This window comes from Raphanus sativus, chromosome 5 (genome assembly GCF_000801105.2).
Source record: "Raphanus sativus cultivar WK10039 chromosome 5, ASM80110v3, whole genome shotgun sequence".
Classification (NCBI taxonomy): Eukaryota; Viridiplantae; Streptophyta; class Magnoliopsida; order Brassicales; family Brassicaceae; genus Raphanus; species Raphanus sativus.
Genome location: NC_079515.1, coordinates 31,440,641 through 31,562,536, shown reverse-complemented (window position 1 = coordinate 31,562,536; position 121,896 = coordinate 31,440,641). Strand labels below are relative to the sequence as shown.

Genomic DNA, 121,896 nt, shown 5'->3' with positions numbered 1-121,896 from the left:
CACGATCTTGCTTTTATGTTGGATTGGATTAGTTAGTTTCGGGATTTCGATTTCGAGCTCTTAAATTGGGGAATTTGTGTTAGTGTGATTAGTTTCGTAGGGTTATGATGATGATTTGTGATATGAATTTCTAGTTGGATCTTCTGGCTGGAGTTTGATCAGACACAAAGTATTTTACATCGTTAGTTAGAATGGATCCTAAGTAATATATATAAGATAGATGAATCACTCTTTTTATACCAATTGATTTTTAGTTGGAATTTCATCTACCTTATATCAGAGTCCGATTCAAATAATCTAACCCGATTCATTATCCATGCAATCTAAAGTCATCCATCAATTATTGCCCAAATTTTTCCAGATTGACGATCAAATAATCATCGTTTCAAAAAAGTGTATTAAACAGAAAGTGTTTCACATCGATATCAATTGATCTTGAATTGGAATCTCATTTAATTTAACAAATAAACTTTCAACGCAGTTTGACTCCACTATAAAGCTCAGGCAAGATAATAATCATTATTTACTCATCAAAATAATGTCATCTTATCTTTTGTGCCTATACAGTACCCAAATCCTCATCTGGAGTTGTGCCTCGTCTCCTTGAGTTTATGCAACGGGATGACGACCCTTTTCTACAGGTTAAAACTTTTTCAGAGCGGAGATTATGATATGCTCATGTCAAGTGTAATCTCCTCTCTCACTCTAGTTCTCTAGGATGTGGCGGCTGAGACTGTAGCACTCATTGCTTCTGGAACATTCGAGCACACCAAGTGTGTAGTCGACTTAGGTGCTCTTCCAATCTTTGTTAAGCTTCTTGATCCTTCCTCTGATGCTGATGCGCGTGCCAAGGTACTTTTTTCCGAATAATAATATGATATCTCTCAATGCTTGAGTTGGAGTTCGTAAATAAATGAACCATTTGAACTTTTTGTTCAGTCTTATATCCATTGTGGTGCATTGCCCTCATCTTGCTAACCTGCTTACTCAAAACCATATGGAAAGCATAGAGATGAACATTTTGTTGCTTCATTCATGAGCTTTTAACTGTGAATTTGCATAATATAAACATTTTTATCAGTCGGTTACTGATGAAAATTTGATCCCTCCCCTGGTCAACCTGGCTCAAAATGCTGTATTTGAGATAAAGAAAAGAGCTGTATTGTCAATTTCAAATTTGATCACATCCTCTGTCTTCTCTCTTGTTCAATATATTTATTTATTATTCTTCCATTCTCCAAAAAATATCTCTTGATAATGTGATTCAGATACTTGGTGGAGCAGAATTGCATAAAGCCGTTATGTGATCTCCTGGTGTATTCAGATTCAAGAATCATCTCATATTGTCTGGACGGATTGGAGAACATTCTGAGGGCTGGAGAGGCAGAGAAGAAGAAACCAGGAGAAGTGAACTGTTATTCCCAACTGATCGTTGATGCACAAGGTAAAGAATAGATTAGGAACCTGCATAGACACAAAGAGCATGAGTTCAAAGTTTTCAGGATTCTCAAGACATACTGCCGCCTCCTACGTGAAGCTTGAAGGTTTCAAACTCCAAAAAGGATGATCAGAGTCTCTCTATACCATTGTTTCCTTAGGGCTATTTTGTGTTTTTATTTTTGATCACAACTGGCAAAAGAAACAAACCAAAATAAATATAACAAATCAAGTTTTCAAGCAAATCATTTTAAGTTTGAAGGTATGATGTATAAGTACAAACCAAGTTAAAGAATCCTACAGAAAGAGAAAGAAAGAAAGGTCTCCAATAGTGTGTATGGAGAAGACAAAAGCCACACTTTAAATATTTGTAGTTTTTTTTCAAATCGAACAGAATGACAAGAGAACATTTAAGAGACAAGGTTGTCGTTGAGGTTCAAGGAGGCAAGCTGCTCGGCTGCACCACCAGCAGCAACACTTCTGAGAACGTCCATAGCCTCGGCTACTTTAGCCTTGAGAGCTTCAGGTGACTCCAAGAGATGGAGAACTTCAGTCTGATCCATCTCCAAAAGCATCCCAGTCACTTTGGCTGCAGACTCTGCCTCTAGCTGCTCCACAAGCGGATACAGATACTCACCCAGCATCTACAAACACATCACACAACATTTATGACACCAAACTCACATAAGATTAAAAAAAGAGAAACAAGTTTTTACTCACCGTCCTTTGGTGTTCAGGAGAAGCATTGGCAAGGGAAGTAGCCAAAGCTCCAATAGGAACATGCTGAGGAAGTAGAGGCATCTCATATGGAAGCCTTCCAGGGACATCAGGTGGACCACCACCACTCCCACGGCCTTGCGGATAGCGGAACATTCGTCCCCTCGGGTGCATCTATTTATTACCCCCACAGTTAAAAAGATTTTAAGTATTACCGGAAGATAACTGAAAAGCAAAAGAACCTGGTGCTGCTGAGGCTGCTGGATCCCACCAGGGCGTCTCCCTCCAGGACGTTGCTGGCCCTGCTGAACCATTGGCATGAAGAAGTTGTGCATCGGTGCCCCACCAGGTCTCATTCCAGGAACAAGCTGCTGCTGGTAGCCATACCCGGGCTGCTGCCATGTACAACAATCACAGGTAACTAATCATCCCAACAATCTTAAAAAGGATTTGTACACCAACATTTTTAGGAATGAGACAACAGATACATTAGCTATATACATTGCTACGCCTCACATCATCATGATAAGAAATGTTCAAAACAGCAATTCCATGCTGAGGTATAAGATGCAAGACGGGACTAGTAAATACCTGTTGAGGAATCAAAGCAGGAGGTCCCTGACCATAGAACACTTGTTGTCCAATCCCGGGACCACCAGGAGGATACATCTGCATACGAGGACCAACACCTGGTGGCATCCCCATTGGTCTCATTTGCGAAAACTGAGCCTGTTTGTAGATGACGGGTCCAATTTGTTTAAAAAAACAGTAATCTTACTAGAGGCAATTTTTAAGAGGACAAACCTGGAGTCTGGCCCTTCGGTCTTCCTTTCTCTGAGCAACAGCAACATAGAGAGGTTTGTTTTCAATCATCTTACCACTCATCTCTGACATCTGTATAAATTTCCAACCGTTAGTTATCTTCACTCCTCATGCATGAAACTCAGTAAACGATATTACAACTGTCTTACAGCTTTGGTTGCTTCTTCAGGAGTCGAGAATGCTACAAAACCAGATCCTCTGCTTATTCCATTAGGATCCCTCATCACCTGATCAGCATAGTTTTAGAGAAAAAAGATAATTTTATATTATATAGTACAACACTCAGATTAGCAAGGGGAGGGGAATAGTAGAGTAGACCTTGCAAGATGTAACAGTGCCATAAGGTGTAAACATCTCCTTGAGCTTCTCGTCAGAGATACCGTCATCTAAATTCTTAACATACAAGTTAGAGCTTTGAAACTTGTCCGCAGCTTCCCTCAAACTCTGCTCATACCTAGCCTTTAGTTCATTTTCTCTCTCAGACTTCTTCTGCGCTCTACCAACATACCACTCCTTATCACCAAACGTTTTCCCGTTGAGACCTTCCACAGCCTTAGCAGCATCATCGGCATCGTCAAAGTTGACAAACCCAAACCCCTTTGACTTCCCATCTCCATCTCTCATCACCACAGCACTTGTGATCTCTCCGAACTCACCGAAAGCCTTCTTCAGATCATCATCGGTGGTTGATTCGGCGAGGTTCTTCACGTACACGTTGGTGAATTTCGTAACGGTAGCGGTGGAATCTCTCTCTTGCCTCCTGAGGAAAGGTCCGACGTACACTTGCTTGTCGTTCAGCAACATGCCGTTCAGTTCGGACATAGCTCTCTGAGCAGATTCCTCGGTTTCGTATTGCACGAAACCGTAGCCTTTTGATTGGCCTGATGAATCAACAGCTACCTTGCATGAGATAATGTTTCCGAAGGCAGAGAAGGTATCGTGCAACGCTTTGTGGTCTATGGACTTGTCCAGATTCTGCCACATATAACCAGATTTAAGTACATGTTGGACAAACCAGATTGTAAGAAGAGAGAGAGCAAAAAGAAAACCTTGATGAATATGTTGCCTGCACCACTTCGGCGAACACTAGGATCACGATGAGAGTACATAACCCTGACAGGTTTTCCATTCAGAGGTATGTAATTCAGTTCCTGGATCGCTCTTGCAGCTGCCACACAAGATAACACAAGTTTAAAGTCACATTCACGCATAACAACTACTTATATCAAAATTAGTCTTCTACCAAAAATACAGAGCAATAACCAACATTGTTCAAAAAGGCACATTCTCTAGTGATGCAATTTCCTTTTTTAAGACAGAACACTTACTTTTCCTTTTTTTTTGGTAAAAATGTTAAGATTCTATACCAATTTTCGGAGCTTTTGACAGAAGTTAAGAACACTTTCTTAATAACCAAAAAAGTTTTGTCTGAATGAAAAAAAAAGCAAAAAAATAAACCAACTTTGTTCAAAAAGGTACATTCTTTAGTGATGCAATTTCTTTTTAAGACAGAACACTTTCTTAACAACCAAACAAGTTTTGTCCGAATGAAAAAAAAAAGAAAGAAAACCAACATTGTTCAAAACGGCACATTCTTTAGTGATGCAATTTCTTTTTAAGACAGAACACTTTCTTAACAACCAAACATGCTTTGTCTGAAAGAAAAAAAAATGCCAAAAGAAAAAAGAAACACTTTTCATCAAAACTCCTGTTTGCAATTAGAAAACCTTAATCGAGAGAGAAGTCTAACCATCTTGGGGGCTGGTGAAGTTGACATAACCATATCCTAGAGATCTCCGAGTAGCCAAATCCCTACAGACACGAACAGACACAACTTGACCCATCTGGCTAAACGCATCGAAAAGCTGCGAATCCGTAACACTCGCATCCAGATCTCCAACGTAAAGCGACGTCGTACCAAACTGAGCGCCAGCTGCACCCGAACCGACCGGCGGAACAGAGCCGTTGGGAGTTTGACTTTGTGCCATTTATTTTTTGGTTTTTTGAAACTTTTTTCTTCTTTTTTGGGGTTTTTTTCTTTGTACTCTTCTCTCCCCTCTCGTTTATTACAGAGCAATCAAGATAGAACAGAGCAATCAAGATAGAACAAAGCAATCAGATAGATTTCTTCTTTTTGGGTTTTTATGAATTGAGGAGGAGAGGGGAGACGAAGAGGGTAAAAAAGCAGTTGCCGGCGGCGAAGCCTGCGGCGGCGCGTGCGATGTCAAAGATAGTTTTGTGTGAGAGATTTGGGGAAATGAAGACAACTGCGAAGAGGAAAGAGAGACACCACAGTTACCGATTTTATGCTTTTATAATTAACAAAACGAGTTTTTTTTTTTTTACTTTTTTCTGTGTGTGGAAACATAACCGAACCCTACAATCGTCGAAGAGGTGTGACAAAAATTCTCAACCGCTAGATTGGTTATAAAATAGACGTTACGATTTTATAGTTGGTAATTTTGACTGATGAACTCTAGACTCATACAGTTTTTACTTTTAGTTTCTTTAAGTGGGATTATTGATTACTCAGTTTTAATAGAGAGAGTAGGTTTAGTTTTCTTAATAAAACTAATACGATTAGAATAGTATTTTCTTTAAAATAAGACGTTATTTCAACAATTCTTAATTATTTGTTAAAAATTAATTAAAATTGTAAAAGTTTTGATGTAAAAAAATTGATTGGCATTACAAATACAAAGATAAATAAAAGCTTGGAATGTTTTTTGGATACATACGGTAATAGTTTATATAGTATAAACATAAATTTTTAATGTGTAGGTTTCTGACAAAAAGGTGAAAACACTTTTTAATTATATTTTAACATTTTTACCTAAAAAGCAAACTTTGAATAATTAGTAAATAATATATAGTATAATTACTTTAAATATACAATTATAGCATGATATCACATGATCTTAATTTGTACAAAAGTCTTTTCTGATTTGAATAAATTCAACATTCTTTCAAAAAGATAAGGGAAAAAATAATAATAATATATTAAGGAGGATCTTTAATAGGCCCGGCCTATGTATAATCAAATTTTTTTTGATCAAATGCAAAGTCTACATATGAATTTGTAAATTGGATTTATTTTACAGATAATCAAAAAATAAAACCCTAAACTACAAAAGAGAAAACTTAAAAAAAATAAAGCGGAACAACCTCACCTGAAAGTATATGCTATAAATAAAAATGATTTGCTAAGAACATATTTTGATTGATACATCTTTCACCAAAAGGACATGTTTTATTGATTGAAGGAAATCATGTCTACATACATGACATATTATCTTAACATGTTTTATTGATAGAAGGAAATCATGTCTACATACATGACATATTATCTTACCTTTGAAATTAAAATTTGAAAAATAAAATTGTAAATGAAAAATCTGAGTTGATTTTTTTTTTTAACCCAACTGATTCATTCATTGATTAAATCGCAAACAAGAGTTTTTCATACAATTGTATTACATCAATAATAAACAGACTTAAACAGAAGTTCTTAGTTACAAAGCCAAACATTAAATAGAAACGATGAAAAAGTGAATTTCTACGACGCTTTGGATACCGAAGCCTTACTTGCCAACCGGTTGTAAACCGATTTCTTTCCTTCTCCAAAATCTAATCTATTAATTTAGGGTTCTATTTTTATCTACTATTAACAAGTCATAGTAGGACCACTTAAAGAATTAGTCAATATGACATATTTGATTATTTGTATTAACAATAAACCAACTATAAATATATTAACAATAAACCAACTATAAATTTGATTTTTTTGATTATAATAAAATCTGTTGAGAAAGAATCTAACAAAATCTTAGTTTAAAATTTAAATATTTTTTTATAAATAACACATTAATATATTTCGAAATTAGTAATATAATATTATTAGAAGTAAATTTAACTAAAACTTATTATAAAAAAGAAATTAAAAAATTCTTTATACTAACTTTTTATAGATTCTATGATATATTCCGTATTATATAAAAATAGAAATGCTATATGAATTAAATATTAAAAATATATTAAATAGGTAAATTAACAAAAAAAAAATTATTTTATTTTTTAACTTAAATAAATTATTGATCATCATTATAATGGATTAAACTTCTAAAACTATATAATACTTTTATATTAAAATAAATGTATTAACATAAGTTAAAATTTTATATTTACAGCCATACATTATCTTTTTATTTATTTTGAAACTATTAGCAATATATTGCTTAAAAATGTTTATATACAAAAAATATAATAGTATATAATAACCTTTAGTTCATATACTATTTAAAAATATGTTATTAGTAAAATATGAAATTTCAGTAATTCATTTAAAATATTAGTGACAAAAATCAAATTTTAATTATAAATTTTGTTTTATTTTAATTGTAACAAAATTTGTTGATAAAAGAATTAAAAATATCACCAAAAATTCAAATATTATATAAAATGATACAGTAATTCAAAATTCATGTATTATTCCAAACTCAAATAGTTGTGTAATTTTCCAAAGTTGTCTCGAAAAAATATATTATTTTGAAAATAAATATTCAAACTCAAAATGATAATATTTCAAATTTTACAAAAGACAAAATCATGGATAATAAAAATTAACTTTTTGAAATGTACGTGAAAAAAACTAACTATATATGTTGTAAAAATTTAAAGTAACCTAATGTTTTGACGTCTTAATTTTAAAAAAAATAGAACTTAATATCATAACATCCAAAACAAATATCATATATAATAAATTTAATAAAATAGTATGATAGATACTACTATGTATAAAGTTTACTAAAACAATAGGATTATATTATTTAAAATAAATAAATCCCGTAAAATACTAAAATGAGATATGTTAAAGTATATTTTCTTAAACACAACATGTAAATATAATTATTTTAGTCATAGTTATTTTCTATAATATAAATAAATAAAATTTAAAAATGTATTATATGCAAAATGTTTAAATTAAAGAAAACAACATAATTTGAATGGGGTTCTCTATTTGAGTATTTCATATTTTTATTTTATTTTACCTAACTCGAAAATATATTAGTAAGTAATAAAAATCAATAACAAAGTAATTTTTTTTTTAAAAAAACCATTATATATTAATAATACTGAATAAGAAATATAAACAATAATATGATATAGTAATACAATATATAACACTAAAATAGAAATTATATTTTTAAAATATTTTTAATAATATAAAATATATTTAAAAAATATAAATATATCCGCACGAACGTGCGGGTTAAAATCTAGTTTTAATTAAATTTTGATTTTGCTTTTTAATATTATTACTCCTTCCACAAAAATTAAGAAAGTGTTTAATTTCTTTTTACATTTTCTATATAAAAACACCATTAATTTTTTAACATAACCACAATTCAATCAATAATATAACAATCTGTAGAATATTAAAATTCATATAGCATAAAAATAAATTAATATTATATAGAACACTAAAAACGTTATATAATTTGAAAAAGAAAAATTGTATACATCAACTAATAAAAATGGAGGGAGTATTAATTTTTGTTGACCATGTTTCATTCATGTAAAAAGTCCATAGGACATATAGTGGAGTGGTGTTTACAAACCCCAACCATTTAAACATTTTGCAAAGAAGTGAAAGCTTAACAACGAACGGTGAAGATAGTTACGAATTCCTTAGAACCACCGTCAATCTGAAAAATCACCACGCTTCTTCCACATATATATGGCGTATAGGCTTATTTCTCTTTAAATGATATGTAAGATTAAAAAATAAACTTATTTTAGACCCAAAATTATACTTTTATTTTTAATTATTATTTTGCATTACAAAAGAAATGATAGTTTACATAGGAAATTGATGAGATAATCAAAATCCTAATGGAGAAACTGTTGGATTCTCGATTTCTTCTTTGAAACCATGACATTTACATTTTTCATTATCGCATCGGCAATCAACACAAGCCTGACAAGCAATGTTTGTTAAGCATTCTGATTTACTTTTGCATTTGAAAGAGATTATGATTTCATCTTTACCCTCCACCACAAAATCTGTAACTGCAAAAAAAGTGAAGAAAATTTATATAAATAATTTATTGTAGCAGACAATGAATAATATTAAATTTGAGGAAAAGAAACCCATACAAGTTGTAGTGAAAACAAGTGCTGCCAAGAATACTGCAATAGTTACGCGAGGATTGCTCATATTTTCTGAGTTCTAAACCAACTTCTTGCGTTGTTTGATCAAAATGGTGTTAGTGAGGATGACTTTTTGAAATGATGTACACTACAATTACAGGGTATAAATAGGAGCTTGATGGGTCAAAAGAGTTACTGCGTTGCATAAAATGTTTTAATTGTTTTGACTTTTTCAAAAAGTATATATAATTAATATATTGTAAAATTGAAAATATCATAAATTCGGTAATATTTTAGAGATCAAGTGCAAGCAACAAATTAATTCAATACCCATATCTTTGACCTCAGATTAACAAGATAGCATCTAATATTCAGTAAAAATATTTGATTAAAATTCAGCGACCAAATACACACATCTCATTTACCAAATACATTCCATCGAATGTATACGACCGACTTAGCGGTCGTAGCGAAAGCTAACGGTTAACATGAAACATGTTAAATAGAAACATGAAAATATGTTCACTTTTCTTCTACTTTCTACCGTTCACCTCTTCCATGAACTTGTTCAAATCATTATAAGAAGACCCTCCTTCCTCAACAGCTGCTCTGGCCATTTCGCCTAGCTTCTTAGCCCGTTTCCGCCTTTCCTCTGCCTCTTCCCCAACTATCACTTCTCTCACTGCCTTCTCCACTTCCTCTCTACTAATCAACTTTCCCTTTTTCACCAACTCTGTAGCTCCTACATTCACTCCTGTTTTCAACACCTTTGTCAATAGCTTCTCGTTGTAAAACTGTTCTGCGCCCATCGGCCAAGTTACCATAGGTAACCCCGCAGCAATACCCTCCATAGCCGAGTTCCATCCACAGTGTGTCACAAACCCTCCAACCGCTTTGTGGTCAAGTATTAGCACCTGTGGGGCCCAACCTCGTATGATCAGTCCTTTCCCTTTTGTTCTCTCCTCAAACCCTTCAGGCAACCACTCCTCATTTTCACCTATCCACCAACACCAAAAGTTAAATTTGTTACGTTCATTTATCCCACAGTACTCCCACAAACATTAGCCAATTTACTCATTGCCATGGTATCAGATCATATACATAGAAATAAGGAAAAATACATAAATATTAATTTTGAGCATTGATATCTTGATAAAACTATGATGATACATATATAAGAGCTAAAGAGGAACTCATTTACCTTGGTTTTCGTTTTTCCTAACCACCCAAATGAAATTTTGACCAGAGCCTTCAAGACCGGAAGCAATCTCTAACAGCTGCTCGTCGGTGAAGCTAGTTCCGCTGCCAAAGGAAATGTAAACTACTGAACCAAGTGCCTTAGACTCGAGCCATTTCAGGCACTCCGTCTCATCAACGTTTGCTTTTTGCCCTCTTCCAGCTTTCTCCGCAAGATCTATGTTGGAGAGCGAAAGCGGACCGATATGCCAAGCTCTCTTCGCAACAGAATCACGGTAAAAGTCAGCATAAGTCGATTCCAGCTCGTAGAAGCTATTCACCAAAACACCAAAGCTGATGGACTCCGAGTCTCTGACCTCTTTCATAAACTCTCCCCTTGGAGTTTCGTCGTTGCTGACATTAGCTTGCTGTGATGTCATAAGTATGTCCCCGGGGAGACCAGTGATCACGAAAGGTGTAGAACGCATAGCGACTTTCTTATGAGGCTTATGAATCCTCATGTTATAAGAACAGCACAAGGAAAAGAACGATGTGCCGTGGAACACAAGTCTTGGCACACCGAACTTTTCGGCGGATTGCGTGGCCCAAGGGAAGAACATATCGGCCACAAGACAGCTCGGTTTGGTTGTTTCAAGGAAACTCTCCAGTTGCTGTCTCATATACTTGGTAGAGAAAAGAAACTTCAAGGACAAGTCACCTGCGTCAGGTTTTTGGTATGAGTTGATGAAGTCAACGTTCTCGCACCCTTCAGGCAAACCAAGCTCTACACAAGGGAAGTCAAAGATCTTGATTCCAATTTCGAGATCAGGGTTTTGATTTTTGAATGCTTGAATTGGTTTCTCTAGAATCTTAGAGTTGATTGGGGTTGTGATGATGGTTGATTTGGCTCCCCTGCTGGAGAAAAGCTTGGCCATGTCTAGAGTTGGAATCATGTGGCCCTGAGCCATGAAGGGAAAGAAACAAATATGAACTGGCTCAGAGACTTCTCTGTTCATGTTTGGTTGCAGAAACAGGATCTTGGTTTTACAGGATGAAGCAGAAAAGAAAACAGAAGAAAAATGTAATATTTTGCAGATCCAAGCAGAACAAACAGAGGATTTTCTTATGTACACACACGCATATAAACGCACTGAGTCTCATGTCTATGCAAACGTCATCCTGATTGTACTTTTGTGTTAGTTTCTCTATTATTCGTTCAGGTTGAGTCATCTTTGGTTGGCTATAAAATGGGAATCTTGATTCTTGACATGTGATGTGTATTTTTAAACCAATTTCTGGCGTCTCTCACTTCAGTGACGAGTAAACTTTGACTAATGCATTTAAATTCTTTTTTTTTTTTGACAAAAAAATAGAATTCTAATGCATTTTAAAATTCGGAGAATAAAAGTTGATGATTAGGACTGAACCTTAAACAAGAGATACTTTTTGGTTATATAAGGCTAAGGAATACTTGAAATATTGTTACGATGATGTTATTGTATGTTTTTGGTTCAAGTGAACTTGTGCCAAAGAAGTGAAGGAACTTGTGGCTCTTCTAACATACTGCGAAAGTCACGTCTTCTGACGTACTAAATAACTTCAACCATCCACACTGTTTGTGATCACTTCCTGTGGGAAATGTATATTGTGATGCCTAGTACTTAGGTTTGGTTTGTATTCAGTTTCGATTAGCTCGGTTTGGTCTTTGTTTGGTTTTTGAGTTTTGTTTGGTTTGAATTTGGATTGGTTTCTAGGGAACATGTTCTCATGTTTTCTCCATCATTGTCAAAATAATCTCTCATCATATATCTCCTGAAATAAAATAGTAGATAATATGATTCCGTCCTATACACTATATAAAGAATTAAACCATTAAAATATTTTGCCTAAAAACCCAACTGATTAAATTAATCAATTTAACAACTACAAAAATAGCCTCAACTACAAAACCCAACTGTTCAACTACCAATTAAAGAACAAGAACTTGGCAAGTGCTCGAGCATCTTTGCATAGCAAGGATTTCACCGAGGATGACATGCTTTGCCTTAATGCTATTGTCATCACGAAGACTTATTGTCAGTTTCTCCAGGATTGTTGAATTCTCCAGGAAATACTTTACTAGTTTCATTTCTCTTTCATATACGAAGATTCGACTTTTCAATTCCATAAACTTGAGGGATGACACCAAACATGGAGGCACTGTCGAAGACATCGCTTTTGCTTCTCTATTTTCTCTATAAACCAAGGAGGCATCCCCTATCTGCAAAAACAAAAATCAAACAGACAAAAACAAGTCGAGTAGAGCGATGCATAAAAGCTTTGACAAACTAATTGCGTCATAAAAGGGTGTAAAGCTATTCACCAACAAGTTGAGAGATTCTAGTTTTGGGCAGCTCTGAAGTAGATTTAGTAACATTTCCAGATCAAGGTAAATATATTGACTCGTCAATCTTGACAAGGAACAAAACTGAAGCTTCGAGTCTGGAAAGATGTATGGAATGATTTCCTGATAAAGCAAGAGCATATAAACATAAATAGAATAAAATAACGATGGTTATTTAAAATGTTCATATGTTGACATGCATGTATACCTCCCAAAAACTACAACGAATAAATAGATCGCTGACCATCGACATAGCAGTGAGGATATCACGAGTCAATCTTCTCCCGCCAAGGTCATTATGATGGACACCATAAAAGAAAATATCTACTTTGTCTAAGAAACCCGAATGGATGATCTCAAATTGATTTCTCAAGTTAACATCAGTCTTCAAACACTGGAGTAGAGGAGCCTCAATCAGAACGTTGTAAAATGTATATAGGTGAATTCTCTTTAGCGTCCGAGAGCGCACTTGTAAACCCTTTGCAACTTTAACAGAGTACCGAAAGATCTTCAAATCTTCCAGAGCTAAAGACCCCGAAATAAGTTTCTCCAACGTGGCCTCATTGGGACAGCGAACAACTTCTAAATCCATGATCTTTAGGCAAGGTAAAGAAACAAACTCAGTATTAACCAAGAAGACATGAGCGAGCCGTAAGCGTACCAATGTCTCACAGGTATATAAGCTCAGGGGTATCAGACTTAATGTATAAGCGATTTCGAAAAATATATCAAGATGCTGAATCCCTCTTGCAGTCACAAGATCAATCCATGGGGTGATAATCAAGTTATCACAAATACTTAGACAGACTTTGGAGATCAAAGAGTCCTTGTGGTAACTGAAAAACCGGTCAGTGAAACTCACAAACTCACTGCAATTCTGGAAATGGCGGGATTTCAAGTCCAATCCAACAACGTGTTGCCAAAGATTTCTCCATCTGGTAGCCAATACACTTGTTCTCACAGCATCTTTTGTAGAAAGATGACTAAGTATGTCATGTATTAAAACATCAGGTAACTGGCTTATACTATCTTCCTCTGATCGCATATTATCCTTTGTAATGATCATTAGTTTCTTTCTTCTATTCACACAACTAATCTGCATGATTGCATCACCATGTTAATATATATATTATAAATTTTAGAAAAGGCCATCACCAAGTTTTGAATAAGGACGACAAAGGAACAAAATTTAAAATAAAAATAGGACTAATCAAACCAATAAACTCAACAGGAACTGTTGACAAAAAAAAAACTCAACAGGAACTGTAGCAATTAATCATCAAAGCCAAAAAAAAACGTACAAAAAGAAAACGATGGAAGACTCCTCATACATAGTGACAGAATAAATAGTTACGAGGTGGTGCTTTAGGTTTACAGAAGACAGTTTTTGTTTCATTTTCTGATGATTACTAAAGACATGAAACTCCTCCATAAACAAAGAAAAGGAAAAACGCACCACGATCTCGCCGTATAGAGGCTGGATAAAGGCGTTGCAGGGGCCGCCAGAGTATTAGGGTTTTTTCCAAAGATACGACGATTCGTTGAAAAAGAATTGTCTTACAGTAAAAATCTATAAATTAATCTATAATATAATGAGGGAGTTGAGGCTCTCCCTGCTTGCCACGTCATCATTTTTTCGAAGATGGGCTTTTCTCTTTTATTTTGGGCTTCTCTTAAGAATATTTTATCTTTCCGCGGCTCATAACTTCTCATCTCAGTACTCGACTACAGAAAAGAAAACACGATTAGGATTCTGCCGCCTCTGTCTAGATTTATCTATGGCGATTCCTCTTCCTGTTTCCATCTTCTAAGATCGATCTTTAGCACTCTGCGAACGTTTTTTCAGGATCTTCCCATCGACGCCGTTCCCTACTCCACCTTTAACTCCCTCCGCCTCGGAAGATCCACCCAATATGTTGTCTGTCGAGTTGAGGCTTTCTGTTCTTCTTCTTCGTCACATGAGTGGTCTTCATCATGTCCACCCCCTGTCACGCGGTCTAAGGTCAAGATAGATGCTGCTATTGAATTTATATGTTACTTCTTCTCCAAATATGAGTTTCTTTTTCTTTTGGTTTCAAATCTGTTTGTTTTTTTACAACCTAGGCGGCGGTGGCAGCACCGGCGGGTCTTCGTCAGCGAGCGAGTTTCCGGTTGATAATCAAGGACTGGTTTCGGATCCTGGATCGGAATCTGGAGAGCCGGAGCTTGGATCCTCTGATCTGATCAGCAAGCCATGGATGCGGAGAAACATGTTTTAACTGATGTGCCTGTGATGGAGATCTCTCTTGAAGCCGACGCAAACCCTGAAGCCGATGTCTTGGAGATATCTACAATAGCAGGTTTGGTGGTCTGTCTCTTGATTTTGTCTGATTATATTATAGATTTCTAATGTCTTTATGGGTTTAGGCGAAGTGGTGACGAATGGTGAGAAGTCGAAGGCAGGGAAGAAGCAAGCTAAGGCTCCATCGGCAAAGCTACTTTCTCAGTATTCTCAGGTGGGTCAAGATTCATTAGTGATTTTGTTTATTGGTTTGATCTAATAGTCTGCGAGTTGCGCCTTTAAGGTTCAGCAGTGTGCAGTTCGTGTAATGTTCTTTTTTGAAGGTTTGGTATTTCAGTTCAGGCCCGGCGAGTTTAGTTGGCTTCATGTTTGGTTCTTTTATATTCTCCCGACAGAACTATGTTGTTGTGTCTGAGACTTTACTACTTGACTACGATACTTCTGTTTCTAATTGTCCCAGTGCTTTTTTCTATGTAATTTCACAACCCACACCGTATCATGAGGGGTCCTGTATCAATGGAAGCTGATTTCATTTGCAAAGCTTGGATTGTTGAGGTCCTCCAACATAATGGCTGGTCGTCCTTTGCTTACCGGATGCAGCAGAAGTTAGACAAATCTAGCACTTCTATTCGTTGGAATAGATGCGTTTCTCCCAATGCTACTGGTGTTATCAGGCATGAAATTTATATTTTCATACACAATTTAGATAACACTGAGTTTTTAAAAGGACATTATATTTTTTTCAATTTTTTTGCAGAGGTGCCGTGTCGAGCTATCAGTTGATGATGGCAACGATAGTGCTACGATTGTGTTGTGGTCTTCGAAAGGGAGATAACTAAGCTCACTAAGAGAGATGCTTCTGATCTCGCTATTGAGTTGTTATCCTTTTTCTCGCTTACACTACATTTGTCCACAGTTAAAATTGGCACAGTCACTCTGAAACAAACTACGTATGAATGACGTTGGAGGATAGGAACTCCTGAGATGTCTTGAAGAGCTTGCTGGGAAGGAAAACATTTTCAAGATATGTGTCACTTCATACATTTTCACATCAAGCCATCGTATCTTCACTGTCTCTAAAGTAAGTGACAATAGCTTCTTTGACACCAAAGCAAAATGTTTTCTTCTTGCTAATTTGAAATAACACATTTGAAAATATCTCACAGAGTAGCAGCAACAACCAAGCTCCAATTGATGAAGGGGAAGGTGGAGAAGCAATTGCATCTGTCAGCAACACTGCTGCAGCAGGAGACTATGAATTAAACCCTCCCAGTTTGGAAGCAAAATAGAATAGCCGCAAACACATTGCGTGAGTGATAGTTCAAATGCCCGTTCTGCTCTCAACCCCACTTAGCTTTCTTCTGTTTAGAATTTTTAAGTTGCTATGATTTTTATTTTTGACAAAAAATTTCTCTGATTTTGAATCCAGTTTCTTCGAGGAGGACAATTACTAAGTTTTTATATTAAAAAAAACAGCGTTGATGGCACTTTACATATTGTTAATGTCTACAACTAAATGCATCACTCCATGTTTATATGGTACACGACTTTCGTAAAGAAACGTAGCTCACACAAACACTGCATAAGCGTCCGTTTAGTAGCCATGCAGTTAGGTGGAGAGCATAAGGTTCATGATTTTGTTTTTCTCTCTCTTTAAAAAGAAAATTTCAGATGCTAAGATGAAAACAAATGTAAACAAACTAGATGGTCATAGTCGACAGTTAAAACAACATTTTATGTCATAATAAGAATATATACACATACCTACGTAAGTCCAATAAAACAAACAAAACACAAAACAATTCATCCATATATCAACAAATCTTCACTTATAAAATCAATAACTCGGCTAATCCATTTCAAAATCTTAAAAGGAGCTTCCTAGACATGAGTCACTCTTTCACCGATAAAATAACACAATACCAACGTTGAACAACCCCGCGCTTGCGCGGGGGTTCTGCCCCTAGTAATACTAAGAGGTTGATTGTTTCTACTTCTAGCTTTTAGAATGGTTTTCATTAATTGTTTTTCAAAAACCACTTTATCATCCACTCAAGATTTTGAAGAAATGGTTTTCCAAGAATTTAGGGAAACTAGTTTTTGTAACAACTACCCACTTTATCATCCACTTTATATACTAAATAAATGTTTATAATTGACTGATTAATATTAAAGAGAAAAATACAATGGAACGAAAGCAGGTTCATATATTTCTTGAAATATATTAAAATGAAGTGCAAAAAATAAATTGTCGTATTAGTCCTTTGAAAAATGAGAGTACAAAAAAATTAGAAACGAAAATATAAAGATATTGTTTTAAGTTATAATATCTTGTGTACTTCCCTGTAAATAAACGTAATTTTACTTTAAAATACAGCCATTAATTTTCATAATATTTTGTTTTGTTGTATTTATTTTTATTTTAAAATAAATCTGTATCAGTTTATTTTTAGTGATACTTATGATGTTTTTATTTTTTTCTAGTAAATATTTTACCATTAATTATTTATTTTAATCTAAAAAAACCAAAATATAATCACCAATCAAAGTTTTCAAAAAATTAAAATCTACACCGAAATCAAAAACCAAAAACTAAAAACCAAAATCTAAAAGGTAAAAACCAAAAACTAAAATCTAAAACCCAAATAAACAATCATCACCTAAAATTATGGTATTTTAATAGTTTATACAAAATCAGACAAAAAAATTTTAAGTAAATCTATCTCTATAATAGAAATTTCTATTTTAGAGGAAAATATAAAGATATACATTATAGATGTTCGATAAAACACCTGAAACCATATATTACCTTTACCATTCTATTGGTAGAATAAGCATATTAAGAAATAATTTAATTATAGGTCACTGTATTTGATATAAATAACTAATAATAGGCTTTCTTTTGGTCTTTTGATGAAACGAAAACCAGAAATCAAATTTGACATAATTTAAGTAGCAGCATGAGACAAAGGATTATCGTATATCAAATTCAGTTATAAGACAAAGCACCACTATTTGGAATAGACCAGATAACTAAACTTAAATTAGTTTAGGCAATTCAAGAAATCAGAATTCATCAAAAGTTGACATACTTTAAAGGAGCATAATAAAACAGCCAAAATGTATCTATTATGTAATAATAGGTTTTAGTTATGTATACTTTTAGTGTGTGTTCGGAATTTAAAATGTTTAATTTGTGCCATTCATCATTATAATATGATTAAATGCTTGAATTAATACCCCCAATTTCAAATTTCGAAATCTGATCATTAATTAATAAAACAAAAGTAAAAGCTGACAACGACATCCGTTTCGGGTCCGTAGAAATTACCGGTTCAGTAAGAGAACTCAAAGCAATTAGAAATTTCTTTTCCTTTGTTTGTTTATAAAGCGTTCCCCAAAGAGACTAGACCACCAACACATTTCGTCTTTGTTCTCTCTTTCTTTCTTTTCTTTTCTTCAGATAAAAAAAAAAGTCCGAAAATGAAGAACAATGCAAATACTAATTTGATCCTCTTCCACCACCACACTCCCCTAACCTCAAAATCAGCTTCCGCCGTCGCCGCCGCGAATCACCACCGTCTCTTGTTCATCTTCTTCCTATCTTTCTTCACCTTTCTCTTCTCTCTCACTCTCTTCTCATCCTCACTCCACTCCGCCGCAACAACCTCCCACTCTCTCTCCTCATCTCCACCGTCCTCCTCCCTCTCGCCACCGATCCTCGCCGCACTTCTCCACTACACTTCCTCAACACCACCAAACACCTCGATGTCATCCTCCGAACTCTCCGCCATCTCCACCGTCATTAACTCCAAAGGCCCCACCTGCAACCTCCTCGTCTTCGGGCTTTCCCACGAATCTCTCCTCTGGAGATCCGTCAATCTCAAAGGCCGCACCGTCTTCGTCGACGAGAACTCTTACGCAGTTTCCAAATTCGAGCAGAACAACCCTGGAGTCGAGGCTTACGACGTCGTTTACTCGACCAAAGTCTCTCAAGCCAGTAAGCTTTTGGGTTACTATAAAACCCGACCCGAATGCCGACCGGTTCAGAATCTGCTGTTCTCCGATTGTAAACTGGGTATCAACGATCTACCCAACTTCGTGTACGAGATCGAGTGGGATGTGATTTTGGTTGATGGGCCGCGTGGGTACGCCGGAGATTCCCCGGGAAGGATGGCTCCGATTTTTACGTCGGCGGTTTTGGCGAAGAGCAAAGATTCCGGCGAGAAGAAGAAGAAGAAGACGACGGATGTTTTTGTGCATGAGTTCGGGAGGAAGCTTGAGAGAGTGTACAGTGAGGAGTTTCTGTGTGAGGAGAATCTGATTGAGGTCGTCGGAGAGTTGGGGCATTTTGTTGTGGCGGCAGAGAAAGGGGAAAAACAGGGGAATGGGTTTTGTCGGAATTCTACGAAATTGTCGGAGCCATTTACGCCGGATATTGGTGGAGATGCAGAGGTCGGTGTCGATGATGACTGAAAGTGAGTTACTTTTGGACTTTTGGTGGCTCTTTTGTAATTAATCTAGCTTTGAGGTTTTTTTTTTTACTGTCGTTTAGTTTTCTCGTATGTTTTAATTTGGAGACGGTTACGCATGAAACCATGATGTAATCCAAAATTCCAAATATAAATGTCAACTATATGATGAAAGCATCAAATTTGTGATCAGTTTAACTTTGTATACTACTAGTAGGCAAAATTTTGAAAAAAAAGTTAATACTTAAAAAAAAGAAGATTATATATATTGTTTAACATTGAAAAATGTAATTATATTATATTTTATTCGTGAGGTACTAATATAGACAACATTCATTTCAGAGTGGAAACTTTTTCTTATAAAATGCTCTAAAATGTGTCGGTGGTGACACAAGGGCCTGAGCAAGCGGGACTTCCTCGCAATGTGGCTACTCCTTTCGATTTCTTTCGACTTTAGTACAAAACAATAAACTTATTAATATTTTCGTCTTTTACAACTAATTAGTTCTCAATTTTGAAATAAATTGTCTGAATAAATAGCGAGTTCCATTTATATTTTAGGATATAAAAAATCTTAATACCATTCGTCGGTGGTGGATCCATGCAATTTTATTTTTGGAGCACGGTTTCAATCCTCGCTAGCAAATATTATACTGCACTTTTTTACTAAATATAGAGGCTGAAGTCTCTTATAGCAGAAAATCAGTCGCAGGTACTACTATGTTAGTAATATTCGATTGCAGTTACTTTTAAGAAATTTACGATTATAAGTATTGTTGTAACATGTATGGCTTTAAGATCATATGTGAAAAGAATAGCATTTATATTATTTAAATATAAAGTAAAGACAAACTAAACGTGGTTCCCTAATAGTCGTATATTGTCTACCTCTATAACAAAGAAAATATACTTACTTAAAGAGAAATTAGACTGTATATACATCAGAAATAATATATAACAAAGTTGTATATAACAACACCTTGACTGAATATAACTTGTATTTAGCCTCGCTAACTTAGACGCATGTAAGAACCTTGAGTACGCATCCCATGCCGCAAACTTGCACATTCTATAATCAGTAATGTAGCTAAAACTTTCTTTCAAAAAAAGTAATGTAGCTAAAACCATCTCCAGTTATTTATGAGTTATACATCACATCACATGGAACACTAATCCTTATAACTAAAGATAATTATACTTAACGAACGCATTAAGTATACGCGCGGTACATGATCATTTTATCATGGGTGTTTTGAATCTGAAATTTGAAGTGATATGATTTTTAATGAGTTTGTAGATGATTGTTGAGAATTAAAAAATTCGATGTAATTTTTGTTAAAACATTCTACAATCTTATTTAAAACAGTGAAATTTAAAATTTTATTTTTATAACTAAGAAATTTCCTTCAAACACCCTAGAATTTTATATAAAAATCATTTTTAAAAGTCAATCATTATCACAAATGTCCTAAGTTTGTGATAAAAAAAGTTTAGACTATTCCTTTCAAATTATTTTTAATGTACATGAATAATTTATAAAATATTTATAGAATTTTATAAACTTAACCCCATCCTCTAAATAATAAACCCTAAATAATAATTACTAAACCATAGATCCAAATAATTTTTTGATTGAATATATTTTGCAAAAGTGGTAGTTAATTTGGGATATTTTAAGCAATTTCATTTAAAGTAAACGGAACTATGTTAAATTACTACCATTTTATACAGAAAATCCTGTAATAAAACTTAATAAGTATTACTGTTGCCACATGTAACACTACAATATCTAAAAGGATTTGTATGATTAGATACCTACAACGGTCCTAGGTCAATGAAAATTTGGTTACATTATTCATCTAATAAAACATTACAGTACATGAACCTTTTCCTCAACACATAAATTACTATATACAAAACGAAAAAATCTTTACAAGTATCCTTTTTTTCTTATGGGTCAATATTAACTACTTTTATTATAAGCTGGGTACTAAATACATTTCTGATGTATTATTCAATTTTTTTCTTCCAAATGGAGTCAAATTTTAGAGAAATATCTTAGTATATCCCTAAAATTTTATTTTATCCAAATATAACACACAAAAATAAATGACCATAAAGTTCAATTTAAAGAACTAAAATACACTTATATCCTTATCGTTAATTAATTTATACTTAAAATTTAAAAATATTATTAAGATATAAAGTAATAATTTTAAAAATACTTTTTAACAAGATAAATTTTTAAATTTTGGAAAAAAAATTGAAAAAGTTTGAAAGAAAAAAATATATGTTCTCGAAAATTAATTATTTATACATATTTATAGAGTAAGTATAATTGTCATTTACTTCATTAATAAAACATCACTAGATTTTGATCCGCGCTTAGAAAGCGCGGGTTTGTTTTCGAAATTAAATATTTTTTTTGTGAATTTCTATATAAGATAGTGTATAGGTTTACCCTTTCATTTATTTTAAAATTCGAACCGAACTGTATCAAACTGAAAAAAAACCAAAAACTGAATGAAATTTCAACAATAACCGAACATATCATATATCTTTGAAACTGAAAAATTAAAACCGAATCAAAAACCAAATGGGTATCTTAATTTTTAAATGCATATTATATACTTACAAATATTAAGCATATTCAATTTATAAATAACCAAATATCCTGAAAATACTATTTATAAACCAAATTATTCAAAAAATAAATTATCTAAATATTTCTTATTCAAAATACTAAATGTATTTGAATTATCAAATATTTTTATCCAGAACAATCTGAATTATCCAATATTTAAACTGAAAGCCCTAAATTATCAGATATTTTATCTATAAATTCGTAGTTACCGGAAAAACCAAACTGAGTTGGACCGAAATTTTTTTGAGTACAAAACCAGTTTCCAACTTTGCTACTGAATCGAACCAAAAACCAAAAAAAAAAACAATTGAAACCAAACAAATTTATAAATAATTAAACGATTCTTAAATTTCTAAAATTAAAATAGCAAAAACCCAAATATCTGAACCGAAACCGAATACTGAGGAATAATAATGTATATACATATAAATGGTGTTAAGAAAGCATTATATTTTTACAAATTATTTAACCTCCTTTTAGTGGGGATACATATATTGTTTTAGACGAAATAAAGTATAAGTAGTGTTTTTATATCCAATCAGGATCCATAGTCAAACTGGTAAACCTAGTGGCTGTATATAATTAGGACTAACTTATGTTCTTCATGTAGATTTATATTAGAGATTGTACCAACTGATAAGTTTCTACAAAATCTGGACTTAATGAAAACTATTAATTAAGAATCCGATTAAACCCAAAAATCTTCTATTAACCTATGAGCCGATATCGATTGATCCGACAAAAACTAAAACATCTTATAATATGTTTGAAAAAAATATTAGTATAATTTAGAATTATACATAAACTGAATAATAATATTTGATTTTTCATATAAAGTAAATGTATTGTATTTATGGAATGCATTTCAAATTATAAGTTTTGTAATGATCAATACTATTAAAATTTTAATGTCGATAAATTATCTCTTTTGTTTAAAAACATACAATGGGTTTAGACTTATCAATAAAATTAAGTTTATGATTGCTGAAATGAGTTTTCTTAATTTGTCATAGATATAATGAATTAATTTAATGCATAGATATAGTTTTAAGCCTAAAAACAAAATTTTGTTTGTAAATTTAGGGATATTTTTGAAAATTTTATCTTTTCATTAAAAAACATAAATGCTTCTGTTTCAATATATTAAAATTTAGAAAGAAAACGTAAAAGGTTAATTGTTTTTGACATTCGGTATTTAAATATTAATTAGCAATATAATATTGTTATGTAAAGTGAATATGTAAAACTGTTTTGATATGTGAGATAATACTTTTCATATATTATCCTAAATATAAGAATGTTGTTATACAATTTTTTCAACATTATTAGGAATAAAGTCTAACATATGTATTTTGTGATATTTTTGTTTATAGATGGATGATTACGTACTGATACATATATATAAATATGGATATGTTTTGTAATAAATTCAACATATGTATTTTGTTTTCTTTTGATTCATATATACGGTGTATCTAAAGGGAGCTGTAAGTTAACTATTCTATGTCTAACTTAGATTAATGATTAATTAGGAATCAAAACAAAAGAGTAGTAACCGTTTTAATTTATGCAAAGGTCCCACAGATTTTGTTGCTATAATAACGATTGGTTATAATATCTGGTCAGTTATAATAGATTTCATTAAAAATAAAGAGGTGCAATAACCTTTTGTAAGTAGATTTTTTGAGAATGCTTCTCTTTTAATAGTATATAGATTTAGTCATTTTTCTCTTAATGAAGTCTTTTAAAAAAAGTTCCCTGAATTTTATTGTAACTTAAGTTATTTAGGAATAAAAATAGAAAGATGAAAAAATAGTTTACTCTTTTTTATTAACTCTATTTTGGAACTAAAAATGAAAAAAAAAAGATTAGAGAAGATTTTACAGGTAAATATAATTTAGAGTGAAAAAGAGTAACCATCTTTAACCAAAAAAAAAGAAAGAAAGAGTAACCATTAAAATACTCTAATTGTGTGAGCTCTAAAGCATGACGTGTGCGGTGTGCTACTCGGTGGTCCTATAATCGTTGCTTGGTAAATCACCATGGCGAAAAATACTGATCAGCATGGGTTGACGGTGAAACGACTTATCATGTATTAACCACATAATTATATATATCGAATTGGTCTGATCAACCCATTTATTTTAAAGCATGACAACCCTAAAAGTAACCGGTGGTGGTGGTCTAGTGGCGCTTGAGAGAATTGAAAAACCCAATAAGGCAAATCCGGGTTCAAACTCCACCGGCCACACGGTTATAAGTTATTGCTTTCGATTTATTTGAATGCCCAGGAGAGAGTCTATCCGTGGGCTGTACCTCCACCCGGAGGTTAGGCTTGTGTCATCATTGACCCCGGGTTTTAACCTTTTTTTCTCAAAAAAAAAAACATGACAACCCTAAAAGCAGTTCCACTAATTTGCAAACATTGATAAATTTAATAAACAATTTCTTTCTGGTCAACATAATCAACAATTAAATTATGTCTTTCATTAAACTAAATTTTGTAGAAATAATTCGCGTTGTAAAATTTGGGTAAAAATCTAGTTTCCCACTAAAATTTGATAGAATAATTCGCATTATAAATTTAGTATTTGTTTTTGATCAAAAAAGTTATGTATTTGTTTCAAGCTTGTGTGACGGAGACGCACCTCTGAAGAAACATGTAGAGTACGCGTTAAATTACTGGGGTCATGGAAGCGCGTGCGGATAAGAACCGAACCTTCTGCAGGAATATTTTAGGCACTCGATGTGGCTCGAGACTCGAGGACATTCTTAAAGGTTAGCTAGGCGCGTCTCTTGCCTTTCACTCACGTGCTGCACGTGAAGCGTATGTTACGGCGAAAGCGACTAACCAGAACTGAAGAGTCACTGAGGCGGGCGATAGGCGTCGGTGACAATGAGGATGCACTGTATGTTCTGTGCTCGCGAGTGAGATTATTCGTGTCCGTAGGATAATAGTGTATTATGGGTCGTGTATGTGACCCGCTTGGTTTCATTCGAGTTGTAATCATTTATTTTGTCTTGGGTCTACGCACGATTTGACATGATTTTGGCGGTGAGTTACAATAACATAAACAATACACAAATTGGATATTAGATGCTGATCACAACCATATGAGTAGCTGGATGTCTAAACGGATCAGTGCTTCTAAAATATGTTTCTTCTGTTTTTCTATTTTTTTTTTGATAAATTCTGTTTTTCTATCTTACGTCTTTGTTTTTATTTTATTCGACATTCAAACACGATTTATTTGAGTTATTGGATTTGTTTTTAAAAAATAGTGTTTAATTATTAATAAGATGGATTCTTTTATAGTTTAAAATTAGGTAAGATAGACATTGTGATAAGTGGCACGCCGTACTCGATACATGATGAAACATATGTTACATGGGAGCTTGGGGGCTATGTGTAAAGTGACGGCTGGAGTGAGCTATTTTTGGCCATGGTTGATGACTTGATGGTGAGGATGCAGTTAGAGTTCGCACGAGAGTAAGCAAGAGAGAAGAATAAATTCAAGCGGATTACATTTCCCCAATCATCCAATGTTCTTTTACATTTCTTGACGTAGACGGGCATTTTCTTCAGTTTCAAGCGGATTAAATTATTTGTTATATTTATATACGATATTTATTTTCATTTTTATTATTGCAGCTAACTCGATTAGGGAAACATTACAACAGAAAAACGATAAAACAAGAGAAACGATTTGACGAAAACACATGAATAGAAAATTACAACACTTATTTCGAAACACATTGTCGCTAGCCACACACACAGTTTCCAAACAGAACACGCATTATTTAGTAACATTCATAAAGTTTAATATCCATCTTTAAACGGAAATAACTTAGCCCTTCAGACGCATCCGTCGCAACGGTAGCGATCCCACGTGCCATAAAGAAGTCACCAGTCCCACCAACGACTGGTATATCTCTTGTCGGCTCCCTCATCAAGTCTGCACCCATTATGTTCAACGTCCCTTTGTGTTCCGTCGAGTTAAACACTAACGTCATGCAGATCCAAGCATTGACGCCCAACTTCTTGTCGTAGAAATAGAAGCCTTGTGCGCGAGCCACATATTCTGAAAGATAGTTCTTGTCCATTGTTATGGGGTCGTCGAAGATCACTAACTCTCCAAAGCGGAAGTTTCCTAATCCTGGAGGGTTTACGATCGCAGCTGAGGTGGCATTTGCAACATTGTCGCCGCCATTATAGATGATGTCGTGGTAGTAGAAGGAAAATTGTTTGCAGGGCTTCTTCTGATCAATGTATACAGGGGACACGGAAACAGTATGGGAAAAGAATAAAACCAATAAGAAGAATAATGAAAAGAGGACTTTGAAGTTTTGATTCTCTACTAGAGATGTCATGGTTATAAACTAGTGAGTTGTGAGTTGTGTGAAATGGAGTGCTCTTATACCAATTTATACAGAAGTGTCATTTGGTGTGAGAGACTTTTTTTTAATTAATAACAGAAAGAGAGTGACAATATGATTTGAAATTTTAACGGACCAAAGCAGGGTTGGTGGTAGCTGAACTACAAGTTAATTTAACTCTCGTGACAGATTTAAAACCGTTTGGTGAATATGATAAAACATCACGTTGAGCATAATCAATAAGTGAGAACAAAAACGAAATTGTGAAAGCCCAAATGGAAGTTTTATACACAAGGAACTAGTACGCAAACGTCGATAACGCCATGCACGTTCTAGCTTTACCATGCTTCATTGTCTCTCTATCCTTTAGCCCCTTGGCATTATTTACCAAAATACTTTATTAATAACGCAGACTTCGGACCTGACCAAGAAATTGACAAAACCGACATTCGTTATTAATTCTTATTTACGGCCAGTGTCTATCACAGTCATACCGCCGAAATGACTAAAGATATCATTCCAATAAAAGAGATGAGATGAAACACAAGTGTATCTAACTAGAGGTCTTTATAGATAGTATTTCCAAAACCTATGAAAATAAATTAATATAATGATTATAAAATCTAAAGAATATATATATATAATATTTCCAAAATTTTGTGTTATAAGTTAAAAGGTGATGAATGCAACTCCCAAAATCTAAACCTTTTGAATAATGAAAGATTGTGTTAGGTTTATAAAATCATCAAACTAATAACAGTAGATTTTAATAAAAATGTAGAAATCTATAAACTAATAACACTAGATTCTATTCTAACAATCATTAAAAACCTAACTCCCACTAACACCTCCTAATCCGAATGCAAAGAGTCAAATTTCCTGAATGAATTCCTCTCTTTTCTGTCTTGGCCTGTGTTTATATTATGCTCGATAGCAAAACGGTTGTGCTTTTTTAAAGAGTTCGTGATTTTTTATTAAGGAAAGTGTGTAATTTCAGTATTTGTTCGACTGTTTTCTAAAGGAAAACAAAGTTTTTTTTTTGAAAGGCCCTTATGTAGCAAAAAGTCCATTGCAAGTTGACAAAAGCCTAAAAGTCCGGTTCGGTTCACGTTGAGACTCGAGCGTAAATCGTTGGATTCTGGTTTTTAATTAGTCCGGTTCGGTTCTATTTGGTTTGATAACCGTTCCAAAACCAACCCGAACCAAGTGTTCATTTGTCCTTTGAGCCGGCTTTGACGCAATCGTTTCCGTCTTCCTCCTTTTATGAACCAGCGAGCGATTCACCACTCCCACTCTCTCTTTTACAGGAAAACACCAAAACCTTCCCTTAGAATAGGATCTTGTACACCATCCCAGGTTAACTCACAGTCTTACTACTGATTTCAAAATCAGTTTGCTTTGTGTGCGTTCTCATATCTTCTCCCTCTTCGAAGAGAAGATGGATGGTATCGGAAGTCTACCCGAAGAGGTTCTCTGTCACATATTATCTTTCCTCACGACAAAGGAAGCCGCTTTAACCTCGATTCTCTCCAAAAGATGGACAAATCTGTTCACGCTCGTCCCTAAAATCGACGTTGACGACTCCGTGTTTCTTAATCCGGAGGAAGGGAAGCGAGAAAGAGAAGGTATCCTCCAAAGCTTCATGGATTTCGTGGATAGGGTTTTATCCCTGCAGGGCGATACTCCCATCGTTAAATTCTCCTTGAAATGCAAAACCGGCATCGACACAGATCGTCTGAACCGTTGGATACGTAACGTCCTCCAGCGCGGCGTCACAAGCCTCGAGCTCGTCCACGACGATATAGATTCGGATCATAGGTATCTTCTGCCTAGAGAGCTGTTCGTTAGCACCAAACTGGTGGCGTGGAGGTAGTAGAGACACTCTCTTGCCAATGGTCAAGACTCTCCGCTTCGAATCCACGTGGATTCTGCTGTGGGACCGTCTCGAGGTGTTTCTCTCTGCTTTCCCTGCTCTTGAGGAGTTCTACATGGCTGAGATTGAGTGGCCTGACTCGGACCAATCCGTGTCTAGTCAAAGCCTGTTGAAGTTAACTATCTACGCTTGCGGTTTCGATGACTGGAGAAATCCGAAGAGCATTTCGTTTGATACTCCGAATCTAGTTTATCTTGATTATTCTGATTTAGTTGCCGCGGATTATCCGAAAGTTAACTTGCCCAATCTAGCTGAGGCTGTGCTGGACCTCAAGTTAACTGAACATCAGACTGAGCTATTACGAGCACCACCGGATGATGATGTTTTTCTACATCTTGGAAATGCTCGGAAGCTCATAAGTGGCTTAAGACATGTTCAGAAACTTTTCATTTCTGCTGGGACTCTTGAGGTCAGTTTTTTTTTTTTTTTTTTTTTTTTTGAACATTTGGTAAAAAGGGTTTGGTCCTGTTTCAGCTACTTTCTCTATGCTGTGAGTCGATGCCGGTGTTCAACAACCTCAAACTTCTACGTATTATTAGTGCTGAGGATCTGGGATGACAAGTCTTCTCTAGGCTGCTTTTCTTGTTCTTCTTCAGTGTTTGCTTTTCTCCTCTTCACCTGCTTTTTCTGCTTCTTCTTTTGACGTCTCAAACGCTTCTTTGATGTTTTCTCCTCCGCAGCTTTCAGTCTCTCTTCTCTTCTTATGTTAAACTCCGCCATTTGTAGACGCTTGTTGTAGTCAATATCCATCCTTATGAGTCGGTCTTGTTCTCTTCTCCTCATTTGCAGGTACTGGTGAAAGTCACCGGAACCAGAACCAGCCGAACTTCCGGATGTATTGCTAACGCGATCAGGGACGTTATCGAGGATTCGTCTGAGCTTTATCTCTAGATCCTCCTCGTCTTCTAGCATCACCGGCCGTTTATACTCCACGATAGATGTAGATCCTCCGTGATGATCTGACTTCTTCCACTCCATTAACGCTGAAGCCGTGGCTGCAACCACCAATCTGGTGTCGCCTTGCTTAGATTTACCGGTCGACATTCTTGTGAAAACCCTAACCCGGTCAAAAGATCAATCGAATACCAAACACGTACCCTTTTATTAACTTTTAAAAAGGTTTTTCAAGAACACAGAGCTACTAGATGGTTTGATTAGTCTTTCGCCCTATACCCAAGTCAGACGAATGATTTGCACGTCACAAAATATATCACAAGACAAAAACTCGTATCAAAGCCTAACTTGATCTTTCTCTCTCGGATGATTCTAAAAACAGTGAACAAGTAACTCATCTATTTATAACCCACAGATTTTCCTTTTATTTTTTTTTTGGCAACTCAACCCACAGGTTTTCCTACTACAAATTGCCTTAGCAATTTGATTAGCCGACATTATGTGTCCGATTGGTGCATTTTTTATTGTTTTCACTTGTACTTTTGTTGCAGCGGTTTTCTTAACTCAATTGACAATTAGTATTGGATAATGATATGTGGGATATATGCTAGAGATATGATATATACGAGAATTGTATAGATAAATATGTAATGAATAAGGTTAATAATAAACAAGTCGTTATGTTCTTTACATGGTATCTGAGCTAAGATATGAACAGAAAAACATTCAAGAGATTATTCAGTATGGGCAACGAGACAAAACAAGTGGCGATAACTACCTAAAGCAGTTGTGTGTTTCCATATTCATTGTTTTCCTCTGACAATCTTGGAAATATATAAATACAAGATAAAATATAGGGCATATTGTTCGGTAGAAATAAATAAATCCAGAGCAGTTGCTTTTGGAAATAAACAAGTAGAAAGAGAAGATTTTAAGGAGACTTTTGCTCCGGTTGTTAAATATGACAACGGTTAGGAGTATATTGCCTGTGATAGCAGGAAAAAGATGGATTGTACATCATATAGATGTACATAATGTGTTTTTATGGAAAAATTGAAGAAGTGTATATGAAGCTTCCACAAAGATTTTCTCGTTCTGATACTAAACACGTGTGTAAGCTGCATATGGAAATATATAGTTAAAGAATGGTCCAAGATGTTGGTTTGAAAAGTTAAGTGAAGCCCTAACAAAGTTTGGATTTAAGCATTCATATATGAAGAGTACTTGTTGTTCAAAATGGTCATGTGGAACTTCGAGTCTTGATGTATGTGGACGACTTGCTGGTCTGTGGAAATGATATGAAAATCTTGGTTAAGTTCAAAGATTATTTAGGAAGATGCTTGCATATAAAAAATCGCGGAAAACTCAAATATTTTGTGTATAGAAGTTGGTAGAGGATATGAAGGCTTTGTGATTTTGCAAAGAATATATACTTATTATTTAATCACATGAGGTTGGGTTGCTTGGGTCGAACCTTTTGCAACACCGATGGAGAAACATCACAAGCTTGGGTCAGACGCAAGTCCATTCCTTCAGCTAGCAGAGAAATACAAAAGAATAGTACGAAGGTTGATATATTTGTCAACCACAAGACCTGATATATCATATTCTGTCTATGTTTTAGCGCAATTTATGCAGACACCGAGAGAAGCACAATGGGACGCAACACTTAGTCGTACGATATCTGAAAAGGTCGGTTGGCCAAGGAATTTTGCTCAGCTCAAATCCTGATTTAAGACTCAGTATACTGTGATGTAGACTGGTCATCATGTCCGACCTCTAGGCGGTCATTGAGTGCATATGTGGCTTTGGTTGGAGACTCATTAATCTCGTGACGAACAAAGAAGCAAGATGTAATCTCACATTCCTCAGCAGAAGCAGAGTATAGGTCTGTGGCAGAAGAATGAAGAGAGATCAAGTGGTTGAAGCATTTGTAAAAGGATTTAGAAGCACCTCTTATGGATCTTGTTTTGTGATAACAAATCTGCTATTTGCATTGCTTCTAATCCAGTTTTTCAGGAAAGGACGAAATATATCAAATCTGATTGTCACCAAGTGAGAGATGCTATATAAGGTGGATTGCTATCTACGGTACATGTTAGGACAAATGAGCACTTGGCTGATGTTTGACCAAGACTTGGTCGGGTTCAATTTGAAAAACTGTTGTTCAAGTTGTTTATACTCGTGAATGAGGTCAATAAAAAACAAGTGGTTATGTTATTTACAATTAGCTTGATTATAATTTGTATTGAAGTTTTATCCATATTGGAGAGTAAGCTACATATTAAAAAAAATTGTTGACCAAAACCAAACAAATATAATATAAACTGAAAATAGTCTTACGCTTGCTGAAATCATTCAGAAAAAAAAAAACAAGTTCACTTTCTCTTATCAAAGCTTCATGAGAATGTGTTCAATCAAAAAAATGAACTAAAAAGAATTTCTTAAGAAGGTCTGCAGCCGGTTAAGAGCTACCACAACTTATTCCATTACCGTCACCTTTTCCATCTCCACCTCTTCCACTATCACTGCTGCTTACTCCATTGGACCATTGCCATCATAATTACTATCACTTGTTCTGCCTCCACGGCTTCTGCTCCCAAAAAGGCTCGGCCTCACATACTTTAAATTAGCCAAGAATCTGAGATTCCTCTAGGCACTCGTTCCCTACCAGACGATAACATATGACCACCCGATTGAGACTGGTGAATCCGTTTAAGTTGCGTTGTGCTAGTGTTTGGATAAGGCAGCAAAAGTGGAGCATTGCGTACTGAGGGACTGTTGAACTATTCAGATTTTTCTCCTTTTTCTTTGTATACTCTGTTTTCTGTTTTATTGTTCTTGTGCAAGAACATGTTTTTCTCAACACTCCTTTTCATTATTTATTTCTTTCATGCATGCTTACAATAGATCGATCATACTTGCTCTTTATACCAGACTCAGTAACTGACTTTAATCATGCTTACTTACTCTCTCACACCTAATCCATACTTCTAGCTTTTAGACAAATCTTACAAGCAATTAAAAACACTGTTCTAACAACTCTTCTCAGACCACTCTCTGATCATCTCCTAGTTACACTAACTTAGTTAGCTTATTATCTAACCTCTTAAGATGACTAAAGACTCTTTAGAGATGCACTGCAAGGGCTGACTTCTTCTCTGACTCTAAGTTCACTTATCTTCTTCTTTCTCTTGCATTTACGACTTTGATTCTCTTCTTCTTATCTTCGTTTGTGCTTCTTCTAACTACTGTCTTCACACCTAATCGAGGAATCAATTCTCAACGAGGACTGCAAAAAGGTTAAAGATTTTATCTACTATTAGTTGGAATGTGAATCTATAGTATTGAACTTTTAAACAAAAAAGAGTATAAAACTGAGCAAAATTCAATAAATGAAAGTCTAAATCGTGAAAAGAGTTTCAAAAAAGCTAAGAATCTTCTAAATTTAGCACTAATGGCCACACTATAATGTTAAAACAATACTAGAATAATACTAGGGTTAATTTGAAGCAAAGAACAAATCAACAAATTTTCTTCAAAACTATTAAGATTCTCATCTCGTGATATTTTAAACATATGTCACCCAGTTTTCATTATATAGTATGAGAAAAATGATATATAATCATGGATTTTCTTATCAAAGATGTTGTCTCCCTAGATACATCAATCTTGGACAAGAGAGCTTTCAGCTTCGCCTGGTCCTGAACACAAGTAATACTGCAGTATCTAGGGATGTGTCTTTGAAGAAAACAAAGGTTGGAATTGGGAAAGACAATGAAGAAACAAAGGATAGCAGCCTGGAACTTCAACAAACAGTAGCATAACATCTTAAAATAAAGGTACTGAAACTCAAGAAGATATTCTGTGGCCAACAACTAGAGCATATATAAGGAATAGAAGATTCATATACCATTTCAACTAAATGGAGGTGGATCATGAAGTAGTTGTTCATCAAGGAAGGTGTATAAAATGAGAATGATAAATACTATATATCAAGAAGAGGAAAAATAAAGGTAATGAGGAAGGTAAGCTCACGAGGCGTGTTACTTTACATGCGAGGAACCTGGAATTACTGATGAAGCTGTGAAACATAGGGATTTGAGGAAAGTGATGGATGCTGGGATGATTGTGATCAACAAGAACAATTGAGAAATCACAGAAACACCTGCAGACAAGAAAGTGTGCACAGTCGTGAAAACTGATGAGATTGGGCTTATTCAGAAACTAATAATATGAGTGGTTCAGTGTGTTAATCAGACATATAGAGTGGGATATGTAGAAACCTTTGTTCCAGTCTCTCATGCATGTTATGGTTAGAACATTGGTAGTCCTTATTGCACAAAACAAGTAAGATTGCAGTATACTTCTTATGTAATTTTCTTTATATTTAAATCCATAATTATACATTTTTTAACAATCACAAACCCAAGTCTCAGAACTTCTTTGTTGAGATCTGCAGTTTGTTTTTGTGGTGGAAATGCAGTTTTGAGTTATATATCCCTTCTGTTGTCCATATGTTAAACATTATGTTTACACTTCTTGTATCTTAAAAAAACCTTATCTAGTTACTTAAACCATTTTATTTTCAGCATAATTTTTTCAGCCCAATAACTTTGTTATACTCGGAAAATTCTATTTTTTTTTACTTATTTGTAATATTATTTATATATATATATATATATATATATTTTTGATAACAATGAAGATCCAAAATGATTTTTAGATCTAAAGACTAATTTCATTAGGCTCACAAAAATCAGGATTTTCTTGCCAATTAAAAATAGTAGAAATTCCAATTGGAACTCCTTTACCACTAGGCCCAAACTACTTAATTGATATTGTTTTCATATATTGTTTCTTGGTCTCTATTAAATTTATCTTTTTCTAATATTATTAATCTTCTTCGAGATAAAACCATTAGAAACTAACAAACAATATATGAAAATGATATTATAAAGTAAAAAAAGATTAGTAATATTAGGAAAAGACGAAATCAGTAAAGATAAAGAATCAATAAATATAAAGAATCAATAAATATAAAATTGTTATAAAAGCCAGAAGATTAATAATACTAGAAAGAAATTGAACCAGTAGAGATACAGAAGTAATAAATGAAAATAATATTATAAAAAGAAATAAAAAGTCAAAGAAGAAGACCAAAATTTTCTTTAGAAGTATATACCCATACCATAATAGATTATGTGATCTTTCTAAAGGGTGGGGACTTTGGTTATTTTATTGGTTTGGTTCGGGTTCGGTTTGGTTAATTTGGTTTTAGAAAATTTTCAGTTGAAATAAACCATATTTAGTTTGGTTTGGATCCGTTTCGGTTTGGTTTGTATTCGGTTCGGTTTATGTTTCAGTTCGTTTTAATCATATTTTTTAGTTTAGTTTTTTTAAAAGAAATTATGTTTTGAATCATCAACACATAGTCATGAAATTATCATGATGGCGACAATAAAAAATAAATTATGTGACTAAATCCAATATAGAACTTAATCAATATTTCTTTGTGTTTAAACATAAAACCAAATGTAAAATCAACATTAAAATATGTAATCTAGTTATTTTAGATTATTATCTTTGAACCTAATATAAATATTATAATTGATAGAAATAGCACTTTGGTTATTTTATGGATTTGGTTTCGTTTCGGTTCAGTTTAGTTAATTCGGTTTTAGAATTTTTTCAACCGAAACAAACTATAACTAGTTTGGTTCGGTTTTGACTCTGTTCGGTCCAATTGATTCGGTTTGACTCAGTTCGGATCGGTTTTCTTGTCCACCCCTAATCTTTTTTTTTATGTGCACCAGATTTATGTGATCTCTAATAACAAGATAAGGTTTTGTATAAGATAATAGAATTATAAATATAGTGCTAACATATGGACAGCTAGCAGAAAGGATTTACTACTCAAAAAGCTTTCCACCACAAAACTAAAATTCAGATTTCAACAATGAGATTCTGAGATTTGGGTTTTTGATTGTTAAAAAATTATTATAGTTATGAATTTAGGAAGCAATAATAACAATGAACACAAAGAATTCGCTTTTGACCTCAACGTCAAACCTGTTGAGGATGACAATTCCGATGTTCCTGAAAACTCAGATTTGTGTACGATTTGTATTGAGCCGTTGGTCAAGACACGGGACGATCGTCGAACAATTGTTACTCTAGCATGTGGCCATAAGTTCCATCTCGGTACGTAATTTTGTTTTTAATTTCTTTTGTGCACCAAGAAATTTTAAATGTTTGAATGAGAAATTTATATTTAAGTTATGGATCACATGTACTTGTGTTTTCAATTCGTTTGCAGATGTGGGTCCTTAGTTTCTTAAGTCGTGTTAATATTCTCTAATGCCTCTTGTTGTAAAAATACGTACTTTGGATTGATTTTTGCATAAGATGTCTTTATTTTTGTGGACAAAATTGTATAAGATTGTCGATTATGTGATATTTTGGACCATATCTATTTTATTAAAGGAAGATGAAATTTATTTTTAAAAAAATCATAATTTGGGGGTTTGTATCCATAGAAAAACCTCTAACATTTTTAGGGGGTCAAGATAAATGCTTTTTCGGTCTGTGCACAGATCCGGCTCTGGCACAATTTATGCGTGTTTAAGTCGACAACAAAAAAAAGTCCTAACAAATAAGATATTATTTTTAGAGTATTAGTGGGAGATAGCTTGCATCCAGTGTTAATTGTACGTTGTACTTAGCATAGATCATCCAGTCATGTGTATCAGGAGCTTAAATAGCTTTTCTTTCTTTTTCCTATGCGCTATTTATTTTGTAGAAACAGTTAACGATTTTGTCTTTGACATGTTCCCTTTGTGTATAGATTGTATTGGTTCAGCCTTTAATGCAAAGGGCTTTATGCAGTGCCCAAACTGTATGCAAATAGAACCAGGTCAATGGCGATTTGCAAACGACCCTCCACTCCCAAATATTAGTGAGGGTGACTGGATTACCGAAGAAGAAGATGATGATGCAAACAGTGATAGGGCTCAACAATCTCCTGTTGCTGCTTCTGTCGGTCCAAATTTCAGTAGCTACAGGATCACCGCCACAGGGGAAGTCCAACAGAGGGCTCCACCATCTCATCAGTTGATTTTCCCGAGGGGTTTAGAGCCAGGGGTGGTGACAGGGAGACACTATCTTGCACATCCATCTTTCTACCCCACGTAATGTTTTTCCTTCCTTCAACTATTTATAATAAGAAAATCCGTGTTTATATCCTTTTTTTATCATAATCTATACAAATGAGAACTAGTCTATACAAATGAAAAACTGGGCGACATCTGTTTAAAAATATCACAGAGAATCTTAATAATTTTGGATAAAATATGTAGATATTTCTTTACTCCAAACCCTAGTTTTTTTTAAAAAATTATAGTGTGGCATGTGGTGCTAAATTTAGAAGATGCTTAGCTTTTTCTGTAAACTCTTCTCCCCGATTTGGACTTTCAATTATTGAATTTTACTCAAAGACAATAATAGATGAAATCTGTACCTTTTTGCAGTCCCCCAGTACGCAATGCTCCACTGTTTCTGCCTTATCCAAACACCAGCACAGTGCAAGTTAACCGGATTCCATCACTCTTTGGCGATTTACCAGTCCCAGGTAGTCGTATGTTTTCGTCTGGTACGGAACAATTGGCTGGAGAAATCGCACATTCTTGGTCTACTAGTTTAATGTATGTGAGCCCGAGCCTTTTTCGCAGCAGTAGCCGTGCAGGCGGAACAAGTGTTAATAACGGCTACAGCATTGGATCAAGCAGCAGTAATGGTGGAAGAGGCGGAGGTGGAAGAGGCGGAGGTGGAAGAGGCGGAGGTGGAAACGGCAACCGTAATGGAATGAGTGGTGGTAGCCACTCAAGAGGCTGCAGACCTCCTCCCTAAGCAATTATGTTTACTTTATTATATTCTCATGAACCTTTGACAAGAGAAAGTGAACTTGTTTTTTTTTAATGATTTCAGCAAAACTAAGACTATTTTTTCAGTTTATTATATATCGGGGGTTTTTGTCAACAAAGTTTTTTTTATAGATAGCTTAATCTCCAACATTAGAATAAAAGTTCGATACAAATGAGATAAGCGAGCAAAGAAGACAGCTGCTTCATAAGCCAAGAGGGAAAAACGAACGTAACTGATAGAAGCAAACATTACACACAGAAAATAAGAGACGTGGAGAAGTCCTCAAAATTCAAAGCCAATATTGGTGAAAATTGAAATGATGCCATAGAAATTAGAGAGTATAAGAAGCACTCTTGTCCAAGATATTTACAAAAAAAAAAAAAAAAAACCTCCACATGTGACTTTTCTGATTCCGTTTTACTTGGATTTTGTAAATTAATGTGGTACATCACATATCAATTTTGCAGCCTGTCAATTCTAAATAAGATAACCAGTCAGCTCAGTTTGGTTTGTTCTTTTGAAGTCGAAACCACAATCCTTGTATATATCTCAGAACTCTCTTTGATTCCTACAGGATGTGTTCCTTGGTTGTAATAATCTCCTAGATAAGTAGGAAGCAGTAATACCAAGATCAGGTCTAGCTGCTGCTAAATATAAAAGTCATCCAAATACTAGAATATAGCTTGGGTTTTGTAAGTTCTGCACCTTCCTCATAATCTTTTCCATAAGATTTAAGAGGTGTATTAATACTCTTGCAGTTCCTGTGTGTGCAAATGATTTCAAAACAAAGAAATTACCTTACTTTTTCCAAGTAAGTCATCTCAAAAGCCTTTAACTTTATTTGAGAATAACTTTTGTTCAACAACAACACCAACGGATTTTAACACGATTTATTTACTTATAATATTGTTTTGACAATAACTCGAAGAGTACTAATACACAACAGTATATATATTTTTTTTTTGGTCAAAGGTTTCTTTCATTCATAAACTCAAAGGAGAGTAATAGAGAAACATAGTTTGAAAAACACATACATAGCAAAAGCAACAGCCATACATACTGTTGTGCACTGATAAAACTTAAATGATAAAGGAGTGAAGAGAGTGGCAAGGTTTGTGATGTCATGGAGACAACCTGCGATCCCAATCAAATCCATCCCTGAACGCAGGACAAACAAGAAGACATTAGAGTCTGAAGTTACTTGAAGCTTTGAGAATCCAGCACACGATGCTGAAAGAAGAGCTTCCTGCAGCGCCAAAGTTCCGACCGCAATGGATGAAATCATATATGAAAAGGAGTTTTGAGAGTCACAGGCTCCATCCATACCATGGATACACCATCCAAAACCTCCATTTTCAAAAGTATCAATCCCTGCAACCATAGAAACCAGAGCCAACAAGACAAAGGTCCTAATACCAGCCTCATACTGAGGTACTAAAAGGAGATAAAATAGAGTAACATCCTCATACAGAGGTAAAATCAGATCTTCATACTGAAATAAGGTCAGAGAACTTGTCATATCCTCATCCAGAGGTACAAGAAGATTCAAAGAGGGGGTAACATCCTCAATCAGAGGTAAATGATTCCTCTTGATACAACTAATACCTAAAACAAGGTACTCATCTATGTAGGCCATGTTCCAAGAAGAAACAGAGAAGATACCTTCTGAAAACTTGACGAAGAGGAGAGAGGTTCCTGCAAAGAGAAACCATGGCTCGATCTGGAAAGTGGGACTGGACTGAAACGTACACCAAGTAGTAGATCTATACTTGTACCAAGTAGTAGAAATTTGCACTCCAAATGTAACGAAAACAGATCCAGTTAAATTACTGGTTGTTGCAAAGAAACTTCGAAGAGTAGCTGCAACAGCAGGAACCAGAGAACTGATGGAAGAATCGAGGATCTGTAGAGAAGCGAGGAGGAGAACGTCTGGTGGGTCTGGAGGTTTCGGAGGGATGTGGGGAGAGCGAGCTTCAAGCGGAGGGGCTTACACGGTGATGACGGCGGCGGATCTGGTGGAGGCCTGAAACGTGATTGAAGAGAAGTCACCATCAGCACCATTGAGAGAGAGCAGAGCTGCTTCAGAGGAAGAAGGAAGGAACGGCGGAGTTAGGGCAGAGGAGATCCATCTGAGCAAATACTGGATCTTACTAACAAACTGAAGTAAAGCTTATTTGGTTTTATTCATTTGTTTATCTTCAGATGAAAATTATGAGGAGGATAACCTTTTCATCAAGGAAGAACATGACTACTCTCATCAGACACATAGGAAGAGTCACCACAGCCTGGAGACAACATCCTGACTTCAAATTACACAACAGTATATATGTATATCTGTTGTTTTATTCGAACTTACAAATTCATAACAGAATACAAATTACTACATATGCTGATATGTTTTTTAGACGTCTCACTTTTTGAATAGCATGTCACACGCGTACGATTATCTTTTATAATTTGTGTTTAACTATTTACCCACCATACTCGGCCTTATACTCTGTCCAGAGTTGGTTCACGTCTTTCCCGAGCAGATCAACAAAGAAGCTGTCACTGTAGCCATTCCTCATCTTCTTATTCAGCTCCGCCACAAACCCATTCCGAAGATCGTTACAATAGTCCAAGAACCTCGCAGTGACGTCATAACCCTGATCCCACCTATCACCACCACCGGGCCCTACCCAGTGACCCGGTGCATAACCCGCTTTCAGCCTCACATAGTCCGCTATACCTTCGATAAGGCCACCTGGACCGTTCCACTGCCAAGAATGAACCACCTCGTGATAAATCACGCCGGTAAATTCCCTCTTCACATCTCCCGAGAAACCCGCGAGATACCCCGCGTTGAAGTGTATCTCGCTTCCTGAGTTGGTGTTGTACGCCACGTCGTTCCCGTTCTCCATGAACAGAGTGATCTTTGTAACGGTTCTTCTGTCCGAAGGGTTGTCGGTTTGCTGGAACAAACCCCAGACGAAGTCCGTGGCAGATCTTAGTGACTGTGTGCCGTAGCTTTCGCCACCGATCTCTTCGCGAAATTTTCTTCCGCCAGCTGAGTCGCCTGTGTTGTCGACTACCGCGAAGTCAACTGCCTTGACCAATGATGAGGCAGCGAGCATCACAGAGATTACAAGGAAAATTTTGTGACACGCCATGATTGTTATAGTTTGTTCTAGCTTGTATTTTGGGTTTGTGATCTGCTTAGATCTAGACGCAGTAGCTTTATATAGAAACAAGAAAGGGATTTATGAGGAAAGTAATCGAGATTGTGGTCAATCGAAGACTGTTTCGTCGGTAATGTTCCCTAATCACACGTTTTGTAGAAATACGTCTTGGTATCCTTCTTGTGCCTGTAAGAACAATAAACCGATATTTAAATGAAGAGAACAATTTTATAGTATATTTTACCCCTTTTTTTAAAACTACTGTATATGTTTAACTCTTTTCCTAAAACCATCATTATTGGTGTCCTCTCTCTCTCCCTTAACTAAGGATTTTGTGTTTTTCTTTTTGTTCGGTAGAGATTAAGGGCAACCCCTAAATAAGGGTTTTCTTATTCTCTTTTTTCTCGGTCCCCGCGTTTTTCTCCTTAAAGGCTTTGCTTAGGACAAACCTATAATGATGCTCTAAGTCTGTTCGTACCTGTCCGTAACTATTACAATATTATACTTTTGTTTCCTTTTCTATTTTTTCATTATTCTCACTTTTTATACTTATTTTTATCTCCAAAAATTACCTTCACAAACAAATGTGAGGCAAATGTTTGTGGAACATACTGAAATTGGATCTCTATTTAATAAAAGAAGCAGCAGCGCCACTAAAATCGACGACCGTGATTTTTCAGACAGACGTCAACTGACGATGTCTTGTTTTTAATGCGACAATGACCAAATTTTTTGAAAAAGAATAATTGTGGTGTTTATTCCAGAATTTGACTCTTCATACTCTCATTGGTCTTTATTTTGAGAATTATTGGTTTACATGATAATATATCATATGTTCAATTTTTAGTCATCTGACTATTTCTTAAATGAGTTTGTAAAGTCTTTTCTTTTCCAAAAAACGTAACGATTTTTTTTTGACTGGTGGTATATCTTTTGAATATTCACCCGACGACTAATTTATAGATTATGAAATGTAGATTGTGCTTATATGTTTTAGCTTTAGTTCTTGTCACTTGCATGGTAGGTTATGTGTCACTTTCAATTTTCAATGTGAATCATAACAATTGTAACCTATTACAGACTCCATCTGTTACATAATATCTGATGATATGTCTAAAAGCAGAAATTTATTTTCTCTTAAAGTATCAAAAATATAAATTAAAAATAATTTAATCAATCATTAAAATGGTAAAAGTAAACTTATTTTTTTAATTGAATTAAATAAAATAAAGTAAACTTAACATAAGAATATTATTATAAAACAAAATGTAGGGCATTTTGAAACATCAAAAACCTTATAAATTATCATATATTAGAAAACAAAAAGAGTATCAGAATGCAATCTAGGTATTTGAGTATTAGAGATTAACTTCAAGTTAACTATTTTAAAAAAAAATTATTGATCATCAGAAAAATAAATTTTAAAGAATCAAAGAAATATTGGAAGAAAACGCCAATCTGAACAACTATATAAACACATTTTAGTATTTTTGGAAAAGGATTGAAAGACTAAATACATAGGAAATCACCGGTAGCTAAAACTTAAAATTTAGGTGGTTTTTTTTTTAACAGCTGAATCGATTATTATCGACTAATTATGCTATTACAACGATGAGAATATTAGAAAGACGATTTTACAGCCGACAATTCTACTACCATGTAAGAATACACGCCTGACTGCACAACTCTGAGCCGTCCTATGAAATCCATGTTCGATGGTACACCATGCACCAAGCTAAAGATCTCATGTAACTCATTTCTCCATAATTTGCATAATTTGGTATTTTTAAGGGTTTGAACCCCAGACCTCCGAATATAGAAGCAATTAAACCCTTAATCAAATTACTGGACCAAGGAGCTTCCACAAATTTAGGTGGTTAGTCTAGTAAATTAAGTATTAGATTGTTTTCTGTGCCTTGTTCTATTGTTCTTTATTGTTGAGGCAGATTTTACAAATAATTTTGATATCTTGTAGTATGATATATCATAACATAACCAACTTCTCAGTATTTGTATTCGTACAATTTCATACATCCTTTTTGTATTTGTATTCTTGTTTGTGTGATTATTCAGAAATTGTAATTTCTCGTTAAAAGTTACGTAATATAAATTTTGATTATTCGAGTTTTGTTTCCTACGGTTTGACGCAATTTATGGAAAATTGAAGAGTTCTACTCTGAGTAACCAAACAGATAAGCGGAAAAGATGTCGACTAACATTCAGATTGACAAAATCTCGTTTAAGAAGAGGAAAGAATTAACATTTATCAATTCTACAATGATCTTTTCTTCATCGAGTTGACGATACAAAATCTTGACGTAGCAAAGGTGTTGATCAATATCAGAAGCTCGACCGACATCATCTTCAAAAGAATTCTCGAAAGAATGAGAATTAACCTTTCCATGATTATTGAAAGTCCAAAAATACTGATAAGATTTTTCAAAGATTATATTATAACCCTCTGCTCCATTAGTCTCTCGATTAGAGATAGGGAGATACCTAAAAACGTAGATTTCTCTGTTGTTAACCATCCAGCAGCATATAATGTAATCATGGAAACTCCATTTATTTTCATGAGAATTTTTCCATTGAACTACCATATGTCCTTGAAATTCCCTACCCAACATAATCAAATAATTTTGGTTAGTCAGAGGGAATCGCAAGGAATTTCTTCTTATTTAGGCTAAACGAAGAAATCCGGCGACATATGCACATTTTTTTCTAACAGAAGAATATAAAATCGGCAACCGTCGAAAATGCCCAGATATATCAAGTCAGCTTATGGGTACCAAAAAAACAAAGGAGGCGAATTCGGAACTGGAATCACTAGTTTGGTCTATGGAAAATATGTTGTATTACTCAACTTGTGAGCATTTTGGATAGAACTGCAAAGATGTAATATTAATGATTGAGGAACCAAAGATACTAATTGTAAATACTTGAGCATTAATAGCTCACTTTCCCAGAGAAACTGACTTGATCCTCAACATATCCAATTTCTTATTTAACACCTTTCGTATTAATTTTTGCTTTTAATATTTTATTTATCAACAAGTACTACTCGTCTTATTCCACACCTATCTTTTTAACAAAGAAAGTTTCATATTACTTGTGTGTTTTGGTAGTTTCTTTTAATTTTAAAAATGTGCGGTTTAGAAATCGTAGTTATCTAGGGCTGGTAAAATTTTCTTAAACTTTGATCCGAGCCATTATTTGTAATTTTAACGAAGCAAATCACAAATATTAATTTAAAAAAAACAATATCTGATCTGATGTGTCATATATATAAAGAAAGGAAAATTTTAGTTCTACCACAAATTTGATGCCACTTTTCAAATATACCACTAATGAATGACTATTTTCATAAATACTTTAAATTTTATGATAAAATAACACTAAGCTAATTTTTCTAAATATTTATAAAAGATTTATAAACTCAACTGCAACCTCTTAGTTCTGAACACTAAACAATAATTACTAAAATGTAAAGGGAGATTTACTTTTACTACATTATTGGTACCATTAATCATGTTTACTTTCATTATATCTTTGCTTTATATATAAATAAATACAAATAATCATTTTAAATTTTTATTATTTTCAATTATAACTCTTCAAATTCGAAATTTTTGTAATTTTGTTTTGAATTTGTTGTTGCAAATTTTCTTTTATAAATTCGAAAATCATTTTGAATCTATTTTCAATTTTTTTTAAAAAGAAAATTGGGTATATATATATATATATATATATATATTATCAAAATCCTAAACCTCATATTCCAAAACTCCACCCCAAAATCTAGATTAGTTAACCATAGGATCATAAATATTTATTTATCTCTTTAAAATGAGGATAAATGTGATTAAGGTAAACATGAAAAATAATATTAAGAAAGTGGTAGTTTTTGATAATTTCTCAAAGTTTAAACCCAAATGTTAGTATATTTTTGACTGATAGTATTTTTGAAAAATGGTACTTAACTTGTGGTATTTTAAATACTTTTTCTTAAAGAATTATACATAATTTATATAATTATTATATTTGATGTTTATTTTACAATATTTTTTGTTTATTAACTTGATTGTTTTAGCTATTATAGTTTTAAAAGTAAACACCTTTTATTTTATAATAATATATTATTTTGGATTTATATTTATTTTATTTGTCCCGATCAAACTGGATCCAATTTAAAATATATAATTTCTGAATATCATACACCGAAACGAATCATATAATTGATTATTCGGATGAAACATATCAAATCATGATACATAAAAAATATCTGAATATTCGATTTGTGCTTACCTCTTACTACTATTTTGAATCTTTGTAAGGTAATCAATATTGTTTTAACAAAAAAAAAGATATTAGATATAACTGTGTTGTTTTCATTTCAAGCAAATCTATTTTAAAATATATATATATATATATATATATCATTCATTGATATATTCCCTATTTTCTGTGATCGAAAAATGAATGTACGTATTCGCTGTAGCCTGTAGTTCATGCAACACGTAGCTATACCACAAACGAGAAAACGTTAAAACTCCACGTCCCTTCCTTAACCTTCCTCCATGCAAAAAGAAGTGGTCGTGGTTCTTTATTAGCCATATATCCAAACAGAAAAACAAGAGTAAGTCATTAATGAGGATATTGTAGCGCCACAGATATGCTATTCATCCGTGTCTGCTGCTCCTCTGAGAGGTCTTTGATTAGTTTTATATGTTTCATGGCTTCTTCACCACCACATAATCTCTCTATAAAGTTCGTCACTTCCGATACTCACTAGAGAAATTTTTATCTCCCACTTTACCCCATCTAAACAAACACACATTTTCCAGAGAAAATAAAACAAGTTCAATAAAATGGATCCTTGGTCGTGGATATGCGAGCTTCCGGAGTCCCAAGACTTTAGCGAGTCTGATACTCATGCAGTGTTTCAGCTCGGAGGGGACTTGACTCGTTCAATCCAACTTAGGGTTGAAAGAGATTCTAACGCTGATCTAGAATCTCTTTCTCTAACTTTCAAAGTGGTAGCAGAGGGTTTCAGCCACCTTAAATCATCCACCATATGGATCTCCAACACGTGTACCTTGTCGTCAGAGAAGCCATTCCTCCCTCTGGTTCTCCAGCTTCTTCAAGAACTAATCTCCCACTCTCCTACCACAGGCGAAAGCACGTGCACAAAGTCTGAAACTCTTGAAATCAAACCGGGTCCGGTTAACTGGGTCATGGACTCTCACTCGCCTGAATCCTTTTCATCAGTCTTTAATCTAATCCTCGTCACGCGCCTTTTCTGGCTATGTGTGCTCGACGCGCCTACCGAAGTTGGCTCTTTCTTCTTCCAACACCTACTAGGTCCCCACGTGAAATCGCTGACGTGCCAACATGCGCCTGTGTTGAGAACGTTTCTCGTCTCACTCGGTGTAGACGCCGAGCTGTGCATCGTACGTGCTGTAAGTTACGTCATATCCAAATGGATGATCTCCAAGGAAGTGGGACTTGGGAATCTCGGGTTGAAACAGATCACTAGCCCCTTGCCACATCAATCATTAGGCTTTGCCTATGCTACAGAAGCACATGGGCTTTGGACCTTGAAAGGCTATTTCCCAATCTTGTCGATGAACCTCACAACTAATAACAGCTCTAGTCAGAATCATAACAACAAGATCATCAAGTTCCCGCTTGTAGAGCCCAAAGAAGCTGTCCTACGCTACGCTTTGTCACACCAACATGCCGAAGTAATCGTGCAGTTTGAATACTCTGTTATGTTCCACGAGAACTACATAAGAGTGAACGCACATGTCGACAACGTACGCATCCACGTATCCAAGCTAGGGTTTCACAAGGGAAGAGGGACGGAGAATCAGATAGCAGATTGTTACTCGGACGAGAAGTACTTCCCGTCGCGGGTACAGGTCTGGATGGGGCCGGAAATCGGGTCGAGCCACGTGTCCGGACTAAGCCTAGGACGGTCGACGAAGAATGAGGAGAGAGAGATCGAGGTGTTGAGAGTCCTAAAGGGAAATTTCGGGAAAGGGAAAGTGGCACCGAGAGTGAAGGCAAGAGCAAGAATCTCAACCAGGAGAAAGATTAAAGATTGGAGAATCGAGCAGGAGAGTGAAGGAAACGTTGCCGTTTTCGATGCGGTGTTGTATGATAGAGAGAGCGGCCAAGAAGTGATGACGGTGAAGCCGAACCAAGAGGGTTTGAAGAATGTTTTTACCAAGAGCGGAGGGATGGTTTTTGGAAGGGATGAGTATGGAGATGGTGTTGGATGGAGAGTTGGGAGAGAGATGGAAGGAAGTGTGTTGAAATGGAGAATGGGTGGCAAAATTTGGCTAACATATTGGGCAAACAAGTTGTGCACTTCATTTTATGAGACTAGATGTGTGGAATGGTGTGATGAGGTCGATTTGCCTTTGGTTCCCACTTCCTAAACACTAAATGAGAAAGTAAGTAGAAAGATAAAATGAGACTTGGCCTCAAGTTGTTATGTATCAATTAGTTGTGATCATCATTAGTGATTAGTTTCTCACAAAGAGTACCTAGATGTTACCATATAAATATTTATAGTAATTTGGTGTTATAATTAAAACGTAATCATAAAAGAAATATGTGTATCAGTTAAAAGCTGACATGTGTGTAGTTAATATCAAAAGGGTATGTGGAAACAATCGATTCTTCTTTCTCCCATCACTTCTTTCCTACTCTCCTTTTTAATATTTTTTATATTGAAAATTTTGATCAGAGACCATCACTGCAGATGGCCCCAGCGCAACATTATTGGAAGAAGGTTTTTGTTTCGGGGTTCTAAAATATATATATATATATATATATATATATATATATATATGTTATATATGTGTATGTATATGTTATATATGCGTATATAATTACAGGTTTTTAATTTTACGGAAAAATCAACGGAAAGTATCGTAATAATATTGGTTGAGTTTCCCATAAAACTAAAATACTTTCGGTTGGATTTCCCATAAAATTAAGAACATGTAATTACATAAGCGCATATAACCAGGGGCGGACCTAGAAAATAATTTAGCATGTGGCACAATATATATCTATATATTAAAATATTAAATATAGTTTATTTTACTAAATTATATTTTTAAAAATTTACATTAGTCACTAAAATTTTACTTTTTATAATTTTAAATATTTCAAAGATTCCATTTTAAGTAATAGTATAAAATTATATATAGCAATTAATATTTATTTTTTAAAAAATTATTCATTTTAGTTTTTATGTTAATCTAAATACTGAATAATATAAATAATTGTTAGAGTGAAATTAAATAAAATTATATTTTTATTTTGGAAAAAGTAATATTAGATAAAGAAAGAAAAAATTGTAATATATATATATATATATATATATATATATATATATATATATATATAACTATAGGTAGTGAAATAAATGAAAAAGGGAAAGGTGATTAAAAATGTAGAAAATAGGTTTTTTTATTTTAAAAGAAATCAAAACAGATTCGAAGTCAGAGAAAGGAAATACAGTGAAACCTCTATAAATTAATAATGTTGGGACTACACCAAAACTATATTTTTTTATTAATTTATAGAGATTATTAATTTATCGAAATACTAATTGAATCAAAAACTTAATTTGAAACTATGAAATTATATTAATTTATAGAAATATTAATCTATCGATTATTAATTTAAAGAGGTTATACTGTAAAAGAAAAATAATTATTGTAGATTTTGCTTGAAAAAAAGGAAAGATGATTATAAGTGTAGAGACAATTAAAAAAAAAACATCACAGCCTCAAGGCTTCGAACTCAGAAAGGATGGGACACTTAATAGTCTTATGAACCATTAGAGCTAACAACAATTTGTCTATATATGTCAACACGAAATTATAATATTTAGAGTGTGGCACGTGCCACACCCTTCCTACATCTGGGTCCGCCCCTGCATATAACATATACATACACACACACACACATATATATATATATATATATATATATATATATATATATATATATATATATATATATATATATAATTTTAGAACCCAAAACAAGAACCTCCAATAATGTTGCTCTAAGTTTCCAAATACTTGTATTTGAATTAATTACGGCATGTGCAGCCGCAAATATGGTTACATATTTCAGTAATAAATACTACCTCCGTTCGATAAAATAATATTTTTTTTTTAAGTTTTCACATTTATTAAGAATATAATAGATGTTTACAATTTAATTTATTATTTATTTTCCATACACTTTTCAATAACTATTTACTAATAAAATTTAATCAATTCGAATATTCATATTTAATGTTTATCAAAAGTATGCAAAAGTACTTTAAAATATATAAAATCTATTTTTGTGCAACAAGAATAAAATCTATTTTTGTGGAATAAGAATGAAATCTAGAAAAACTTATTTTCGGAAACGGACGGAGTATTTAATAATTTTTGTTCAAAAGAAAATTAATAGCTAAAAAATATTTTATAAACTTTTATACTCCAGCTTGCTTTTCGAAAAATCTATAGTTAGAATTATAATGGAATGCCCGTTTAATATAAAAAGAATCAATAGCTAAACTAAATCACAAAATATATTTTTACACATATTAGTTATATTTTTGGGTAAGTGTTTCGAAAGAAACTATTATTGTTAATATATAAAAAGAAATATTTTGGGATATACCTAAAGTTTTTTTAATATAAATATAGCATACAAGAATCAAAATGACAAAATATTATTAAATAGGTAAAAGGCATTTATACCCATAAAATTAACTAATCAAAATTTATAGTATAGATTGACTTTGAAGAGTGGAATTTTTGGAAGGGAAGGGGTGTGGGTACAGGATTTTTAAAATAGTAATTAATATTTAAAATGTAAAATAATAATTTTAAAAATACTTTTCTGGATTTCAAAACATTTAAAACTAAACCAAGTTACAAAATATATTCAACACATATTTGTTATGAAATATATGTGGGAAAATTTTCGTAAACTAAAAATAGTTTTTTGGATTCCAAAGTATAGTTTGAAAAATCTTATTTTAAAAAAATTGAATTGAAATCCCTTAAATAAATAATAAAAAATATTTTATTTATTTATTAATAATTGTCTGTCTTTATATATCTCTAAAGTAAAGATTGAAAATTGTTTTATCTCTTTAATGAATCTCGTTAAGTCCTTTTATATGTTTTTTGGTAAAGAAAAACTCATTATAGGGAAACGCTATATGAAAAGCGATTCAGGATCTAGAAGAAATATTAGAAAATTAAAAATACAGAAGAGTATAAAACTAAGTAGAATTAAACAGAAAAAGAAATAACGAACAACCTCATTTACTTCTTTTTTTTCGTGTTAGCTATGTTTTTTATTTATTTATTTTTTTGATAACCGTGAGAAGCTATGTTTTTCTTATTTAAAAATACAGAAGAGTATGACATCATCACCCATATAAAATCTATTATATAACGCCGGAGTTCACTCCTTCCTAAGGGGACACGTGGCATCTCTATTGGGCCCATCTACTTAATTTTTTTTTAAAACGAATTTGTTGTGGGCTATATAGATTTTATCTTTGTTCTATTTTAAATTGGGCCTCGCCAGCACATCTTTTTCCAAATAGGTCATAATAAAAACAAAAACTTTTAATTGTCGCGACTCTCCTTCTTCCTCCCTCCTTAATCTCATCGATGTCTCAGAGCAATGAATGTACCGTTTCAGATTGCGAAAATATTCATCCACATACAAAGCTTCAAATCTAATTATTAGAAACACAAAAAAGTATACCAAACATCCACTCCAGCCGTTTCATATTCTTTTGTTTTGGCTTAAGCTTCGAGCCGTTTCAGAAACTTCTCAATCTAATCCTATATAAATACTATCACATCAACAGATTGTGTAGTAAGAAGAATTCAATCGAGTATTTATCATGCTAAGAAGTGTCGACATGTCATAGAAGAGCAAGATTCTTCATGTGGTAATCACAAGATCTATCTCTTTGCTGAATTAATGATTACATTACTTGAAATCTTCTTCCTGGTATGCTTAATTGCTTGAGTTTAATGAATTGATCTCTTGATTGCGACTGATTCATTCTAGAGATAGATTACCTCGACCTTGGCAGTTCACATAACCAAGAGATCTGACATTCTCAGGGCCTTTGAGTCTTACCTTGGAGGCTGAAACATCACCAACAATCACTACTGGGAAGTAAGTCTGTAGAATATTCTCAGTTCCCATCAGATGATTTCTTTAAATTATAGGATCTGTTGTAATGAATAGCCATGTCTACTTTCTTACCATTTATTAAAAGCAGTTTCAGCTAAATAGTCACTGATCATGTCATTACTCAATCTAAGGTTCTGTGTTGAGCTTGCTTTTGATGATGGCAAAGATAGCGTCACATTTGTTGTCTTCGATAAGGAGATGACAAAACTTACCAAACAAGAAGCTGTTGTTCTTACCCTAGAGGAGGTACTTACTTTTCTTCCCAAAACATTTAGATTTGCGTTGGCATTTAACTGGATGTTATTATAACTTCCGATTACTGTTGGCTTGCTGCAGGGCTCAAACAGTGGAGAGGAGGATCTCCCAAGTTGTCTTGAAGAGCTAACATGGAAGGAGTTTGTGTTTCAGATCCGTGACACACCTTTCAACTTCACACCCAGCCACCGTACATTCACTGTTTCCACCATCACTGAAGATATCACCATAGAGAACCATGGCTAGGTTGTCTAATTTTACTTGTCCATATATTTACTGTTTGCACCTGTTCTTTAACCATCACGTTCATTAATCTCAGGAACACGGTAAGAACATTCTTCCAAGTGAAGGTACTGTAGGATTGGCAGCATCGCCTTTGGGGCCGTCTGTTTTGGGAGACAAAGATCGGTGAGGAAAGTGCTGCCGCAGATCCTCCAGAGATTTCAGACGCTCATAACAAACGCAAGCGCCCCCGTGAGTGATTGGGAATATCAATACCTATTGGCCCGTCAACCGTTCTATCTATGTTTTCAAAAACTGCTACTAGCTTTGTTTCCATTATCAACTTTGGATGTTTTTCTTTTATTGTTTTCTTCTGAACGGATATTTTATCTCTGTTTTGGAATATTAATGAATCTTTGATGGATTTATTCAAAACTTAAAAGAGGTGTATTGTTTTACTTTTAAAATTTAATTCAATAAACAGAAAATTGGTGGTTTAATCTATCAATGTTTGATACAAACGGGTTACTCTCCTTTTAAAACTACTTACAAATGGTTAAGTGTAGTTGTTTAGAGGAGTAGATTTCTGTTCTGTTTTTTTTTTTCAAACAGTCAAAACTCCAGCTAAGCGTTTGGCGAAACCTTGTGGTTTTGAACTTTATATGCAATCTTTACGCTTATGATGACCAGCTGAAACACCTAAGTTTAGACAAAAGAAACCAAACAAAATAACAAATACAAAATCATAATTCAGAAGCCAGGGTTTCAGTTTAGATTTAACTAAACAAGAGGAATAACAATAAAAACAACTCCATTAACAAATTCCAAACCTTCTCTATCGCAGGTTCCGACGCCGAAACTGACGAAGATCAATGACTACATAGGCGTCATCCAAATCTGATGTAAGAAAATCTCCCATCAAGCACACTTTAGAACAAATATCATTTTTCAATCTCGCATACTAAAACGTTAAATCACGAGAGGATCGAAGGAAATTGTGAAACTATCCCGAAGACAGGAAAAAAACCATTTAACGGTTTATTCAGAATTAGAGAAAACTTCAGATTCACGGTCCATCCCATCTCAAGGCCAAACATTTTAAAACCCAGTTTTACTTTATCATTAAATCGAAACATAAAACAATCCAATTTCATTTTTTTCGACCATTCAACCAATATCCAAAAATCAGACAACATTTAAAACAAAATCCACTAAACCTCAAAATATGTGGAAGCACCTTAGCCTAATGGTTAAAGTCTAAAAGCTTCTACACCCAGGTCTGGGGTTCGATATCCATACTATGCAATTTATTGCAGATTATCTCAATTCCAGGTTTCAAGTCCCGGAGAAAGCGCAATTTATTAGACGGCAGAAAGAAGGTTTACAGGCAATTACCCAGGTTATGGAAGGAAGGATTACAAGGGATCTTCAACATGGTGCAAGTAAATCTGGTCAGGCGTGGATCTTCGTAGGACGGCCAGATGATGCAGTTAGGCGTAGATCTTTATAAGACATATATTGTCGGTTTGTCGAATCGTCTATGTAATATTCCTAATAATTGTAATATCATAATAAATCAGCGTTAAAAAAAAACCTCAAAATATAAATAATCATAAAACTATATAATTTTTTAAAATGTCTACAGTTATTACTTTATAATAAAAAAAGTTTCCAACAATTCTAATTTTACAAAATAAAGTTTAGGTAGAATAACCAAACAAATTATTTAACGTTCACATTATTTTAACTTTTAAATTCAAAATTTTAATCTCTGTTCCTCACACTATTTTAGTTGTATACTAACAACTACCTAAGTTACTTTAAAACATGAAACCGCTTAAAACGCAAATTTTATGAGATATGAAAATAACAGCACATATAAATTCGCTGCTCATTCTTATACCAACTTAAACAAATTATATCACTCCAATTCCAAACCTTCTCTATCTTCTCTACCGCAGGTTCCGACGCCGATGAAACCGACGAAGCTCAATGACTACATCAGCGTCAGCCAAATCGGATGTAAGCAAATCTCTCATCAAGCACACTCACTAGTAGAAAAAACCAAAATAGCAACGAAATTGCAACGATAATTTCGTAGCAAACACTCTGTATAGCAACGAAAATCGTAGCAAACTTTCCGTATAGCTACGAAAATCGTAGCAAACTTTCCATATAGCTACGATTTTGCTACAAATATGACAGTTGCTATTTTGATTTTTTTTACTAGTGACTTTAGAACAAATATCATTTTTCAATCTCGCATACTAAAGCGCTAAATCACGATAGGATTGAAGGAAGTTGTGAAACTATCCTGATGACAAGAAAAAAACCATTTAACGGTTTATTCAGAATCAGAGAAAACTTCAGATTCACGGCCCATCTCATCTCAAGGCCAAACATTTTAAAATCCAGTTTTACTTTATCATCAAATTGAAACATAAAACAATCCAATTTCATTTTTCGACCATTCAACCAATATCCGAAAACCAGACAACATTTAAAATAAAATCCACAAAACCTCAAAAAAATAAATAATCATAAAACTATATAATTTTTTTAAAATTTCTACAGTTATTACTTTTTAACAAAAAATAGTTTCCTACAATTCTAATTTTCCAAAATAAAATTTAGGTAGAATAACCAAAAAAATTATTTAAAGTTCACATTATTTTAACTTTTAAGTTCAAAATTTTAATTTCTTTTCCTTACACTTTTTTAGTTGTATATTAACAACTACCTAAGTTCGGTTACTTTAAAACATGCAACCGCATAAAACGCTAATTTTATGAGATATGAAAATATCAGCGCATATAAATTCGCTGCTCATTTTTATACCAACTTAATCAAATTATGTCACTCCAAATCTTCCGTTCATAAACCATTATAAACAACATTTTCAAACAAAAGTTAAAAGAAAAACAAACAATAAAATCCCATACGCAAAACAACGTAATACATCACAAATATACCGAGCCCCGCGCTTGCGCGGGGGCTATGCCCCTAGTTAAGTAGAGTTCAACAGAAAAAAAAATAACGAACAACCTCATTTACTTCCTTTGCTCCGTGGTAGCTATGTTTTTTATTTATTTATTTTCTGATAACCGTGGAAAGCTATATTTTTTTATTTTTTGATAACTATAGAAATCCGACGATCCAGATCAACCGACTAATTCCACGAAACTCACAGCATTCCACGTATTCTTGCGATTTAATACTATCTCGGGTGGTTAACCTGAGTCAAACTCATGTGGCTTTCCTTATTGAGACCCAAGCTCCTTCAAATAATCACCACTATGCTAATGGGAGTTGGTTTATGTTTTTCTTATTTAATATGTAACATTATTTAAAATAAAATAAAACTCCATGCTGCACAGACAAACTCATTAGAAACACGTCTCAGACTATAACTATAAACAAAAAAGATGGAAACAAAAGTATATAAAGTTAATAATGAAAAATGGCACTGAAAAAAACAACACACCAAATAGCCAAAGAAAAAAGATAGTAATAAACAAAATTTGATATATACAATCCGCATGCAGTACAGAAAAAAATAAATTAATAAATGTACAAGAATTTTCACAACCTTATTTTTATGAACATTTTGTTAAAGGTAGTTACAATTAAATTTCAATTTTCACAACCTTATCTTTATCAGAAAACTTTTGAATGTGGCCATCAGTTTAAATACACGCTAAATTATTATAATTATAACTTTTTCCCTTTTATTTATAGGACACATAATAAATTGTGATTTTTATTTAACATGCACATGTTTTATCATGTATATATGTGTATATATATATTTCAGCTTTTATAATAACGATTATGGAAAGAAAAAAATTCGCTACGAGATGGTGTATAATAGGAGTTTTGAAATATAATTTTGTAACAAGACATGGTTACAAGTTTTTAAAACAAAATGTTACTTGAATATGAGTTGTATAGCTAAAATGATAATATGAGCAGTTAGTTTCTTTAATTCACAGCAAAGGTGGACAGGGCTTATAGTTATAATAACACACTTAAGTGTTTGAAAAATCAATCGACATCTTTACTTAATTAAGAAAAAAACTTAAAACAACTAATTAACATCCTAAAAATATAATTTTGTAACAACACATGGTTACAAGTTTTTAAAATAAAATGTTACTTGAATATGTGTTGTATAAGCTAAAAATGATAATATGAGCAGTTAGTTTCTTTAATTCACAGCAAATAGTTGCCTAGGTGGACAGGACTTATAACACACTTAAGTGTTTGAAAAATCAATCGACATCTTTACTTAATTAAGAAAAAGAACTTAAAACAACTAATTAACATCCTAACAACTACTGGCTTCCAGAATCTGGTAAAACTTTTTACTATATAAATCATATCGATCTATCCAAAATTTTTACTAAATCATATTTGCTTCAGAACACAATAAACAAAACTATACACTGAATTACACATTCATGGTACTTATGGCTGCTCAAGGGTTAAATAAAATTTATAGGGCATTCATGATTGTAACTTTATTTACAATGATTTGTTCGATAAAAGTCTCCGATTCAGTCCCAAGAGCTGTGTGTATAAAAGATTGTGTCATAAATCAATGCATGAAAGCATCAAAAAAAGCAACTCCAGCAGTTTGTGACAACCCGTGCAAGATCATTTGTGATCCAATGAATAATGAGCTATACATGGTCCCTGGTGAAGGTTATCGTAATCCTGTAAAAAGGTTTTGTGAAAAATTTAGTTGGATATGTCAGTAACATAATTTTTTTTTACAAAAAGCCTGGAAAATTAAGCGTGTAATTTATTTTAATGCATATTTATATGTTGTACTCCCTCTATTTCAGAATAATATATATTTTGAAATTTTCATATTTTTTAATAAACTATATTAAAACTTAATTATAAATACAGAATTTCTGTAATTTTATATTTTCTATATTTTAAAACCAATAAAATTTTGTAAAATGTAATCAATGTTTTTGAACTTCAAAATTTTTCATTATTAGTTGATAAAGTTTGCATTGAAAATATAAAAAATATATCTTTTTAAAACAATTTTTTCTCTAAAACATGAAATATTTTTAAAACGAAAAAGTATTATTTTAGCGTGTAGTTTGTTTTTAATGCATAAGTTACAGGCACTTATCAAAGGGGAAGACGAGTCAGCGTAAAGTTACGTAGCCTAAGTAGCTGAACAGTTCGGTTATTCGATCATGGAGTATCTGATTTGGTCCATTTCAAATAGATCTTTGTAGTTCACATCTTTGCATATATATATATATATATATATATATTCATATTTATGTTTGTACCATTTGTTCGAATAATATTTTATATACATATCTTTGCAACAATATTTCGTGTAATTGTAAAACAAAAAATATTGATCTCAAGAAATATATTCATGTATTTAATATTAAAATTAATTAAAAATTATGAAAATATATTGAGGGAAAATAAATCAAATTATGATTTTTTGTTAGGGTTTGGTAATATATGTTCAAGTAATATTAGTATTTTTAGGATAAGATTTTGGAATATTAAATAGTTTTCATTGAAATTAAAATCAAATATACAAGTATTTAGTTTTGTATATATTAAATGTTTTGTAAATTTGTCTTATGTTTAATGAAGTGTTTATTGTAATCAAATTGAAATATTTGATTGAAGAGTTTAGGGGTAGAAAACTTCTTAAAAAGTTTACCAAAAAGTTATGAAGTAGCAAATTTCTTTAGAAGTCTTTCAGAAATGTAAGGTGAATTTTGGGTTATGGTTTGAAAAGTTTGCTAAACTGTAATGATTAGCAGACTTTTTGGGTGATCCCTTATAGCATAATACATTATCCACTCGGCCATTGTACATTTTTAAGTATAATATATTTGTTTTGTATATATGCATAGCGTTATCTTCATCATCAGCGTGAATGTTCGTGTAATAAACATTTGAGTTCTTAAGAAATAGATTCAAAACAATAATTCAAAAGCATAAACTCTCTATCTAAGAATCAAAGTGACTCACCTTGATTGATGTGAGCGGTAAAGAGGATGGACGCTGTCTCATATCCAACGAGACACTCAGAGATCCGAGCAGGACGGAGGTGAGAGTAAGCGGCGTAAGACGAATAGAAATCTGATTGATGACCCTAACGGTCAAAGTGTGGCCGCTCGTGTCTGGTTCAAGCTGATCCACCTTGATGAACACCGGTTTGCAGAACAAGCTCAATGTATAGTTGTATACTTAAAAGATGATGAAGATTAGGCTTTATGTATACTATAGCTTTTCCCGGGGTAGGCCCGGGTTATTTTCAGAAAAAAATATTAAAATATTATGTTATTATATTTAATATATAGTATATGTTGAAAACTATGATAAATATAAATTACTAAAATAAAGTATATTTTTTTGAATGCAAAACGTATAGTAATGATAAAATAAATTATTTAAAATATATCACAGTAAGAAAATAGGTTAAAATTTCAATCATTTAAATTGTTGATTTTATAATATTCTATCTTTTGATTCGTATTTTATATTTAATGGCTAAGAGTTATGTTCTTACCAAGAAAATAATATTTTTAGAAGTATACATGAAAAATAAAATGGGGGTTATTGAAAATTTTGTTCCAATTTCATAAATGCTGGATATAATAAGTATTTATTTTTGTAAATACCTTGATTAAAGGTAACATTAATTTCTTTATATTTTTCTGAAATTTCATAAATGTTGAAAAATATACAATACTTCCTCCGTTTCAGATTAGATGTCGTTTTAGAGCAAAATTTTTGTTTCAAAATAAATGTCGTTTTATGATTTCAATGCAAAATTTATTGTCTTTTTATTCTAAGCTATTTTTCTATTGGTTGAAATCTAGTTAGATGTATTGGTAATGATGTTTTTATCTAGTAAATATACAAACATAAATGTTTTATTAATCCGTGTGTCGAAGTTCATAACGACGTATAAAATGAAACGGAGAGAGTAGTTTTCAAAGGTGATTGGTAAGTACTTTGAATGCTTCTCATTCTTTTTTACACAACTAATTTAATTTGCCAATCTTGCTTTAAGAGAATAATTTAAAGATACAATGCAGAAGTTAAATTAAAAATTATATTGGCTTTAAAAATCAATTCCAAAAATTTTATGTTTACTTCTTTGATAGCTATTGATATTAATCTACATCAACTGAAAATGCAAGACCTCACTGTTTACAGGAAAATGCAGGTTTCAGTATAAAATGAAAAGCAAGAAGTTCGTTGAACAGAAGTAAAGGAAAATGCAGGTTTCAGTATAAAATGAAAAGCAAAAACATTGCTATACAGAGGAATGGGAATAAGAAAAGAGTTACTGATGAGAGATAACAAAGCGATCGAAGAGTTCCAGTCTAAAGCTGATCTCAGGCAATTTCTATATTCCATCACATCTTTTACAAGTGATCGAGATGATAAAATAATTTTAGTTAAGGCAGAGTTTTAACATGAGATATGATAAATCTGGAAAGAAGTGAATTTCAACAAACCAGATCACAAACAGCTGTTAAAGGTGGAATGGAAATGACTGGTGAGTGCAATCGTACATTGTTCTAGCAAGTTCCATCTGATCTAGAAGGAAACAAAAAAAAAATAACTTTTAGTTTCAGAGAATATCACCATAGAAGATGACGTGGATACCATACTACTGTAAATCTGTAGAAACAGCTGAAGATGGATTCATCTCTTCTGGCAGTCTTTATTCTTCAAAGCCATTCCTAAACGTCCCTCAAACCACCATAAACCTTCATCATTAACCCCAACAAATATTAATACCTTTTTCATTAACTTGTGAAAAAAGCTCAATCTTCAATTCATAATCAACTTTTCGTATGTGCTAATCATGTAATAGCAAAATTCCCCAATTTTTACGACCATTCAGATTGGAAAGATAATGGAGTAACTTGAGATAGTTGACGGATCCAGAAATTAGGGTGGATTTAGGTTTAGAGATATAAATTAGAAGTATTTAGGGGAGATGGATTAAAAGCTTTAACAGGGTCATTGATTGGGAAGGTAAGGGGAAAAGCAGACGTTTGGAGAAGAGCCCAAAATTAATTGCAATAAAATCCGTGAATTGAGCCCATGCGAAAGACACTATGACATGTCGAAAACAGAGTTTCTGATTGGTCGATTTTTTTAGCCGACGTGGCATAGCTCAATGGAACTCATATTCTCCTTTTAGTAGTGTAATAAATTATTACTATATTCTAGATAATGTAAGCGGAAACTTACGAAGCGTACTTTGGCGTAGTTAACGCATACGGACATAACACATAAGACTTACGTTTTTTTTTTCTTTTTTTTTTTTGGTTAAAGAACTTAGTTGTTGAATAAAGGAAAATTGGGCTGTATAGCCACACAAAAACGTATAATTCACAGACTTGCCAATTTCCCTAACAGTTCTATATACGGCGTTAATTTCCATATTAATACTGTTTTGCCCCTTCTGTCAACCGGTAAAACCTGAAACAAAAAAATAATTAAAATCTTTATTATTATCCGTAAAAGTTAGATTGTGGCTTACCTCCTTTCACATCTTCCTTTGTTTCTCTTCGCTTCGGAAATCAGACGTCCTTCGCCGGCGATAAAGTTGCAGCAACGCCTATCAACACGTCGTGTTTATTCCACTTCCCACACTCGATTCTTGTTGGATCTGTTCAAATACGGTAAGTTCTCATGTTTTCTGCCCGATTGTCTTCACTGCTGTTATTTTCTTTTCTATTTTGGCTATATTCAGAACTAGGGTATTATAATGTTAAATCTACAACATCGTCGACAGTGAATGTCGGATCTGATTTATACTCGGTTGTGGTTTTCTGGTTGTTCGTAGTCTTTCTTAAATTTTATTTATATTTAGGTATATTCCATTTGACTTGGAATAGAATAAAATATAGAAATTTATATTCCATTTGACTTGGAATGAAATAAAATCGAACATTTAATATCACCTCCTTTAGCTTCTGAATTCATACTTGTATTTAATATTTACGTATTTTTATACTTGTATTAGGGTTTATATTTTCGTGTAGGGTTTAGTGATGATTGGAGAGGGGTTATTTTCTGGAATATTGAGTTCGTCATTGCAAGATTGAGGTTGACATTGGATTAAGTGTCATATTTCCGTGCAGGACTTCGTGATTAGTTGATAGGGTTTCGTATATTCCATGTGTGGTTTAAGTTCGTGAGCTATGCATATTGTTACATCTTACATGGTTTCCATTCCAAATGATTGTTATACTATATAATTTATTTTACATTTACTTTGTTATATGGATCCTAACACTTTTATCTTTTGCTTTTGTTTTTCAGGTTACAAATGGAAGATTTAGGTTGCCAATTAGATTGCTCGAAACTAGATTTGAACCATTTGTTAAATATATTCTTATTTATATGTAATGATGCAATATGTATATAACTAATAGATCGTGTGTACGTAAAATGGAAAGACCATTCATATGAAATGGAATATATGATATTTGCTATTTATTGTATTCTATTCTATTTTATTTGCAGAAAATAGAATAGAAATATGATTCTACAGTGGCTAAGAATAAGTTATGTTTATATTTCCGTGTAGGATTTAGTGATTAGTTGATAGGATTTAGTTTATTTAAGATTGAGGTTAACATTAGGGCAAGCATTACCACCTTCCATAAAGCCATAGACATATCAACATTTGACAAATATGTTAAGATGATATATGGATTTCAACTACATTTGGGGATTTTCTATTCTATGTCTCATGTAGAATGGTAATACATCTTACTCGAATTTGAAATTTGGGTTTAGTTTATGGAATATTAGGATTAACATTAGATTAGGGTTTATATTTTCATGTAATTAATGAAGGCTACTGCATTAACATGCCTCAATTCATTATGCTATTCAATTGTTGCTATATTATATAGCTGTTCTTTCAATTGGAACTACATTTGTATTTATACTATTCTATCTAATATACATAGTATGGAACTACAATCTTGGTTTCTCCGTTTGTTTAACGCTGTTTTTTTACACTTACAATTGTTATCTACTCTTCTTTCTGCATCTTTTTCTTCCTTTGATTTTGAATAAAGTTTTGTGACGCACTTCCTAAATTATTCCTAAATTATGTCATTGTTATTATGGGACAGAAATTCACCACGTTGTTTGCTTTATGTGTTAAAACCGGTAACCTGTTGCTTAGAGAGATATAACCGGGTAAAAGAAAGCCAAAAAGACAAAGAGTAAATTATGTCAAAATCATGTCTATTTCCCTAATTTATCACCAAAATACGACTATTATCCCAATTAGCCCTTGAATAAAACTAGTTTTCACGGGACCTAATGCTTGTGTAATTGTGTTTTAACTGTCACTATTATTTTGCTTGACTGGAATAAAACAAACTTGAGCCAAAACATTTATATCAGGAGTCGGTGAAACATAGCATAAAAGCGCTTATGGTATCTTTTCTTTCGTGAAATTTGTAATAGTTACGAACTAAACAAAAAGTTAAAAATACTATATAAATTTTACGCATCGTGTTTTTTCATTCTCAAACTTTATATTAGTATATATTCCATATTAAACTAACAAAAATTCAAAAAATACTAAATAAATTCATAGAAGAGTGTTTATATATATATTGACTGTCAAAAATGTTACTCATCCATTAATTTATGAAACAATATCATTTGGACTCACCCATAATTAAGTCGATTGGTTAGTCAAAATTGATTCTTGTGTTTTGGTATAAAATTCGGATATGAACTTCAAATAATTACACTGTACTGTTTAGACATGAAATTACATTTATTCTTTTTCCCACTCAGACAATCACATCCGCTGTCTTACTCTTTTGGGCTGTGTGACTTATGTTATATCGGGCCTAGAACTTTAGTGTTTAAACATGGGCCTACAAACTGAAAAGTGCAAAAATCTCCGCATACGGAACGAACCATCGAGAATAATTTCTAGTTTCTCGTAAAACCCTAGCTAAAAAGAATCACATTTCTCCCGATACAGTCACCACCAGAAAAAATGGCTTGGCGCAATGCAGGATCTGCTGCCCGCTCTTTCGTCTCCGCCACCGCAAGAGCACCGTCTCTCCGTTCACCAACGGCGGCGCTTCCTCGCCTCCGTCCTTCCCCATCCTCATCTTTACCTGGCCGTCGCTTCTCCTTTTCATCTCCTTCTAGGTTTTTGACCCAATTTGCTTCATCAGTTTCTTATAGATTCCAGGAAGAGTTTGAAGTCTTGCATCTGATTAGCTGTATCATTGATCTCTGATTTTTGATATTTCAGGAACCTAGGAGCGCTTGGTTGCACGCAGTCTTTCTTGCCTCTGTACAGCGTTGTGGCTGCTTCTCAGCTCACCTCTCATCTCAATGTTAATTTGCGTGCTTTCTGCGAGCTACCAAACGGTACCTTCCGACGCACTTGTCAAGATCGCTAATATTCACTCTTTGTGAGTCGTTGTTTTTTCTGTTATGTCCTTACCTTGGGTACACTCAGTTTAGTTGCTTTTTTTTTTGTCCTGAAACTGAAGAGTAGACTAAATTGACCAGAGACAGACTTACTTCTTGCTTTTGATCCTAATTGAATATGGTTTTATGCAACAACTTCTTGTGTTTTGTTTCATTGTAGCTCTGAGTTGTGTTGTTATTTTTGAACAATCAGTCTTTGGTTATTATACATAAAAGGATTATATTCTGTGAGAATATATGCTAATAATTGGATGTTAGCAATGTCTGCCATTAAGGTCTATGAATATGATCTCGGGGACTTATTTCTGATTTTGTAAGCTTGTCTTGCAACTTGTGACAGGTACTTGAAGAGGCAGAGGAGCGTGGTATAATGCAACAGTGCATGCATCAGTTACTTTAAAGGGGGGTCTGAGAGATCCAAAGATTGGTTTTACCTCAGAAAAAAACTTAAATCATTCTGTTACTTTTGTTTAGATGTTTTCAGTTCCATATTGTGTGGGATCCCTTTGATTATCAATAGCTGTAGAGCTTTTCGTTTGCTTGGCACAATATTTTACCTCTCCAAGAACTTTTGTTTTGTTTTGGAAAGATGAATAAAATTCTGAAACTACTTAGCATTGTTTAATGAGTGTAGTGGATTACAACTAAAAGCCGGGCTGTTCCTAATTCAATATTTGATGGTGGGTATTTATCAGTGTGAAATATTTTCTGTTGAAAATGATGTCTACAAATGTAACGCTGGTCCTTTTTCAAGTTGTAAGGTATTTGTCAATTAACTCAAATTATCGCTTCATTAATACTCGAAAATTTCTCCGTAACTGAAAATCAAATAATTAAAACATCGACAAAATCATGAATTTTTTTTTTTGAAAAGCTGATTTATAGATTTAGAAACAGTCGTATATCATCTTTTTGTGAGTTTCACTTAAAAAAAATGAAAGATGCAAATAATATGGAAATACACTGGAATCTATCTTATTAAAACATGAACATTACAATTTTTTCTAGGTGGATTTTTAAAAGTGAACCTCATATATTTAAATTAAATATCTCATTCTTTATATATAATACATACCATAGTCTAACTTTGCATTGATGTATTTTCTTAAATACAGTTCTTCTTTTTGTCTATATTCCATATATGAATTTTACATTTATTACATATCGATTTAGATAAGATATATACTAAAAATACTAAAAATATCAATCGTTCTATAATTACCCTATACAATTCATTTTAAATTGATCAGTATACTTTCATTGGCCATATTAATTTTATTAGTACGAATAACATTAGGTAGATAAGTCATAGACACATACATAAAGATATGACTATTCTTATAACTATGTTGGGCCTAATCTACTTTCTAAAATAAATAACACATAGCTTCATATATTGTATAGAAAATAGTAATATTATATAGTATTATACTTATACAATAATACTAAAAACAAACCAAACTGAAATATAATATATATCGGAAATGCTTTGAACCATTACACACAAAATATATTAGATTTTAGAGATAAAATTCACTTTGAAATTACGTAATAATTATTTTAAAAAATTAAATTTCGTAATGTACAAAAAACATAAGTTTTATATAAAATTTTGTGTTACAATAAAAAAACACAACTCGCGCTTGCAAATGTTATTTTTACATACGGAAGACAATTTTGATATTGTTCTTTAAACACAAAATTGAATTATACAAACTCAATACTACATAAAACTAAACAATATAGAATACATTTTAAAAATAAAACTCGTGCGGGTGTGTATATGTTTATATAATATATAAATATATTATGTTACACATATTTTCATATAAATAATGCCCCAATATAAGTTTTGTATAATAAATGTTGAAAATACAAAATATATAGCACTATATATTTTAAATAATATAAAAAAAATCTACTTTACGTTATCATAAAATTTAAAAATCAGATTTAGTAATTAAACACATTGCTTATTTAAACACATTAGTACACATTGTTATTAATCAAAATTTTATATTAATACACATTACAATCATATATAACATTTAGTAAAAACGAAGATAGAAAAAAAAATTGACTCCCGCTCAATCGAGCGGGTCATGATCTAGTCTAATATTTATTTGAGGAAATACAGTGCTCAGTGCACCACATAATACATAGCTATACATGTATACGGTATACCCACAATTTCATTCTAGGTGTTGATAGTTTATATCCTCTTAATCTCCACACAAAGGCGCTGATAATACAAATGACTTTGAATGCGTTCTTTTTTACCCTCACAATCTCCAAAAATGCATTGATAATACATATGAATGTCTTTTTCTTTGATAAGTATGTGAATTTTCATTAACTAAATAATGATACATATGAATGTCTTTGTATCCTTAAAATCTCTCTAAAATCTCATACCAAACTTAAATTTATATATAACTTTAACATCATTCAGTTTAATCAACGTTGAATCCTTTTAATCTGAATCTCAAATTTAAACAAAGAATAACATAATAAAATACACAAGATTCCAACAAGACTCGATTTATAGACCCTAAACTTGTTCTAATACTAAATTATTCACGTTCCATAAACAAAAACGTTTAGATTTTGAATTCAGACGCGCTGAGAACCAGCAGAACAGCAAACTACATACTTGTTTAGAGTTGACAAGAAAATCTACCCTTTTCAATCTTTCAGTTTTTTGTTTATTTTCTTCCTTTTCTAGGTTTGATTGGCCACTAGTTTAGTATGTTTTTGCGTTTGAATCCCAATTAGTGTTTAGCATTGAGAAAGGAATCAGAGGCAAATATATAAGGAATGGTAGACAAGGAAGAAAGCAATGTAGTACACTAATAATCAAATAGAATGAGAAGGAAAGCCACAAATTATCTCCAAACGAAATATCCTGATATCTCCATCTCAACTCTCAATAATATCCTCTCCAAAAGATAATAATCCAAAAGAATACGGTTCCGAAAGTATAATAACAATGGAACAAACAAACATCAACATGAAAATAAATGCAAAGGAACACCGAGCGAAAGTCTCCCGCGCTTAGATCATAAACCAAACGAGAACAGATCCAAGTACCAAGCTTGAAACCGTCTTGCTTGCTCCACTCTGCAAAAAATAATTAAAAGCTTGGATCAGCATTTCACTTTTATTGGTTACAGAAGCATCTTTGTAATATGAATTTATAATTAATTACATTTAACCTTTGGAAAGCTTATAAAGTATAGTGGGGTCCTAACATAAAGTAATACTGCAGAAATTTGGAGAATTCCGTAATCCATGCATGCTTTTGGAATATTTTATTGACTAAAACTCTATTTTATGACTAAAAGTAAACTAGATCTACTTTTTTTTGTCAAAAACAAGATCTGCTTTTAAAATCAACACGTGGAAGCTATTTATTGTTCACGTTCGTACTGACAAAGCTAACGTGACTCCTGCACCCCACGCGCCATGGCTCGAGTTCGAAGATCTCGAGACAGACTGTCCGAATATAGGCAAATACAGTACGGGTGCAGATTAACATCTATTCCTAAAGTGCGCTTGCAACGGCTCACTCTATAACATACTAGGATCCTTCTGCTAAATTGCGCTAATCATAATTTTTCAAGAGTCAGGACTAGTTTTAGATCTAACCAGTGTTCACCTATTGCAAGCTTAAACTCAGTGATTTTTTTCAAAGTCAAAAAACATCTCAGATCTGAAAACACATGGTACAAGATCCAAGTCAAATGAGAAGAAAAGTTGACAGACCTGGTCATTGGGACCTGTGGAAGGTCCTGGAGAGAGCTCACTGGTGCTTGGTCCAGGACCATCAGTCGCTGGGGAAGGAGGGCTAGACGACGGAGATACAGTAGGAGCGTCTGGCTTAGTAGGAGCAAGAGCTGGAACCTGAGCTGGAGGAGATGCAAGAGGAGCTGGAGGAGGCGTTGCTGGAGGAGGAGTTGCGACGGGTGGAGGAGTTGCTGGAGGAGGAGATGCGACGGGAGGGGGAGTTGCTGGAGGAGGAGTTGCGACGGGGGGAGGAGTTGCGACTGGAGGAGGAGTTGCGACCGGAGGAGGAGTGGCTGGAGGAGGAGAAGTTGTGACTGGTGGAGGAGCTGAGACAGGAGGAGGAGTCGCTGCTGGTGGTGGAGTTGTTGTAGTGGGTGGTGCTGGTGTGGTGGTTGGTGGTGACGACGGAGCTTGGCCTCCGACGCCGGCGATGAGGACGATGCAGATCGCAACAATGGCAAATTGCCTAGCCATTTTTTGTTTGTTTGTTTGTTTGTTGTGTGAAGCGCACTCTCGGAGTGATGGTTCAGTGTAAAGAAAATGTAAAAGGAGGAAAGCGAAGGAATTATTTATATAGGAAAAAGTGGAATCACATCAAAACGCAAATACATAGCGTCGTATTGAAGCTGTTTTAGAGTGTATAATAATACAACCCATGATGCCTGCCATGTGAGAGTTGGCGGTGCTAGTAGATCGGTCGACACGTTGGCGAGTGTCTAAACAAATTATGATGGGATGTGTATGAGTTGTATTAATTGATATTAAAGCTTAGAAGTTACTCTTTATTTCCAGACATGTATGTATGCCCAACTTTAGTTTTGGTGCTTTAAGTAAGTAATAAACAAAAAACATTCTGGATCTCACCGAATACATAATTATGGAAACCACCAAACAAACTTTAGAAAATGTCAACAGAGGGACAAAATAGGTGGGAAATTTGGTAAATAATATCCAAAAAAAACCGTGTGCTACAGTTGTTTGGTACCACCAGAGTTGGTAGACGATCCTTCATGTGAATCACGGTCAGAAATTAAGTTTTATCATCTACAACAGACGGAATGTTTTTAATTGACAAAGATGTGAATGAAGGAAGCATCAATGCTTGGGAGACAAAGATGTGAACGAAGCATCAATGCTTGGGAGAAAAATACAAAGAAAAGCACCTATTTACAGTTTTTGTTAATTAGCCTGAATTAGTGGGTGATATTTGCATCACGGTATAAAAAAAAGGATTAGCAAATAAAATAGTAAAACTAAATTTAGCATAAACGTGTTAAAAAAAAAAATATAGGATTTCCTTAGGAAATGAGTAAAGGAGAGAGTGAGTACTTTGGGTGATAGCAATCGAAACTGGGGCCAGGTTGGGTTCCCTGTTAGTTTCGATGGATGCTTTTGGACAGATCGAATAATACTAATTTCAATTATTTGATGAGTCTTGGATTCTTATTTGTTGGTGCTATTATTATTCATGTGCTCGACAGCACAATGTTACTGCCACTTCACAAATAAACAAATATAAAACTTAGAATTAATTATATAATAATTGATTGTGTAGCCTAAACTTTGAATTTATTTTAAAGTATATTTAAAACTTAACAGCAATTTCACTAAAACAAAATGTTATTTCTTGTAACACCCTAAGGGTGTGATTGTATGGTCAATTCACTCCAAGGAACATATCAACCATAAGACAGATCTCTGATCTATATTTATTCATGGCCAATTGGAATTATTGGATTATTTTCACAGAACAAGAAGACATCGATTTTACAGGTCATAATACCTTTACAACACCTGATGTGCATATCTTAAATATTCAAGTCCAGGGCAGTCCAACCAAGAGTGGCTTTCAGCCAAATCTAATTAAACTGTCACTGGAACCTCTTCGGAGTCCAGAAAATAAGGAACCAGGTCCAAACTCAAGATTCACATATTTTACTAAGTTGGGTCCAACTGGCTTCAAAGTAAGGAGTCTTTTTCTCTTCACATGGGCACGTCTCAAATATTCATGAAAATCAGGAGAGAGACTAGACCATCCAGAAGCCATCCAAGATGTCCTACCATGTACCAGCACCCAGAGAATTAGGAGAATCAACTTGCACTCTAAGTCTCCAACATTCTATATTTGGACCCGAAGGGCATTAAATCCAAACGGCTTTTTCCTATTCAAAAACTGGCTGCGACTTAGAAAATCTACATCACACTTAGAGGCTTCGAAAGACATTATAATGTACCTGGACGTCCCAAGATATCAGAGCTTTTCACCCAAGCTATCAAGCTCAAGAAAACAGCTATTCCCCTTTATGTCTAGATTTTCTCATCAACCATTCAACGGCTAGTATGTTTCCTTGTTTAATTTTTCACTTGTTTAGTCTTAGAGAGTCAGTACCACGAGCCAATATAAACTCCATTGATTAGTCATTGTAAAGCACCTTTGGTCCATTTGAAGTTTAATGAAATTATATTATTCAGTTTACAAATCGAGCATTTGTAAGAGGGATATATTAAAAAAAAGTTAGAAGTGAGAGGCACTTGAGACTAAATCTCGTTGTTTATTTTTTGCGTTCAACAAAAACAAGATAGTAAGTGCACCATTAGTAGTGATCTCTCGTAGAATTTCTTACCAAAAATATCTATAACAATAAAGTAGAAAAGAGATTAAGGAGACAATGAGAAACCGGTGAAAGGAAAAAAATATTGCACACAGAAAAAGAAATCAGTTCTACATGTGTCCTTTTTCTATTGGTATAACTATATTTTAGTTATTAAACTTTAAGCAGATAAATATATTATGTTAAAATATTAATATAAATGCATAGAGAACTTTGATAAACTTCAGCCATGCTGATGCTCTAAGTGTCTAAACTTAAATGAAGTATGCGACTTCGGTCGTGCACTTGGATGCTGCAATTCCAAGAAGCGTGATTAAGATCCTTATGTATTTGCAATATTTTGCCATCATCCACTACAACACCTTCCGCAAGCTCCAGTCGCACATGTTCGAGGCATTTCATTCTCCCAATAAAACTCTTCAAGTGTTTCAATTCTAGAACAGTTCCTTGATAACCAAGGATATGCAACACCTTAGCTTTGTTCAGAGGTATAAGGACACGGTCGCTTGTATTCAGACTCTGAAAGAAAATTAAATAAGAAGACTAATTAACTTCGTGTCTCTCTCTCCATATATACATATATATAATCGTTGCTAGTGATACATACCTGTATGATTAGAGTTTCAAGCTTTGGAGACTTCTTAAGCAGATGTGGAAGCAGTTTCCAACCTCGTTCATTGTTACTCCCAAAAGATAAACTAACCAGGTTGTTGAACATTGGTATAAGTAGTCCATGTCTACTAACACATTGAGAAACCGTCTGAAAGCATAGAGAAACACACACTTAATCAAGAATGTCATTACAAAGTTATATAGAAAGGGAAGTTGCAAAACTTACATCAGCAGAAGCTGGAGAAAGATGTAAAGTCTCGATGTTACTTATTCCTATCATGAGACCCGATATATCCGGCTTATCGACCTCTTTACTATAACGAATATCCAGACGAGCTTCAACTAAGGATCCAAAGTTAACCGGTGTGTACTCATACAAGGCATGGTCAGAGTAGTCGAAGGAGACAAGACTCGGGGCGTCAAGTGACAAACCACTTTCATAATCTTCACGACCACTGTATTGAACTGACAGTTTCTTGATGGTCCGACTCGATATGTAATATGGGTGTGCCTCCATCTCCTCGTGACGTACAAATAACTCCTCGAGAACAGGGCAACCAGCGACCAGCACATCGCTGAGATCTTTAGATTCAAAGAATATCGTTTCTATGATGAGAATCTTAAGCGATGGAAGTAATACATGCGAAGGTAGCTCGCCGTATACTTGTGTTCCAAGTCTCAGCTTAACAAGTGTCTTGCTCGTCAAGAGCTCACAAAGCATAGAAACTCCAAGGCCTGTGTTTATGCTCACGTCCACTTCCAAAACACCGTGTTCTACTGCGTCACGGATCCAGCTGCCCACGTAAGCCATGTCGGTTTCATCTCCATCGTGACGTTGTAGAGAGAATTTCTTTATAAGCGAACCATGTTGTGTTCGATCCAAAAAGTTTCTGAGGCTCTCACCTCTCTCTGGTTTACCGTTTTCCGGGTCCACAGAGACAGAAGAATAGAAATTAAAATAATCCACCAATCTAAATATATTTCTCCACTTTTTAGAAAGAAGAGATGTTAAAACAGCCTGTTTTATCGGAAGTAAGGACAAGATGTCACCGAGAATCTCGTCAGGGAGGAAGCTGATTGCATCTATAGAGATAAGGAAGACACTTAGCGATAATGTTAAACTTCCATATTGTGTTAATGTTAAACTTCCATATCTTCACGGTAGAAGGAAACAATACGATGTATATATATGTTGCTATGAATGTCAATACAAGACACGCTTTCATATTATTTTATGGTATCAGAGCAGAAAACGATCTTTTGACCTAAATTCTCAAATTTTCGCTTCCGCATAACATCGTACTCTACTCCGTGCTTGTCAAGAAACAAACATGGCTACTACTTCTTCTACAGAGTCAGCTACTTCTCCATCCTCTGTTTCTACGATGTCTACTACTACTGGTGTTTCACCAAACCCTTATGCTCTTCATCACTCTGACAATCCGGGCGCGTTGATCACGCCGGTTCTTCTCAAAGGCGACAATTACTCCGAATGGGCAACCGAGTTCTGGAACTCGCTTCAAGCTAAACAAAAGATTGGGTTCATCGATGGTACCATACCTAAACCTTCGACGAATCCCGATCTAGCTCTATGGACCTCTGCTAACTCAATGATCGTGGGATGGATACGCACGTCGATTGATCCTCCTGTTCGGTCTACTGTAAGTTACGTTCCAGACGCTCACCAACTCTGGGAATCTCTCAAGCGTCGATTCTCGGTAAAGAACAGCGTGCGCAAGCACTTACTTGAGGATGAAATCACCAATTGCAAACAAAACGGTGAAACTGTCCTTAGCTATTTTGGTCGTCTCTCTAAACTGTGGGAAGAACTACAGAGCTTCAAATCTCATTACACCTGCACGTGTGAGGCGTCAACTCATCTTGAAAAAGAACGAGAAGATGCCAAAGTCCACAAATTTCTGTTTGGTCTTGACGATTCAAGGTTCAGTGCGATTCGGTCGCAGATAATCGATGAAGAACCACTACCTGACCTGAATCTAGCTTACTCACGAGTCATACGTGCTGAACAACACATTCACACCATGCGCTCAACTGAACTCAAGCAAGATGTTCTCGGGTTTGCAGTCAAGACAGATTCTTCGGCTTCTACGACTTCTCCCAATGTCACCGCACCTCGCAGCCGTGATCCTAACCGTTTTTGCACTCACTGCAACCGCAAAGGCCATGAAGCTTCAGAATGCTTCCTATTGCACGGGTATCCAGATTGGTTCAACGATCAACAAAGGAATGCTCAGTCCTCTGGTCAGTCGCAACGAGGTCGGGGTGGACGTGGAAACAACTCTCGTGGTCGTGGCAGAGCTAATACATCTCGTGCGGCACCATCTACATCCTCTGCAAATTCCATTGCTTCCTCAGATCAAATTGCAGCATTGATCAACCTCCTGCAAAATCAGCAATCTCAACTCTCCACTGATCGCATGACGGGTAAACCCTCCTCAACTGATGTTATAATTGACACAGGAGCGTCTCACCATATGACTGGAGACATATCTTTACTACATGACGTGCGAGACATTGTTTCATCCACGGTTACTTTTCCTAATGGCCGCAGTTCTCGATCTACAAAATCAGGAACATTGTATCTCAACTCGTCATGCTTCTTGCAAGACGTCTTATATGTTCCTGACTTTAACTGCACCCTTATATCCGTTTCTAAACTTCTAAAGCAAACTGGATGCATTGCGATTTTTACTGATACTCTATGTGTTTTACAGGACCGTTTTACGAGGACCCTGATTGGAGCCGGTGAAGAGAGAGAGGGTGTGTATTACTTCACGGGTGTCACAGTTGCACGGTCTAACCGAGCTGGAAAGGAAAAAGCTTCTTCTTCAGAACTTTGGCATCGTCGACTAGGACATCCTTCTCACAATGTGTTATCTACCTTACCTACTATAGACAATGTTGCTTTGGATTTTAATCACACCAAGTCGTGTGATGTTTGTTTTCTTTCTAAACAGACACGTGAAGTTTTTCATGAGAGTATTAATAAAGCTATTGAACCGTTTGCACTAGTTCATTGTGATGTGTGGGGTCCCTACCGTACTCCATCCTCTTGTGGAGCAGTTTATTTTCTCACCATTGTTGACGATTACTCTCGAGCTGTCTGGTTACATCTTATGCTCGAAAAATCAGAAGTTCCTATACTACTACAAAATTTTTGCGCAATGGCAGTTCGTCAATTTGGATTTCCCGTCAAAACCGTCCGTACGGACAATGGAACTGAGTTTTTGAAACTCAAACCATTCCTTCGTAAAGAAGGTATCTTGCATCAGACTTCGTCCGTAGACACACCACAGCAAAACGCACGAGTCGAACGGAAACATCGCCATATTCTTAACGTGGCTCGTGCTTGCCTCTTTCAAGCCAACCTCCCGGTCACATTTTGGGGACAGAGTATACTAACAGCCGCTCATCTAATCAATCGAACACCATCAAGAATATTAGGAGGAAAATCCCCGTATGAGATGCTACATGGCTCTGCTCCAAGATATGACGCTCTTAGGGTCTTTGGATGCCTATGCTTCGCACAAAAGCGCCCTAAAAATCATGACAAGTTTGCTCCTAGAAGTCGTAGATGCTTATTCGTTGGCTATCCTCACGGAAAGAAAGCTTGGAATGTCTATGACATAGAGAATAATGAGTTCTTTACCAGTCGCGATGTTGTATTTTTCGAAGATCAGTTCCCGGGACCACATAAACATCAATCACCAAAATCTCTTCCATCACCATTGTCAGTACCAGTTGATATTAGCTCGCCTGATGATTGGTCTCTACCTCCTACAGTCTCAGAAACAGCTCAGCCTGACTTACCCACACCGAGCAACAACCCAATAATAGACGCAGCTCAGCCTGCTTTACCTCTACCTACTTCTCCTACTGAAACAACTTCTACTGATTCTACTGTCCAAACACTTACTCCCGAACCCCTAACAACTGATCCTACTCCTTCCACCTCTACCGAAATACCAACATCCCCGACATCTGATCAAACCGAGAGCCCTATCAATCCCTCACCGTCATCTCCTACATCTGATCAAACTGCGAGCACCAATGAACCTCCTTCACCTGGTCTCCCTGAGCTCTTGGGGCGTGGTCATCACCAACGTCAGCCTTCAGTTCTGTTAAAGAACTATGTCACCAATGCGGCTCAGAAAAATATACACACTCCTCTATCTCCTCCCGACTCTTCTCTTGGTTCCTCTACTTCGGTCTCAGGTAACACACTTTATCCCATCTCAAACTACATCGCTGATGATGCATATTCTCCTGGCCACAAAGCTTTTCTTGCAGCTATTACTACTACTGCTGATCCCAAGAACTATGCTGAGGCCGTACAGGATGAGATATGGCGCGATTCCATGGTTACGGAGCATGATGCTCATGTCGAGAATGGGACCTGGGATGTCACTACACTTCCTCCAGGAAAGAAACTAATTGGCAGCTCATGGCTCTACAAAACAAAATACCTCTCCAATGGCAAGATACTTTGTCGCAAGTCTCGTCTAGTCGCACACGGCAATCGTCAAAGAGAAGGTCTCGATTACACAGACACCTTCGCACCCGTTGCCAAACCATCTACCATTCGTGTTCTTCTCGAAACAGCTGCAGCTAAACAATGGGAGGTACATCAAATGGATGTTTCTAATGCCTTTTTACATGGCGATTTGCAAGAAGAAGTCTACATGAAACTTCCTCAAGGATTTCAAGGTTCTGATCCTACCAAGGTTGCTCGCCTACGGAAATCTATCTACGGTCTTAAACAATCTCCTCGTTGCTGGTTCTCTAAACTCAGTGATGCATTGAAAGAATATGGCTTCATCCAAAGTAAACCGGATTACTCTCACTTTTCTTACATCCGGGGTAAAGTCAGCCTTCACATTCTCATCTATGTAGACGATTTTATTATCGCTTGCAATGATCTTTCTACTCTTCAGAAATTCAAGAATTATCTGTGTACGTGCTTCAAGATGAAGGACATGGGCAAATTAAAATACTTTCTAGGCATTGAGGTTGCTCGCAACAAAGAAGGTTTTTTCATCTCTCAACGAAAATACGCTCTTGACATCGTTGCTGAGGCTGGCCTTCTCGCGTGTAAACCATCTGCAGTTCCCATTGAACTCAATCACAAGCTTGCTCTGTCAAAGAGTGAACTCATTGCAGACCCAGCGCCATATAGACGTCTTGTGGGCAGATTGATCTACCTCACGTTCACACGACCAGAACTATGCTATGCCGTTCATATTCTGTCCCAGTTCATGAAAGCACCACAGCAAGATCATTGGGACGCAGCTCAACGCGTTATACGTTACCTTAAGGGTTGTCCATCTCAAGGAGTCATGCTGCGATCCGACTCCAGCTTGCGTGTTACTGCATTCTGTGATGCTGATTGGAGCTCGTGTCCTCTGACTCGTCGCTCCTTAAGCTCATATATTGTTCTGTTGGGTTCATCACCGGTGTCGTGGAAGACAAAGAAACAGAACACGGTCTCTGCATCATCTGCAGAAGCTGAGTACCGCGCGATGGCCTATACATTACGTGAGTTAAAATGGATCAAACGGATCCTCACCTCGTTTGGTGTCCAACACAACGAACCTATGAAGCTGTTTTGTGATAGTCAATCTGCTATTTACATTGCCAAAAATCCTGTGTTTCACGAGCGTACGAAACACATAGAAAATGATTGTCATCAAGTTCGGGATGCTGTTCAAAACAAGCTTATTACGATGGAGCACATATCTACGAAAGAGCAACCAGCCGATCTACTCACTAAATCACTCCCGTCTACTACGTTCAACTATCTACTGTCCAAGTTGGGGATTCAAGAAGTTTCATCGCCCACTTGAGGGGGGGTATAGAGATAAGGAAGACACTTAGCGATAATGTTAAACTTCCATATTGTGTTAATGTTAAACTTCCATATCTTCACGGTAGAAGGAAACAATACGATGTATATATATGTTGCTATGAATGTCAATACAAGACACGCTTTCATATTATTTTAGCATCTCTCGAGCCAGTGTCCAACTTTTTGGTATCCATCGATATAAAAGTTTTTAAGTACCTTTAAACAAAAAGTGTTTGTCAAGCAACTGAAGTGTTTCTATGAATATTCTTCTTCATAAACTAAACTATCGTGAACCAGAAGTGCATGAAAATCAGAGATAATGTTTCCTCATGATAAACAATAACATCGAGTTCCCACAATTATAAAGATTGAAGAGACGCTAACATATAGAAAACTAGAGGAGCAAAAACGATACGACTAGCATGTACGACCAAAGCATATATATGAGAGTAAGGCTAGAGAAAAGATAGATACGAACCGTGACAGTGGTACAACTGTGGAGAACGGCCGAGAGAGAAAGATTGAGAGAGATGGTCAAGTTTCAAGAATCCATGAATAAATAGTCTATTTAAAATAGATCAGCGATATCAAAACAGGGATCTTTCAATGCCTAATTTCTCCATTAATAATTTAATACTTAGTTAATTACAAAATGGTTGTTTTCCATTTTATCAATTATTATTGTATTTTGAAGAAAAATATAGATTCGGAACATTATTTAAACCGTGATCCAGAAAAACTGTAATTAACAGATGAAAAAACCGTCCTATCCAAAAACATTTTTTTTTTTATCTGTTACACTGTTTTGATCTGTTTGGCTTTCCAGAGAGCTGACTATATCGACATGTTTAATGTTTTCAGAAAGCAGTGAGTTTGGTTTCCTCTTGTTTGTCTGAATAAAGTTCTGCTTCAATGATACTTTGACTTCCTGCTAATAATACAGTCTGTAGAGTATTATTAGAGAACTCAGATGTTAAAAAATTTCTTTTGCTCTAATGGAAAATTTGTTACATTACGAGAAGACATGCGAAGTAAGAAAGCTACAGAAGTAAAAGATGTCTTCTAAACAAATGGTGTTTAAAACTATATATTTAACGATCACAAACTTGTACAGCCTGAAGCCTCTTTTGTTTCCCCCTTCAAAGCTTCTTCAACAAGACTCTAATGGCAAACTCCATCCATATTCCAGGAAAAGAATCAAAATGTTCCAAAATCGCTATATAAACGGTTTCTTGACAACTCTACTCCTCGGACGAAGCACGACAATATATTTTCTCAAGATGTATAGGCCAATCCTCTCCAAGAACGCGTGGATTCAACTCCACAGCAGCGCGAAGATCCAACATCGACGCTCTCTCTCGTCGGACCAAACTCAAACAAGGCTTTATCAGCCTCGCAATAAACGCATCCAACCCCTTATTCAAAACATCAGCAGAGCCCACCGATAACTTCACCCCTTCCTTCTCCATCCTCCTCTCCAACACACTCCTCAACGTCGTCGTATCAGGTAACTCGCCGCTGTTCCGACAACAACTCTCACCGCTCGACCTTCTTCTAACTCTAGTGGTAATCGAAACACCGAGCGGCGCGGTCAACGGGCTCCTGCTCTGTGCTACGCTTTGTTCAACCTCTTCTCCTTCTTCCATCGGAACTCTCTGCAGCTTCGACATCGACGTCTCATCGTTCGTCGTCGTGGTGATGCTCTGAGGCTTCCCTAGCGGACCGAGAGGACTCGGCCTGTCTCTAAACTTCTTCGACCTGCATTTTCGCGGCGACGACGACGGAGGGAACGCAGCAGATCTCTTGAGGTTGTATCTCGTCGGAGGAGATTTGGCGGCGGCTGCGTTCTTGAGGATGGAACGTAGGAGACGGTTGTGAAGAGGGACGAGTTCTCTGCAGATGGTCTTGTCGAGCTCGGACTTGGTTATCCTCGAGGTGAGGAATTTTCCGAGGTGGTCCAAGTAAGTGTTCGCTCTCGAGTGCCCTAGTTTCTGGTAGATTAGGGATTTGATCTCGAGAGTGTTCAATCGTGAAGAAGAACATTGATCTGATTCTGACCCCATCTTCCGAAACTTAAAACCTAGATTTCGAAATCCAGCCTTAGAAACCAACCCCGATTTTTTCTTCTCAATTTTGTTGTTGTACACCTGATTTTCCAAAATCAAAAATTACAGATTCTTATTAGCTAATTCGTCAAGAAATCGAGTTGAGAGAGTTCACGAAAACGAGAGGAGAGGATAAGAACTAGTATCGAATCAATCAAAATTGGGAAGAGAGAGATGAAACCAGATTGAAGGAGAATTGGAGTTGAGTACGAACCAGTAGAAGCGATTGATTTAGCCGCGAAATTTTGCTTCTTCTTTTCTTTTTGTTGTTGTTGTTGTTGTTGAAGAGGTGCTTTCTCTTTGTGCCCTAAAGGAATTGTTGTTCTTTTTTTTTTATCGAGAGTTCGCTTTGTGTTTTGTTTGTCTGTTCGTTCGTACGTGCGTGAAATAGAGACCAAACCAAGGTTTTTTAATAAGTTCGGAGAGTCAGTGCCCGAGAGAAATCAGAGAGAACCGAACCTCGTTGACTCTTTTCCACTTGCAATACCATCTTACACACGTGCGAATTCCATTCCTTGTACATTCTTCTTTTTCTTTCTAAAGCGAACTGTTAAAAGTGATTTACAGTACTGACTTAAATACAAAACTTGGGGGATGATAGTAGGAATTAGATTTGTATGATTATTTAAAATTTCAGATTTTAATTTTACTAGTATATGATTCTAGCACTCTTTCTAAAATATAGCGTTTGGTTTGATGCTTGCTTAGTTACTTATTAAAAACATTATTATTATAAATTTTTGGTTTTTATTTATTCTACAAAAATCATTATTCTATAAAGTTTCCTCTATACCAAACACAGCTACATACTAAAACATGCCAATCGACACAGGAAACAAACAGGTGACAATCAAATATACTTTGACCCGCGAGAAAAAAAAAAAAAAAAAACCAAGACTGTCACAAAGAGCCGCATCCGACAATTCTCGAATTCAACTAGTACCAAAACATTTTCTAGTCGTCCCTGTCCGAGACGATATTACCTCACTACTGCTCCTCGTCAGGGTTTTCTTGACCAATTACCCGTTGTGCAAGTCTGTAGTATAACATCCCCATTGTTGCCATACACGCTCTGCACATCAGTCACTCAGTTGAGTTAAATATACTAACCGATTCTACACCAAACATTTTAAACATATCAAAAGCTATTTAAAAAAAAAACAATTAAACAATTGTCTCACATGATTGCTATGAAAAGGAGTATTTTCCTTACATCCATCCTCGATGATCGATGTCTTACACGTCCTTCTGAACCATCTTCTCCCTTTGTTGCATCTTTACGAGGTGGTGCAGTCACGGGTAGAGTAGGTAGCGCACTTGACCAGAATGGTAGTAAAGCCCGCAGAAACTTGTGACGAAGTGGACCTTTACATGAAACAAACAAAAAAATCATTCTCACTTAATAAAAGCAAAATTTCAGACAAGAGAGGTAAGAGAGATAATGTTTTTTCCACCACCTCGTCTTGAGTACTTTTTCTTGTTCCCGTCTTCGTCGTCTGCATAATATAGAGTCTCGGAGTTCTGTCTGTCCACAGCGGGTACACCTTTCCGTGCAGCAGCAACATGCTATACACAACATCAATGGACAGAGCAATTGTGACAAGTCATAGAGGCAAAACATGACACTGCAACTAGTTTGTGGAAGAATGTCTTACTCCAGGGCTTGAGGTTTTCCTGTAATTCCCAGCAGAAGAGGGAGCAGAAGAGGGAGCATCTATTTCAAGTATCTCTGAAACCGCAGATTTAGAATATTCCCCCATTTCAGCTACTGGATAACCATCAGGAAGATTCCTCCCTTCTTGTGTATGAGAAGATGATGATACATTAATCAATGCATCTGAAGCAAATGCAGGAGGTGGGCCTCGAGATTCGGTGGATCGAGAAACTGGATGGTTCCCAAATAGATTCTTTTCATGACCAGTCTGCCATATAGAGAACAGAAACATAAAAATCTAATTAAACCAGTAATCCTTTCAGTCTTTGTTATAGTATTCACTAGTCAACACAAACGATGTGACGATACGTTACTAGCACATTTAGTGGGGATATTATATGATCTCACCGAGAGATGTCCTAAGTGAGGGCAACACTTGAAGAGGTGATAGCTTTAAGGTTTTAAATTCTTTCAAGAAGAAAAAGTTGGATAATCCGCAACAGAAATTGAGCTACTATAAAAGACTGACCTGCATAATCGCTTCTCTCAACTGTGCATGAAGCCGAGATCCTGCATCTTTCACCATCTTGGGAGGCCATATCTGCATTTTGAAGACCATATGAGAACTATAATACGGCACTCTCCCAAGCACGAACAACATTTCGAAGCAAGATACAAAGATAAAACCAGGCTAAACCCAAAACAAATTCAAGTAAATAAAGAAGGAATGGCATTTATCTCAAACCCTAAGAACCAAAAAATAACCTAGACAGCTACATCCAGTACATTACATCATAGGGTGCACAATTACACACTAGAACTAAAGGAAACAGCTCAAAGTCATAAAAAAAACTAATAGAAATGACTAAAGAGAGCATAGAAAGATGTCAAAAATACTCTAATTTTCCTTACTTGTACAAGTTATATATATGTATACTAGAAATCAATAGGGCTTACAGGAGTGCTACATGTTGGGCAAAGATAACCAACAGGTGAAGTATGAGGAGGAAAGCTCTTGATAAGGGAAACCAAGCAACTTGTATGTATAGCATCTGATCCAAATAAAAAAGGGTAGAGATGATTTCCATTTTATTTTATAGTAGAAAATTCAGAAATAAAAAATCTTTATAAAATAAATAATGGTAAGAGAGTGAGATAAACATACGCAAGCAACCCAAACGAGTGAGTTGATGACCTCCGCCCTCATCAAAGGCTGCTTGGCATTGACAACATTTAGGCTGGTCATACTCTCCATCTATCACCCATTCCGAATAAGTCCGCACCTAATTGATTACAACCCTTATATTAAAAATCGCATTTCAGCAGTATGAACATTTTAATTATACAAATCAGGAACGAAGACTATAAAATATATGTATGATGTTGATGAAACATACGACACAAGTTTGATGGTCAGGGAAGCAAATGCATTCCCCACAAACAGGGACCTTGTGAACAAAGCAATATAGCTTCGTAGCCTGTAACAAAAAAAAAAAAAACCAACAGAAATTAAAAAATCGGAATCTATTTTCCCAGTAAATTAACTCAAAATCCAAAATATCAATCATCCAATGAAATTATACCTTTCGGCATTTGCAGACCACCATTGCGAAAGATCAAGATGGGTTAAGCAGCCAGAGCTCTGAGATAGAGCGTTCAGCTGCGATCTTGAAAAAAAAAAGCTTAATGAATGGAGCAAGTGCGCATTGCGGAATCAGATCATGGAGATGATTCGAAATTCGAGGTAAGCAAGCTCTCTCGACGAAACGATTAATAATTCTCACAAAAATTAAACTCATACGAGATTTTAGAGAATCGAGACTGAGAAATTGAGGATCGAACGAGAGGAGAGCAGAGAGATGGATTAGTATTTTCGCGTTTAGTACTCAACTTAATTTGTACTGGTAGTTAAATTTTAGATTTATATATTCTTTTTAAATGAATATTTGCCGATTTATGAATTACGTTTCTTCTTATATTATTTCTAAACTATTTATAAGTTACTTGTAAATTATTGATAAGTTACTACAATAATTCGGTGGAACTGTAACGAAATTCAAAAACATATACCTTTAATTTGTGATAAAATATTAAATTAACTCTCCTAAATCATTTGTAAATATTGAATAATTTGTAAAGCATTTATGTTCCTAAATACTAAATTTTAAACTTAAATGTTAAAATATTTTTGATTATTTTTATTTTTGAAAATGATAACCAATTTAAAATATTTTAAACAACTTTTTTTATGTTTTATACATAATTTATTTTGTCAGCAGTTATTAACGAATACTAATATACTTTCGCAATTTTGATACAATAAATATAAAAAATATACTCCCAAAAATATATCCAGAAATACCTTTTAAAAATAAAGATTCCAAATTTCTATAGTTTACATACATTACATTCTTAAATTTATTAATGATATTTTAAATTTGGAAATTAAACGCATGCATTATTCTTTATATTATTAAGATTCAATAAACTTATAAAACTATATTTATATTAAGATTATTTAACATATTAGTTTTCTATAATTCCAAGTTTAATACACATATGTTTAATAAAGTTATTTCTTACTATTTTGTAGAATTTGAAATATTATATCTCGATCCAATTTAAATTTACACATGATTATATAAAACATAGAAAATGGGCCTTTCAAGTAAAAATCAATTACAACAATTGTAAGATTTGCAGAAAAAGAATTGTTGATTGAATTTTGGACAGTGAATGTAAACTATACAATTCAAACATAGGTTAAGTAGATAATACAATAGACGAGATGTCTAATCGATGTGGATGAAAATAATTTTTCTGGTCCTAGCTCTTTCGCTATAATGAGTCTGCTCGGCCATTTTTATTCCGGGAGATATGAACCATGCTCATGTTTTCAAAGTTATCTTGTAGACTCCGGAAAGCATCAATCTTCTATGCAAAAGTTGGTCAATACATCGGATTCATAGTCATATCCACTAGATCTAAGTAGTCTGTTTCGAAAGGGATCGAGGAGATCTTCAGGGAGTACTGTCTCAATTTGGCAAGTTGGATTCAAAGTATTCAACGAGTATTGTCTCAATTTGGCAAGTTGGATTCAAAGTATTCAAGGAGTATTGTTTATACAAGAAGTCATTTTATCTTTATCAGCCGTGAGATTATGAGCAAGTTTTCTACGGCACTGGAGAGGAGATATGATTTTTTTTTAAATTTCATTAGTGTATACACAAGTATATTGAAGGATAAATATATATATATGTTGGGTAGGCTAATTAGCTCTGCATTTGTGTTATATGCAGAGCCATTACATGAAGATTCAAAATACGTAATGGACAAGAAAAATTGAGAGATTTTATTTATTCTTTTAAACTTGTGATTCCATAATTAACAGCCATTAACTTTATCAATTTTGTACTCTTGGCTTGTGTAATAGAAACTAAAACCATGGAACAACAAATATGTGCGGTTGAAGGTAACCCACAGTAATAGTATTCTATGCCTTAAGGTAACCCTTGTGTTCTAAGTATGCAACGACTGTTTCAGCCATTTCGATTGGAGAAGTTCCCGTTCCCTCTTCTCCTAGAGAAATCTTCACATAAAACAAGAACATAAGGTAACGCACGAAAAGCTCAGGATCTAGTTCAATAACCAAAGTGATGTTCTGTATAAATATTATTACCTCGCAGTTCAATGGTGGCTCGTAAGGGTCATCAATCCCGGTAAAACCTGTGGAAACATTTCAAACGACAACATCATTTCGGGATCTCAATGAGACAAAAATAAAAACAAGTCACAGAAAATACAAACACTGCGCAAGAAATACCTTTAATCTTTCCAGCACGTGCAAGCTTGTAGAGACCCTTTGGATCCCTAGCCTCACAAACTTCAAGCGACACATTCATGAACACCTATACAATAATCAAACACCAATCTTACTAGAGAGATTACCAAAACAAACCCCCATGTTCTCTCAAATTATATACCTCAACAAAATCTCCCTCGGGAAGCAAAGTTCGACAAGCGTCCCTGTCTCTTCTGTAAGGAGAAATCAAACTTGCAATGCATATGATTCCAGCATCAGCAAAAAGCTTAGCAACTTCACCGACTCTACGAATGTTCTCAGCACGATCTTCGGCTTTAAAGCTGAGATCACGGTTTAAGCCGTGCCTTACATTATCTCCGTCGAGAATATAACAAAGCTTCCCCTTTTGGAACAGTTTCTGGTTCAAAGCACAAGCTAAAGTGCTCTTCCCTACAAAATACAAATACAAATAATGTTTTAGATATTTCAACATAGGAGTAGGACCCCTAAAACTAAAGCTATTGAACACGAACCTGAACCGCTAAGACCAGTGACCCAAATCACACATCCTTTCTGGTCAAGCAATCTCTGTCTATCAACTTTCTCAACAGGACATTCATGCCACTTTATGTTCGTCGAGTTTCCGACCGTAGACAATGGTCCTTGTTTTTGTCCTAATTAATACAAAATGACAATAATTAATCATTTTTTTTTCTGGGGATCAAAATTAAAATGTATGAAAAGAATCTTTATATATATACCTGTGTGACCGTTGACCGATTTGAGCTCAGGGAGAGATCCATTTTTGCTATGAGTCATCGGTTGAGATCCTTCCATGGAAACACAAGCACGAAGAACACCAACAGATCTCGAGTTAGTACTCAATGAATTGCTGTCGGATATCCCTTTGGGGGACGCGATTGAAAGGCCTAGAAACGACTTAGCTCCGAGCATGATGAGATCCGAAATTCGAATTAGAGAGATCGAAGAAGAAGAGGAGGTAAAAAAAAGGAAATGTGTTTTTTTTTTTAATTGGGGAAAGAAGTTTAATTAAGGAAGGAAGGAGGAAAATGTGACCGTTAAAAAGAGCCGATTATCGGGTAGGTAAACTGGTGAAAATAGAAATGTTGTTGGCCACGTTTTTCTTTCACTCTTCTTTATCGTTAGTTTTTCCTTTCTCAAAACGCTGTCGTTTTCTTTGAATCATTGTCAAACAAATGTACTTAACTGGATTTGCATCTACATTCTTAAATGCAACAACTAAATTTAAACGTTATGTATTTTGGTCGCCTATCAGCATGTACTTGATATATTTTGGTGTCTTTTAGGTTAGTCAAATTGGCTCAATAGTCAAACTGAACAGTGTCTTATGTGTTATTCAACGACTAGGACTAGACCATTCAACCCAAGGCTGGCTCTGATTCGAGCACAATAGGGGTTGATTGTTTTCTATATATAAATTTAAAGATCTAATACCAATTTCTTAACGAAAACAATTGTCGTTTACACTATCCATCACAAGGGGAATATTTACTCGAAGAAGAGACGGACTAATACAAAAAGATTACAGAGAGCTTACGAAATAAACCAAAATATAATCAAGGAGAAATGTAGAGAATGTATCTCTCTTAGCCGAAGCGGAGATTGGGCGGTCACAAAAATACAAAAGCATAATTCTTTGAAAAAGAAATACTGAATATTTGATAATTTAAAAAAAAACATGTGGGTAATCAAAAAGAAAGAGACAAACAAAGAATCCAAATCGTGTCAGACTAAATATTGGAATCAAAATCGTGTCAGACTAAATATTGGAATCAAAATCGAACTTTTATATTCTTTCTTTTCTAATTCCACGAAGGTAAATAAAAGTTTCCCTATTACGCAACGCAAGTCGCATGGACACAAGTGAAAATAGTAACACACACGAGAGTATGCGTTACAGAAGTATAAAACCATTGAAAATCTCCAAAACCTGTTTCAGTAAATACACTATTTGGTAGAGTTACAGAGAAGATACAAAGGCAACAAGTGGCCACAACGAGGAATAAATAGATGGACTATTCCACTCTCTCAGGCGCGTTCATCATTCACGTGGTTTGGGACCTCGGGTTGGCTCTCCAGTGGCATGTACTGTGCCATTATGGCTCTTATCTCTGAGTCCATGTATTGCTGTATAACCAGAGACGCAGAAATTTTCAAACAAGAAAAAAATTCCCCAAGCACCAAATATGGCAACCGTCTTTAGTAGGTCCAAACTCCAAAGACATCTTTTGGTTTTATCATAAAAGAGAAAAGCTTACCCTTAACCTATGTTTGTAGACGAGGTACGCCCCACCAGCTGCAAGTCCCAATGATAACATTATAAGCCAAACGGCCGTCCACGCTGACTTCACTTGTGAACCTGTCTTGCCTAAATTTCAACCAAAAAAAAAAAGAATAAAAACGCTTATTTGTAATGTATTCTTAAACACTAGACTTGCAAGTTCATATGAAAACTCACTGATGCAAGTGTCATGATCTCTGATGTAGAGAAGGTCACCGCTACAAGAACACTCATAGCTTCCCCAGGTATTCTTGCAGCTACATTCAGGGCACTGACAAGCTTTCTTCTCCTTGCACTCATTAATGTCTGGTAATAGGAATAGCATTGAAATCCTTATAAGAAGAGGATTAACAAGTAGTATCACACAAGTTTCGAGAGAAGAGAGAGAGAGAGAGGGGGTCTAACCTTCACACTTCTTAACACCGTCTCCTTTGAATCCTGGAGGACACTCGCACTTAACACTGTCCTTGTCCTGAATGTATCACAAAATTGAGACCATGAATCTCTTATTATAAAAAAAAAAAGAAGCAACGTCCAGAAGAAAAACTAACCACACAAGCAGAGAACGCATGTCCATCTCTCTCTTCATGCCAACAACCTCCATTGTTGATCGTGCATCTTCCTGGCCCGCTTGCTGCAATTCAAACACCAATCAACTATAAAAAGTGACATCCAACAGCAGCAGAGAAAAGAAATTATCCATATGTCGCTCTGTAAGTAACTAGACTAATAGTTTGTCATACCCAGTTTGCTATTGAATAAAACTACTTATAAGATGACAAGAACACTCACGTTCACAGTGGCTGTATCCATCCCCTTTGAATTCCACACCATCAACTAGAGGACACTCACATACTCTTCCCCGGAAAGTATCCTGCAAACATTAAGCAGATTAATACATAAATATATAACAGAAAACATTTGCGAGGAACACCACATTATACCTGGCAAGCAGTTATGTTGGCTGATTTATCTTGCCAACAACCGCCATTGTTATCTAAGCACTCATTTGACTCCATCTCTGTCATTTTCAGTAAAAAATGCGAATTTCAAATTTCACATTTTAAGTGTTGATCAAGCAGGAAAATTCTTTATAGTATATACCTGTGCTCAAGCATATAGACGGTTCAGTCGTCTCCTCAAAACCAGAACATAGGGCTTTCAGTACAGCACTCTTCTCCAACTTGCCTGCAAGGAATTTCTATTTTTAAAAAATGATAAACCAAACATAGCGTATTGAAGTCTTAACGCGAACACTGCAAGACAAACCTCGGTACTGTCTGTTGTTGACAACTAATGTAGGTAATATGGTAACATCACCCCTTGAACCCTTGCCAACCTACACAACATATGTTATCTCATTATTCATGTTCCTCAAAGATAAATTATTCTTTGGGTAAAAAAAAACATAAGTAATTTACTTGAGCATCTTGTTCTTCTTTTAGAACAGGATTGTCCGAGTCAGCATCAGGGTCTCCCATACACTTGTCAAGTTTTCTACTATCAATTCCTGTAAAGACGTTAGAAAATATAAATCATCCATCCTCCCCCAAAAAAAAAAGTTCTATAAATAGAAAAACACTCACCAAGAGATTTGATAACAGAATCAGCACACTCTTTGTTGTATTTCTTCTCCTTCATGGGACATCTAATCTGAAAATCAGTAACATAGTCCCACCAGACCCACGGTTTCCCGGTCTCATTCGCCACCTTGTAAACACAAAGCTGTCTCAAATTCTCCACAACCACGTCTTTCCCATCGTACCCGGAGCTAAAGTCCTGTTCCGGATCAGGAGCGCAGTACCTCCCCTTGTTGATACACTGAGACTTACACTGCCGGCTCAACGTGAAAGCGTGAGGACAGTACCAAGTGATGTAATGAGGCCTAAACTGCGTGTACCCGCCTCTCTCGAGAATCTGAGCAGCGCCTTTGAAATCCTTCACAAAGGCCATCAGCATGTCGCACTTGACCCCGCACTCGTCGTTGCTGTTGGTCCAGAGTTCGTACTCGACGCGGGCGTCAGGGTGCGGCACGGCTTCTCTCCAGTCGAGGTTCAAGTTGACCATATCGCCACCGCTGATCGCTTTCTTGAGCTTCTCACCGAAACCTTTGGTGACGAGAGCAGAAGGTATGGTGATGTTCTCGATGTATTTGGCGGATGAAACGTCCTCTTCGGGTGTGTCCATAGTGATCAGAGGCTCATCAACGTTGTCTGCTACGAGAACAGCGGAGGCACCAGCTTTCTGTGCGTTCCAGACCTTCAAAGCAAAAAAACAATCTACAAAAAAAAAAACACAATACAATAATAATCCATTAGGCTAACTAAGACAATGTTCAAGAAACCACTAGGCGGTGGTTAGGCGTCTTATAGAGGATTATTGAAAACAATCGTCAGGAGCATAGGCCAGTCAAGCATTCTCCCCTATGGCCCCTCAAATTTTCTCAAGAAAACTAAATAAAAATAGGGTCCCAAATTTATTAAAAAAAAAAAAATTATTGAAACTCTTACTAAGCCGTCTACTAACAATCATCAATTAGGGGTAAGCTTATGCAGAGACATGAACAAAATTAGAAGAAAGGCATTACATTTCCTAAATCTAACATACACAGAACTAACTCAAAATCAATCAAAGGAGAAAAGGAGTTTAATTTTAAACTCCGAGATCAAATAAAGTGAGACTTTCACTCTGAGGCTAAGCTTATGCAAGAACATGAACAAAATTAGAAGAAAGGCACTACATTTTTGCTAAATCTAATTATCAATTGTATAGATACAAAGGAGATTAGATTTTTTTTGGGAACCTCCACGATCGACGAGGAGGAAGGTGGGGAGAGCACCAGGCTGGGACTTGAAAGAAATAGAGAAATCGCTGAACTCTTTGCACGATTTCTGATTCTCCTTTGGGTAAATAACGGTGCCGGCCATGCTTCCGCCGTACTGAGGGATCCCGAAGTTGCCAATTGCGCTGTCGTGAGTCCCCTTTATGCTCTCGGGGGAAGTCACCGATAAGCTGTTCTTCTCCACCACGAATCGAGCCTCGCAGCAGCAGAAGAAGAGAAGCAGCAGCAGATATGGAAGAAGAAGGAAACGGAGGAGGTGATTGTGCTGCTTCATCGTCGTCGAGATCTCTCCGCCTCGGCACCTACGAACCGAACTCGAGAAAGGATTTTGAAGCAAAAGAGGCACAGAATCAGTCCTTTTGTCTGAAGGAAAACGATCAGCAGTTGAGGAGCGAGTTTAGGTTGAATTGGAGGGTAATCACTCTTGTCTGAACTCGATTGCGAAATATGGGAAGAGTCTTGCCCGATAAAAATAAATTTCGGTTTCTTGTTTTTCCACGTTTCTGGTGTGCGAATGGAAGACTTTTGGACGACGGAGAGATGACTCGACAAAAAATATCATATTAATTTTTTTAACTAATTCAACTACATTAATATTTATTAAAGATATTATAAAATTACTTGTATAGCAATATAACATTTTCACCATAATCAACCATAATTTACTAAATTAAATTGTTAATACGAAATCTTACATTTAAAAAAATAATATTTTACTTAAATTTTATAAAGTTTTTTACTTATATTTTACTAATTTTAACTTATATTTTTATATGATTTTATTAAAGTTTATATGTAAACTAGATTGTCTATATATGCTATGTTTGGAAAGCCTCTAACATCCTCTTCGTTGCAGAGCTGATGATTCTTGGATTCGTATCTCTGCTTCTGACCTACGGATCATGATACATTTTAGGTATTTGCATCCATCACATATTTCTCAAACGATGGTCTCATGCCATTCAACCTTGCAAAAGAGAGTTATATCAGAAGCATCTTCTACTATAAAGTGCAGAAAAAAAGGTGAGAGTTGTTATGTTTTAAGCTAAATCTTGATGTTCTAGGATTGTGAAAATGAAATCAAATCGTATTATGTTAATGATGCTTGTAGGGTCATAAAAATAGGTAAGATTAGTTATATTCTGTTAAAATATGGTAGTTGTCCATATATGTTATGTTTGGAAAATCTGACGTCCTCTTTGTAGCAGAGCTGATGATTCTTGAATTTATATCTCTGCTTCTAACCTACGGATAAGGATACATTTTTAAGTATTTGCATCCTGTCGCTATTTTTCAAATGATGGTTTCATGCCATTCAACCTTGCAAAGGAGAGTTCTATCAGAAGCATGTTTGCTACAAAGTGCATAAAGAGGTGAGAGTTGTTATATTTTAAGCTAATTCTTGATGTTCCAGAATTGTGAAAATAAAAACAAATGAGTGTTATGTTAAAGATGCTTACAGCGTTATGAAACGCTTTTCTCGAGGTATGAAACGCTGTTTTCGAGTGCCGGTCTAAAAAGTTTAGAGGCTCCATATATTATATACATATATATAATATCACATTAATATTAATTAAAGATATTATAAAATTAAGTATTTGCATCCCGTCACATATTTCTCAAAAGAAGGTCTTATGCCATTCAACCTTGCAAAAAAGAGTCATATCATAAGCATTTTCTACTACAAAGTGTATGAAAGAGGTGGGAGTTGTTATGTTTTAAGCTATATCTTGATATTCCAGAATTGTGAAAATGTAAACACATCGTGTTATGTTAATGATGCTTGCAGGCTATAAAAATATGCGGACAATTCGTGACACTTGCTTGTAATTTTAATTTTAAAAACAATATAAATAATGCATTTATATAACTAAAATAATATAAATATTGTCTTTTACATAAAAAAAAAAATTAGACATAAAAAAACGTATTGGACTAGGAGGACAAAAGTTGAAAGAAACGAGCCAGGTGGAAAATAAAAGGCCCAGCATCACTAATGAATGGGGTAATCGAAGAGGATCGCGGACGAATTTCCAAAAAAAAAAAAAAGTTGGAAGAAGCTTCAGAACGAAACCATTTTCACCTAAATTCTCTCTCTCTCTCTCTATAAATATTCTCAATTCCCTTCTGACTAGAAATTAGAAACCCCTTTTCTCCGTTGAATCTCACACTCTGCTCCCCGATTCTTCAGTCGGAATCGTCTTTCTCGCTCGCTCTGGGGCTATTTTTGCTCTGAAAGAATCTTTTGGGTTCTTCTTAATTCGGTTTCTGGGGACTGATTCTGCGGGATGCGAGTGGAAGAGGAAGAAGAAGAAGAAGAAGAAGAAGAAGAAGATAAGATGGTGCCTCAAGGAGACGGTGAAGTGGTACTTGATACGGCGTCGTCTCAACAGCAGGAGGAGAGACTCGTTATTGGGTATGCTTTGACGTCTAAGAAGAAGCAGAGTTTCTTGCAACCCAAGCTTGAACTTCTTGCTAGGTAGGTACTACAACATCTTTCTTTATGTTCCTTCCAACAATGTTGTTACTTTTTTTTACATTTTTTGTTTCCTGTTGTGTATGGCCACTTTTGGTCGATTGTACTGTGCAGGCAACTGTTTTTCTTTTTGTATTTGGATTTGATTTGCCTTGCCGTTAGTAATTTAGTATACTTGTGGGAATCTCTTTGTTTCTATGGGAATATTCCTTTGTATTATCATTTGGATTAGTTTCCACTTGGAAGTCAAAATATCTTCAGGGCTTGACTTATTATGAGTTTAAAACTTTATTATCTTCTTTTTTTTTTGTTATCTTAAAAGGAGATTCTGAAATTAGCTCTTGTTTCACGTTTATAGGAAGAAAGGCATATCCTTTGTTTCCATTGACCAGGACAAGCCTCTCTCTGAACAAGGCCCCTTTGATGTTGTTCTCCATAAGGTTTGTCGGCTCTTCTATCCCTTAGCTGTGAGAAAACTCAAGTCTTTTCCCACCCTTGGAATCTAATGGATTGTTTGCTTGCTTGCAGTTACTGGGAAATGAGTGGCACCATGTTATTCAGGTTCGACAAACTCTCTGCCCTTTTCTCTAATATCTATCTTCTCTTTAGAAAAAAGACCTTATTTAGGATCACATCTTCATTTGAATAGTACCATCAGATCTTCTGTTACTTACTACAACTTTCAACAGCATCATAAGAGTCTCTCCTATCTTTGTTTTGTAGGATTACCAGCAAAAGCATCCAGAAGTTACCGTGCTTGATCCACCAGGTGCAATCCAGCGTATATATAATCGACAATCTATGCTCCAGGGTCTTGCTGATTTAAATCTTGCAGAATGCGATGGTAAAAGCTAACTACAATGTGACTGTTGCAATCTTTAAAGTTAGGATACTCTTCTTTATGTCTTCCATGAAAATTATGTTTTTGTAGGCATGATATGTGTCCCAAAACAAATGGTTGTGTTACAAGATACAACATCTAGTGCTAATGAAGTTGCAAAAGCCGGTCTCAAGTTTCCACTTGGTATCTATCTACTATGACTCAGCTCACTTATAACTAACTATTTGGACACCGTATTAAAACTCTTTTTTTCTTGTATTACTTGTCCAGTTGCAAAGCCACTTTTGGTCGATGGAACTGCAAAGTCACATCAGCTGTTCTTAGCCTATGACTGTCTCTCGCTTGCAGAACTAGAACCCCCTTTGGTTCTTCAAGAATTTGTAAATCATGGTATATGGTTTACATTACACCTTATTATATGTCATTGTGATATGGTCTTGACACACTTTTTTTATGGCTCAAGGTGGAGTTCTCTTCAAGGTTTTTGTTGTTGGTGATGTGATAAGGGTGGTCCGACGTTTTTCTCTGCCCAATGTAAGCAATGTTGGAAAGGAGAAAGTTGCTGGTGTATTTCAATTCCCAAGGGTATCATCTGCTGCAGCTTCAGTTGACAAAACAGACTTGGACCCTCGTGTTGCTGGTTAGGGACCTACTCCTCTTGTAGAAATAAAAAAAGAGTTTCACTGCATTGGACTTATTGTATGTTTATGTTGCTGCAGAGCTACCTCCGAAGCCATTACTCGAAGGGCTTGTGAGAGAATTACGTAGCCGATTGGTAAAAAGCACATCTATGCTTTTATAAGACTCTGATACAAGTGTTTCTCCATTGTAAGATCTGTTTTTTTTTCCTGGTGTATAGGGACTCAAGTTGTTCAACATAGACATGATCAGAGAACATGGGAGCCAAGATGTCTTTTATGTCATTGACATTAACTATTTTCCTGGCAAGTTCTTTTACCTTTTTTGTTGTGAAACTCTCTGTGGCTCAATCAGATAATGTCAATGTTATTGATTTTACGGATTTTTCATTCAATTGCAGGGTATGGAAAGATGCCAGATTACGAGCAGGTATTCATTGATTTCTTCCTGGGACTGGCGCAAGTGAAGCATGAGAAGGGACTTTGTGTGAAACCGACAGTGGAATAGGAATGTGAAAGGAGGTTGAAAGTGATAGAAACGCTTGCGTTCTGAAATATTGTGTTGAGATGATAGCTATGTACAGAAAATAGCTCTTTTAAATGTTGCTAGCAGTAGCAGATAAACAAGTTTTGATTAGTGATATACAACTGTGGGTTTCTCTTTCTCTGTCTGTTCTGCAAGATTTCTTGCTCCTGTTATCAATCACAGCATGTTTCTTTCTTTTGCTATCTGCAAAAATTATCTTTTTTTTTTTGAACACAACTTACTTTTCATTACTTCTCAACTTAAAAGATTACAACAGTCCGAGGGAATTATCCATCCTCTTTGATTAAAAAGAAAACTTACAACATTACAAAACAAACGGGATAGTTCTTCATGAGAAGGTGACAGCGAATTCGAGATGAAGCTTGAATGCGTCAATGACATAGCCTTTACGACAGAGTCGAACGGCAGAGAAATAGTCACATATAGTGACGTTGAAAACCAGCCCTCACTAGTGAAGAAGCTGAAACCGAACCTTGATACCAAATTCGGAAAACCATCTCCTTTCATAGAAAAGAGGTAGGGTGGCGAAATCCATTCCTCCATTGAGAAAGATGAATCAAGCACAGATAGAACCACGAACCAACACGGTGAGCTCACCGGAAAATTAATCTTCGCACAAGACAAGTATAGCATTAAACGCAATTCAAAGGCCCCGGTGAATCCACCGGAAATCCTTTGCAATCTAACCACCAACATCAAAACCACAACATCCATTTCACTGGTCCCGGATCCTGATAGGTTAGGCGTAGAGCTAACCAGCTCAATAAAAATAAAAATAACGGGCATGGCCCATGAACAAATACCTGACGGCTTTGACTCTTCCGATAACATCGTCGGAGATTTGCATAGTTGTAGACAGTCGCCGGAGACAGGGGAGATGTCGCCACTTGAGAGGCAGATAGCATCAAGAGAGACGCCAGAGCAGTTGACTCTTTCTGCGAGTTGGATCTCAGTTGCCTCAGTTATTACTTCTCTGCAGTAGCAAAATCTGTCGACAAAGCAGGGGTCTATATCATCAATGGCGGAGAGCGTGGAAGGTGATTGCAGTGGGATGGTATGCGATTTTCGGTGCAGTTCTTTGGCTACCACGCTTTGTCTTACAGATCTGGAACAAGAAGAGAGAGAGTTGCAGTGGTAGAGGACGCAGTGAAACGAGGAGCCGTTTGAAAAGGCTTTCCGGGAATCCCCAGAGAAGCGGACTGCGGCAAGCACAATGAACATGGAGACGTCACTTGAGTCCAAGCTGAACGCCTTCGTCGGAGGAGACAAACGGTCCGACGCAAAGGAGAGACACAGACCAAAAGTAAAACAAAGGAGGCTGACGATGAAGCTAAGAACGAGAAGAGATGAACGGTGACGACGCCGGCAAGCAGAGTCGCCGGCGTCGAGAAATTTCGGTGGTTGCGGCGCCTCGATAATCGGGACAGAGAGAACTCTTATTAGGGCGAACTCTCAAGAGCTTCTTTACAGAACTCTTATCTGCAAAAATTATCTTAAGAACAAAAATCTGTGAGAACGCACTTCGTAATGTGTCGGATTGGGTCTTTAGTTTTTAGGTTTTTAATCTTTTAGGGGTGGGGCTTTGATAGTTGATACCTCATTTATCAGATAGTAAAAACTTATTAGCAAAAATGTCTGCAATTGCAAATTGTAATTTATGTGCTTTTGTGTGTGATTTAAACAAAACTCATATTATCATGAAAGTTGTTATGGAGGTTGTGGAAGAACATAAATGAACTGGTGTTCAAAGTTAAGAGTATGAAGCGATGAGCTTTTTTTGAGAAAGGCTCAAAAGGATGCGGAGGAATGGCGAAGGAGAGAGCAGGTTAACTTGAGTGAGGTTGAAAAGAGGAAGGAGAATAATGTCCATAGCACACAACATGTATGTTTATGGAGACCCCCACCAGCGAATTGGCTGAAATTTAACTCAGATGGAGTTTGGAACAAAAATAGAACTAATAGCAGAGTGGGGTGGATATGTAGAGATGAGAAATGACACGTGTTGTGGGCAGAGGCAAGAGCTGTGACAGGCTTGGAGTCAAGCATAAGAATGGAAACAGAGGCCTTACAGTGGACAGTAGAATCAAGAGTTGATTACATTTTAGAACACATTTTGTCTTTCTTTCACACTATAAGACACTTTCCACATGTGGGACACTTTCTAGTGGGACCTAAGGCCTGATATGACAAAATTGCCCTGGTGAGAAACTTTTACGGAAAAGCTTACGTTTCTAGTTTAGTTATTACTTGTGGTCTTTGGTGGTTTGTTTAGTCAAAGATTTATCTTTTAGTCAAGTCGTCTGAATTTTTTTGTTTGTTTTTAGAACAAAGATTTTGGTTATACTTGTGGATGTGGATGATGATAATGTGTCCACAGATCAAAAAGAGAGGTTTTCAAAATTTGTGGATAGTACATTGACTTATTAAATTGTGCTGTGTACGTGGATGCCAACCTCAGTTATATCGATCAGTAGGCAATACGGTACACATGTGGATGATGATAATGTGTCCACAGATCAAAAGAAAGAAATTTTCAAAATTTGTGGATAGTACATCGACTTATTAAATTGTGCTGTGTACGTGGATGCCAACCTCAGTTATATCGATCGGTAGGCAATACGGTACACATGTGGAACCTAACAAAAAGAATAATAATCTGAAACAGATTATAAAAGATCTTATGCCGTATAAAACCAATAGTTAAAGTTTCTTCCTTAAGATTTACATCACAACTGTGGGAAGAAGGAACAATATGTTCGTTCAACTTCTTGGCCATGAAAATATCAATGGTAACAAAGTGACCTTGAACAGACCCGTGAAGAAGATAAACATGAAGCTGTTTGTGGCGCTACTTATCCGGAGGGGAAGCCTATAATTCCAACAGTTAACATGGCGGAGAAACCATTCCGGCAATTGGAGATGGAGATCGATCATCATCTCTTTTCTCCGAGAGCTCCTCCTTACACAGTGTGATGGTGTGAGCTTTCAGGCCTTACGAGACTCACCAAAAAGCGAGAAAAGTGGGTATCCGTCGACGTCTCAAATAAACAAAAAATCATCATCACAGAAACAAAGAAAGAAAGAAAAGGAGGAAACTTTAACCCAAACAAGAGATTGGTGTTAAAAAAAAGACCTCGACTTTGTCTTTGAAGCGTGGACGGTATAAATCACCAGAAAGATCAAAATATTTCAAGTTCCTACCAAACCAACGATCCTGACCTTTGATGTGTTCATTATGATGAGCATAAGCAGCAATCCTTTATTTAACCTAGTTTTGGAACCAATGTATTTTCTAACAAAAAAAAACAGATTTGTGGACGAACTAAAATATTTTGGAATCTAACAAACCGACAACGGATTCAATTCTACATGAACACTACCGAGAATTATCTCAATATTTAGAAATCTAACAAACACTAGCGACGATTTACCCGGTTATCTGCACCAATCAAAAGTAATCTCTGCCACCCTCCAAATCACCATCTTCTCCCAAGTCGAAAACTCTTCGCAACGCAGCTCCACTAGATGACGACCCGACACCGAGACAAGCAGAGAGGAGGTGAATGAAAAGCTCAATGGTCGTATTCCAGCCAAAAGATCGCTTTCGAGGTTATATGTATCAAGGAAAGTGATGCTCGGGTTATCAGAATCGGATTGAGAAAATTGATTAACTTTGGTACACGAAATCAGAATGAGAAATCAAACAGGGATGATTCTTTTCCATTGATTGGAGAAATGAGAGAGTAAGCAGATTTCTGGGGAACCAGGGTTCGTGAAAACCCACAATTGCCTTAAGAAATCTACATGAGGAAACAAGGGAAATTGGGGTTCATGGATTTGAGATTAAAATGAAGCAGGAGAAATTAGGGTCAGGGATTTGGGAAAGTGATTTCCGATTGGAAACATGAGAGAGAAACAAAGAGGACAATCAGAATTTTTAATCGTAAATGTTTTGTTTTAGTTAGAACAAAAGTAAAATCTATTGTTGATCAATGAAAGGGTAGAAAAGACAAATCATGGGAAGAAAGTGTGTCAAAAGCAGAATGTGTCTTCAAATGTAATTGAGATGTGAAAATGTGTCTCTGGATGTAAAAAAATCTAGAATCAATGGCAAAGTTCGGATATAACAACATTATCTTTGAAACTGATTCCCTGGCTTTGGCTAAGATGATAAATGGAACAGAAGAAGTATGGCCAAAGCTTCAACCAGTTATAGACATCATCAGACTCTATTTGTGTCTAATGTTCATAAGTTATATTCTATAGTGCCAAAGTGGTTAAAATTTCAAATAGAGTCTGATGATGTATGGAGAACAAGTTGGCTAATGAAAAAAAAAAGAAAACCAGGTCACTTGTAGCCACGGAACAGACACAAATGTTCTTATTTTTCCTTGTTTTCGTCATTCATGACTATGCAACATCATTTCTTAAACTATTAAAAAAGCTATACATCCATCATGACTTAAACCTGACTATACGGATATTTCTGCTAGTGTATAACATTCAAAATGGAGAAAATTACAGCTTTTAGAACGAATTTGATCCTGATGTTTCCAATATAAAACGAACAGATTTTGAGACTTTGTATTTTGTTTAAATAAAATATTAATTTTTCATAAAACTGTTCTTACAAACTAGACGAACATTCTGTTATTAACTTTTAGAAATTTTATTTAGGTACAAGAATGATTTCAAACAAAATTATTTAATTCAAAGACTTTGATTATTCTATGTTTACCATACAAAATTATCGGTGTCAAAGTCGTTTTTAGTGAACCAGCCTTTTTTTTGTCACTGAAGTGAACCAGCCTAAATGACTGTATATTTTCTTTTTTGTGAACGATGCATGGCGGCGTGTTCTGTGATTTAGTTCATATTGCTATCATGTGAGCCTTGTTAAGCTGAGGAGGAAAACAAATACAAATTTGCTATAAGTTGGTTTAGGATCCTTGCTATTCTCCTCAAATTAAACTAGGATTTTTTTTTCTCCAACTTTCAAAGAGAACTCAACAATCACCTGGAAAATATATAAAGAAATTAGAAACGACTTGTTTACAAGTAACTAGGTGTTTTCCTGCACCATGTGCAGTGAAATTGTTTTCAAAATTTAATTTATATTTAAAATAAGGTTTATTAAATATTATAGATTTTATTATTTTTACCGATATTTAAATATGGATTTTATTTATTTAAATATTAAATTAAGATAAAATGATTTTTTATTTAAAAATATATTGTATAATTATCAAAAATTTGATCACTAACAATATTTATAGAATCTAATTATTTTACGATTAGAAATCAAATTTTTTTAAAATTGTAGCAATTTTTAAAGATTTAGTAATACAAATTGTATAACTATAGAAAATAAAATATAATATAATTTCGAAATTTTAATGTTATATATGAATATATTTATTTTATAGATGATTTATGTGATATTACCATATTTAAAGAAGTTTACCCGAAATAAATATCAATATTAAATGTAAGGTATGAGTTATTACCATATTCTAAAAAGTTTACCAAAAATATAAATCAACATTAAATGAAATAATCCATGTCATATTTTTTTGGAAACCATGTCATCAATTTTAGTAGCCATGTCATTTTTTTTGTGAAACTGATTGTAGAAGGTTTATTAAATATTATAGATTTTATTATTTTTATCGATATTTAAATATTAAATTAAGATAAAATGCTTTTTTATTTAAAAATATATTGTATAATTATTAAAAATTTGAACTAACAATATTTATAGAATCTGTAGATATATTAGAATCTAATGATTTTACGATTAGAAATCAATTTTTTAAAAAAATTGTAGCAATTTTTTTAAAGATTTAGTAATACAAATTGTATAATTTTAGAAAATAAAATAAAATATAATTTCGAAATTTTAATGTTATATATGAATATATTTATTTTATAGATGATGTATGTGATATTATCATATTTAAAGAAGTTTACCAAAAATAAATATCAATATTAAATGTAAGGTATGAGTTATTACCATATTCTGAAAAGTTTACCAAAAATATAAATCAAAATTAAATGAAATAATCCATGTCATATTTTTCGGAAGCCAAGTCATCAATTTTATTAGCCATGTCATATTTTTTTTTGTGAAACTGATTGTAGAGAGGACATGTGGCAAAATCACTTCTCAAATATAGTCTAGGGGACTAGATGGTTGGCCCGCTCATGCGGGCTTAATAATCTTATAAATATTTATTGATACATATATTATTATTTTAATAATTATCATGATAAGTTATGTTTATACTTTTAAATTTTTAAATTGGCGATATATGTATCTATAATTAACTTTCTCATTACAATATATATATATATATATATCCATGACTATTATTGAATTTAATTTTTAATATTTATGATTAAAAATATTATTTTAAAATTGGTTCATTCTTTATATTCATTGTTAATAAATAAATCTTAAACATCACTTAATATTTTTTTGATTATATGTGTCTTCTTTAAATTTTGAACTTTTTATTAAAAGTTTTTTCGGATTACAACACAATATATATATAAATTATCTTTTATTTAACATCTATATTTTAAGGTTTTGGATAATTCTTACTATTATTATTTTTAAATTCGTTTTATTTTTTAGCTAATATAATTTTTTTATTCATTAAGGGTACAATCGATATTAATGACTCTAACTTTTAACATGGGAGCTCTGTTGCGAATATTTACTTCGCAAATAATAGTATTAGATAAATTCCAAAATATACTCAGTGAATCAAAGTAAAAGGAAAGGATGAGGAAAGACTAGAATTCTTGGACTTCTCTGAAATTCTTCTAGAATGTTTCTTCAGCATAATTGACAGAAAGAAAATTATAAGAGAACCTAATAATTAAGACCATCCTCAATGTATTTTTCTATTTTTATCCAATAGAAGAATTCTATAATAGAAATGTATTTTACTCCAATGTATTTTTCTAAAAGAGAGATTTCTAAATATAGAATAAAATATAAAGAAATGCTATTTTTCCTTTATAAATAGAAAAAATAGTAATTTCTATTTTAGCGGCAAAAATAAAAATCGGTTGGAGTAATTTTGACTTTAAATATTATTATATAAATCTGACTCACGAGATCTCTCTACTTTATCTTCGTTTATTTTTAGAGCACTTAATTTTATCAATCATATTGTAGCTTTATTTTTTAAAGTTAAAACATACAAAAAATTTCTATTAATTTTTACCAATTATGCTTTAGCTTTACTTTTAAAGTTACAACAAAAAAAAAACAAAAGCAAATTTTTTTCTTATGTATTTTAGACAAAACCCTACATCTTTCTTTATATGTTGTAGAAACGGGAAAATGGCTTATTTCCCTACGAACTAGTTATTCCCGGCTTTTTCACACACGAACTTTTAAGTCATGCCAAAAACTACACGAATAACGGAAATATTGCTTATTCCCTTATAAACTAATTATATCCAGTTTTTTCACACACAAATTTTTAAACTTTACCAAAAACCACATGAACTACGCCATTTTTTTAATTACATACACAAACTATCAATTTTAAGATAATTCTCCTAAAATCGTAAATTGTGTTATTTAAACATTAACTTAGTTTATGACAGGTGGATAACCGGTTTAATTTGGGTTGATAAAAAAAGGATAGTACATCGTTTTGTTCTGTTTCTTTTCTTTTTGTCAACTGTTCTTCTTCTTCAAAAATCGTTTTACTCTTCATCATCAATTGGGAATAATTTTTTTTATTTTGTAGAAGATTAAATGTTTTACATGATGCATAAAGAAAAAAGAGCAGCAGCTACTAGTTTACCAATCTGCTATGTTACTGCTCTTCTTTCTTTATGCATCATGTAAGACGTTTAATCTTCTGCAAAATAATAATTTTATTCCCAATTGATGATGAAGAGTAAAACGATTTTTGAAGAAGAAGAGCAGTTGACAAAAAAAAAAAAAGGAAAAACGATGTATTATCTTTTTTTATCAATTCAAATTAAATCGACTATCCACCTGTCATAAACTAAGTTAACGTTTAAATAACACAATTTACGATTTTAGGGGAATTAGCTTAAAATTAATAGTTTGTTTATGTAATTCAAAAAATAGCGTAGTTCATGTGGTTTTTGGCAAAGTTTAAAAATTTGTGTGTGAAAAAGCTGGAAATAGTTAGTTCATAAGGGAATAAGCAATATTTTCGTTGTTCGTGTGGTTTTTGGCATGGCTTAAAAGTTCGTGTGTAAAAAAGCCGGGAACAACTAGTTCGTAGAAGAATAAGCCATTTTCCCTTGTAGAAACTGTAAAATGAAAAAAAAATCTATACTATCAAATAAATTAAATAACCATAGTAAAAACATCTATACATATTTTAATTTAATTATGTGTGTTTTAAAAATTATTGAAATATTTTAAATAACATAATATTATTTACATATCACATCTTAAGTAACAGTAAACTTTGATAATTTATAAAAATTATTTTAGTTGATAAAAATAATTATTTTATATATACATCACATATTTTATTTTGAAATATCTACATCATATAGCTTACAACTACAGCAAATTAAATTACAACAAAAATCTCTGCAGAAAAATCTACAGTAACAACTCTACAACTACGACCAACTTACATACAACTAAATTTTTACAGTAAAATTTCGGGAAAACGGCCAATTCCACCATAAACTTAGAGTCTCCATTGTATTCATACACAAACTATTGGATCAAGCCAAAAGCATCATGAATTAATTTTTATTTTGAAATTTCCACATGAACTTTTCTAATCTGGACAATTACTACATAACCGGAATCAATTTCGGTTTAGTTGCTGATGTGGTGCTTACGTGGACGCTATGTAGGAAATTGGTTTGATTCGGTTTGACATCTGTCCATTATTTTAAAATCGAATAGTACAAAACGACGTCGTTTTGATGTTTTAACAAAATTCGTTGTCAAGGAGGATCGAATCTAAACTTAGAGTTCTTCAAAGAAGTGCTCAACCACTAGACTAATTAAACTCCCAACGATTATATTCCATTACAATAATACTTGAACTAAATATTCTAAATAACAACGAACAGGTGTGAAGTCACTCAGAGATGGTGGTGGCGCCACGGAGGAGATTGTCGCAGAGGGAACAAGTCATGCATGCCACCACCGTCTCCCTCTTTACTTTAGCCATCGTTTCTCCTTCAATTCTTCAATGAATCGCACGTAGACCACCCAGAAAAGAAATCCCCCCCCCCAGATTTACATTCAACTCATTTTCTTCCGTGATACAGTCACACTCAAGTCTCAATCAAAGAAAGACGGAGAAGAAAATAATTAGTTGGTGATTTTGACGAAGATATTTGTTACTGGAGAGAGATTCATTGGAGACGATCTTGAATCGAAGGAAATGAAGCAAATATGTTTAATTTTTTTTTTAATCTATTTTATTCTCATAGACGTGAGTTTACTTGTCAAAAATATTTAGTTCAAGTATTATCGTAATGGAATGTAATCGTTGAAAGTATAATTAGTCTAGTGGTTGAGCACTCCGCTAAGAACTCTAAATTCTAGGGTTTGATCCTCTTTGAAAACATTTTTTTAAATATCAAAACGACGTCGTTTTGTACTACTCGATTTTAAAAAATCGGACAGATGTCAAACTGAATTAACCCAATTTCCTATATGGCGTCCGCGTAAGCACCACATCAGTAACTAAACCAAAATTGATTCATGTTATGTAGTAATTGACCAGATTGGAAAAATTTATGTCGGAAATTCAAAATAAAAATTAGTTCATGATGCTTTTGGCTTGATCCAATAATTTGTGTATGAAAACAATGGAGACGTCAAGTTTATGGTGGAATTGGCCGTTTTCCCGTAAAACTTCTATAGATACAGTCGAACCAATCATCACTAAGATGTATTTTAGTAGTAAATCATCCGTGAGAAAAGTAAACTGAGAGGTTTATAGGTAGTTGCTCTAGTTGATGTAGACAACCCCAAATATCTACCAAAACTCTACCAATAAAACTTTCCCTTGTCAATAATCCACAACCTAGTTTCTTTCTTTTCTTTGGTTTGGCTGTAGTACCTTTTTTCTACAGCATAAAAAACGATTCTCTAGAAAATTTAACACATTTGTGAGTTATGTAACATTTAAGTACAATCATTTCCAAAAGATACTCTATGATTTCAAATATAAAGTTATTTGTAATCCAAAAACGTTCTAAAACTTCAAATTTGAAGTTTCACTATTCAAATCACATATATATTTCTTAAATGTTTTTTCGTTACTATTTTAATCCTTTTTCATAAATACTTCAAATTACTTTTATAAATTTATGTTCTACACATAAAATTAAATATAAAATTTTAAATAAAATTGATAATATTTTAAAATTAAAACTAGATAATAAGAATATTACTAAAGAAACTAAATATTGTTTGTATTATAACATTTTAAAAATTATAATTAATTTATAATTTTAGAAAATAAAATAAAATTTATAATTTATAAAAAGTAGAATTAGAAAACAAGAATGCTGCATTTTCTTATTGTTTAATATTTAATTATCTATTTTTATTTATAATTTTATACTCTAGCATAATTTTGTAATTAATATTGCTGTAAGATATTTATATATGTGTTTGATATTTGTAAAAGTTTTATTAATTTACATTAACTATGACAAATATAAGGATGATAGTATATAATACAAATAATTTTGAAGTTAAATTTGAAGTTTTCATTTTGGAAAAATATACCATGAAACTTTAAATATAGAGTTTTGCAAACTTTAAAATAGGAAGTATTTTTGGAAATACTCTAATATTTACTAATCAGATTTTTCTTTTAAAATTCTGCGACAAAACTAAAAGCTATAATCCTAACAAACCAGATCCTGAGTATGGGTTTTAAATGCTGAACTTATATCTCTTAATATAAAATTAAAAAAACTCCCCTTATAAAATTTAACTAAATTCTGTAGAATAATTTTCGTCTAAATAAATATTCCTACTTTCTTTAACATCAAAAGTCTTCTCTCTAGTGGTAGGCCAATAAAGAAAAATCGCCCCACCAATTAACCATGCCTCAATCACACCCACAAATGTGGATATGTTCTTTTTTTTTTTTGAACTGAGGCTTTCTAAAAATGTGGATATGTTCTTTCTGTTATTGTGTTATCGTCATTGTCTTGACGTCATATATGCTAGTAAAGAAAATATAAGCAAGATTGACAACGACATAAACATCTATTATTATAAAGAAATGTTGTTTCTCTCCTGGTGACACGTCAGATTCCAGGTCAGAAATTCGATCAACATGGAGGCGACACGTCATGTGCCTTTGACGCACCCTTTCATTTATTCGACGTACATTTGGGCTTGAATCGTTTATTTGGTGTGTTTGGGCCTCCGAGATTGTGTCGCCTCACGGCCCTTCAGTTGCAGTAGCCTCTAACCCTAATACAATTGGATCAATGACGAGCAGTTCGGGTCTCCTCTTCATGCGGCGGCGATCCGATGACCTCTGCACTTCTTCTCACGACCTGAAACGGTGTGATTAATAACTCACTCATAAATCCAATTTATTGGCTCCACCACGATGTCTTCAAATCATCCTTTCGATTTTGGAGACGGTGACATGATCTGTATAAATAGAGGTTATATTCCTCCCTTTTAACCCATTTCTTCTTCCTATTTCTTATATCTCATACTGATTAATCAGGGGGGGGGGAACATGACGTGATTCAGAAGGTGGTGGAGGAGGAGCAGCGTCGTCGTGGCGGCGATCCGTGTTGTGGAGAAGTGAGAGATTGGTTTGAGGAGAGGGAAGGTGAGAGGTTGAACAGAGTGAGATCGGATAGTGGGAAGAGACTGGAGAGAGATGGTTGGTGGCGGAGATCTCGATGAGATACCGCGGAGGAGAGACAGGCATGAGGGATGGTGGTGGAAGAATGAAGCGGTGGTGGAGAGAGAGAGAGAGTGAAGTGTGAAGCTCTCCATCGCCGGAGACTAGAGAGATGTGCGAAGTTTTTTAGTTTTCTTGGTCAGTGACTGTGTGTCTGTTCTATGACCGAAGAGCTATGGATGAGTCGTGGATGTGAAGAAGACAATTAAATTATTAAACCTAATCTAAAAAGTCTTCGGTTCTTTTTTTTAACCGACTTAATATTTTCACTTTAGGTCTTTAATTCTTTGTTTTATACTAGGATTTAATTTTGGTAAGTTATTAAATATTATATCAGATTTTCAATTTTTTTAAAAAGTAACACATACACAAGTAGCCGACTTCATAGTTGAAACCTAACAAAAGAACCTAAACAGAAATTAGAGGTCTAAATGATAGAAACAAGACTAAAACTTAGAAGATGACCCCAATCGAGCAATGCCATATCTTACACATAGAACCTGCAGCTGAAACTCCACTTCGAGAAGAAAGACACAAACTACAAAAATGAACAAATAAGAAGCGGAAAGGGAGACATGGGACTCAGGTAACCGCCAAAAGGAAGCGACGGCACCAGATGGGCTTAATTTAAAAAGAAATCTCTAGAGAGAGGTGAGAAAGAAATTGAGGAAAAAGAGTTTTTTGTTCTTAAGAATCCAGTTCAGGAAAAATATAAACAAGATTTACAATCACATAACATTTTTATACTAAGATCAATTCTACCATCAATGGGTGAGAAAATAAGCGAATAGTATAAACATATCATAAATTCTAATAAATATGTTGAAAATGTGTAGTTTATTCTCAAATAAAAGTAACATTAGCTTTCATTACTTTTTTTTACAACAACTTTACTATTTATTTTGTTATTATTTGTAGTAGTATACTTGTTTTACTGATTGTTTTTTTTGTAGAAATACAATTATTTTACTTTGTTTTAATTTTTTTCATTTTGATAATAAGTAAAAAGAAATTTCTGAAAAAGAAATTATTAAAAACTGCAGGTCGTCTAACACCGAAACACATGAATTATTTCTCCATTTTAGTATTTTGTTTCTTTAGTTCAGTGAATCCTTTTATATATCTATATTGTTCAAATTCAAGAACATTTGTGTATTGTTTGGAAACATCGAAAGCAGTATAAAAAGAAATATAATGTTGTTTAAAAACATATATAATAGTATATTAAGAAAAAAGTAATGAATTTATGTTATTAAAAAAATTGAAATTCTATTATATTATGAAAAATTATCTATTTGTGCCAGATTTAAAAATACGAAAACGATCCAATTTAATTAATTAAAAATATCTTTTGGTCTAAAATAATCATAAAAATGTAAACCTTGTATACATATTTCAAAATCAAAAAAATAATTTAAAATTGATTTATATTAAAAAAAAAAAATTATTAACCACGTGTCAGTGGTCAAATGGTATGTGCTCCCTCTTGTTGTCCGCAAGGTCGAGGGTTCGAGGCTACCTCTTGCAGATTTGTGGTGATTATCTTGAGGGACCTTTGGGCCCAATACGGAAAAGCCCAGATCTGCTGCGCGTGGCCACTGGTGGCTTAACATGGGGTGATCACCAGCCCTCCTCGATGCCTTCGGCGGGCTCTCTGACGGGCAATGCCCTGATTTCCGAGACGGTCATTAGGCGCTAGTCAGATTCCTCTCGAGGCATTCGGATACCAGGGTCATCAAAAAAATAATAATTGATTTTTACTAAATATTTGCCAATAACCATTATAAAAATATTTTCAATATATATAAGAAAAATACAATACAAATCAAAATTACAAACACCAACTTAAATTATAATTTTTATATTTTACATTAAATTTTTAAAATATAATATATGTGATTATTTATATGATAGTATATATAAAATACCTATTAATTATATAATGGTACATATAAAATATAATTAATATAATGACACATATATAATATATAATAGTGACATTAAAAATAAATAACAACATATTTTCAAAAACACATCTGCATATCTACGCAGATCAAAATCTAGTTTTCTTTTAAAATTCAATGTCACTTTTCATCGTTTGTAAGTTGAAACAGTATATAAATTTCAACTAGTACCCCTCAATTAGTGCCGTCTAATCCTTGCAGAAGTGTTTGATCCGTGCTAATCATCGGGAAAGTGCTCATCAACCGACACGTTGAGTTCAGCTCTTGAGTCTCACTTTATACCACAATATTTGCATCCTTGTATGGATAAATACATCCTCCATTGACGGAAGTAAAATCATTCATGCCATTTCTTACAAAATTCGCTTGATTCCTTCGTATGAATTTGTTCATTATAGGTGTTCTATTCTAATCTAGTATAATAGCCTTTACTTGTAAAAAATAGTAAAACAAAATTACATAAATATTAGAAAATACCATCAGAAGAAATAAGTTCTTAACAGATAGTCGTGCATTAAAAAAAAAACAGATAGTCGTGCATTAAAATGCCATTAATTAAAGCAATTCATAAACAAAGAAGAAAATTATGTTCACTTATTTTAAAATATTTTACTCCAACTTCTAATTTGTACATGGAATGAAAACACAACTTCAACTATATGAGCAGTGTTCTCATTATACCATCACTATAGGTCTATCATTTTGAAGAAAAGCATTAAAAAGTAAGGACACTCTTCCGAATAGTATAACATTTTGAAAAAAAATGAAAAAATAAAAAATAACACACTAAATTTGAAAGAAAATTGCTCAAAAATCCATTTCGGTGTTGGATTTTCTTAATTGTAAACTGATCCTAAAACTTTAGCATAGTTTTTATATCTAAAATATTAAATATATATTCGCTATTTTAACAATATTATTAATATAATTATTAATTCATATAAATCATTGTATATTCTACTAAAATTAAATTTATGTACATAAATAAAGTTTTAGTTAAAATTAAACTAGAAATAATTTGTAAGTTTTAAAAATAGAGCATTATTACAAATTTATCATAACTATCAATAAAAAATTATATTGAAATATTCACTCTTAAAAAATTGAGAAATATCCTAGGATAGCTCTAAAAATTTATGTCACAAATATAGTCTTTAAAAATAAAAATGACTAAAATGTTTCATTAAAAAATAAATACACGCTTGTATTCTCATTTAGTTAACTAATATAGACATTAGGGTTTATAATTAAGAAGTGGGGTTTTAAAATTGAGGTTAAAATTTTATAAAATAAAATAAAAATATTAAAAATAAAAAACATTGAAATAGTTTCAAAATAAACTTTGTAAAATTAAAAAGTAAAAAATATTAATAAATTTTCAAAATAAAAATTTTATAAAATAAGTTCAAATTTAAAACATATAATTCGAAATTATAAAAAAAATTAAATTTTTATTATTTATTTATTTATTTGTATTTGTAAATCTAAAATATATAAGAATTTTTTTTTCTATTTAATGAAACATTTTGGTCAATGGTTTATTTATGAGTATTGCCCTTTTAGTTAGATTATTTTTATCTTTTTGGACAAAGGCCTAGATCATTTTAAGGTTACATTATTTTGAAAAAGAAAATGAAGGCAGCCATGGAAAATGCTCTTACCACCGAAATATTATCAATCAAAACGTGTTTATCTTTTATGGTTGGTTGCCGAAGACTCGAGCTAGTCTCTGACTCTCTATATAAACAATCTTTCCAACCCCGAAATCAGAACACAAAATATAAAGCTTGGAAATAGCCACTATAAACTAAGGAAAATGAAAACTAACTGTTCTCGACTTCTTTCAATTTTGGCAGCCCTTGTAGGAGCTCTTGTTCTTCCCTCGAAAGCTCAAGACAGTCCACAAGACTATGTAAGTGCTCACAACCAAGCACGACAGGCAGTAAGCGTAGGTCCCGTACAGTGGGACGCTAGGCTTGCAGCCTACGCTCAAAGCTACGCCGACCGACTAAGAGTCGACTGCAGACTCGTACACTCCGGTGGGCCTTACGGAGAGAACTTGGCCATGGGTAGCGGCGACCTTTCTGGCGTCAGAGCCGTGAACCTTTGGGTTAGCGAGAAGGCTAACTATTACTACCCTACGAACACGTGCAATGGAGTTTGCGGTCACTATACTCAGGTCGTTTGGAGAAAGTCTGTGAGAATTGGATGTGGCAAAGCAAGGTGTAACAATGGTGGAACCATCATCTCTTGCAACTATGATCCTCGTGGCAACTATGTGAACGAGAAGCCTTACTAATGAGTTAATTATGCAACGACACATAAAGCACCTGCATATAGAACGTGTTTACATATATTTCAATAAAGAACATCGTATGCAGGATGTGTATCAATATTTAAAAAATAAAATGAATGTTTACTAGTATATCCGTTGCCTAGTTTACTATCCATTTAAAACCTAGTTAAAGATAAACTATGTAGGCCTCTCTCCTCCGATACACATTTGGTGGCCGCTCGAGGTCACCATACCCGACATTGCATGAGGATACTCATTTTGTAATAACAAAGTTTTTAGATTCAGTGCTGATCACTAAACAGCTACGAATGCAACGAATCTGGCCACCAATGCTGGCATATGTATAAAAGCGATAAGCGTTGTAAATCTGAAAAGCTAAGAATCAGTAACTTGTTGATATAACGAAAGTATAGTTAACGTAAGGCTAATGTTAAATTAGTAGAATGCATACCAAATACGACTTTTCAAGTCAGTTAAAGTTCCAAAAAACTGTAGTTATAAGAGAAGATAACCTCTTATTCCAAAAGTCCTTTTCCAAATTATGAAATCAAACTAAGACATAAATTTATCTTAATGCGGGCATTTGAACCGCAGCTTGTTGGCAAATTTGTTTTACTGTATTTTGGCATTAAAAGTTTTGAACCTTAATTTGGCTTACAGAATTATGGAATCCTGTAATAATAACTGTATTAGTTAAATTATAGTTCAGATTATTTCTACGAACAAATAAATCTGATTTGTAGTTCACTCACTCCTCTTATTAATTTGATGTGATATTTCACTAAAATGTATGGAAAATTGATTTGATAATTAATTAATCTGATCAAAATCGTTTGGGGAGCTCCAGCAGTTAGTATTCATGTACTAACTTCTCTTTGTTTGAATTCGATGAAATAATTATTTCACAAAAATATTAATCACAAAAACTATTAACGTAAAACAGCGTTTTATGCCATCTAATATAAACTTACATCAATAGTTGTTTATTAAAAGATATTTGGTCAACCACACTAATTATAAGCCAGCATATGATGAAACATCTAGAAAATATTAATATACAAACTATATGATTAAAATAACATGTATCAGTTAACATATAGTTAACACCATGATCATAAAAAAAAAAAAAAACACCATGATCATACTTTATTTTGCCTAAGAAACGGAACGGACATTGAAATCCGACAATCCAATATTAAAATTTTGATTCGTTCATAACAAAAAGCCGATCAGTCCCAATTTAACCAATCTGATCCAATTTAACCAGTCCATTCCAATTTAACCAAAATATTATAGGCTGTTTGACTTGCTTAAAATAATTTTGATCAGGTTTTCTTTCAGATCAGACAATTTTTGAATAATGCATTACATGATTTCGACGTCTGATCTACTATTTTCGCAACATAAATATGATTCTGGTTTATACTATATAACATGCGTTAGATAATGTATATCATCATGTTAGTTATATAGTTTGTGTAGTTAGTGATACATGAGTAACTAATGTATAAATATGTCATGTAATGATCTATAGGTGGTGTGTGTAGAACTAATCGTTTTTCATTTTTTTATTTTATTTTTGCAAACTAACGAGCCAATAATATGATCTAGATGCAAAATACCAATACACTAACAAATTTGGATGATGAACTTAGCTACCCCATGTGACTTTCCAGACATACAAACCAAGAAACCCTTGGACTAGTACTGGACATATTCGTCACCATTTACATATTGTTTTCTTCTATGAAATTTAATAAAATCTTTCAATGAATCATGAGGTAAAGATAAGATTTGAATGGCTTTAAAGAGCCTAAATTAAGCAGACTTATATCCAAAAAAAAAGTTAAGCAGACTTTGATTATTCTACCATAATGATATGAAGTCGCTGCAAGAAATAAGTCATGAGGCTTTGTTTTTTCCTACTGATGGATGATAGGTGGCAACGTGATCAGTAGTTGGTCCCCGGGGCAAAGCTACTAAGGAAAGAGGGGGTGCACATCCATCCATAATATTTCCAAAAAATAGTGTGTTACTTAGTTAATTTCATTTACATACATATTGTTATTGCTAAAATTTATACTATGTGCACCCAGTCAGAATGATCTTGGATTCCCACTGGTTGGTCTTATGCTATTTTGATATGAGAGGCCTGGATGGATAATATAACAAACTCCTCCAGTCTAACGAACCATGAGTCTAAGTCGGCAGCATTGTGCTTGACCTCGTCAAGTTCAGCGTCAAGCACGCTGAATGCAACTTTCAAGCTCAGTGACGCTATTCTCACAACCCTCTCGAACTCACCTCATAAAGCACCCATGACCTTTCCCAAAGACTTCACGAAAACACTTTGTAACACCTCGATCGTCCACAGTTAATGGGTCATTAGCGCCCACTCACTTGGTCTATGGGCCCATTCCGTCCGACGAACGGTGCGTTAATTTTTCTGAAGTCCGAGTGTCTTGTTTACTGACTCTGTAATCACCACATGATTTTTCTCCGTGTTTTGACCTCACTCGCACGATATTGTAAATCACTTTCCGATAGATCATCTATTTTTTCACTACTCCAGCTCAAGCACGCTGAACTCTGGAGTTCTAAACATATGTGCTCTCGAAAAAGTAAATGCACTTTGGTGATATAAGTAATCAAATCAGTTATCTTAAACTTTTCCACATATACCAGAAATCAGGATGTTACACACTCTTTTCCCATCGACCTCCTACATGAGTGGACGCGGTCTCCCATCTGCATTCCTCATGAACTCTGGACATCGATTTAACTTCTTTATTTTTACTTCCTTTATCAATGCTCTAGGACATAATCTCTACTTATCTCGGTTGAACTCGGTTCTGATACCACTTGTTACAGTCTGATTCCTCTTGAATGAAACATGAAGCCTTAGCAGTACCTTTATATTCCTTGATGTTGCTAAGTCAAGCTCCAACCTCTATATCTGAAACTCGGAACTTTTCTTAGAATGGGAGTATCACGTGTTAAAGAGAAGTGTGTTCTTATTAAGTTCTTTGATATGTTACAAATGAGGTACTTACCCCTTTCATATATATGAGCACCCGCTCAACAGTTGGCGGAGAGCAAACAGACAATATCTATTCCTTACTCTCCACATTTTTCTTATGCTTCTCTCTTCCTTACTCTCTAATGTACTCTGCAGTTTTCCAAACATTCTAAGACATTTTAGATATTTTTATGTTTTAAAGTTTAACAAAATGTTGGTGGACTTGGTTCTCCTTCGGTTGACCCATTTGTTTAACTGCTCTTCATGAATGAGTTCGGTTCTGGGTTGTGACAGTAGACAACCTTATATAAGGTCTAATACAGAAACTCTAATCAATAAAATAGTTGTCCATCGTTTTCTTTTTTCATATGTTGTATTTGGCGTGATCAAACTCGGAAACTTTAGTTTCCTGAAAAATTAAGCTACAAATTTGATTGTGACGGTTTTAACTCTTACGATAGATATAATAATGTACACAATAATATTTTCCACTAAAACTGTAAAAAAAGATATTTTATGTTAATACTATAAAATCACATTTCCTCTAGAACATGAAAATCACATTTGAAAATCTTCTCCATATAATCATATTTTCCGCCAAAACTATAAAATAATATTCTCTAGCAAAATTACAAATTAATATTTTCTGCCAAAAACATAAAAGTTATACGTAAAAACATATTTTCTATTAAAAGTGAAAATAGCATTTTCCATCCATACTATTAAGTTACATGTTCCCACCAAAATTCTCGATAAACTGTAAAATCTCATTTTTCGTCGCAATCACAAATCACATTTTCATCCAAAGTTATAAAAACTCATTTCCCATCAAATTAACAAAGTTATGTTTTGTCAAAGCAGCAAAATCACTTTTTAGCCAAAATTGTAAGCTACATTTTCCCACTGAATATTTAAACAAAGATTTGTGAGAATTGCACTATCATATTTTTGACAAATCAACAAAATCACTTTTTCATGCAAAGTAAAATGATATTTTTTAAGCAAAATCATATTTTTTCTTCTTCTTTTTCTTAAACATAAATACTTTCGTTAATCATAAAGAAGTTTTTTTTGGCCCAAAGATTAATTTATGGCCTTAATATAGCATGATAGTTTCTGAGAGAGGTCTTGGCCAACCCATCGGTTTCCTCGTTTTGTGATGAAGGGGTGAAGATGAAACTTATTGAAACAAATAAAGAAAAGAGACATTTGATATCTGTAAGAATACCAAAAATCTCTTTCTCGAACTGATTGTTGGTGATAGTTTTGATAAGCTTTTGACTGTCGGAATGTACTTGTACGGTGATAGCAAAAAAAAATATCATATTTCTCTAAAATCTCATAAAACCACATTTTCCAATCAAAACCATAATATTACATGCTCACATCAAGATGGTTAAATCAGTAATCACATTGTCCGACATTAACAAAAAATTGTATTTTTGCCGAAACTACGAAGTCGTATTTTCTGAAACCACTAAACAATACGAGAATTTGCTCTATATTATATGATGAGAAATTCGTAGGTTTATATACTTAGAGTAAACCTATAGATTAACCAACTAATAGGATTTCGTTATTTCATATTTAACTACGAATTTTTCTGCGCCATGCGCAGATATAAATTTTTTAAAAATATTTTTATATAAACAAATTTCTAATTTTCAGTATTTAATTTAAACTTTATTAGTTAAAAAGTAAAAACATGATGTAATTTTTCTAGTTTGATTTATTCAAGTTTACTTTAACTTTTTAATTTAATTTTATTTAAATTGTAATAATAATAATTAAAACTTATAGAGTTATATTATTCATATTATATTTTATTCAGTTAATTTTTATTTTAAATTATTTCTAATAAATATATACATTAATATAAATAACATATATAAGTTGATAAATATATAATTATAACTACACTTATTCTGATAATAAAAATATGATTTATAAATTGATGAAAAATAATTAAATTTGTAATTATTATTTATATATATAATTATGTTATTTTAATAGATATAGAAAAGTTATTAATATTACCATATTTTAAAAATCTTACCAAAATGGATAATTGTAGAAAAATAATATTTTTGATATAATTTTTTTGATGTAAAATTTATTAATTATTACTATATTACAAAACTTTGCCAAAAATATATATCCGTATATAGAAAATAGTCATTATCATATTTAAGAAATCTTACTAAAAATATAAATATTAATATATAAAATTTTACATGTCACAATTAGATTGATGTCATGTCATATTTCTTTCAAACTATGTCATCATTTTTATTGAGAGTAATTATAATGATGACACATGTACAAATCAATTCTCAAATATAGTCTTAGGGATATCTTTTGAAAAAAGAAATTAAATACTATCAAATTATATATATATTTTTTAAACTAACAGATAAAAATAAATAAAAAATAATAGTAGTTGCAAACAAAAATACTTTAAAATATATATTTTAATACCATCATGAAAACACTAAACCCTAAGCCCTAAATTCTAAACTCTAAAATCTTAAATATTAAACTCTAAACCCTTGAATAAATTATAAACCTTTGATAAATCGTATAATTATGATTTATCCAAGGATTTAGGATTTATCCAAAGATTAAGGTTTAGTATTTATGATTTAGAGTTTAGTGTTTTACCGACTGTGTTAAAAATATTTTGTTAAATCCAAAGATTTAAGATTTATCCAACAGCTTATGATTTACCAAGGATTTAGGATTTATGATTAAAAGTTTAGTGTTTTGTGTATTGTTTTTTAAGAAAATTAGTGACAACATGAGAAGAAAAAACATAAGAAAATAATGTTGCGTGAGTTCTTAAGTAAAGAAATTAAAGTAGTTAATTTTAAAGTCAATGAAAAACAGTAGAAGGGTAAGCTAGTCTATTATCTCTTCAAATATAGAGTAAAAAGTGTCAAAATGTCAAAATGTGCCTAATTGTTGAATATAATCGTCAATTGATATTATTTAACTTCTATCTTTTTAGTATTTAAATAATATTTTGGATTTTTTTTAGAAAAGTTCCCGGTAAATTATCTAATTTTAATTTATATTTAACTTGTAATCCCTTCCAGACAACAACTGTCACTATTGTTTCTTTTAACTGTTTCTTTATTGTATCTTTTTGTTATCCTCTCTCTTTAGTTGTATAATTAGCGTTCTTGATTATTAGTATTTACTTAATATTCCTTTATGGTTTCTTTTAATAGTTTGAGGTTTTGTTTTTCAACTTCTAAAACTGCTCAACTTATTAAGGTCAATTTTCTTTTAAAGAAAAATTTAATTACTGTGGTCTCAGAAATTCGTCTTTTTGCATTAATATTTTATTTATATGTTATAGTTATACAGTGATGATCAAATTACATTAAAGAAATGAAAAATGCATTTTTTTATTATATGATAGTTTTATGTTTTTTGTAGTTATATGTTTTTCTATAGTTATATGTTTATGATATGTATTAGAATTTAATTTGAAGCCTATTGCTTTATATTTATGTTCAAAGGATCTTTACAATACTGTAGTTTGTTTAAATTAAATAGTTTATCTATTATTATTAGTTGGACACATGTTAATTTTTTTATTTGTTTAGAAATGTTGATGTATTAACAACATTGAAGATCTCTTCTTCAACTTTTTTTTATGATATTCGTTTTTCTAAAACCTTATTTATATCTCAAAAACGCGAGATAGTTTTCAAAACTCTATATAAACCATGTTACCACAAACCCCAAAATCGCAACCCAATAAAGCTAGGAAGTATCCGTATCAACCAAAAAATGGAAGTCATTAGCCATTTTAAATTTCTGATAATCTTAGCAGCCTTTGTCGGAGCTCTTATTCTTCCCTCAAAGGCTCAAGACAGCCCACAAGATTATGTAGGGGTTCACAACGAGGCCCGGGCAGGGGTAGGCGTGGGCCCCATGCAGTGGAACGAGACACTTGCAGCCGTTGCTCAGAGCTACGCAGACCAACGAAGAAGCGACTGTAATCTCATACATTCCAGTGGAACTTACGGGGAGAACTTGGCCAAGAGTAGTGGCGACTTATCTGGCACAAGAGCCGTAGAACTGTGGGTTGAGGAGAAGGCTAACTACGACTACCCTTCGAACACGTGCAACGGAGAGTGCGGTCACTACACTCAGATTGTTTGGAGAAGCTCAGTGAAACTCGGATGTGGCAAAGCGAGGTGTGACAACGGTGGAACTTTCATCGTTTGCAACTATGATCCTCCTGGGAATTATGTGAACGAGAAGCCCTATTAATGAATGATTATCTACAAAAACACGTGCATTTCAGGACGTATACATATATATTCCAATAAATTGCGTTATATGCTGAATGTGTATCAATATACTATTAAATAATACAAATAAGAGCTGAGATTACTAGTATACTAGCTACTATTAATTTAAAACTCTAGTCAAAGATATCATCTTAGACATCTGTCTCCTTTACAGATCGTGGTGGAAGAGATTGTACAACTTTTGTTCCGAAGGGTTCTTGGCTACTGGGACGCGTATCAAGAAGCGTTCTTCTTATCCCAGTGCGAATCATTCTGTTAGCTTTTTAACCCCATCTATACGTTTATTTGCAAGTTTTGTAAACTCCATTCTCGCGGTTTGTGTTAACTTAATCCCACTCGCTTGGATAATTAACTAACGTGTCATATTTTACTTTTATGTCTGGTTAGAAAAACTATACTATAAATATACTATAACAATAATAAATATTATATTTGTATCGCAACGATGTGTTGAACAAGCACTTTCGCACCGTACGTATCTAAAATATTTGATCAGTTTGCATGCAATTCTTTGAAGGATATATAGTTATCAAGACATCAAACGATATAATCCAAACGAGAGAGCCTTTCAAGTTGCATGGGAAAATGAGTTGTTGTTGTAAGCCAAGTTCAAAAAAAAAAGAAAATGAGTTGTTGAAAAGAGGAAAGAAAATAAAACTTTTAGTCGTATTAATAAAATTAATAATGTAAAGTAGAAAATTTTTATTCGAAATTTTGAATCCGCTAGTAGATATGTTTTTTTATACTAGATTTGTAATCAAGGGGGGATGCAGAACCATATGTAGACGGGGGCACAAATTTTATTTCATTATGTCTAGTTATAGAATTAGGAAGCATTTTTTTTACTGATAATAATTACTAAAGGAAAATAAAAAATAGATGGGGGCACTTGACCCGTTCCTCCTCAACTACGTCCGCCACTGTTTGTAATAAATGGTCGATTATTTTTTGGCTATATAGTTAGTAATATTAGATTTTCATCACTTACTATATTTATGATAAACTCTATATCTACATATAATATTCTTACATCCACTGAATACTGATGGTTTAACTTGTACGTTGAAAGTTCTGACGGTGAAAAATGAATTATTATAGGAGCAAAAAGGTTCTGAAGGTGAAAAATGAGGCTTGGGATTGGGAGCTACTTTGATGATTATTATGCGTTTGTATGTTATATATTGATAGTGTTTCAAAAAAAAAAATGTTATATATTGATATAGATAATGTTTTAGTATAATTTAGGGTGCGAATGTAGAGTAGGACAGGTAAATAAGTTATAGGATTGGCAAATAGATTAGAAAATAAACAATTTAAATCAGGATTACAATTTAATAAGCAAATGAATTTAATAAGCAAATGGATTTATTAAGAAAACATGTAATGCTTTTCATTTCGAATGGAGAATTATGACTAAGCAAATGAATTATAGGGTTGGCAAATAAATTAGATAAGGATTGCACAGATTAGAAAGGGTGAGCAGCTAGCCCACTAACCATTTAGCCATATAAGTTCTTTTGAAATGCAGTAAGTAATCATCTTATAATATGTGGCATATTTACCATCATAAGCAGCTTGCCCATTTGCATCTTGGTCGCTCCCATGTCCCTCCCATGGAAAATTAGCTTGTTTTGGAACTGAAAGCCGTGTGCTCTACGCCAACAGTTAGGCATATAGTTAGCTCAGTATACCAAACACGTACACTCATCAGAACCCATGCATCAGTTGTGGTTAATATATTTATGGGGGGGAGTCCTCTTCCGTATAAAACCAACATCCAGTCCGGTAAATAAAAATAACAACCAGTAGTGGTCTTTCCTCCAACAAGTATATTCTTCTTAATGTGGACATTAGCAATTCGATGGTTTCATCCTCACGGATCGTAGCACCAAACCTCAAGTCTGTTTAATCCCCTTAATCCCACTCTGCATTCGGTGAATTTGACCAATCTCCACGCAACAACCGTACAAGCCTGTCATGTCAAAATTTCCCTGATTTTATTTCAGACTATTTTGATTGTAAATTGATAGAACAAGTGCACTAAACCCCGATTCTGTCTGATCCCCAAGCTAACACCATTAAAAATAACTGAAAATATACACACAAAGTAGTTGTATGTTGAATTAAACGTGTATTTAACATTTAAGAGACGGTTTTTAGTTTTTTTAATTAAAGTTAAGAAATGATTCTTATATTAAGTTAAGAAAATCACACTAATAATCCTGCAATAAACATGGCTTTGGCACAAAAACGATAAGTAATAAATTTTCACCTATCCAGAAAACAAATCATACATACATTGAAGACAATACCAAAAAGAAGAAACCATTTAAGTGAGGATCCCCACCTTTTTGGTGTTAATAGGCAACATCTAGACTTTATTGCAAACTCTTTAAAGTTCCGGCGATTATTTGCAGAGAATCTAAGTTACTGAGCAGTGAAAGTTGAATCTTCTCTCCGCCGGATACAAATTTATATAGAGGCTAACATATCTACTCTACAATAGACACATAATATGTACAGAGGTGACAAAAGTTTCTCCAAATTTCACAGTGAATGCTCACAGTCCTATAATCATGTTAGATGATGTAAGAAAGTACTTACGGTATAGATAGCTATCCCAATACGGATCATTCTTTTCCACACATGTTCCATAGATTTCTGTTCAAAATCACCGAAAAACATATAAATTTTTTATGTGGTACTCCATCTCAATATCGATTATTCTGTTACTGGAGCAAATTATGTTGGACCTTGGAATCATCGCTTTGTATTCCTTGTGCTATGCGGAAAGATTTATGTAAGTTTTTTTCTTCATTAGTTTGCATAAACCTACCTTCTCTAGTTCAACTCGGAATTTTTTCACTGATTTAAAATTTCCATGTGACTATTATAGTCTACATTCACGCATAGCAGTGGATTATTTCAATGTTGCATATCAAAGTGTCCTCGTACACAACTTTAAGATTGCGCAATGACTTCTTTGGGTGTCACGACCTAACTTGAACTTAAAGATAGTATGTGCATTGTTTAAGTTTTGAATATACCTGATAATGGAAAACAATTTGCATGTTGTAGGTTACTCAAAGAGAGAACTAACATATAATATTTTTTGTTGGACAAAAACATAAAAGTTTACAAGAGTACTAAAAAAATCAACTACGACTTTAAAAGGAGAAAAATCCCATCGACCCAAAGCATGTGATTTAGGTTACAAACCTTCAATCCTACCGAGAGTTGCGACGAACAAATCATTCCAAGTGTCAGTCAGGCCCGGGAGGCACCAATGCATACAGTCATCATGATTCTTTCCACCAGATGTTGCCGGATGAGCATCTGCTCTGTACTCGCTCATTTGAGTTATGTCCAAAACGTGGAAACCGCTCCTATTCTCGAGGGAGTTGTAAAGGTGTTGATTCACCAAACGAACCTCAACATTTGTTCCATTGTTCTTCACAGAAAACAGTTCTTCAGCCTACCAATAAACAAAATGGGACAAATTATATCTTTTTCTGGAGTTTACATTCAGCAAAAAAAAAAAAAATTGTATGTTTCTATCCGTTACCACTTGCAAAAGAAGATTCATGAACTTTGGATAGAACAACGGTATTGATTGAAAATGACTTACTTCTCTAGGTAACAAAGGTTGCAGTCTTTGACAAGTACCACCTTGGTTCCAGTCACCTCCTTCAAAATGCCTGGGTGATTGAGTCCGGAAGAATAAGATCCCCCCAGGTCGCTTTGTTTTCTCCACAAAGTTTACCTGTGACAATGGAAATATTCCAGTACCAACAGTTTATCATATCCCACACTTTGGTGCCTACATAGAGACTGGTTATAAAACGGTATAGACTCAGTTATGGCACATATTCATTTTTGTAAACAGATAACCTAGCAGAGTTGTCATCAGACTGCATTGCAGTAACAAAGGAGAGTGAATACAGAAAACAGAAAAGTTTACCATGTTGCTCAGAACCCGATCTAGGCCGTCAGCAGGAGGTAGAGGAGGAAGTATTGGTCGGCCGCCTTCAAAGAAAAGCATTGGAGATTTTAAAGGATCAAACTTTGATGGCGCCCACCACCTTACAAAGTTTTAAAAGACATCAAAAGAAGGTTGTCAACAACATCTCAACTCCATATAAACTGAAAGAAACATCATTAAGATTAATTTCTTTGTTACCAGTGCCCGGTGTTAAAAATGAGGATGTCATGGAAGCTTGGAGCCTTGGCCCAAGAGCTTTCTGGAACATCAACATCAACTCTATACCCCTCTTTGAATCCAAGAGCTTCTAACTCACCTCCATTAGCTTTATCAGCTGACCACCTAATAAATCGTATAATCATATAAGCATGCAAATCAAAACTAACATAAAACAACGAGTAGAGCTTAATTAGCTTACCTACCATAACGCGCCAAGAGATTAGTTCGATGGTACGCAATGGTGAGATTATAACGCAAGAAGGTGAATCCACGATCGGCACCAGCTGGCCGCCACTTCTTAAGATCAGTGGACACAGTCTTTAACACGCAGAAGAGTGACACAAACATGTTCCTATTCAAAGAATCACCCACAAATCCTGCACTGTTTAAAACACACAAAATCTTAAAAGATTTTTGTATACAATCACAGAGAGAGAAGGAAGTAAGAACGTGTGTGTACCGATGTTGGTATCTCGATGAGATTCGAGGAACTGGAGCGGATCAAACGACGGGAGATCACAGTCGTTTGGCTTCCACCGCCACTTGGAGATGTCGAGGGCGTTGGTTTTGTTGCTGCGGAGGCAGTTCCATCCTTTGAAGATCTCTTTGCAGCTGCCGTCGTACCTGGCGGATCTGGGGTTTGGGTCGTAGATCCATGAGCCGGAGGAGAGGTCGCAGGTGCGGGGGGGAAGGGAGAAGGTGGAGGAGCGGTGGGTGTTTGTTGTTGGTCGGGAGGAGAGGGAAGCGCGTTTGGATAGGGAGAGGAGGAAGAAGATGGAGATGAAGCAGAGGAGTGAGAGTAGTGGGAAGAGAGATAGTTTGTTGGGTTGAGTCGTAGCCATTGGCTTATTGGTTGATGTTTTAGCGCATTTCTCAGAAGCTCTTCTTCAGCTATGGTGGAAGATTGCGATTTTTCTGTTTTTTATTAAAGGTTTTGAAACACATCTGTTCTGTTCTGTTCTTTTTTCGCTAAAATTTAATTTTCATTTACCGCACAGTATATTTTAACCCAACATATAAAATCACATATGATCACAATCAGTGTGGACCCAGGATTATTTTAAACCTGAGTCAGAAAATAAATGGGCTTGGGATCCAGACTAAAAAAGAAGTTAGGAGTGGCAGCCAAATGAATTACACCACCAAAACTAACGAATTTCAATGGTATAAACTTAAGAAATCATATTTATATGGGTCCGCCTCTGATCTACTGTAAGTTGGATCATGCCCTACCAGAACTAGAAGTCACCATATTTTTCACCACAATAAAACAAATTCATTTCAGATTCATTTTACCACATAGATCAAAATTATACTACAAGGCTTATATCGATAGATCTTCTTTGAAAAATGTATTTGAAACCCAGAACAACTGGTACACTGATACTAGAGTGAAATGCAAGATCAACAGCATCGACATGCAAATTCTCAATTTGGATCTTTTGAATATCCGAGATACTTTTATTAATTCGTTATTATCCGAT

The 121,896-nt window shown here is 34.2% G+C and overlaps 24 protein-coding genes, 3 long non-coding RNA genes and 1 pseudogene across 32 annotated transcripts; 13 read left to right on the top strand and 15 right to left on the bottom strand.

Moving 5' to 3' along the window:
* The first annotated feature begins 403 nt into the window (after positions 1–403).
* On the top strand, positions 404–1,685 carry LOC130512923 (uncharacterized). Its single transcript, XR_008946557.1, has 2 exons — positions 404–852; positions 1,269–1,685. It is a non-coding gene; the product is annotated as an uncharacterized LOC130512923 (long non-coding RNA).
* Positions 1,666–5,269, bottom strand: LOC108862866 (polyadenylate-binding protein 2). 2 transcript variants are annotated; one of them, XM_018637126.2, is made up of 9 exons: positions 4,727–5,269; positions 4,026–4,144; positions 3,295–3,951; positions 3,126–3,203; positions 2,959–3,048; positions 2,746–2,883; positions 2,397–2,549; positions 2,158–2,328; positions 1,666–2,081 (listed from the first exon to the last, which is right to left on the bottom strand). In XM_018637126.2, exons 1-9 carry the CDS (start codon positions 4,962–4,964, stop codon positions 1,848–1,850), a joined length of 1,878 nt encoding a protein of 625 aa, XP_018492628.2. In that variant the 5' UTR covers positions 4,965–5,269; the 3' UTR covers positions 1,666–1,847. The 2 variants fall into 2 exon arrangements, with proteins under 2 accessions (XP_018492628.2, XP_018492629.2); XM_018637127.2 differs by having other exon boundaries at positions 2,397–2,546.
* Positions 5,270–8,857: 3,588 nt separating this feature from the next.
* Positions 8,858–9,193, bottom strand: LOC108858784 (defensin-like protein 287). Its single transcript, XM_018632655.1, has 2 exons — positions 9,133–9,193; positions 8,858–9,045 (listed from the first exon to the last, which is right to left on the bottom strand). The coding sequence occupies exons 1-2, from the start codon at positions 9,191–9,193 to the stop codon at positions 8,858–8,860; spliced, it is 249 nt and encodes an 82-aa protein (XP_018488157.1).
* Positions 9,194–9,496: 303 nt separating this feature from the next.
* LOC108859845 (UDP-glycosyltransferase 73B5-like) lies at positions 9,497–11,414 on the bottom strand. The gene is made up of 2 exons (XM_018633753.2): positions 10,328–11,414; positions 9,497–10,123 (listed from the first exon to the last, which is right to left on the bottom strand). The coding sequence occupies exons 1-2, from the start codon at positions 11,316–11,318 to the stop codon at positions 9,660–9,662; spliced, it is 1,455 nt and encodes a 484-aa protein (XP_018489255.1). The 5' UTR covers positions 11,319–11,414; the 3' UTR covers positions 9,497–9,659.
* A 729-nt stretch (positions 11,415–12,143) lies between these two features.
* Positions 12,144–14,267, bottom strand: LOC108807898 (F-box/FBD/LRR-repeat protein At5g53840-like). Its single transcript, XM_057010331.1, has 4 exons — positions 14,142–14,267; positions 12,894–13,781; positions 12,665–12,808; positions 12,144–12,562 (listed from the first exon to the last, which is right to left on the bottom strand). The coding sequence occupies exons 2-4, from the start codon at positions 13,749–13,751 to the stop codon at positions 12,272–12,274; spliced, it is 1,293 nt and encodes a 430-aa protein (XP_056866311.1). The 5' UTR covers positions 13,752–13,781; positions 14,142–14,267; the 3' UTR covers positions 12,144–12,271.
* Positions 14,268–14,390: 123 nt separating this feature from the next.
* LOC108859223 (uncharacterized) lies at positions 14,391–16,462 on the top strand. The gene is made up of 6 exons (XM_018633102.2): positions 14,391–14,687; positions 14,789–15,024; positions 15,092–15,180; positions 15,450–15,640; positions 15,724–16,047; positions 16,133–16,462. The coding sequence occupies exons 2-5, from the start codon at positions 14,919–14,921 to the stop codon at positions 15,803–15,805; spliced, it is 468 nt and encodes a 155-aa protein (XP_018488604.1). The 5' UTR covers positions 14,391–14,687; positions 14,789–14,918; the 3' UTR covers positions 15,806–16,047; positions 16,133–16,462.
* A 1,897-nt stretch (positions 16,463–18,359) lies between these two features.
* LOC108856685 (protein IRX15-LIKE) lies at positions 18,360–19,630 on the top strand. The gene has a single exon (XM_018630547.2). The coding sequence runs from the start codon at positions 18,450–18,452 to the stop codon at positions 19,440–19,442; it is 993 nt and encodes a 330-aa protein (XP_018486049.1). The 5' UTR covers positions 18,360–18,449; the 3' UTR covers positions 19,443–19,630.
* Positions 19,631–25,693: 6,063 nt separating this feature from the next.
* LOC108860528 (dirigent protein 6) lies at positions 25,694–26,490 on the bottom strand. The gene has a single exon (XM_018634394.2). It carries the CDS (start codon positions 26,451–26,453, stop codon positions 25,884–25,886), a length of 570 nt encoding a protein of 189 aa, XP_018489896.1. The 5' UTR covers positions 26,454–26,490; the 3' UTR covers positions 25,694–25,883.
* A 929-nt stretch (positions 26,491–27,419) lies between these two features.
* On the top strand, positions 27,420–29,141 carry LOC108861884 (F-box/LRR-repeat protein At3g58930-like; annotated as a pseudogene).
* Positions 28,951–29,452, bottom strand: LOC130512844 (uncharacterized; the record flags this gene model as incomplete). The annotated part of the gene is made up of 1 exon (XM_057011244.1): positions 28,951–29,452. A coding segment is annotated over exon 1 (486 nt), but the record flags the coding sequence as incomplete, so codon positions are not given.
* Positions 29,453–35,199: 5,747 nt separating this feature from the next.
* Positions 35,200–37,306, top strand: LOC108860792 (E3 ubiquitin-protein ligase RFI2). The gene is made up of 3 exons (XM_018634645.2): positions 35,200–35,490; positions 36,134–36,476; positions 36,816–37,306. The coding sequence occupies exons 1-3, from the start codon at positions 35,295–35,297 to the stop codon at positions 37,192–37,194; spliced, it is 918 nt and encodes a 305-aa protein (XP_018490147.1). The 5' UTR covers positions 35,200–35,294; the 3' UTR covers positions 37,195–37,306.
* A 2,112-nt stretch (positions 37,307–39,418) lies between these two features.
* LOC108858780 (uncharacterized) lies at positions 39,419–40,522 on the bottom strand. Its single transcript, XM_018632652.2, has one exon. It carries the CDS (start codon positions 40,356–40,358, stop codon positions 39,681–39,683), a length of 678 nt encoding a protein of 225 aa, XP_018488154.2. The 5' UTR covers positions 40,359–40,522; the 3' UTR covers positions 39,419–39,680.
* A 4,533-nt stretch (positions 40,523–45,055) lies between these two features.
* On the top strand, positions 45,056–47,047 carry LOC108859133 (uncharacterized). The gene has a single exon (XM_018632987.2). It carries the CDS (start codon positions 45,236–45,238, stop codon positions 46,808–46,810), a length of 1,575 nt encoding a protein of 524 aa, XP_018488489.2. The 5' UTR covers positions 45,056–45,235; the 3' UTR covers positions 46,811–47,047.
* Positions 47,048–50,041: 2,994 nt separating this feature from the next.
* Positions 50,042–51,531, top strand: LOC108859837 (uncharacterized). The gene is made up of 5 exons (XR_001950541.2): positions 50,042–50,361; positions 50,484–50,594; positions 50,744–50,858; positions 50,949–51,113; positions 51,187–51,531. It is a non-coding gene; the product is annotated as an uncharacterized LOC108859837 (long non-coding RNA).
* A 3,301-nt stretch (positions 51,532–54,832) lies between these two features.
* On the top strand, positions 54,833–56,271 carry LOC108858779 (uncharacterized). The gene has a single exon (XM_057010188.1). It carries the CDS (start codon positions 55,550–55,552, stop codon positions 55,847–55,849), a length of 300 nt encoding a protein of 99 aa, XP_056866168.1. The 5' UTR covers positions 54,833–55,549; the 3' UTR covers positions 55,850–56,271.
* Positions 56,272–62,142: 5,871 nt separating this feature from the next.
* Positions 62,143–63,213, top strand: LOC108859336 (uncharacterized). Its single transcript, XM_018633230.2, has 3 exons — positions 62,143–62,300; positions 62,407–62,569; positions 62,929–63,213. Exons 1-2 carry the CDS (start codon positions 62,143–62,145, stop codon positions 62,555–62,557), a joined length of 309 nt encoding a protein of 102 aa, XP_018488732.1. The 3' UTR covers positions 62,558–62,569; positions 62,929–63,213.
* A 2,207-nt stretch (positions 63,214–65,420) lies between these two features.
* LOC130495161 (classical arabinogalactan protein 9-like) lies at positions 65,421–67,169 on the bottom strand. Its single transcript, XM_056986378.1, has 2 exons — positions 66,354–67,169; positions 65,421–65,708 (listed from the first exon to the last, which is right to left on the bottom strand). Exons 1-2 carry the CDS (start codon positions 66,846–66,848, stop codon positions 65,643–65,645), a joined length of 561 nt encoding a protein of 186 aa, XP_056842358.1. The 5' UTR covers positions 66,849–67,169; the 3' UTR covers positions 65,421–65,642.
* Positions 67,170–69,110: 1,941 nt separating this feature from the next.
* LOC108837495 (F-box/LRR-repeat protein At3g60040-like) lies at positions 69,111–70,694 on the bottom strand. Its single transcript, XM_057011148.1, has 2 exons — positions 69,594–70,694; positions 69,111–69,505 (listed from the first exon to the last, which is right to left on the bottom strand). Exon 1 carries the CDS (start codon positions 70,407–70,409, stop codon positions 69,795–69,797), a length of 615 nt encoding a protein of 204 aa, XP_056867128.1. The 5' UTR covers positions 70,410–70,694; the 3' UTR covers positions 69,111–69,505; positions 69,594–69,794.
* Positions 70,695–76,435: 5,741 nt separating this feature from the next.
* On the bottom strand, positions 76,436–77,961 carry LOC108859401 (uncharacterized). Its single transcript, XM_018633299.2, has 2 exons — positions 77,784–77,961; positions 76,436–77,611 (listed from the first exon to the last, which is right to left on the bottom strand). Exon 2 carries the CDS (start codon positions 77,525–77,527, stop codon positions 76,706–76,708), a length of 822 nt encoding a protein of 273 aa, XP_018488801.2. The 5' UTR covers positions 77,528–77,611; positions 77,784–77,961; the 3' UTR covers positions 76,436–76,705.
* Positions 77,962–78,303: 342 nt separating this feature from the next.
* Positions 78,304–81,113, bottom strand: LOC108857797 (uncharacterized). Of its 4 annotated transcripts, none has more exons than XM_056986388.1 (9): positions 80,807–81,113; positions 80,621–80,701; positions 80,389–80,506; positions 80,181–80,275; positions 79,753–79,824; positions 79,225–79,491; positions 79,024–79,135; positions 78,751–78,934; positions 78,304–78,641 (listed from the first exon to the last, which is right to left on the bottom strand). In XM_056986388.1, exons 1-9 carry the CDS (start codon positions 80,828–80,830, stop codon positions 78,557–78,559), a joined length of 1,038 nt encoding a protein of 345 aa, XP_056842368.1. In that variant the 5' UTR covers positions 80,831–81,113; the 3' UTR covers positions 78,304–78,556. The 4 variants fall into 4 exon arrangements, with proteins under 4 accessions (XP_056842368.1, XP_056842369.1, XP_018487311.1 ...); XM_056986389.1 differs by having other exon boundaries at positions 78,783–78,934; XM_018631809.2 differs by having other exon boundaries at positions 79,027–79,135.
* A 1,441-nt stretch (positions 81,114–82,554) lies between these two features.
* LOC108856684 (adenylyl-sulfate kinase 1, chloroplastic) lies at positions 82,555–84,082 on the bottom strand. Its single transcript, XM_018630545.2, has 6 exons — positions 83,787–84,082; positions 83,559–83,699; positions 83,207–83,475; positions 83,047–83,131; positions 82,903–82,949; positions 82,555–82,812 (listed from the first exon to the last, which is right to left on the bottom strand). The coding sequence occupies exons 1-6, from the start codon at positions 83,977–83,979 to the stop codon at positions 82,717–82,719; spliced, it is 831 nt and encodes a 276-aa protein (XP_018486047.1). The 5' UTR covers positions 83,980–84,082; the 3' UTR covers positions 82,555–82,716.
* An 849-nt stretch (positions 84,083–84,931) lies between these two features.
* Positions 84,932–88,688, bottom strand: LOC108863251 (vacuolar-sorting receptor 3). The gene is made up of 12 exons (XM_018637620.2): positions 88,152–88,688; positions 86,935–87,627; positions 86,770–86,858; positions 86,618–86,687; positions 86,453–86,536; positions 86,293–86,369; positions 86,141–86,222; positions 85,900–85,982; positions 85,754–85,820; positions 85,526–85,654; positions 85,326–85,435; positions 84,932–85,194 (listed from the first exon to the last, which is right to left on the bottom strand). Exons 1-12 carry the CDS (start codon positions 88,462–88,464, stop codon positions 85,096–85,098), a joined length of 1,896 nt encoding a protein of 631 aa, XP_018493122.1. The 5' UTR covers positions 88,465–88,688; the 3' UTR covers positions 84,932–85,095.
* A 1,513-nt stretch (positions 88,689–90,201) lies between these two features.
* Positions 90,202–92,874, top strand: LOC108857551 (inositol-tetrakisphosphate 1-kinase 2). Of its 2 annotated transcripts, none has more exons than XM_018631539.2 (10): positions 90,202–90,669; positions 91,025–91,106; positions 91,195–91,227; positions 91,390–91,510; positions 91,598–91,690; positions 91,778–91,897; positions 91,971–92,147; positions 92,227–92,282; positions 92,367–92,451; positions 92,547–92,874. In XM_018631539.2, the coding sequence occupies exons 1-10, from the start codon at positions 90,479–90,481 to the stop codon at positions 92,651–92,653; spliced, it is 1,065 nt and encodes a 354-aa protein (XP_018487041.1). In that variant the 5' UTR covers positions 90,202–90,478; the 3' UTR covers positions 92,654–92,874. The 2 variants fall into 2 exon arrangements, with proteins under 2 accessions (XP_018487041.1, XP_056842699.1); XM_056986719.1 differs by having other exon boundaries at positions 90,534–90,673.
* A 24-nt stretch (positions 92,875–92,898) lies between these two features.
* On the bottom strand, positions 92,899–94,616 carry LOC130495258 (uncharacterized). Its single transcript, XM_056986720.1, has 2 exons — positions 93,496–94,616; positions 92,899–93,374 (listed from the first exon to the last, which is right to left on the bottom strand). Exons 1-2 carry the CDS (start codon positions 93,911–93,913, stop codon positions 93,325–93,327), a joined length of 468 nt encoding a protein of 155 aa, XP_056842700.1. The 5' UTR covers positions 93,914–94,616; the 3' UTR covers positions 92,899–93,324.
* Positions 94,617–104,020: 9,404 nt separating this feature from the next.
* On the top strand, positions 104,021–104,964 carry LOC108860458 (uncharacterized). The gene is made up of 2 exons (XR_001950692.2): positions 104,021–104,359; positions 104,451–104,964. It is a non-coding gene; the product is annotated as an uncharacterized LOC108860458 (long non-coding RNA).
* Positions 104,965–108,333: 3,369 nt separating this feature from the next.
* LOC108859130 (pathogenesis-related protein 1) lies at positions 108,334–108,996 on the top strand. The gene has a single exon (XM_018632985.2). It carries the CDS (start codon positions 108,388–108,390, stop codon positions 108,868–108,870), a length of 483 nt encoding a protein of 160 aa, XP_018488487.1. The 5' UTR covers positions 108,334–108,387; the 3' UTR covers positions 108,871–108,996.
* Positions 108,997–115,635: 6,639 nt separating this feature from the next.
* Positions 115,636–116,301, top strand: LOC108860060 (pathogenesis-related protein 1). The gene has a single exon (XM_018633966.2). It carries the CDS (start codon positions 115,685–115,687, stop codon positions 116,168–116,170), a length of 486 nt encoding a protein of 161 aa, XP_018489468.1. The 5' UTR covers positions 115,636–115,684; the 3' UTR covers positions 116,171–116,301.
* Positions 116,302–119,262: 2,961 nt separating this feature from the next.
* Positions 119,263–121,356, bottom strand: LOC108863456 (protein trichome birefringence-like 13). The gene is made up of 6 exons (XM_018637890.2): positions 120,873–121,356; positions 120,612–120,789; positions 120,392–120,535; positions 120,173–120,293; positions 119,840–119,974; positions 119,263–119,686 (listed from the first exon to the last, which is right to left on the bottom strand). The coding sequence occupies exons 1-6, from the start codon at positions 121,252–121,254 to the stop codon at positions 119,423–119,425; spliced, it is 1,224 nt and encodes a 407-aa protein (XP_018493392.1). The 5' UTR covers positions 121,255–121,356; the 3' UTR covers positions 119,263–119,422.
* Positions 121,357–121,896: the final 540 nt, after the last annotated feature.

Coding starts and splice junctions, on each gene's coding strand:
- LOC108862866 (XM_018637126.2), bottom strand. CDS start 4,964: ATGGCACAAAGTCAAACTCCCAACGGCTCTGTTCCGCCGGTCGGTTCG. Junction 3,952..4,025: donor CAGGCAACATATTCATCAAG/GTTTTCTTTTTG, acceptor TATATGTGGCAG/AATCTGGACAAGTCCATAGA. Junction 3,049..3,125: donor CTGAAGAAGCAACCAAAGCT/GTAAGACAGTTG, acceptor AAATTTATACAG/ATGTCAGAGATGAGTGGTAA.
- LOC108858784 (XM_018632655.1), bottom strand. CDS start 9,193: ATGAGCAATCCTCGCGTAACTATTGCAGTATTCTTGGCAGCACTTGTT. Junction 9,046..9,132: donor ACTTGTTTTCACTACAACTT/GTATGGGTTTCT, acceptor CTTTTTTTGCAG/TTACAGATTTTGTGGTGGAG.
- LOC108859845 (XM_018633753.2), bottom strand. CDS start 11,318: ATGAACAGAGAAGTCTCTGAGCCAGTTCATATTTGTTTCTTTCCCTTC. Junction 10,124..10,327: donor TAGGAAAAACGAAAACCAAG/GTAAATGAGTTC, acceptor GTTGGTGGATAG/GTGAAAATGAGGAGTGGTTG.
- LOC108807898 (XM_057010331.1), bottom strand. CDS start 13,751: ATGATCATTACAAAGGATAATATGCGATCAGAGGAAGATAGTATAAGC. Junction 12,809..12,893: donor TTCGTTGTAGTTTTTGGGAG/GTATACATGCAT, acceptor TTGCTTTATCAG/GAAATCATTCCATACATCTT. Junction 12,563..12,664: donor TAGAATCTCTCAACTTGTTG/GTGAATAGCTTT, acceptor TTGTTTTTGCAG/ATAGGGGATGCCTCCTTGGT.
- LOC108859223 (XM_018633102.2), top strand. CDS start 14,919: ATGGATGCGGAGAAACATGTTTTAACTGATGTGCCTGTGATGGAGATC. Junction 15,181..15,449: donor TACTTTCTCAGTATTCTCAG/GTGGGTCAAGAT, acceptor ATGTAATTTCAC/AACCCACACCGTATCATGAG. Junction 15,641..15,723: donor AATGCTACTGGTGTTATCAG/GCATGAAATTTA, acceptor ATTTTTTTGCAG/AGGTGCCGTGTCGAGCTATC.
- LOC108856685 (XM_018630547.2), top strand. CDS start 18,450: ATGAAGAACAATGCAAATACTAATTTGATCCTCTTCCACCACCACACT.
- LOC108860528 (XM_018634394.2), bottom strand. CDS start 26,453: ATGACATCTCTAGTAGAGAATCAAAACTTCAAAGTCCTCTTTTCATTA.
- LOC108860792 (XM_018634645.2), top strand. CDS start 35,295: ATGAATTTAGGAAGCAATAATAACAATGAACACAAAGAATTCGCTTTT. Junction 35,491..36,133: donor TGGCCATAAGTTCCATCTCG/GTACGTAATTTT, acceptor CTTTGTGTATAG/ATTGTATTGGTTCAGCCTTT. Junction 36,477..36,815: donor CATCCATCTTTCTACCCCAC/GTAATGTTTTTC, acceptor ACCTTTTTGCAG/TCCCCCAGTACGCAATGCTC.
- LOC108858780 (XM_018632652.2), bottom strand. CDS start 40,358: ATGGCGTGTCACAAAATTTTCCTTGTAATCTCTGTGATGCTCGCTGCC.
- LOC108859133 (XM_018632987.2), top strand. CDS start 45,236: ATGGATCCTTGGTCGTGGATATGCGAGCTTCCGGAGTCCCAAGACTTT.
- LOC108858779 (XM_057010188.1), top strand. CDS start 55,550: ATGGTACTTATGGCTGCTCAAGGGTTAAATAAAATTTATAGGGCATTC.
- LOC108859336 (XM_018633230.2), top strand. CDS start 62,143: ATGGCTTGGCGCAATGCAGGATCTGCTGCCCGCTCTTTCGTCTCCGCC. Junction 62,301..62,406: donor TCCTTTTCATCTCCTTCTAG/GTTTTTGACCCA, acceptor TTGATATTTCAG/GAACCTAGGAGCGCTTGGTT.
- LOC130495161 (XM_056986378.1), bottom strand. CDS start 66,848: ATGGCTAGGCAATTTGCCATTGTTGCGATCTGCATCGTCCTCATCGCC. Junction 65,709..66,353: donor CCACAGGTCCCAATGACCAG/GTCTGTCAACTT, acceptor TATTTTTTGCAG/AGTGGAGCAAGCAAGACGGT.
- LOC108837495 (XM_057011148.1), bottom strand. CDS start 70,409: ATGGCTTACGTGGGCAGCTGGATCCGTGACGCAGTAGAACACGGTGTT.
- LOC108859401 (XM_018633299.2), bottom strand. CDS start 77,527: ATGGGGTCAGAATCAGATCAATGTTCTTCTTCACGATTGAACACTCTC.
- LOC108857797 (XM_056986388.1), bottom strand. CDS start 80,830: ATGGTGGTCTGCAAATGCCGAAAG. Junction 79,825..80,180: donor GCCCAACATGTAGCACTCCT/GTAAGCCCTATT, acceptor TTCAAAATGCAG/ATATGGCCTCCCAAGATGGT. Junction 79,136..79,224: donor GGAAAACCTCAAGCCCTGGA/GTAAGACATTCT, acceptor TGTTGTGTATAG/CATGTTGCTGCTGCACGGAA.
- LOC108856684 (XM_018630545.2), bottom strand. CDS start 83,979: ATGCTCGGAGCTAAGTCGTTTCTAGGCCTTTCAATCGCGTCCCCCAAA. Junction 83,476..83,558: donor CACTGGTCTTAGCGGTTCAG/GTTCGTGTTCAA, acceptor TGTATTTTGTAG/GGAAGAGCACTTTAGCTTGT. Junction 82,813..82,902: donor AGCCACCATTGAACTGCGAG/GTAATAATATTT, acceptor TTTTATGTGAAG/ATTTCTCTAGGAGAAGAGGG.
- LOC108863251 (XM_018637620.2), bottom strand. CDS start 88,464: ATGAAGCAGCACAATCACCTCCTCCGTTTCCTTCTTCTTCCATATCTG. Junction 86,537..86,617: donor CAACAACAGACAGTACCGAG/GTTTGTCTTGCA, acceptor AATTCCTTGCAG/GCAAGTTGGAGAAGAGTGCT. Junction 85,195..85,325: donor TCTACAAACATAGGTTAAGG/GTAAGCTTTTCT, acceptor CTGGTTATACAG/CAATACATGGACTCAGAGAT.
- LOC108857551 (XM_018631539.2), top strand. CDS start 90,479: ATGCGAGTGGAAGAGGAAGAAGAAGAAGAAGAAGAAGAAGAAGAAGAT. Junction 91,691..91,777: donor CGGTCTCAAGTTTCCACTTG/GTATCTATCTAC, acceptor TTACTTGTCCAG/TTGCAAAGCCACTTTTGGTC. Junction 92,283..92,366: donor GAGAATTACGTAGCCGATTG/GTAAAAAGCACA, acceptor CCTGGTGTATAG/GGACTCAAGTTGTTCAACAT.
- LOC130495258 (XM_056986720.1), bottom strand. CDS start 93,913: ATGTTCATTGTGCTTGCCGCAGTCCGCTTCTCTGGGGATTCCCGGAAA. Junction 93,375..93,495: donor GGAAGAGTCAAAGCCGTCAG/GTATTTGTTCAT, acceptor GTTGGTGGTTAG/ATTGCAAAGGATTTCCGGTG.
- LOC108859130 (XM_018632985.2), top strand. CDS start 108,388: ATGAAAACTAACTGTTCTCGACTTCTTTCAATTTTGGCAGCCCTTGTA.
- LOC108860060 (XM_018633966.2), top strand. CDS start 115,685: ATGGAAGTCATTAGCCATTTTAAATTTCTGATAATCTTAGCAGCCTTT.
- LOC108863456 (XM_018637890.2), bottom strand. CDS start 121,254: ATGGCTACGACTCAACCCAACAAACTATCTCTCTTCCCACTACTCTCA. Junction 119,975..120,172: donor ATCGGGTTCTGAGCAACATG/GTAAACTTTTCT, acceptor CCATTGTCACAG/GTAAACTTTGTGGAGAAAAC. Junction 119,687..119,839: donor AACCTTTGTTACCTAGAGAA/GTAAGTCATTTT, acceptor GTTTATTGGTAG/GCTGAAGAACTGTTTTCTGT.